The following is a 127,859-nucleotide window of genomic DNA, read 5'->3' as shown; positions in this document are numbered from 1 at the left end:
ACGTGAGGACCCTGAAGAACAGAACTGAATTCTTTTAGCGCGTTTCTGGCTGCCAACAGCTCTTTCATGTTGGAAGAGAGGCTTGTCTCGCTGTCCGACCAGAGGCCTTGTACAGAACGATCCCTTAGGTGAGCTCCCCAACCTTCCGCACTTGCGTCTGTTGTAATTGTATCCGACACCTGGAAGGTCCAAGGAACCCCCAAAGATAGGTTGACCGGAGATGTCCACCAGTCCAGGGAGTTGATCACAACATCTGGAAGAGATATTTTCCCATTCAGGCGACCTTTGAGTCGCCTGTCCGCTGCCAGAATCTCCTGTTGAAGACATCTGGAATGGTGCTGGGCCCACTGAACCGCCGGAATGCAAGACGTCATTGTACCCAACAGAGACATTGCACTCCTCAGGGTGATGGTCGGATTGCTGACAATCTGAGATGTTAGGGATCTGATCTTCAGTTTCTTTTCCTCTGGCAGAAGACAGGTTTGGTTTTCCGAGTCCAGAATGAGACCCAGGAAATACTGAACCCTCTTTGGTTCCAGCCTTGACTTCTCCAGATTTAACAGCCAACCTAGGCGTCTTAGACTGGCCATGACGTCCGCCAGGGCTAGAGCACAGAGTTGACTTGATCTGCCCACTACTAAGAAGTCGTCCAGATAAGGGATGACTAAAATATCTCTTTCCCTCAAGTGCGCTGTGACCTCCAGAATGATTTTTGTGAAGACTCTCGGCGCCATGGAAATGCCAAAGGGAAGAGCTGCGAACTGAAAATGCCTTACGTGCCTGCCGAATTGTACAGCTACTCTTAGAAACTGTTGATGATCTGGCAAAATCGGGACGTGGTAGTAGGCGTCCTTCAGATCGAGGACGCACATAAAACAGTCCGGAAATAACATCTTTATGGCTGATTTTATTGTTTCCATCTTGAAAGGCCTGTAGATTAAATGGTCGTTCAGTCTCTTTAAGTTCGCAATGGTCCTGAAGGAGCCGTCCGGCTTCTTTATTAGGAAGAGGGTCGAATAGAATTCTCTTCCTTGCTCGGGTGCAGGTGTTTCCACCAGAACTCCTTTCCTGAGCAGAGAGAGAACTTCCTGCTGTAAGGCTATCTGTTCCACTAAACCTCTGGGGGCTGATATTTTGACAGTGTTCTTGGGCCTGCTCTTGAACTCTAGTGTGAGCCCCCTCCTGATTATCCCTAAGATCCAAGAATTGGATGAAATTTTCTTCCAGGCAGGCAGGAAGTGGGACAATCTTCCTCCCACCTGGGGGGAACTGTCACATAGGGGCTTTCTTATTCTCGGAGGAGGGACCCCCAAACATGAAGCCTCTGCTATACGGCTTTCGGTCTTTCCAGCTACCTTGGTCTCTGGGAGCTTTACTGCGGCTGTATTTTCTCTTCCGAAAGGAACTGTTAAATCGGGAACCAGACACCGTGGGAAATCCATGTTTTTTGTCTGCGGCTTTATCTAGGATGTCATCTAGACCTTTGCCGAACAAGAAGTCCCCCTCACAAGGGATTGAGCACAGTTTAGACTTTGACTGCACATCTCCTGGCCAGCTCTTGAGCCATAGCGCCCTACGGGCTGCATTAGAGAGGTTTGCAGACCGGGCAGCCAGCCTAACTGAATCTGCCGATGCATCTGCCAGGAATGCAGCCGCTCCCTGCACAAGAGGAAGGTCTGATAGAATTTTCTCCCTGGACACATTCCCCCTGATCTGGTCTTCCAATTGTTGAAGCCAGATCATCATAGATCTAGCAGTGCAGGTCGCTGCTACTGCCGGTTTAAGGGCCCCTGCTGACGACTCCCAGGTTTGCTTAAGGAAGGACTCCGCTTTTTTATCCAGCGGGTCTTTTAAGGCTCCTAAATCCTCAAAGGGCAGAGTGGATTTTTTTGAAGATTTTGAAATGGCCACGTCAATCTTAGGGGTTTTGTCCCATTTAGCCGCATCCTCATCCTCAAAGGGGTACCTCCGCTTGGAGGATGACGGCAGCTGACCCTTCCTCTCCGGTTTCTTCCATTCCCTTTCTATCAGAGATTTAATCCTGTCATTGACCGGGAATGAGCGTCTCCTCCTTTGGTCTAAGCCCCCGAACATAACATCCTGGACTGTTCTGGGCACTTTGGTATCGGTAATACCCATAGTCCCTCTGACGGCTTTAACTAGTCTCTCAGTATTATCAACCGAAAAACAAGGTCTGCCCCCCCCATTATCATCCGAAGACTCCGATGACGATGAGGAGTGATTAGAGGAGGAAGGCAGTTCTCTCGTAAAACGGGACTCCACTGATTCCTCTGATTCTGAAGAAACTAGTTTTCGCTTCTTCTTTTTGAGTGAGGTTAAGCCTCTTAAAGACTCTCTGACCTCTGTCTGGATTAGATCCTTTAATTCTAAAGAAAACCTGGGGGACTCCTCTGCAATGGTTTTCTGAATACAGTCTGAGCATAGGTTTTTGGCATAGGAGGTGGGAAGACCGATTTTGCATAAAGCACACTCCCTGTTTTTATTTTTAGCACTACACTTCTTCGCCTCCTGCCCCAAGAAATAAAAGGAGAAGGAGGAAAAGAGAGAGAGAGAGAGAAGAGCACATTATTCAAGGTGAGACTTTCACGAAGATCACTCACCACACTGCCGTTCAGACTAGGGTACCGGAGGCGGTGGTTGCCGTTCACATGAGGGCTCCCATCTGGCGGAGGTGGACTGACGAAGTCTTTTCTGACCAGTCTTGCCGGAACTCGTACGCCCCTCACTGCTGTGACTTTGTCGATGGGAAGATTCCCGTTCCATTTGTTTGAGCTGCTTGCGCTGCTTTGATGGCTGTGGCTGCTGCTGTACTTCCTGTGGCGGTGACAGCTGCTGCCCAGGTGACTGCGGTTCCTCATTCATCATGGCGGGGATGCAGACACCGCCATCCTGATTGCTCCCCATCCATAAAAGCAGTAGGGCTCCACCTCCTTTAGGCTCCTCCCCTTCCGGCAGCGTGCTCATCTCTCTTTTTCCTTTTTTTTTTTTTTTTTTTTTTTTTAATTTTAGCCAGCTGGCGCGCTACCCGCAGATCCACCTGCCTCTGCGCGTGCGCAGCCCAGCGGCACCCGGCGCGCTTGCAGCGGGATGACAGCTTCCCACCCGCGCATGCGCAGACCCGGTTTCCGGCGCACTCCGTGATAGGGCGCGTCAGCACCCCGCGCGTGCGCAGCCCGGACTTCCGGCGCGCTCCGTCAGAGGGTGCGACGCGACCCCCACGTGCGCAGCCCGGAAGACCTGCCGGCCGGCGCGCTCAGTTCATCTTTGCGAGGCGCAGACCCGGCCGCAGGCCCCGGCGCACGCGGGGAGGCATCCGAAGGAAAACAGCACCTCCTCCCCACACGCAGACCCGGGCAGCAGCCAGACGGGCTGGGAACAGGGACCATCTGCTGCTTCCACGGCCTCCAGGCCGCACCGTCCATAATCCAGGTACGTGAGGTACCACCTGGTGAGGCTCCCATCAGGGACAGGAACCAAAAACTGATGCGGAGGAGAGGTACCGCCTTTTTATTCAGTAGGTTCCTGTCCTTGGTGGGCGGATACCCTCTCTCAGGTGGTGCTGTCATGGGAGAAGGGGAAAAAAAAAACACATCTGTGGTATTGCACTTTTTTTGCAATTTCACAGCACTTGGAATTTTTTGCCCGTACACGATATGGTAAAACTAGTAATGGCGTTGAAAAGTACAACTCGTCCCGCAAAAATTAAGCCCTCACATGGCCATATTGACAAAAAAATAAAAACGCTATGGCTCTGGGAACAAGGGGAGCAAAAAACGAAAATGCAAAATCCCAGGGTTGCGAAGGGGTTAAAAACAGCATCAATTCTTATAGATACACCAGCACAGTTTTGAAGGTTATTCCAAACATTTTAGAGAACTAACCACAGATCTGAGCATGTATGTTTTGTCAAATTCTTTGGTCTCTACATAAAATCCACAACCAGACTGGGTGTTCAGGGCTGTGTGTCGCTATATCACCCCTTTCAGGACTCCTTGTTCTTTTTTTCACACTGAAAATAGTTCTTTATTACATTGGCTTAATATTTGAGATCATTGTCCTACTGCAGAATAAATTTGGAGACAATCAGTTGCCTCCCTGATATTGCATGAAGGATAAGTATTTGACTGTATTTCTCAGCCTTGAGGACTATAGAAGTAGTGATTGGCCAAGGAAACTTAGTGCAGCAGTTGAAAGACCTCATGCTAATTTCCCTTTGAAATTGGAACATGTCCAGCAGTGCCATCAGCTAAGAATTGGCAGCAACCAGTGTTACTCAGCTACCCTATTTACTGTTCGGAGAAGTCTGGCCAAACTCAACTATCCATGAAAACAAAGCTACTGGGGCGCAGAAAATGGTAGCAGGCAACAGTGAATCATTGAAGGATTTACTTCTAGATGGGAGCCACAACGAAGAGATTAATATATCAGGGCCACAGCGGGACATGTATCTTGGGGTCATAATAAGTGGACACCACTATTGTATGTGTGCCACAGTGGAGCAATTCTATTACATTTGGGCACAAAGGTGACAAAAGAATTACTACTGTATTTACACACTTACTGCAGAATTGGGGGAAAGTTGAAGCAATTCGCTATAGCTGTCTGTCTTTGTGTTACATTTTACAGAGATGGCAGAAGTCAGATGGACAAAAAGCGAAAATGAACAACTTCGACTGGAGAAGTCAGTCTCCAGAGTTACTTGCACTACCAATAACTTCTACTCTACAGTCATTGTATGGGAGTAATATTTGTATTATTTAAAAAAAAAAACAGTACTAATAATAAATATGATGGTAATATATGGTCATGACATGACAAGATTTTTCTCGGATATGTGCGATTACTGGAAATAGTCTTGGTACAGTATAGTATGTTTTTCACTAACAATAGGATGGTATTTTCAATGGCTACTTAGAAAATTCTTGTTTTTTTTTGTCAGATATTGTAATTTTATTTTAATTTTTTTTTTTCAGGACAAACTCCATGCCATTTGGAACAATGCATTTGAGCAACATGTGGGTAGGAGGCCCAACTCCAAATTTTCTCCTGAAAGCCATAGGACTCAAATAACGCCGATTATCGCAGTGGTTTAATTAATCAGTATAATTTTTTTTTTAACTCACTATGTTTTCTAAATCTGTTAATAAAGACCATTTACATATATATAATAAAAAACTGTACAGGAGAATCCTGTCTCAGGTCTCATAATTTAGGAAGCAGAGTCATGTACGATGAGGATAGGCTGTCTGAAGGAAACTCATGTGCGTTTTTACAAGACTGGGGCCAGAATTGCGGTAGAATCACGTTTTTGCATCAGCTTTGAAGAATTGTGCGAACACAGTCCTATGGTACAATAATTGGGTAAATAGGATTGACTAGCAACGTTGCATGCCTGTACTTATCTCTTGTAAAACTCCTCCAATATCCCTCCTCTCTCTGGAGAAGCCAGGGAGGGGTGTGTCGAAAAGTGGAGACATACCTCTAGAATTAGTAATTGTAATCACCTCGTCCGTGACCACCATTTCAAAAGTATATTTTCTCTGAAACACAGCAATTTTCTGATTAAAACACATACAGCTGCAATGATACAGCCGGTCTCTGATTCATGCTGTCCGTAGTTAAAAGGCAGCATGAATCAATCGATGGGTTCTTTTTAAAATCAAGAGGAAAATTGTGGGATAGTGCTAGGGAGAACAGCTATAATGTGAACCAACAGTAGATGAAATTCAATAATCTATAGGCCAAAGCTCTTCTAGTTCCCTAATATTTTCCATGAGGTTTTAGAACTTTAAAAAAAAAAAAAATCATACAGCTTCCTACAGTCATTACAAGTATTAAAGGTGAGAACCTGATCTATAAATATAAGTGGTGAGTTTGTAACAGTTACGCTATTACAATGTGTATATTACTCCAGAGTAGTTATAGATTGAGTACCAAAAGTTGGAGGCCACAATTAATAAAAATTGATGTCACGCATATTTCAAAACTTCCATAAACTAATAGAGCACAACCTTAATGTAATATAATAATCATAAGTAGTACTTCAGCAACACAGACAAGCCCTTGGTAGAATATGCCCGCATGGAGAGCTTGGCTGTCAGCGTACATGATAATATTAATAGAATAAGTATTAGACAAAGCACTTCTTCACTTTAGCCAATAAGTATTGAAAGTTCTATATTAGAAAAAAAAAAATACATTCCCAGTTTTTGTACAAAATTCTTTCAGCTGGACCAGATATGCAGATATGTTAAAATGGAGATAATTCAATAACTTTAAGCATAATATGTACAATAATGGATCCAGAAATTCACAAACGTCCGTATATTTTCTTATTGCCACGTTTTCAATAAAAAGCAGAGCCTTGGGTTTAAATAATACGTATGGAGATCCTCTGGCACTAAAAGGTCACATGGTTTTTGATCGCATTTATTTGTTTCACCATTTTTTGAATATGTTCATACCTATGTTGGAAAAAAACAAAATACAACAGTAAGCACAGCACTAGGAAAGAAATAAAATACTAACATGTGAGCACCACTTCATAGTCTGTACATACAAGCTGAATTAAAGCAGAGGGTACATTCACATGTGGAAGATTAGTTGCAGACATTGGTACGACTGACAATCTGTTACATACACTTACTTCAATAGGGTTTTTATTCAGTATGTGGGTAAACTTCTGCAAGCTTTAATCAATGTTTGGAAAAGAAACTAATCAAGAATCTGACAGAAGGAGAAGTCAGCAGACACGCTGTAGCCACCGATTACTGACGCTCCCCAAAGAGGAGAGTAGAGGTTTGTTACATTTTATTACACAACTCTGGCCAAAAATGAGCTTTAGTTCTATTGGAAAACCCCTTTAGACTATGTTCACACAATGTCTTTTGGCGGCGAATTGAGCATGAACAAGTACTGCAAAAAAAATTAATGCACAGCGATGTTAAAATGTTATGTCACTTCTTTTAACTGCTTCAGAGTTCAGAAACCCTGGAAGAGGTAAAAATGAAGTAATATGTTCATTCTTCTTGAAATTTTATAACGAAGCCGGCAGCGTAACTGCTGCAAACACGACTGAAGAGACACCGGAAAATATGCTTCGGAAAAACAACCGCCGCTGGTGGAAAGTAGAAAGTCAAGACGAGTTGTAGCTTTCAATGGTACCATTCATTTAATCATATAATGGACTGGAAAACGGAGCAAAAAAATAAATAAATAAATTATACTGGGTAAAAAAATAGTTTTTAGAGTTATGTTTTTACGGTGTTCATAAAGTGATAAAAATGACCTGGTAACATGATTGTCCAGGTCAGTGCAATTATGGCAAGGCAATACAAAACTAAGTGGGGGGGTGGCGGGAATCTGACGTTTCCGAGACATGTAATGTTTTTATTTAGCTGTCGATGGAACTGTTTAAGAGTTTTTGTTTGCCATGCGAAAAAAAACACAGTTTTTTTGAGCTCTTGAAAAAAAAAAAATAATACAATAAGAAGCGATCAAAACATTCTATTTTATATTTTGATAGACCAGACTTTTACAGGCACAATATCACAAACTTTTTTTTTTTATATCTCTTTATTTTAATTGGGAAAAGGAGGTGTGGGGGCGATTCAAGCTTTTTTTTTTTTTTCTTCTTCTTCCCCCCAGTCCCCTCTGGTGTCTTGAACCTCTGCACATACCAATGCAATATCACAGTATATAGTGAAAATCTAAGTTGCCTTTGAAGCTTACATAGCTGAACTTTAGAGGAGCACCAATGTGGCAGTGACAGGAGGGGTGCTTCAGAAGGCTTTAGTCTGCCACAGTAACCCATTATTTTTCTCAGGGCTGTGGAGTCGGTAAGCCAAACCTCCGACTCCAGAGCACGGCCTCACTACTGAGCATGTACATAAAGGGCAGCACAGATTCATCTCAGCTAAAAGCAGAGATCCTTACATCAGGAATAGAACATACATCTATAAGACATTTCATAACTTTCCCAAATTCTTATGAAATCATTTACAGCACATACGGCATTGTACTACTGTACCCAATTTATTATATATTTTAGGAGTCGGTCCATTTTATATGGACTCCAACTCCACCAAAAACGACTTTTTCTACAATCGCGGTGAGCAATAGCACTACTTAATGTCGCTGTCAAAGACTGACAACAGCATGTAAATGTCTTTAAGTTGCTTTGACTGTCTGCACAGTACCAACCCAAACCTGGAGCTGAAGATCTTAGCATTGTCAAGCAGGTTACTACAAATACAAACGCTGGATTTGTCACATAGTGTGCCCTGGGCAGTAAACCAGGTTATAGTCTTCAGTTGAAGGTTGACTGGATGGATAAAAATTAGCCACCGTGCATATGCTGATCCTACAGATTATGAATGTTACTCAGTTAGTACTTACTGCTCTTTTAACACAGTTTGGATATTCTTTTGCTGGTAGTCACTAAGAGTTAGGTTAGACTTTCTTGGACTTTTTACTTTTTCCATCTTTCGCTCTTGATACTCCATTTTCATTTTGACCTGTGAATAAAGAAAAGACACAAACATCCTGCAACTGTGAAGTTACTCTGATTCCTGTCTTGCCTGGGTAATGTGGTTCACTTACCTGTTTTATAGCATTATCCAGATGATGGAGCTGTTCATGTGTTGAAAGTAGCTCCTTCTTCATATCTCGTTCACTATCTGTGAAAACTGGATGTCGAGTGTTGAAGCTGTGCAGCACAGCTTTTAGCCTTCACAAAAAATAAGCAAGTGAAGATGGATATCAGAAAACCATATTTATAAAATTGAAAAATACTTACAGTAAGGTCTAAAAATTTACCCCTTGAGAACCTAAAACCTACCGGCAATTCGATCTCTTTACAAAAAGTCAAGCCAACAACATCCCTGTAATTCCATTTTTACTCCCCTTCCCCCAACTACTCTGTCACTCTGGTGAAAATGGCGAGATTGGCCACTTAGCCCAGGACATCTTTTCTGGAGAAGTTGATAAAATAACCACTAATTCTAGTCACTAATATAAGCAAGTTAATAGGAATATATCCTAATCCATGCAGAGAACAAAATCAAACTTCTAAATGGAACACTAAGATCAAAGTGAGAAGAAGGACAGGCACACCTGCTCAGGAGATCATCTTGTTTCTCTTTAGCTTCCTCACATTTCTCAGCAAGACGTTCAGCCGTTTCCTTAAGGCTTTTTCTGTATTAAGAAAAAAAAAAAAAAAATTATATATATATATATATATATATATATATATATATATATATATATATATATATATATATATATATATATATATATATATATATATATATATATATATATATATATATAATCATCCTCTGTACAGCCTCTATACATCAATGTCTTCAGGACTGGGCATTTGTTTTTGCTCTTATGGTTTTTTTTTCCCTCCCCCTGTTCTAAGAGGCATATCTTTTTTTAATTTGCTGTCATCCATATGAGGGCTTAATTTTTTGGAGGGTGAATATGACAATTCATTTTATATCATAATGTACTGGCCCAAAAAAAAAAAATTCCAATTGAAATGGGGGAAAAAAACAATAACAACCCAAAACGCAATTCTGCATTGTTTTTTAGGTTTTGCTTCTATAGTGTTCATTATGTCGCATAAGTGACCTAGCAACATCATTTTCCAGATCAGTATGACCACATTTACACAAAACTGCATAGATTTTTTTATTAATATTTTTTTGCGGTGAAAAAAAATATATATATAGTTTTGGTTGCCATTTTCTTAGATCTGTAACTTATTTTTCCGTCGATGGAGCGCTTGTTTTTTGCGTGGAGAGCTGACCAGTTTATTGATACCATTTTGGGGGAGTAGATACAATAAGAGTGATCAAAACATCATTTTTTTTTTTAAAGGTATGTGTGGTGCTTTCTTGTTACGAAGTTTAAAAGTCAGGTTAATCATTTTATATTTTGATACTTGAACCTGTGATCGCCCGACTGCATATACTATATCCTTCAATACCACAGTATTGCAATATATAGTTAAAATCTTGGGGAGTCCTTTAAATACTGCTGTTAGACTGAAAACAATTCTGTTTCATTTTTTTTGCTTTACATGTGAAATGTGTGTCTACAAAAAGTGTGCAAGATTAGAAGAGTAGGGGTGTGCCGAATGGGAAAGTGGAATCACAAAAAGCTATAAAATGATAATGAAAAGTAAGAATCTCTTTCCAGATGTAGACTGTAGTATTGTATGGAAAGTGTTAATACTAGACCCAGCAAAGAAGCAGTCCAATTCCTACTATTTTTCCAGAACAGATTTTGGCAGATTTTTGAGTTCACCTTTCTTCTTTACGGTACCGCAGATCTTTAAGTTGCTTTTCTTTTTGAGCAATCAGCAATTTCACTCTGAGGGAAAAAAAGCTAGTTAAAGTCAGAATTTAAGTGTAACAATCACATCACAAATATCAGAATATCACGCACAACACACATTACCTTCTCTGAATCTCCTCTCTAGCCATGTCCTGTTTAAGGACATATTCTTCGAGGAAAACTTGGGTTGCTCGACTTAACAATTGAAGACATTCCTCAGGTGGCGGAGAAGAGTCTTTATTAGAAAAACTAGGGTATGCAAAAAAGTCCATCACAATTTATATTGTAAGTGTTTAAAAACTTGTTAGTAATGATTTGCATAAACTTTCAACATAGGGATATGTTCATTGTGATAACATAGGGCATCCAAATCCACCTTGCTCAGCCAACAGCCTTCCTAAATGCGTGTATTTTAAAATACTGAACATATGGATTAAATCTGCCCCATCTTCCCCGCAATGTGGACAACAATCATTCGGCCTAAAGCCCATCCAATGTAATATTTTAGGGGTTCTGTATTCTCTATGTATAAAAAATATTTGAGATCTTCTTCGAGTCGTATTTATCGATACTTTTCCTTGTGACTCAAGAATATCTTCCCACTCCTCTTGATTAATTAGTCCCAAATCTCTCTCCCATTTAGGTTTAATTGTGGCCATAGGGTCTCCCAGGATCTTTAATAACAAAAGAATTATATGTGAGAGATAAGGCCCTTAACAGTTTGAGAAATAATGGGATACTGGACTCTGGTTAAGTGAAATGGTCAAATCTGAGAGATTCCTGGGCTCTTACAGCATGCTGCAATAGTAGATATCTGAAAAATTCAGGGTTACCCAAGTTGAAAATTAGTTTTAAATGAAGAGCATTGGCAGGACATACTAGACAGAATCCCCCAATTATCCTTAAATGTATCCCGTGACTCTCCCAGTTATATGTGAAACATCAAGTTTATAGAACACCTAAATTTCTATTTGATATTGGGCCAAGACCACATTCACTATGTGCTAAATGTAAGACAAACTCAGCAGACTTATTGCATATCAGATATGCCATACCCCTCACAACCACCAACACCCCTTCTGCCCAACTAGTGTAATCCTACCCTTACCAGAACAGGATGGGACATAACACTACTCAAAACCATTCGTTGTATGCTGTAGCAATGAGAAAAATATCAAAATGTAGATATTTAACTCCATTTCAGCACCCATTGCATTAAAAGTCAGAGCGGTTATCTTACGCACAGAGTTTTAAAAAAACAAACAAAACACAAATTGTGCAAAAGAGATTTTTGGTACTCACCGTAAAATCTCTTTCTTGGAGCCTTCATTGGGGGACACAGGACCATGGGTGTATGCTGTTGTCGCTAGGAGGCTGACACTAGGCAAAAAAAGAATTAGCTCCTCCTCAGCAGTATACACCCACCGACTGGCACTAAGCTCGTCAGTTAGTGAAAAAAGCAGTAGGAGAAGCATAATAATACAAGTATAAACAAGTACAATACGGCAACAAGCCAAACATAGGCCTAATAGCCAAAAAACTAGGCACACTGGCCAAAGCTCAGGCACTAATATCAAACATAGGCACAAATCAGGGAGGGTGTTGTGTCTCCCAAAGAAGGCTCCAAGAAAGATTTTACGGTACCAAAAATTCCTCTTTCTATATTACCTCATTGGGGGAACACAGGTAACCATGGGACGTCCAAAAGCAGTCCCAAGGAGGGGAATAGGAGGATTAGCGCAAATCAGGTAGGACGATCGGCGACAGCCGCCTGCAGAACCTTCCTACCTAGTCCGGCATCTGCCGAAGAGTAGGTATGAACCTTGTAGAATCTTGTGAAGGTAGGCAGAGATGACCAGGTAGCCACCTTGCAAACCTGAGCTGATGAAGTCGGGTGGTGAACAGCCCATGATGCCCCCTCCAGCCGGGTGGAATGGGCTCTTGCCGCCCGGAGGGGGCAGTCTGTCCTTTACTCGATAAGCTTCCAAAATTGTCGAGTGAATCTAGCGAGCAATGGTAGATTTAGAAGCAGGGAGACCATTACGACGACCCTCAGACGACAAACAGGGAGTCGGAGCGCCTGAAAGAAGCAGACCTTGAGCAGTAGCAACGCAAGGCTCTAACCAAATCCAGGTTATGCAGGGCCTTCTCAAGTGGACGCACAGGAGAAGGGCAAAAAGGTAAGAATGTTCTGGTTTAGGTGGAAGGCAGAGACCACCTTAGGTAAAAGGAAGGTACTGGCCTAAGAACTATCTAATCCTGATGAAGGACGAGGAACGGAGAATAACAGGAAAGAGCTGCCATTTCGGAAACTCTTCAGGAATGCGACCTTCCAGGAAAGGAAGGACAATGAGATTTCCTGAATCGGTTCCAAAGGACCCCCAACATATGGTTAAGATCCCACAGATCTACTGGCTGTCGATACGGTGGTGCTAAGTGGGCAACACCCTGAAAGAATGTCCTGACCGGAGGACGAGAGGCCAGGTCACGTTGAAACAGGATGGACAACGCGGAAACCTGACCTTTGAGCCTGCTGAGAGATAAATCAGAATCGAGGCAAGACTGGAAAGAAAGACCAAGATGTAAGGCAGGGAAAAGGACATGGGAGTCAAGTGGTTCTCGTCACACCATCGAAAAAAGGCCTTCCAAGTATGGCGATATATGCAAGAAGAAGCGGGTTTCCTGGCGCTGATAATGGTCTGTATGACCTGGGAAGAAAAACCCGCCTTCTTCAGCAGCGTGACCTCAACGGCCATACCATTAAACTGAGATACCGAGAATTCGGGTGGAAGAGTGGACCTTGGGAGAGAAGATCTGCGCGGTCTGGAAGCTTCCAGGGTACGTCTGCCAGTAGATTGACCAGTTCCGGATACCAGGCCCGTCTGGGCTAGTCTGGAGCCACTAGAAGGACCGGAACTCCCTCCAGCTTGATCTTCTTGAAGACTCTGGGGTCAACGAAATGGGCGGAAAGAGATAGGGAAGGCGAAACTGAGACCATGGAATGACTAGAGCATCATAAGCGATCGCCAGAGGGTCGCAGGACCTGGCTACGAAGTGAGCGACCTTGCGATTTACTTGTGACGCTATTAGATCGACGTCGGGAGGGCCACATTTTTGACAAATCTGAGCTAACACTTCTGGGTGAAAAGACCACTCACCCAAGGACAGGCCCTGACTACTTAGTAAGTCGGCGGCCGAATTTTCCACACCTGGTATGTGAACTGCTGATATCGCTGGGTGACGGTCGGCCCAAATTAGAATCCGTGAGACCTCAGAACGGACTGGCTTCGAGTGCCGCCCTGATGATTTATGTAAGCCACGGCCGTGGTGTTGTCCGACTGTATCCGGATTGGCTGGCCCGCCAGGAGGTCCTGCCAAAGAAGGAGATATGGGTAAATGGCCCGGATTCCCAGCAGGTTGATGGGAAGGGAGTATTCCAGCGACCCTGGTGGAGGAAGACTGCTCCCCTACCAAGCAGACTGGCGTCCGTTGTGACTACCAGCCAACGAAGAGGGAGAAAGGATCTCCCGAGGCAGATAGAGGAGGAGAGGGTCCACCAAGTCAGAGACTGTCCTACCCGAGGAGGCAGGATAATGGGACGATGCAATGAGGCAGTCCTCTTGTCCCAAGCTGACACAAGAGCCAGTTGGAGCGGGCATGGAACTGGGCAAAAAGAACAGACTTCATGGCGGCGATCATCTTTCACAGGACTCGCATGCAGAATCAGAGGGTGAGGAGATGAACGTCTTAGAACACGGATAGCCTGGTTGAGGGCCATAATTTTTTCCTCTGGAAGTAGAACCTTGGCCAGGGAGGTGTCGAACAGGGCTGCGGAGACGGTGTCCATTTTGGTGGAGTCTGAATAAAATGGACCGACTCCAACTCCTAAAATATATAATAAATTGGGTACAGTAGTTCAATGCAGTTTGTGGGGAATATTTTTTCATAAGAATTTGGGAGAGATATGAAATGTCCTATAAACGTCTGTCCTATTCCTGATCTAAGCTCTAGACTTTTAGCTAAGATGAATCTGTGCTACAGTAAATTTATCAATTAAACATGAGCCATGTATGAGGGAGTCGGAGTCATGGAGTCCGTGTCATGGAAATTGAGGAGTCAGAGGTTGGCTTACCGACTCCACAGCCCTGGTGTCGAACCTCATGCCCTGGAAGGTTAGGTGCTGGGACGGAATCAGAGACGACTTGTCTTTGTTTACAATCCAACCGTGACGGGAGAGAGTGTTCAAGGTGATCTGAAGACTGTGGCAGCAGTCCCGGTAGGACGGCCCCTTGATTAACAGATCGTCCAAATAGGGAATGATGACAATTCCCTTGGAACGAAGAATGGCCATGACGGTTGCCATCACCTTGGTGAACACTCTGGGAGCAGAGGCTAGGTCGATCTGAAGTGCTGTGAACTGGTAATGATCCTCCTGGATCGCAAATCGGAGGAATCTCTGATGGGACGTGCAAATCGGGATATGAAGGTAAGCATCCTGAATGTCCACTGAGAAGAGGAACTCCTCGGGTTCCATGGAAGAAATAACTGAGCTGAGACACTCCATCCTGAAATGACGAAGCTGCACCCGCCGGTTCAGGAGCTTGAGGTCCAGGATAGGGCGGAGTGATCTGTCTTTCTTTGGCACGACGAATAGGTTGGAATAAAAACCTGTAAAGCTCTCTTTTGAGGGAACAGAAATAATGACTCCCGCTAACCGAAGGGAATCGATAGCTCGTAAGAAACCTGAAATGTGAGCCGGATCCCTTGGAGGGTGAGACCGGAAAAAACGACCGTGTGAGATGGAGGAAAATTCTATTTTGCAGCCTGTGGAAACTCTCTCTCTCTGACCCAGGCATCATCGACCGCTGCCAACCATGGGTCCCGGAAAAGGAGGAGACGGCCGCCCACCCTGAGAGGATTCCCGGGTGGGGGTGCCCCGTCAAGCAGAGGGTGAATCTGCTAGACCAGGATCCTGAGAATTTGTTGAAGGGGCCCTTTCTGCGCCAGGACGGAGCAGGTTTGTATGAGGGCTTCCTTCTGTTTCTTTGGTTCGGAGATCGGTCTCGCTGAGGTGGGACCCTGGTAGAGGGAAAGGAACGAAAGGGACAAAACTGGGGTGTTCGTCTAGGGTTGAACGGACGTTTGGGCCTAGGCTGAGGAAGAGAAGTGCTCTTGCCGCCAGTGGCGACAGAAATAAGTTGGTCCAACTTAGATCCGAAAAGACGGGAACCCTGAAAGGGAAAGTTGGTAAGCGACTTCTTGGAAGGTGGATGAGCATTCCAGGCTTTGAGCCAAAAGAATCCTACAAATGGGTATATTATTACTGCTTGCTCACGCTGAACAATTAGCAGCGTCTAGGGAGGCAGAGACGAGATATTTCCCCGCGTGGGCAATCTGGTCCGCCAGATCCACCATCTCCTCAGGAGGAGCTGAAGAGGCTAGACCCCGACTGAGAAGTTTTGCCCAAGCAGATACAGCTTTGGCTACCCATATGGACACGAAAAGAGGGCAGAAGGAAGCACCAGCAGCTTCAAAGGCTGATTTGGCGAGGGATTCAACCTGTCTGTCCGTGCTGTCCTTAAGGGAGGAACCGTCGGGCAGGGAGAAAATGGTCTCAGTGGAAAGACGGGAGACCAATGGGTCGACAGGAGGAGACTCCGAATAACGGTTGACAAGCTCTGAACTAAAGGGATAAAGGATGTCTAGCTGTTTCTGCCCAGAGAAATGCTTGTCAGGATGCTCCCAGTACTCTGAGAGGACGGGTAGACGTTCCATGGCCTGAACCAAGGATTGTGAGACCTTGGTGAGGTTAGATACTGAATGAGAAAGGGCAGTAGCCCACTCCGGTGGAGGGGGTGTGCTCTCGTCCCGAACGGCAGGAGGCTCCTGTGAGGCTGACATTGTAGAGGGCCTGCAGGTTAGGCAGAAGGCAGAGGCCTGACCTGTGGACCACTTCTTATTACAGAGGGCACAGACACAGTGAATTACATTAGGAGAGGGATGGGAGAGAGGCTCCCTGAGCCTATGCATATGTAAATGTGACAGGTATGCTTGTGTGCCTAGGATACTGCTGAGGAGGGCTAATACTGTATATAGAGGTCTGGACAGATCCTACCCGTCTGAGGAAAGGATCCTGTCGACAGAAAAGAAGTCCCCCAGGCAGGAGAAGCGGCGGAACAGCAGTGGTGCAAAGTCTCTGTGTGATGGAGGCTGAGAGATGGGGACCGTGTGAAGGAAGGCGGTCTCGTGCAGGGCGCGGGAAGACCATGGGGGACGCCCCGACATAAAAGCGTGAGGGGGAAAGACCACGCGCAAATGGGAGATTTGAACGAAAAAGTGGGGCGCGGCCACCGTGCTCTTGCCGGTAATCAGCGGTGGGTGTGCCGGAAGACGTGCCAGGGGCGGCGCTGAAGCCCGGAGCACGCCGCAAGAGAAGCAGTGTGGGCGGTCGGAGGGCAGGCCAGAGGGCGGTGCTGAGTCCCGGAGCGCCGCAAAAGAAGCACTGTGGGCGGGCCGGAGTGCGGTGGTGAGGTATGGAGCGCACCGTGATAGGGTGCATGGAAAGAGAGACAGACAGAGACAGAGACAGACAAAAAGGTGATCTATAACAGTCCGAGACCGGGGCCTTGATTTTGAAGCGGGCCTGGTGTGTTCCCACCACTGGGATAGGAGGCAGGTAAGAATGACGCTGCCCGCTAACGTTGGTGGAGGGAAGAGAGGCAGAGTACCTGTGAGGTGCTGCGGAGTCTGTGCTGCGTCCGGGAGCCTCATCTCCGCATTCTGGGACTGCGTTAGGAGCCCCGGGTAGAAGGGGTTGGTGGGGGGGGTTGCTGGCAGAAGTCTTTCCCGCACAGTCCCGGTCCCGGACGGTGCAGAAGACAGGATTGACCCCTGTGATGGGGGAAGGTCACTGCTAGTGACCCCATCTTCCTCCAGGCCCGCTCCGAGGAGGGGGCTGGGGATGGGATCAAAGGCAGGACCGGACCACTCCGAGCGACCTGAACACCATGAGGTGACAGGGATTGGGTCCTGCCTTGCAGACCTGAGAGTGGGCGATATGGGCGACACCACATTGCTCTCTCGGTCGCACCTGTGTGCGAAAACAGGGTGAGACATTACACCCTGTTACCCTGGGAAGGAAGAATCTGAAAAAGAAAAGGAAAAAGATTAATAAAAAAAAACAGGATACCCAAAAAGGAAAAAAGGAAGGATCTGGGATCAGATCCAGGTCCGTCTCCTACTGACACTAAGCTTAAACTGACGAGCTTAGTGCCAGTCAGTGGGTGTATACTGTTGAGGAGGAGCAAATTCGTTTTTTGCACCATAGTGTCAGCCTCCTAGCGACAGCAGCATACACCCATGGTTACCTGTGTCCCCCAATGAGGAGATAAAGAAAAGCTCCACATTAAACCTGTCAGGAGAAAAATTAGACATGCATATTTAAAGAACTCAATCATCGAACAAAAGAGCCAGTGTTGCCACAGAGGCTTGAGGCCTATTCGCTCATACGGCCTCATGTCGAATCTTGCGTTCATGAGTGTCCAGCCATCACAAAGTGTCCTTTGGAGACTCAAAAAAAAAAAAAAAAAAAAAAAAAAAAAAAAAGAAGAACAAGAGGTAGAACTGAGGGCAATCACTCCTAGTTTTGCAGGGTAGATCAGAGTATTGCACTCCAAGGAACCTCAACCTTCTTTATGTCCACAAACAAGGATCTTTTGAGCTGGACCTCCACAGAAAAGTCTGGAAAAAAATGAATATCTTTTGTCTTCCAAGCCGAAATGTCCAGCTTTTCCCTGGCTTTCCTCAGGATGATGTCATGCTACTTATAGTGTAAAATCTTTATCAGAATGGATCTAGGAGGTCTACCTACTGGGCCAGGTCTCGTGGGGACCCTGTAGACCCTTTCAACAGCAAACGAAAAAGAGTATCCACCATTATTCAAAAAAAAAATAAAAAATCTGGATCTCTGCCTTACACCAGCCCCTATTATTATGCCTCTATAGATTTTCTAGATTAAATCAACTTTGGCCAGTAAGGCAGTGATTGATTGTGGCTCTGAATGTCTCTATGAACCGGAGGACGGCATCCTCCACCTTACTTGACTCTCCTCTCCACTGCGGTGGTACGTTCCGCCACTTTTTGTACATCGTGCCATCCTGGATTACTGATGACACTGCATCATCCTCTCTGCCGATCTTCCTGCATCTTGTCATTTCACCCCCGCAGATTGAAAATAATGCCCACAGCCTAATGCCATCTTCAGGCACTGGTTAGGTAGCTTTCTGCCCAAAATTGCGCCTCATGATGGAGCTTGCCGATTGAATACAGCAGAGTCACGTCCTCACTGCATGCCCACTAGGCCATGCCCCCCCAAATCCTTACTTTTAGATAACAAATGCACACAAGAGACCAATTACCACAATTTAGGAAAGTGAGAATAGAACACTTTCACACAAAAATAGGCTCTCATCACAAAGTAGCCCTGTTCACTATAGTGTTAAAAAGACTTCACCCCATATTTGCTCACTTTAACAGTAAAGGATTTGCAGATGTCCGAAGAAGAATGTTTCTAATGTGATTTTCAAATGGGCCTTTAACATCTTCCAAGACATGTGGGACAGTCTCTGTGATGTGGCAGTCAACCTTGGAGCAGAGAAGAGCTGGTGATGGTGGTCGAATAATTGTTCTGAATAGAGAAATGAGAAAAATAAAAAACAATGACACAACAGGCAATTCATTATTAAGTAAGTCAGAGGCAGCAGGAAAGGCAAGAGCCATTAAAGGAGTTATACAGACTTTGAGGTGTTTTTGAGGGGGGCTAAGAACCTATCGGCACGTAGTTGCTAGCTACCTGCCTGTTCTGCGACAATCTGTTCTGGCTCACTCCAAGCAGTTTCTTCTCTTGCGCTCGGTCCACGGGATTTCACTGCTGACGACATGCTGAATGACAGCAATCTCTCTGGTATCTAACTGCGGGGAGATGGCTGTCAATCAGTAGGATGTTGGCAGTAACACCCGATCGACAGAACAGACAGGAAGATGAAAAACTGCTCAGACAATGTGACTGGACCAAATTGCCAGTAAGAGCAGTCCATGACAGCTCTGAGCCAGAACAAATAGTCACAGGGCAGAACAGGCAGGTAGTTAGTAACTACCTGCTGGTAAGTTCTTAGCCCCATATAAACCATATAAAGAAAAACCCTAAAGTCACGGAAAATCCCTTAAAATTTGGTATAATATAAATTTTACACATACAATAATGGTCTTGTGATGCATTCATAGCCACTAGTAAGGCAAATCATAGTTGTCCCAAGAGAGAGGTCAGAAACAATCCAAAATCCTTGAATGGGTGCAGGGAGCCTAAGAAAAAGAAAACAATAATATTAATTTTTATTTTTTATAGCGCCAACATATTCCGCAGCATGTGTGTGTGTATATATATATATATATATATATATATATACATATACACACATACATACATACATACACACACAGTACAGACCAAAAGTTTGGACACACCTTCTCATTTTAAGATTTTTCTGTATTTTCATAACTATGAAAATTGTACATTCACACTGAAGGCATCAAAACTATGAATTAACACATGTGGAATTATATACTTAACAAAAAAAGTGTGAAACAACTGAAAATATGTCTTATATTCTAGGTTCTTCAAAGTAGCCACCTTTTGCTTTGATGACTGCTTTGCACACTCTTGGCATTCTCTTGATGAGTTTCAAGAGGTAGTCACCCAAAATGGTCTTCCAACAATCTTGAAGGAGTTCCCAGAGATGCTTAGCACTTGTTGGCCCTTTTGCCTTCACTCTGCAGTCCAGCTCACCCCAAACCATCTCGATTGGGTTCAGGTCTGGTGACTGTGGAGGCCAGGTCATCTGGCGTAGCACCCCATCACTCTCCTTCTTGGTCAAATAGCCCTTACACAGCCTGGAGGTGTGTTTGGGGTCATTGTCCTGTTGAAAAATAAATGGATGGTCCAACTAAAAGCAAACCGGATGGAATAGAATGCCGCTGCAAGATACTGTGGTAGCCATGCTGGTTCAGTATGCCTTCAATTTTGAATAAATCCCCACCAGTGTTACCAGCAAAGCACCCCCACACCATCACACCTCCTCCTCCATGCTTCACGGTGGGAACCAGGCATGTAGAGTCCATCCGTTCACCTTTTCTGCGTCGCACAAAGACACGGTGGTTGGAACCAAAGATCTCAAATTTGGACTCATCAGACCAAAGCACAGATTTCCACTGGTCTAATGTCCATTCCTTGGGTTCTTTAGCCCAAACAAGTCTCTTCTGCTTGTTGCCTGTCCTTAGCAGTGGTTTCCTAGCAGCTATTTTACCATGAAGGTCTGCTGCACAAAGTCTCCTCTTAACAGTTGTTGAAGAGATGTGTCTGCTGCTAGAACTCTGTGTGGCATTGACCTGGTCTCTAATCTGAGCTGCTGTTAACCTGCGATTTCTGAGGCTGGTGACTCGGATAAACTTATCCTCAGAAGCAGAGGTGACTCTTTGTCTTCCTTTCCTGGGGCGGTCCTCATGTGAACCAGTTTCTTTGTAGCGCTTGATGGTTTTTGCAACTGCACTTGGGGACACCTTCAAAGTTTTACCAATTTTTCGGACTGACTGACCTTCATTTCTTAAAGTAATGATGGCCACTCGTTTTTCTCTATTTAGCTGCTTTTTTCTTGCCATAATATAAATTCGAACAGTCTATTCAGTAAGACTATCAGCTGTGTATCCACCTGACTTCTGCACAACACAACTGATGGTCCCAACCCCATTTATAAGGCAAGAAATCCCACTTATTAAACCTGAAAGGGCACACCTGTGAAGTGAAAACCATTTCCGGTGACTACCTCTTGAAGCTCATCAAGAGAATGCCAAGAGTGTGCAAAGCAGTCATCAAAGCAAAAGGTGGCTACTTTGAAGAACCTAGAATATAAGACATATTTTCAGTTGTTTCACACTATTTTTTTTGTTAAGTATATAATTCCACATGTGTTAATTCATAGTTTTGATGCCTTCAGTGTGAAAGTACAATTTTCATAGTCATGAGAATACAGAAAAATCTTTAAATGAGAAGGTGTGTCCAAACTTTTGGTCTGTACATACATATATATTATACACACACACAAACCATGGTCCCTGAGGTCATCTGATGACTCCTGGGTACGGTGGCCTGTGAGACTACCTCACAGGCAGTTTCAGTACAATGCTGCAGTGCATGAGACCAGTGATCAAAAGTAAAAATTATACATATCCCACAAAGTAGGACTACAGTGAAAAAGTAAAATGTGTTAAAAAAAAAAAAAAAAAAAACGGACAGTACACGGACCATGCATATGAAGTCCGATTTTTATAAACACATCTCAAAAGGAAACCCGAAATTTCATCAACCAAGTACAGTAAATTCACAGCCAGAACAGTCAGAATAGAGATATAGAATAGATAGATTTCTTGTAGATATATAATTTCACAAGCCCCTACATATAATACACTTGCATTCTTTAGTGCGTTTCATGTGGCACTAAAGGGTGTTTAGCTTTGTAATAAATAAATAAATATAAAAAAAAAAAAAAAAACACGTGGAGTCCACCCTATTTTTGATAACCAGCAAAGATAAAGCAGACAGCTGTGAGCGGATATTATCAGGTTGGGAAGATTCATGGTTATTGGGCCATTCCCAGCCGCTCCAGAAGTGGCACATCACATTAGATAAGCTAATTCTGGCACTTTGGCCAGCTCTTCCCGAAAGGGGTACTGGCAGTTGAGTTTGATGCAGGACCGCAGTAGTCCAGGGAATCCACAATAGGACTACTTCAGATACAGCAGTCCTGCATGATTTTTTTTTTCTTTTTTTTAATAAATATTGGTGAAAGAGGGATAGCGTGGGGGGAGTGTTTTTTCAAATAAAGTATTTTTAATTCAGTTTTTTTTAGTTCAAAATGCTCATTATACCCCTGCTGTTTAGGCACCTTAGGGGCCATGAAAATGCGACATGGTGCCCACAATTTATTTCAGCCAAATGTGTGTTCAAAAATTTAAATATTGTCCCTTCCGTTCCGAGCCCTGTCGGTAAAAAAATTTTTTTTTTTCATTCCACTTTGCATTAATTCCTGTGTAGCACATGAAAGGTTAAAAAAAATTCCTGACAGTTTTGAAGTGTTTGAGGGGTGCAATTTTTAAAATGGCATAACTTTTGGGGCGTTGCCAATATATAGGCCCCTCAAAGTCCATTTAAATCTGAAAAGGTCCCTAAAGAAACAGGTTTTGTAAATTTGTTGAAAAAAAAAAAGAGAAATTGCTGCTAAACTTTTAACATCCTAACAAAAAAAAAAAATCATGTTTCAAAAAGGAGACATGTGGAAAATGTTTTATGTAGCATAACTATCTGATTTAAGGGCATAAAAACTTAAAGTTTGAAAATTGAGAAATTTTCATGAATAAACGCAAATCATATCGACCAAAATTTACCACCAACATGAAGTACATCACGAAAAAAAAAATCTCAGATCAGTGGGACTCGTTGAAGCAGGGCTGTGGAGTCAGTAAGCCAAAACTCCAACTCAGACTCCTCAATTTCCACGACTCCGACTCCCTCATACATGGCTCATGTTTAAGTGATAAATTTACTGTAGCACAGATTCATCTCAGCTAAAAGTCTAAAAGTCTAGACCCTTAGATCAGGAATAGGATAGTTCATAACTTTCCCAAATTCTTATGAAGAACTATTCCCCACAAACTGCATTGAACTATTGTACCCAATTTATTATATATTTTAGAAGTCGGAGTTGGTACATTTCATACCGACTCCAACTCCACAGCCCTGGTTTCACCAGCAATTAATAACAAGTTAGACTATATACATTTGGACTATCAATGCTACCTGACACCTAGCAGGTTATAAAAAATGGGTAGATTCATCACCAGGTGTAGGGAAGAGGTGGCAGATTTTATACACCTGATGTGGTATTACCCTCCTATTGCAGACTTTTGGAAGGAGGTCATAGCTATCCTCATCAAGACCATACAATCCCCTATGCTACTCTGCCCTAAGGTGTGGTTGTTGGGAGTCCTTGATGGGGGGGAACTGGCCTCACTACCCTCGTACTCTTCTCAGGAAAACATTGCTTTTCACTCGCAAGGCTATCACCATGAGATGGATGACTACAAGATCCCCACGAATTTCACTTGGGGTCAATATGGTGAATACTGCAGCTTCCTATGAGAGGGTGGTATATAAAAATAGACTTTACCCTGAAAAATTTGATAAAGGTATGGAAGCCTTGGTTTAACTCTCCCTTGACTCACATTATTCCCCAGGTGATGAGTAGTTTTCTCTCATGATAAAGTATGTGACATTTGGTGCTTTTGGTTAATATATTAGACCCATGGTATGTTAAGGGCATGGTTACATTTGCCAAGCAGTATTAATAAGCAATGAGAAATGTTGTTTGTTCTATGATGTAACTTTATTATGCTGTACCATATTCAAGAAAAAGGAGATTTTTGTGTACTCACCGTAAAATCTCTCTTTCTTTTAGCCTCTAATTGGGGGACACAGGACCTTGGGTGTTATGCTGCTGTCCACTAGGAGGCGACACTATGCTTATCTGAAAAAGATTAAGCGTGGCTCCTCCTCTGCATCAGCCTACTCCAGTTTTGTGCAAAAGCAGTAGGAGGAACGTAACATAGATAACATAACCATGCCTATAAGAAGGCAACTATGTAAGAACTCAAAGGAAAACCAATATGAGAACTCAACTTAACAGCCCGGAACGGGCAAAGGGTGGGTGCTGTGTCCCCCAGTTAGAGGCTAAGAGAAAGAGATTTTACGGTGAGTACACAAAAATCTCCTTTACTCTGTCGCCTCATTGGGGGACACAGGACCTTGGGACGTCCCAAAGCAGTCCCTGGGTGGGAAGCAATGGACGAATATTGTGTAGACGGGTCCCTACAATTGGGGCACCGCCGCCTGCAGAACACGTCTGCCCAGGCTCGCATCTGCTGAGGACTGGGTATGAAAATGTAGTGTTTTGTAAATGTGTGTAGGCTAGTCCAGGTGGCTGCCTTACACACTTGTTGTGCCGAAGCCTGGTGCCGAAGGGCCCAGGAGGCCCCTACCGCACGTGTAGAATGTGTCGTAATACCTGCTAGAATAGGCAAATTTTTGAGGCGGTAGGCCTCTTGTATGGTGGATTTGATCCACCTGGCAAGGGTAGCTTTGGAAGCTGGTAGACCCTTGCGGCCGCCTTCCAGAAGAAGGAAAAGAGAATCAGACTTCCGGAAGGGCGTAGTCCTAGACACATAGATACGCAGTGCCCTGACAAGGTCAAGCGTATGCAAAGCCTTTTCCACTCTATGAACCGGAACCGGACAGAGGGATGGTAGTGAAATTTCTTCATTGAGATGAAAGCTGGATACAACCTTCGGAAGGAAGGATGGAACCGTACGAAGGACTACCTTGTTCTGGAAAAAAATCAGGAAAGGCTGTCTGCAGGAGAGTGCCGTGAGTTCAGACACCCTACGTAGCGAAGTGATTGCCACGAGGAAAACCACTTTCTGGGATAGAAGACGGAGTGGGACTTCCCTAAGGGGTTCAAAGGGTGTTTCCTGTAATGCTGTCAGCACCAGGTTGAGGTCCCACGCTTCTAGAGGTCGTCTGTAGGGGGGAACCAATCGGGAAACCCCTTGGAGAAATGTTCTTACTTGCGGTTTATGAGCAATGAGTTTTTGAAAAAGCACTGAAAGAGCTGACACCTGGCTCTTAAGGGAGGCCAGGGATAGTCTGGCTTCCAGACCCGATTGGAGAAAATCGAGTACCCTGGGGAGGGAATAAGGGAGTGGGGTCTGGTTACGAGATTCGCACCAGGTAAAGAAAGTTTTCCAGGTACGGTAGTAAATCTTGGCAGAGGTTGGTTTTCGTGCTCTGATCATGGTTTTAATGACGTCTGGCGAAAAACCTGCCTGGGTTAGAGAACCCAGGTCTCAATGGCCACGCCATCAAATTGAGGGCCTCTAAGTTCTGGTGGTAGAACGGGCCTTGTGACAGAAGATCCGGGCGGTCGGGAAGACGCCAGGGAATGTCTGCTGTGAGTCGTACGATGTCGGCGTACCATGTACGCCTGGGCCAGTCCGGTGAGATTAGGATGGTTGGAACTCCTTCCTGTTTGATCTTTCTCACCACTCTGGAAATCCGGGGGAGAGGTGGAAAAATGTACAGGAGCTGGAACTGGGTCCGCCACTAGAGCTCTAGGGTCGCATGTTCTGGCCATGAAGTTGGAGACTTTGGCATTGAGGTGAGACGCCATTAGGTCCACATCCGGAGTGCCCCAACGATGGCAGATCTGTTGGAAGATTTCGGGATGGAGAGCCCACTCTCCCGAGTCTATTCCTTGTCGGCTGACAGTCTGCTTCCCAGTTGTCTACGCCCGGAATGTGGACCGCAGAGATAATGGAGCTCGTTTTCTCCGCCCAGTGAAGGATGCGTGTCACCTCTCGCATCGCTCTGGCACTGCAGGTTCCCCCTTGGTGATTGACATATGCCACGGCTGTGGCATTGTCCGATTGTACTCTGATGCGAGAGGCTGCCAGTAAGTGATGGAAGGCTCTCAACGCCAGGAGGATGGCACGAATCTCCAGGATGTTGATGGGCAAGGTTGCTTCCGCTGGGGACCATTTGCCCTGTGCTCTGTGGTGTAGGTGTACTGCACCCCAACCTGTCAGGCTTGCGTCAGTGGTCAGGACCTTCCATTGACCTGGGAGAAAAGATTTCCCTTTTGTTAGAGAGGTCCGGTTGAGCCACCAGTGAAGGGACTTCCTGGTTGACGACGTCAGCTGGAACTTCCTGTCGAGAGAAGAAGGGTTCCTGTCCCATGACTTGAGAATGTCTAGTTGGAGAGGTCTGAGGTGAAGCTGGGCAAATGGTCGGATTAAAACCGGACCACCCCGGATTGAAAGGCAGAATGGCGGTGGGGACATAAGTGGAAGGGGGTCTCTGAAAAGAGTCCCCCTTAGGCGCTTAAGATGACAAGCTGCCGCAGGTGCAGGGCCTGTGAAGGCCTGTGCCTGTGTGTGCCATGGCTGCCTGCACTCCCCCCGGCTCCTACAGGGTCCCACAGACAGACTGGGGCTCCTGTATTGCTGCTGGTCCTCGGCTGCAGTGTGCTGGCTGGTGAGAGCAGCAGATGCTGCCGTCCAGGCCCTACCTGATGGTGTCTCAACCTAATACCCCCAGGGGGGATTAGGGAGGGTGCCGCTGTCACCGGTCAGGGGGCTTTGTCCTCGCCTCAACTTCGGACCAAGACCGAGGGAATTGGGGAAGGAGGGGGGGTTCTCAACTTCGAGCCTGACCCGAGGGGCCGGAGAAGGAGCAGCATGGTGGCTACGCCATCTCAACTTCAACTGTGCACCCCATAGTAGGGGGCAGAGGAAGTAGCCATGCCGGGGGTCTCTTAAGACCCTCTTTTCTTCATCTGTAATCCCGTGCTGAAGCGAGGGACGAGTGAAGGTCTGAGGTGTGCCTCCTTGCGACACTAAGCAAAAACTGGAGTAGGCTGATGCCGTCCGGGGGTGTATACTGCAGAGGAGGAGCCACGCTTAATCTTTTTCAGATAAGCATAGTGTCGCCTCCTAGTGGACAGCAGCATAACACCCAAGGTCCTGTGTCCCCCAATGAGGCGACAGAGTAAAGGAGTTTATAAAAAAAAAAAAATGAAAATAAGAAGAGATGTAATCCAAGACATATCTTGTTCTGCATTCACTATCTTCGCTGTCTCATGAAACAGAATAACAGGTACATCGATAAACACATGATCGCCATACTGTTTTGAGCTATATCGTACCACATCAGCAGGTGACAAAGTAAATGGAGCTTAGAGGAGCTGGAAGAGCAGTAGTAACTTTATTACATGCCACATTAGGTAGGAGTACAGTTATTAGAATCTTGCATTGCCCCTTTAAGTTACAACACAACTTTCATACACAAAATAATCACAGTTGAGCACCTGACAGTGCTGCATAATTACGTACTTGCATGGCAGCGGTTTAGTACATAGAATATGCTCCACAAGGCACTTCTGATCGGCAGCCAATTCTTGGAGACTATCTTTATCCTCTTCCCCTGCAAATACATTTAGAACAAGTGTAAGAAAAATAACAGCAGACATCACTTGACTTAGACAATGAATTTCAATTGTATGGAAGAAAAGAAAATGAAAAACCCCACACACACCTGCACTGAGAAACTTCTCCAATCTACTGAGCCAAGCCAAGCCAACACTGTGAATGCCAGCCACATGAGTGCAATGATATCTTGACGAACAAACTCGGTCTACAATTAAAAATAGAGAACATTACTGGCACTAACAAAATAACTTAGCACTTAGGCCCCAATTCATCATTTGCGTTTTTTTTCATAAGGGGGTCTTCTTAGTCTAGCAGATCAGAAAAATCTATTTTTTCATGTATTTAGTGTGGCGAATATATCTGCAAAACAATTTAGCTCGATTCGCAATATTAAAAAAAAGTTATAGCACCTTATAGGGAGCAATATCTGGCGTTCGCTCGGACCGCGCGGCGCCCAATGGAGCATTCCGTCTGCCTTGTGTGTGAGCGCTTTCTTAGCTTAGATTAACTTGCCCAATAGATGGTGGTTTTATGGGCGGCATTTTAAAAAAAATAGTCCTTAGTATGATGACCCTTAGTAATCACCTCACACTGATCAGAAACCTTATAGGATGATGATTTGCTGGAGCAGAAATGCAAAATAAAAACGAATCGCTCAACTCACTTTTTTGGACTTTAACTCCGAAACATCTTCTTTCGGGTACAAAGATTGTGAACATAGCTACGCTTATGGCAATTATCTTTAACGAGGGATTTATGCCAATTCTTAAAATAATGGACATGATAGGAATGACTATTGGACAGCAAGCGGAGATGTACGCGCACACTTGGGACGAGACTCGTTAAGCTGCTCGGAGTGGCGTTCGTCTGACTCCGTTTGAGACGACAGATCTCATTGCAGAAAAGAGGGCAACTCTGCAGGAATGAGCACGAAAGATCAAGCCAATTACGCAAGTACAGATGCAGTCTTGTGCAATTGGCGCGTTCTAATGCAAGTCAATGGCGGCGAAAACGCAGCACTTCCGCAAAATTAATGGACATGCTGCGGATTTTTGAGCGCAGCATAAAATAAGCAGCATGGGCATTGAAAGTGCGGAATTGCATTGGAGACCATGGGGGAAGGTTTACCAATCGTTTCCCAAGCGTTTACGCTGCGGAAATTCCGCAGCATAAACGCTTGGAAAACGCATCGTGCGCACACAGCCTATCCGCACTTTCAATGCCCATGCTGCGCTCAAAAATCCGCAGCATGTCCAGTAATTTTGCGGAAGTGCTGCGTTTTCGCTGCCATTGACTAACATTAGAACGCGCCAATTCCGCAAGACTGCATCTGTACTTGCGCAATTGGCGTGTTCTAATGTGCGGATAGTACCCGGGTGTGGAGGACAGGAGACTCTCCTCCACACCCAGGTACCATTAAATGCTGTAAAAAAAAGAATAAAATAAAAAATAAAAGATTATATTCACCTTCCAACGGCCCCCGGACTGTGCTTGCCGATAGGTCGCGCAGGACTGAAGGACCTGCGCTGACGTCACAGTCATGTGACGGCAGGTCTTTCAGTACAGCGTACTGCGATCTGCCGGCAGCCAGCACAGGAGCGCAGCAAAACAGCGCTGGTCATCGGAAGGTAAGTATAGGTTTATTTTTTTATTTTTAACCATTCTCTCGGGTCACACTATATAAATCCATGCCGGTTGCATGGATTTATATAGTGTGACCTAGTTGTCAAGCACTTACCAAGTGATGCTAAAATCGCCTGGAAAGCGCTTGACACCCGCATGCGGAAATGCAAGTGAAGAACGCTTCACTTCCGCTTGGCCCTGGCAGGTAAAACGCATGTACAATCCGCATGCGTTTTTTTTCGGCCAAGGAGATGCAGAAACGCTCAGGAAAAAATCCTGAGCATTTCTGCATCGTGGGAACATAGCCTAATAGTCATACCAGGAAGAAAACCATCATAAAATGTACATTCTGGGGCAGCAATTGACAGGCACCCATGACACACATTTTTATTATGGGGTGAGAAGTGGTCATTTTAAAAATCTTTTGACAAGTCATAGGTTTTGATCAGTGGGCGAGAGGTGCGAGGGTAGATGCTGAGGCCACCATCAATTTCTAAAACAGAGGCTACAGTGCTCAGCCGAGTGCAGTACCTTTTTGTTTTAGTGATTGGATCTTAGACTCTAGACCCCACTGAATGAAACTTCTGACATTTTTTTGTCAACACTATTCAAGACCACTTCGTAGTAAATTACCTCTGTGTAGCTTAATTGGACACGAGAAATCATTGTCGATTGATTCTTCCTCTGTTGTCAATTTCAGCGCTAGTTCAAGCTCAACACACTCAAAGACATAGAGGGACGGGATCAGGTCAGAGCTGTAGTTCCAAGACTTGTCAGACTGCATAAATGAAATGTAAGCCAATGAGGACAGAGGAAAGCTATAGAGCAACGTCATACAGAAAACCTTGTCTCATCTTTAACCAGTTCAACACTGCACCATTTGCCTCATTCCTGAAGAGGCACATTTTTATTTTTATTTTTTTTTGTACATGGGGATTAACCTTTTCACGCCAGAGCCAGTTTTCACCTTCGCGACCAAGACAATTTTTTCAATTCTGATCTGTCACTTTATGAGGTAATAATTCTGGAACGCTTCAAAAAGTTCCCAAAGATTCTGAGCAGGACTGTGGAGTCGGAATAAAATGGACCGACTCCTAAAATATATAATAAATTGGGTACAGTAGTTCAATGCAGTTTGTGGGGAATATTTTTTCATAAGCATTTGGGAAAGTTATGAAGTGTCCTATAAATGTCTGTCCTATTCCTGATCTGAGGGTCTGGACTTTTAGCTGAGATGAATCTGTGCTACAGGAAATTTATCACTTAAACATGAGCCATGTATGAGGGAGTCGGAGTCATGGAAATTGAGGAGTCGGAGGTTTGGCTTACCGACTCCACAGTCCTGATTCGGAGATTGTTTTTTGTGACATTGTACTTCATGATAGTGGTAAAAAAATTTCGATATGACTTGTGTTTATTTGTGGAAAAGAAAAAATTTCGGAAATTTAGCAAATGTTCAAACACTTAATTTTTATGCCCTTAAAAATCAGCGTTATGTCACACAATAGTTAATAAATAACATTTCCTTTACATCGGCACAATTTTTTAAACAATTTTTTTTTTGTTAGGAAGTTAAGGGTTAAAAGTTGACCAGCGATTTCTCATTTTCACAACAAAATTTACAAAACTTTTTTTTTTTTTTGGGACCAGATCACATTTGAAGTGACTTTGAGGGGCCTACATGACAGAAAATACCCAAAAGTGACATAATTCTAAAATCTGCACCCTTCAAGGTGCTCCAAACCACATTCAAGAAGTTTATTAACCCTTCAGGTGCTTCAAAGGAATTGATGGAACGTGGAAGGAAAAAAATGAAACACTTTTTTCAACAAAAAAAAGTTACTTTAGCCCAAAATTTTTCATTTTCATAAGGGTAAGTAACAGAAGAAAATGCACCATAAAATTTGTTGTGCGATTTCTCCTAAGTATGCAGATACCAGATATGTGGTGGAAAACTACTGTTTGGGCGCACAACAAGGCTCGGAAAGGAAGGAGCGCCATTTGAGTCTTGGAATGCAAAATTGGCTGGAATTTATAGCGAATGCCATGTCTCGTTTCAAGGGCCCCTGATGTGCCTAAACAGTGGAAACCCCCCCACAAGTGACCCCATTTTGAAAACTAGACCCATCAAGGAATTTACCTTGATGTGTGGTGAGCACCTTGAACCCTCAGGGGCTTCACAGAATTTTATAATGTTGAGCCGTGAAAATTAAAAAACACATTTTTCCCACAAAAATGTTCTTTTAGCCCCAATTTTTATTCTGACAAGGGTAGCAAGAAAAAAAAATGGAGCATACACTTTGTTGTGCAATTCCTTCTCAGTATGCTGATACCCCACATGTGGTGGAAAACTACAGTTTGGGCGCACGGCAGGGCTCAGAAGGGAAGGAGGAGTGCTATTTTGGCGGGAATAGGTTGCGGACACCATGCCACATTTGAAGAGCCCCTGACGTGCCAAAACAGCAGAAACCCCCCACAAGTGACCCCATTTTCTAAACTACATCTCTCAAGGAATTTATCTAGGGGAGTACTGAATATTTTTAACCCTCAGGCGATTCACAAACATATTTCATTTACTCAGCAAAATGTTATACTACTATTTTTTCCACTAAAATGTTGCTTTGACTTCAAGTTTGCAATTTTCAAAAGGGATAATAGGAGAAATTGCATAACAAATTCTACTGTTCATTTTCTCCTGAGTACATCAATACCCCATAAGTGGTCATAAACGACTTTTGAGGCACACTGCAAAGCCAAGAAGAGAAGGCGCGCCATATTAAAGTGGAGATTTTGCTGTTATGGTTTGCGGGTGCCATGTCACATTGGCAGAGCCCCTGTGGTCCCAGAACAGCAGAACCCCTCCCATAAGTGACCACATTTTCCAAACTACACCAGTCAATGAATTCATCTAGGGGTGCAGTGACCATATTGACACCACATGTGTCACAGAATTTGAGACCATTGGGCGGTGAAGAAAAAATAATTCAATTTTTATCACAAAAAAATTGTTTTAGCCCCAGATTTTACATTTTTCACAAGGGGAAATGGGTAACAATGGTACAAAAAAGTGTCCCCCAATATCGGTTGAATGTGGAAATACCCCATATGAGGCTATACAATACTGCTTAGACACACAGGGAGACTCGGGAGGGACGGGGCACTATTTGACTCTTGGAGAACAAATTATTGCAGAATAGTTTGTGGACTCCATGTACAGAGCCCCTAAGTGCCAGAAGAGCAGAATCCCCCCTCAAGTGATCCCATTTTGGAAGTTACACCCCTTTGGGAATTTATCTACAGGTAAAGTGACAATTTTTACATGGGTGTTTTCCAGAAACAAGCAGCAATGGATGTTGCCGAGTGAAAATTACAAACTGACGTTCTAGTGACCAGTACGTTGTGTGCCCTTACATTATAGTGACCAGTACGTTGTGCCTAGCTGGTGCTTCTGGAGACATGCACCCGTAAATTAGGCGGGCTCTCATCGCTACATAAACGCCAAACATGTGGAAGCCAGGTTCAGTTTAGGCACCCTGTGGGGCTCAGAAGGGAGGTGGCACTTGGATTTGGGAGCGCAGAATTGACTGGATTTCTTTTGGGAAGTGTGAGGAGCCATTTTGCTTTTCCAGAGACTGTGCGCTATCAGTAACATGGAAGCCCCCTATATTTCCGAAAACAGATGACTGACCTGAGTGGGGACTTGTTTTTTTTGTGGATTGATTTGAAGCTTTTGTTAGAAATATTTTACGCAACATTTTGGATCACATTTATCCTGTGCTCTACGCTGAGCACCTATATCGGGGTTTCCATCTAAATCTCTGAGTGATTCAGATGAAACCCCCGAGTATCCATTCACCATAATGAGGCAGAAGAGTTACTCTGGGCTCAGTCTGGCCTCTGTTCAGCGGCGTACTTTTCAGAAATGCGCAAAACTGTGGCAGACAGCACTTCTATGCACACTTAAAAAGACGGACACCGCCGGATTAGAGGTCAGACTGCGTCCACGGTGCCTCCATCTGCCTCATTACAGGGAATCCGTCTGAATCACGTATTTCAGAGATTCACATGGAAACCTCAATGTAATCGCTCAGAGCAGGATAAATGTGAGTGGAGCCTTACTGCGATCTTTGGGAGCCAAAATGAACAAATCAATAGTAGTCAAAAATTGGTTTTATTTATTTTTTACGCCGTTCCACGTGCAGTATAAGTGATTAGACAAGTTTATTCTTCGGGTTGGTGCGATAACAGGGTTTATATCGGGTTTTTATGTTTGGCTGCTGTCACTCACTAAAAGAAGTTTTTTTTTTGTTTGTTTTTGTTTTTTTTTTGTTTTTAACTAAAACTAGATCGCCATATTTTGAGAGCTATCATTTTTCCATATTTCAGAAGACAGTGTCACGTGATGGCTTGTTTTTTAAGGGACGAGTTGACGTTTTATAGGTACCATGTTCGGGCACATGACATTTTTTGATAGCTTTCTATTCAGATTTTTTTTTTTTTTTGGGGGGGGGGGGGGGAGGAGGAGGAGGGGCAGAATGAATACAAATCAGCAATTCAGGATTTGTTTTTTGAGGGGTTTTTTATGCCATTCCGCATATGGTAAAATTAATAAGGCAGCTTTATTCTCATGGTCAGGATGATTACATCGATACCACATTTATAAAAAAAAATAAATAAATTACGTTTTGGCACCTTTTACACAAAAAATATTTTTTAGAAATAAGAATCGTTTTTGCATCGCTTTATTCTGAGAGCTATAACGGTTTTATTATTCTGCTACTGAAGCAGTATGGTGGCTTGGGTTTTGCGGAAGAAAATAAAATTTTCAGCAATACCATTTTTATTCCCATTTGACTTTTTGATCGCGATTTGTTCCACTTTTGTTAGGCGGTATGATGAAAAAGCATAGTTTTTTGCGGTGTGTGCAGAAGGGGTTAATCAGTGTGACAGTTTTATAGATCGGGTTGTTCCTGACGCAGCAATACCAAATATGTGTATTTTTTTTGTTTTTACATATACGGTTTTATTGGTTTAATATTTTTTATTATTATTATTATTATTTAGTTATTTTGTGATTTCTTTTTCTTTAATAGTTTGAAAACATTTTTAAACTTTTTTTTTTTTTTTTTTTACTTTTTTTACTTGGTCGCTGTATGGGACTTCAATTTTTATTTTTCTGATCACTGGTCTCATACATTGCAATACACAAATATTGCATTGCATGATCCTGTCAGTTTTTACGTTGGCAGATCTCCTGTTAGACTCAGCTGCTGGCCATCATGTGACCTCTGGCTGCCATGACAACGCTCGGATTTCCCGTGATGTGATCATAGCTCATCACGGGGGCCGTCGGAGAGGAAAGTTAAAGACCCCTCTCTCCATCTTCTAAATGCCGCGATCACTATGGATTACGGCACCTAGAAGATAACCCTCTGCTAACATCATTGGAACCTGATCCAATCAGGTCCAGATGACGTCACCTGTAAGAGTTACCGCTCTGCACCGAAACCACAGCGCTTGCAGGACCCTGGGGGTCCTGAGCGCTGCAAGACCGCCAACCTTTGATAAACGTCGGCGCTACACAGAGCCCAGCAAGCGCCGATGTTTATCTACAGTGGTATAAAAATAAAAAAGTTCATCCAGCTCACCATATGAAGTGGAATTCCTCAGGACGTGCAGGTATTGAGAGACTGTATTGGCAGCAGGGAGGATCAACGGCAGGAAAGAGATTTATCCAGCACAAAATCCAGGAAATTAATTAAAAACTTTAATCATGTTTAAATAAATTTCAAAAGAGTACATGTTAAAAAATGCTTTAAACAGCATGCTACCTGACGCGTTTCGAACATAGTATATTATGGTTATACTATGAATAATAACAGTTCGAAACGCGTCAGATAGCATGCCGTTTAAAGCATTTTTTAAACATGTACTCTTTTTAATCATGTTTAAATAAATTTCAAGTTTTTAATTAAATTCCCTGGATTTTGTGCCGGATAAATCTCTCTTTCCTACAGTGAGTGGTCGGAAGTGGTTAAAGAACTAACATTTTTTTCTCATTCAAATATTCAAGTAACTTTTGCTTTTTTTTTTTTGGCAATACATGGAGGGTTCATTTTTAGGTCTCTCTTTTTTGCCAATATTGGGCAATATCAGTGGAAAAATAAAGGAAATAAGTGTCTGATTTTCCCACTTTTTATGGCCAAAAATAATTACTATAAATATATTTAAAAAAGGTGTTCCCCGTTCTGTAAAAAAAAAAAAAGTTTTCTATATTGAATACTATTTTTTATGTGAGGGTGGAGATAGTAACAGCATTTTGGATTGACAGGGGCACTTTTTTTACCTGTTACTTTTCATACATTTTACACATTGTGCCACCATAACGTTGTTAAACACTTTTAGGGGCATTTAAATACTTTTATTTGCAACTTATTTCCCTTGTAATTGTAGCAGGTACCTCCTGGTTGTATAGCAGAGCTGGTTAGGTCTCCTATGACCCAGCAGCTCCTGCTCCCTCCCTATACACAGTCATTACATGACCACTTTGTATAAAGGAAGAACTGTCAGCACTTTCTTTTACTGTGCACACAGGACTTCTTTTGCACTGTGTAAAAAGCGATTGAGAAGGGAGAGACTGTAATAAACCGACTCTGCCTTCTCTATGAGGACTCAACTCCCACAGCCACACATTTGCAGGTATGATGTTTTAGAACAGACATTGAAAGTCAATGGGCGATCCGAAAGCGGTTAATAAATATGCAGCAAATCATTAACTAGCTATGTGTTGTGTAATTGTGCAGCGCTCAGATAATGGCAGCAATGACCGTATTAAGTTTGTATGTAGATACACAACTACTAATTACTATTAATTAGATGTAGCATATAACAAGGAGGTAAGTAACAGTGATGAAAGCAAAAAAGGTGAAAAGTAGATATCCTACAGTGCGAGTTATAAATAGGGGACTAAAGAGGCATTTCCTAATGCTATATGGGAGAAGCAGGTCTCATCACCAGTTGAAAATGGGATAGAAGATCTACAATTCTTGTACATGAGCCAATTAATGGTTACATTTATTTATTTTACTGCTCATTAATTAGTTAATAAGTTAGCTGAGAAGCTCAGAAAATGACAGAAAAAAAAAAAAGCGTTAAAAACTCTCCAGTCAGAACAAGCTCATTGTCGGATTCTCAGTTAATTCATTGTGCAGACAGCAACGGCCATCGCAGAGGCTATAAAATCAAAGAGCAAAAATGATTTTTAGCTCCAAATACAGCCCTTTAACCTGACAGTGAACAGTATCTTTCTAGGATGTGTACAGCAATTTATAGGCAACCAACTGATATTCCGGTGATGGTATCATCTGTGGTGGTCAAAGACCATAAAATCAGTAAAGTATTCCTACAACTTAAATATCTAAACATTTCCAAATTGTGGGGTAAGAGCCATTTTATTTCAGCTCTTGCAGGTAAAAAGTTAAAATCACAAAATACCCCTGCTTCTCGTGCTCACTGCTTACAAATTTATAGTGTTTCTGCTAAACTCAATACTAGTCATGTAGTGATCGCTTCCCCTCAATACTACAGTACAACACAAGACCACCACAAGGTGGTGGTAGATTACTTACAGTCAGCTCATCATCCTCTTCACCTTCCAATACCACACAGTGATATAAGAGTCCAGATTCAGTCGCAATCACAAGGATGTTTGGGACACAGGACAAGCAAAGCACCGAGCAAGCATCATATCCGTAGTTATCCTCTGCAGCAGGGTGCATAGGCAGAGGGCCTAGCAGCCTGCCAACATTGCCGTTACTGCAAGAAAAAATACCAGCTGTAAGAATCAGCCAAGCTGACAACTCTCCATATATAAGAATATTTAGGGCTGGTTCAGAAAAGACCTTAAAGGGAGTCCATCACACTCAAAATGCATTTTAAATCTATTATACAGTGTTGTGTGTTGTAGAGGACTTAGCCTCAGTAACAGCCATACTAGCACTGTACATGTTACTGGTACAATGGCTGAGAAAACAACAATTCATAGCAAATGTGTTTGGTGCACAGTTACTCCTCCTCAATAGAGGAGGACTGTCTGAATGTTGGCGGCATGTGTGCAGCCGCGCGTGTTCTCCTCCATGTCTTTATTTTGACGCTGATCACATTTCTGGGTATATGGTGCACCAAAATCTCCTTATTTGCATATAAATTTAGAGCCTTTTTCTCAGGCACTGGACCAGTAACAGGTACAGTGCTAGTATGGTTGTTATAGGAATCAATGGTGAAAAATAATAATATTATTATTAACAATAACTAAACACTGCATAGCCCATTTAAAATGCATTTTGGGGGTGACAAGCTCCCTTTAAAGGGGTTGGCCCACAAAAAAGTCCATGTTTATTAATATATCTTAGTTTTATACTAAAGTTCCATAATTGAATGTGTAAAAAAAAAAAAAAAAAAGTGTTACTGTCCCAAGATAATCTTATAAATGTGCCCCTGCTATGTCCAGTGTAATGGCTGTGTCTGATCGTACAGGAACATGGTCTGATCATACCACATCTCCTGGACAGGGGAGGAAGCAAAAGAGTATACAGACAGGACAGCAGGGGATTGCAGCTTTCTATGAGGTAAAACAAGATTTTGAACAGGCAGGGAAATGTTTTTTCCTTACAGAAACAATCAGCTGTGATCCCCTGCTGTTATGTCTGTATACTCTTTGGCTTCCTCCCTTGCCCAGGAGCTGTGGTATGATCAAACCATTACATAGGACATAGCAGATGCACATTTATAAGATTATTTCAGCACAGGAACTTTTTTTTTTTTTTCTTAAACACATCCAATTGTGGAACTTATTTTCATTCCAAGATCTATTGATTAAAGTGTAGTTAGTTTGTGGGAAATCCCCTTTAAGTGCTGTAATTACAGCTAATGATCGGAATACTGGTCTTGCGATATGCAACTAGTATATTGTGGATAAAAAAGGAGCAATGCATCTCACCTGCCCTGTAACTGAATGTACATGAGGAACGTCTCTCCATTCTCGTAAAGTATGTAGAGGGGATATGCAGTGTTTTCCTTACTGTGCAAACCAACACCCCTTGACACAGTAGCCAACGGGCCAAAATCAAATGCAACAGCGATCTCACCAAGTGATGCCCGGTATGAGCGCCTATAACCAATCAGTAAAACAGGTAGGTTAACCAGATATCACAAATATTATACCACGTGACAATGGTACATACATACCTATTCTGAGGGACTGATGTCTCCTCATCTGTATTGGAAAGTGGGATAACTTTCTCTGGAGTTAAATGATCAAGAAGTTTGTAGATCCTAAAAAAAAAAAAAGCAATATTAAATATTTGGAAATTAATTTCATTGTGGCCTTCGTTACACACATGCATCTGATTAATGTCTGCAAAAAAAAAAAAAAAAAAAGTCTAATGTCCAGCTAGGAAGATTGTAGAATGGCAAAAAATGCCACTATCAGATTAAAATGTCATCACATGTACAATAAAACTAACAAACCAATGCGTTTCAGCATTACTCCTAACTCATGGTTTGCTAAAATGTTTACTGTCTCTTACTTATGATGGGATCAATCACCACATGTACCAGCTGAGACAATCACATTACAGCAGTATAAAAACTTAATAAAAATAGTTATTGTATTATTATTATGCTCAGCATTTTACATTTTCTAGTAGTGCAAGGTGATTTGTCAGGTTAAAACATGTGACACGGTATTTCATCATAAATCAGTGACATAGTACTTTTTCGATCATACCATGACTAAAGTATAATACAGATAAAAGCATGGGTTTGCTAATATATTCCTAGTGCATCGGATCAGACAAGCTTTTAGCCTAAGATTTTACCAGCTGGACATTGAGATTCATCTCCCAAGATTGTTTTCAAATGTCGCTATAACAAGTCCATGCATGGGAATTATCCAAGTCAGAGGACACCATGTCAGTAAGCTGACTCTCCCATTTCTTTTCTGCTTTTCCTCCAATTAAGGTATCTTTTTGGTTAACATTTTATTTCTGTGTGTAAAAAAGCCATATCACTTAATCAAAAACAGTCGATCATAACAATAAGTGAAACAGGGATCTGATAGCAAGCCTTTACCTTATTGTATTATCAGAGGTTAGCAGAATCAGATGCGGTTCTTGCGTCTCACTAGGGTACCATGCTGCCCGCTTCAGGACCAAGGAGGTGGAGCTGGTGAAAATTCTCTCCGCAATAGGGATAGTTCTAAATGGGAAAGAGAACAACACTTAACATGATATGCATGCCCAGTAATAGAAATGTGCCACAATAGATTGCTAACATATCGTATAGGAGCATTAAATAACGCTACATTTTCGCAACACTACAAAAATTGTATAAGTGTATACAATGCAAGTGGATTGAGCGAGGCCATGGCCATCTAGTCGGAATGTGGCTGGGAGTATGCATATCGCACACTTGAGGTCGCATGACCGCCACTCGATAATCTGCAGTGAGGATTCACAAATCAGTAGTCACACAGAATGACTGCAGACTTGTATATTTTCACATACCTGCAATTCACTGTCTTTTGGCCTCCTTCAAACTCAGAATTTTTACCCCAACGTTTAGGGACATCCAGGACCATCAAGCCCTTGCTTCCAATCAAAGCAATATGTTGTTGAGTAGGGTTCAGCAGAACTTCAGTGACGTTGAACAGTGGAGCGTTGATACACAGCAATTGCTGAAGAATGAAGAAATCACAAATCACTGCAGCTTTACTACCTCTAAACTGCAAAAATGTACATAAATGTTTGCATTCACAAAAATCTATAGGATCAACAAGGAAAAAAATCCATGTCCTAACCACTGTTCCCCAACATCTGGCATTCAGGCCCCGTAGCTGCTGACACCTCCAATTACCATTGTGACAAGGGTTGTCATAATAGTTTTGAATTGCAGAAATTAAATGTGAACCTGACAGATTCCTGCTGCCTGAACCCCACTAAATCTAGACAGGGACAGGGTCACGCCTCACAAATAAACCAGGCACAGGGAGAAGTGTCCGATAAACTCCCTCCAGCTTAATCAAGCCAAGATATGTGGGGAGAAGACAAGAGGATGCCCCTGAGAGTAGTTATTTCCCTGACTAGCTTTTTTTTTCTCAAAACTATGGACACAATTCATCAAGATTAATGTAAAATTGCAAAGGGATTATAAAAACAAGAAACTTTGCAATTTAGTCCTTATTACAAATCCTCTCCATTCTCAAGAACGGATGGATTTATAATTTGATAGCGTACAGCTTATTGTCTTGGTAACCGGCCACCTTGCAGTCCCAGTGTGGTCAGTTACCTAGGTAAGGAGAGACCATCACTCTAAAGTTGGCTGGATCACTGGATCCGACCAGTCTCAGTCACTGTGCGCTCCTCGCTGGGAGCCTGGGGGAATGTCGAGTTCATACCAGCAGGTTCACCCCACTTGTCTGAACTGTAATCTTCAGGAGCGCACCACCCACTGCAAAACAAAAGCCAGGCAGTGCTCTCCTGAAGATTCGTTTTGAGACAATCCCTTTAGAACTGAGCCAAACTATGTCCCCATATGTCTGTGGTTTCATACAAAAGGATTCTGCACTTTAAAAAAAAAAAAAAAAAAAAAAACACAATTGTGCTTTCTACATGATTTTTTTTTAGACTCAATCTAAGCCTGTACACAGTTCATCGGTCTCTTAAACACACAGTGGGTTTACTTTTTCATGAAATCACATCCACTTTGCTTGAACTGTGAAACGCAGTGGATTTTTGGCATTGGAAAAAAAAAAAAAAAAAAAAAACTGCAGAAAAAGAGAGTGCAGAACTGTCACCAAGTGTGAACATTGCTTACAGAGGTTCTCAGAATTAAACGGTAATTCTCAAGTTATTGAATTGTTTTACGTAGCCAAAATGACAATACGTTTGTAACATACTTGCTTTTTCTACCTGCTGTCATTCTCCTGCAACCAAAGCTTTTTATATTCCACAGTAGTTACATTCCAGAAGGTGTTAACTCCTAATATCCCAGCCTACTGATTTCTATACAGCAGTTAGCTGTTCACCTCCCTTCCCCTCTCAGCTCCTGACAAGCTGTTGTTATAAATCTTGCAAAATCTCAACAGCTGCTGCTATCAGAGTAGGTCTCCTAATCATGACTCACTTTCCTGAGCTGTTGATTGTTCAAATGGCCTGTTATTTCTATATATAAATACAGTGATAGCAGTATATACTCAGAACAAATCCTTCATCGGTGAATGTGTTACAGCAGAACTTGTGCTGAGCTTTATAGTTATACTTCAACTCTCCTCTGCTCCAGATGAAGATTCGTCTCAGACAAGCAGCAGTCACCCATGTGCATGGTTTATTACCCTCATTACTTATTTATGAGGCCATGTGATGGATTCTAGGTGCAGATTCTGCACTGAAAAATCTATACCCAAGTATATGTGAGCTTTAGATATTTTAGATCTGTGGCAGAAAAAAAAAATACACACAAGGAATTGCTACAGCGAGTATAACAGTGCCTAAAACACAGCTTTTCTACAAGGCGGCCCTCCCCGGCAAGCGGCCGGCCCTCCTCGGCAGGCAGGCAGGCAGGCAGGCAGGCAGTCAGCCGGCCCTCCTCGGCAGGCAGTCGGCCATTGGTAGAGAACAGTGCGCACCTGGCCTGTATTAGGGGCTATAAGGTCCGGTCATGTCACCCAGGCGGAGCACGGGGGCTGCCAGTCACTAATGCAGGGTTCTCACCTGCTCACAGCCGCTGTCCCCACTGAGGCTCCGCAGTCGGATAGAGTGGAAGGCGCAGTCCTCCTGGTTCCAGACCAGCAGATCTCCGTCCACACAACACAGCAGGTTCTTCAGCTGTGCCCAGCTCCTGCTGCCAGTCTGCGCACTCAGCTTGGCGAAAAGCGGGTGTTCACTCAGCACGTTCTGCCATCCCTCTGCCCCACTCCCCATCGCCGCCATGTTTTCAAGCTGCCCGCCCCGGCTGTGATGTCAGTTTCCAGCGACCGCGGCCTGGTCTGGCACTGAGGCGCCGTGTGATTGGTGAGGGAGGCCGCTGTGGACAGCCCCGGCCCCGCCTCACCTTGTGGTTACCACACATCAGTCACCGTGTAACACTGGTCACTATGGAGCCGCCGCTATAAACCTGCCGCCAACAGCAGCCGCAGCGTCTGCTCCCGCCTATAGCTAACCACACCAGCGTGGCTCCTGCTCTTATGGGACTACTACAACCAGCATGCCATGAAAGTCCCTGTTCGGTGGGATTTGGAGTGGCTGTAAAATAGAGAGGCTCCAGGGAATTAAAGGATAGTTCCACAAGGAGTACAAGCACAGGGCGTTATATTTCCACCATACAAACAAGACTCGTCACCTCTGCAGGAGCAGATGCCCCCTAGTGCACGCGTGGTGCATTTTCTCTCGGCGGCATTTTTTAACCCCTTAGTGACCACCATTACGGCTTAAAACGGACCGGATATATAAGTGAATAGCGTCCCCCCAGACAGGTAACAATGCAGCAGCTGTTCAATATAGCTGACACCCCCCCCCCCCGTCGGATCAGGCATGATTGCTGTTGGCACCCAGCATGGCTGTTTAACCCCTTGGATGCTGTTGTCAATAGTGACTACGGCATCTAGATGGTGTGGCGCTCCCTCCTTAACCTCATCGGCACCCTGAGATCATGATTGTGTGTTCCTGGTAATTGCCAAGGCAATTCATGGCCAAATAACTGCCTTAGAGATATGGGGTTAATCTGCAGCTCTTAGTAGCTTTATTAACCTGCCCGCCCCTGGTCCTGACTGACACTTCCTCTGCAGTGGGCTCGGCTGTCAGTCAGGACCGGGGGAAATTAATTTTCTGCCCACAGCGTTCGGCTAAGTCCAGGTGCCGGGCAACATAATAACGCTGTTAACCTGCAGGTTAATAGCTGTTTTTCTGGTGACAGGTTCCCTTTAACTATAAGATGCGCCAATTCTGGCACTTAGCCTCCGCTCTTCCCACTTGCCCTGGTGCGGTGGAAAGTGGGGTAATAGGGTTGGGGTTGATGTCAGCCTTGTATTGACAGCTGACATCAAGCTCTGGTTAGTAATGGAGGGCATCTATAAGACACCCCCAACATTACTAACCGCATAGTTAAATTTAATGAACACACAGGCAGAGTAAAGTCCTTTATTTAAAAAAATACCCCCCCCCTCTGTACCCATTTATTATTGAAAAATGCAAAATAATAAAACACCTCACCTGTCCAGCGATAATCCATTTGTCCCACGAGTTCATCTCTGCTACATCTAGATGCCTTGCTGAACGGTGGCATGATGTGACCATTCAGCCTGGCATCCAGAAGAGATCCTTGCGGTGACGTGAATAAGGTGAGCGGAGTTCATAGCCGATGAACTCCACCTCACTGACAGCAGCGCTAGCAGCAGGAGAACGGTTGACTTGCATTGGTGAGTCTCATCCGATATATGCGGCCACTCGCAGCATGTTGTGATTTTTTTCTCAGTCCGATCCGAGCTGAGAAAAAAATCACAGATTCATTGACTAACATTAGTCAGAGTGCAATCCGATTTTTTATTTTAAATGCAGATGAGTAAGAGCCCTTAGGCCATGTTCACACGTATTGTACATCAATATTTGTAAGCCAAAACCAGGAGTGGGTGATAAATACAGAAGTGGTGACGTGTTTCTATTATACTTTTCCTCTGATTGTTCCACTCCTGGTTTTGGCTTACAAATACTGATGTAAAATACTGACCAAATACTGAGTGTGTGAATGTGGCCTCAGACAATGGATCATATGCAGCTTTTTTTTTTTTGCTGCATTTTTTATGCAAATTAAAAGCTGCATTTTACAGTCCCCGCAAAAGCTATGAGATTTCATCTAATCTCCTGCACACGCTTGTTTTTTTCCTGACTTGATTTCAGAACTGCAGCATTTTTTAAATCTGCAGCGTGTCACTTCTTTCAGTGTTTTTGCAGCGTTTTTTCACCCGTAGAAAGCAATGACAAAGTGGAAAAAATACTGAAAAAACATAATGCCATTTTTCAAGCGTTTATGTACTGTAGACAAAGCACATGTATAAAAAATAATTTCCTCCTAAAATTCTATGAATGCCCTCTAAGAACAACATCTGCGATGATAAAGAGGAAACACAAACAAACGCTGTTACATGGTTTGGTAGGAGCACAATTATTAAAATGAACATTCTTCCTCAGATCTTGTAATTATTCCTGCTCTTCCTATTGGGGTTCCCACGCACTTCTGGAGTCTTGCCTCGATTCAAATGAAGTACATATAGTCTGGTAAACTCCTTCGTAGACCCATATTGTATCGTCCTAAGTGTTTGGGGGAGGGGTATAGCTTCGCCAGATTTTAGATCTTATTATATAGCCTCCCACCTCTGTAGAATCCTGCACTGGTGTATGAATGGTACGGAAAAAGCTTGGGTCCGGATTGAGCAAAGCTTTTCAAATATCCCTCTTATTGCTACTCCTTGGTTGGACTTGTCTCTGACGCACCCCACAATTGGGGCTACCCCTGCCTGCTGTGCTCACCTTCACATATTATACCGCAATCCTCCTCTATCCCATTCTGGGTAACCCGCTCTTCCCCTGGGCTAATATGCCAATGTTTCCCATACCTGGACTGTTTTCCAACTTTGGAAGTTGCTCATTCCGGTTTAGGCCCTCTAAGATGTACTATCCTTTTCTTACTCCCTGCTGATTGAACCCCCAGATTAATCTGCCCCCTACTTTCAAACCCACATGTGGTGTTCCAGGCACCGCCATAGGTCGGTAGCGGTGCTCTTTTTACAAGGCTGAAGACATACTCCAGTCCATGGAATCCAGCTGGGTCATTTGCTGCAGCGCCCAGAGTTGTAATGCCCCTTATGTGGCCTTGGGATCTGCATGCCCAGAGCCAGAACAAAAGGGACATTGAGATCAGGAAGGAAGAGTGAACTGCAGATGTAAAATCTGACTAATGTGGTCATCACTTAGCGCCCCCTACAGTACACCTGGAAAATGCAGTGATCACCAGATATATATAGACCATTTATAATAAGCACACTAGTGCTACATGGCTGAGTTATTGAAACTACAAGTACCGGCATGCAGTGCGGCTCGAGCGCCGCTGTCATCACACGGGGCGGGTATTTAAATATCGGTCATTGGCGCGTTACAGCAGCAGCTGCCCGGACGGGGAAGTGCTATGATGGAGGCAGCAATGAAGCATCGCGCCCTGTACAAGGGAACGACCCCGCCATGGAAGGAGACGTACAGGAAGGTAAGGGCGCTGTAGCCGGGGTCTCCGCTGTGTGTGCGCGCTTTACCCACCTGATCACGTGACTTGTCCTCCTAGAGATGTGTGGAGAGGCTGAAGAGTAACCGCTCCCGGCTGCTGGACAGGTTCCGCCAGGTTGGAGATGGGATCTGTGCAGGTGTTGGAGGCTCCTTCCTTGTGCAGGAGGTGATGGAGGAGGAATGGCAGGCGATGCACAGCAGCAGTCTCCCATCTCTGCGGCAGAAGGACTTCTTTTCCCAGGTAACCTGCCTATTCCTTGTAGTGGGGGTCTGCGTCCTGACATGACCTGCTCCTTGTACAGGGACATTGATGGCAGTCCTGTCTGCACACAGCTGTCAGATAGGGGCTGGATGTGCAGCTCTGAATTAATTTTAGTTTATTTATTTATTTTTTTTTTTGGTGGGAGCTCTAATGATCGCTGTTTGACTAATCTCAGAACTCCATAGTGAAATTTATCCCCCCCCACCCACCTGGGACCCTGGTGGTCAGAGCTCTGGATCCCTGAGAATGCTGCTCTGTGACCATGCTGATGTTGGTATGCTGTTTGTAATTTTTTCAGGTTTTAACAAAAAAAAAAAAAAAATACAGCGAAGTGCCCATTTTTATAGCTTTTGTAGCTCCTTTTAAGCATAGTCACTGGAGGCTGTTATTGAAAGGGTTAAATGACTTTGGGCCACCGATCTAGCACTGCAGACACTTAGGTCAGGGTGCTCAACATCAAATTCAGATCCCTGTAGCCTGGCCCAAATGAGTTCTGGGCAGGAGAATGGGCATTAAAGCGGGCAGAGTTGATTTTGATGATTTGAATATGTAACTGGTATTTTTCAGGGGTTAAATAACTCTGGGCCACTGATCTCACACCTTCATGACATAGTGATGGCCCGCATTAAATTCGGGTCACTCCAGCCTGGCCCAAATGTGTTTTGTCATCAAAATGGGCAAATGGCAATTTTTCACAGATTTGAAGTAACTGTTTGTTTGTTTTTTTGTTTTTTTTTCAGGGGTTAAATAGCATTGGGCCTCTGATCTCACACCACCATTACATACATCATGATGGTCCACATCAAATTCAGGTCACACCAGTGTGGCCCAAAGTCATTTAACCCCTTAAAATCATCGGTTACATATTTAAATCTGTGAAAAGTGTCTATTTGCCCATTCTGATGCCCAGAACACACTTGGGCCTTTCTGGAGTGACCTGAATTTGATGTGGACCGTCACTATGTATGTAATGATCAGTGGCCCCCTGAAAAAACACCAGTTACATGTTAAAATAACCAAAATTGACTGTCTGCCTACTTTGATGCCAGTTCTGAAGCCCAGAACACATCTGAGCCAGGCTAGAGGGACCTGTATTTTGCTGTGGGGCACCCTGATCTGTGTCTGCAGTGTGAGATCAGTGGGCCAAAGTCATTTAACCATCTCAATAACACCATTCAGTACCAGTTTTAGACTCTATTAGCTGCTTTTACACAGTCACATCAGGGCACCTCGCTGTATTGTATTTTATTGTAGGGTTTTTTTTTATATTTTTGTTAAACCTGTGAAAAAAAACAGGAAAAAAGAAATTGCTGAATAAGAAACTAACTTCATCCCTGAATAAGAAACTGGATGAATAAGGAACCAACTTGAACATCGTGAGGAAGTGTGCATTCTTAACCTCTGTGCTGCTCATTGCCTTTGGTGCTACTGGAAATAGCTTGGCGCTGTAGTCAGCAGTCCCATAGACAATAAATGGAGCGGAAGCTGAGCATATTGACCTCCACTCTATTCAGGATAGGCCTTCAGAGCCTTGTTCTCAGGGGTCCACAGCCCTGATCTTGGGATCGCTAGAACTTCGATGGTTGGCCAATCAACAAGTTATCAGTAGTCTTATGGATATGGAATCGTTTTTTTACGGCAAAGACCTCATGGCAAGACGTACTGTTGCCTCTCCACTGGTGGGAAGTGGGGGGGGGGGGGGGGGGGGCGGCGAGGCCTTGCGGCTGTCCTATAAATGTCTGGCATGGGAATACCTCTTTCTGTAAATGGCACTGTGTTGCAGTTCAGTCTCAGGTTTTAACCCCATAAAATCACTGGGCGCAGCAGCTCTGACATCTTGATTACAAAAGTCAGGAACCAGCACCACGTGTGCTAAGTGTACCTTTGCTGCGGAGCGCAGCAATCACCCTCATCAGCAGGTGCGTCACCATCCACGAGAAGTCCATAAGAATACATATGAGGAGAAATGCACGGGGTGGCACTCCGCTAGAGGTAAAATCTTCTTTTATTCATGCACAAATAAAATCATGGATGTGGACCCTTCACAGGACCACAGCTGTTTCGTGTGGTATACACGCTTCTACAGGCAGGGCTGTGGAGTCGGTGTCCATTTTGGTGGAGTTGGTATAAAATGGACTAACTCCTAAAATATATAATAAATTGGGTACAGTAGTTCAATGCAGTTTGTGGGGAATAATTTTCCTAAGAATTTGGGAAAGCTATGAAATGTCCTATTCCTGATCTAAGGGTGTAGACTCTTAGCTGAGATGAATCTGTAGTACAGTAAATTTATAAACATGAGCCGTGTATGAAGGAGTTGGAGTTGTGGAAATTGAGTCGGAGGTTTGGCTTACTGACTCCACAGCCCTGTCTACGGGTCCAGGTACAACCTGGACCTGTAGAAGCGTGTATACCACGCAAAACGGCTGTCGTCCTGTGAAGGGCCCACATCCATGACTTTATTTGTGTCATCTTGATTACAGCTCACGCACTCAACAAATACTGGAGTAGTCCCTAGTAATCCCTTTGCAAGAATTGCAAACATACTGCAACATTCTTCTGGCATTACATTTTCTATTTTATCTTCACGCACTTTGTAAATTGCTGCCGGATGCTAATGCTGCGTTCACATGCCCATGTCGGCTGATTAGCCATACTTTTAGTAAACTCTATTAAGCTTTTACTTTGTCATAATCCAGAGACAATATAGAAGTTGGTTCTTCAGATTTGTGGCGGTCTGTACTGATATTGCCTCATATTTTAACTATTACTGCTTTTAGATCTTTGGTACATTACGGGACCCTGATGAGATGGTTACTCTTGAAGAAATCAAGCAAGAGCTTCTCTTAGAAGGTGAATCTCAAAATTCTTGGCTACTGAACTGTTTTGACCTTTGCTGATTATTTTGCACACCTCACCCCTGTCTCTTCCCCCTAACCTGTGGCGGGGGAGACAAATACTGCATAGACATCTGAGTGAGGCTTAAAAAGGTTTCTACCTATCAGAGTCTTAGCCTCTGTGTGCATTTTGTTATGATTTAAAAAAAAAAAAAAAAAAAAAACCTTAGATATGGAAAGCGGCGCCAGAGACTGGCATTGACTTTGGAGCTGATGTCATGTTGACAGAATGACAAGCAATTGGTGAGCTCAGCGACTGAACAGGTGGGACGTTCAGTTTTCATTTGCAATGGCTACTGAGATCATTGCCTGGTAATGTGCTGTAGGGTGTTTTCTCCAATAACCCCCCCAAGACAGCACACAGGAGGATGTAACCCCACCCTAATAGGGACAGGAAATACGAAGAGGTTTAAATAGCCCCTCCCACATCCTCCCTCCAGTGTTATTTCCTGTCCCCATCAGGGATGAAGAGGTCATCCCCGGTGTGCTGGGCTGGCGACAGGCACTGGGGGGGAAAGCTACTAGCCGGGCAGCGGAGGATCGAGCGGTCTTTACCTCTCCTCCTCAAGGCGCTGCTCCTGTCGTCTCCTCTGGATTCGGGACCCCCTCCTGCAGTCTGCGCTCTCAGGCAAGGTCTGCGGGATCTTCTGACCGGAGGCCTCTCTGAGCTCTCCGGTCCATTGCCTCCTCCTCCTATGCCGGCTCCAGGATGTAGAGCGGACGCCGGGCGGTGGATGATGACGTCACCTCTGGCAGTTTGCATTCCACTGTGGACCGCATCAAAAAGCTATGTGGGGGGGGGGGGGATGCTGCCGGTGATCAGAAATCTTCACCTGGACACCAGGGGAGGAGTCCTCTAAACAGAGGGATGCACTGGTCCCGTTGCCCATAAAAGGAGCCCTGGACAGGAAGACATCTACAGGTAGGACAAAACCATGTCTGTTGAAGCTTCTCGCTCTGCATCTGTAGAGCCCAGCGCTAGTCCGGTCCCAGTCAGTATGGCACTGATAGTCCATCTCCCAGATCCAGGAAATGGTGATTATAGCTCCCCTCTCTTGTAGGGGGGGCAAGGAACCTGCATCTGGAGAAAAAGTTAAACAATCACGCATATGTCCCATCTGTACAAAAAAAAAAAAAATATCGTCCTCCCATAGAAAGCCCCTATGCAAGGACTGTACGGAGAAGATTATCAGGCAGGAACAACCTTCCTTAATGGAGGAGATAAAGGGATTGTACGTCAGGAGATCAAATCCTCCTTGGCCTCGGTCACTCTCCCTATGCCCTCACCTAGTCGGGGTGCTACAGCTACTCCCTCAGCAGCCAAAAAGAGGAAAATTGGCCCACCAGAGGGAGGGGAGGAAGACTGTCAAGAGGAGATGTATATCTCGAAAGATCTTCCAGAGGAAGGTGAACTAAGTCCAACCCCCTGATAACTCCCAATGAGAGAGATATTACTTTCCATCATATAGCTTGGAGGAACTCCTCATGACAGTAAGGAGAACTATGGAGGTTGAGTAAGAAAAAGTACCCCAAACAGTACAGGATTAGATGTTTGGGGGGGGGGGGGGGGGGGGGCTACGTTCCAGGAAAAAAATTGGTGTTCCCTATACACCAGAGTATTAGGGACTTAGTCTTAGAGGAGTGGGAATCTCCAGAAGAAAAGAGATTAAATACCCCTACAGAGTTGAGGGATAATTTCCTGTAGACAGTGAGACGACAGAATGCTGGTCTGAAGTCCCAAGAGTGGATATCCAAATTGCACGAGTAGCAAAGAAAACCACACTTCCCTTTGACGATTCCTCTCAATTAAAAGACCCCTTGGAACGCAAAATGGAGGGACTACTCAGAAAATCCTGGGAGACCTCAGCAACACTATTAAGCACCAACGCAGTCTCTACGGGCATAGCTCGATCAATGGCTCGTTGGCTAGATCAACTAGAGGAACACCTAGTTTCAGGCACCCCCCCAGAGAAGACATCTTGGCATCCCTACTGCTTCTACAGAAAGCTACGGGGTTTTTAGCAGACGCCTCTGCAGAATCCGTGAGAGTGGCGGCAAGAGCATCTGGGCTATCAAACTCTGTATGAAGGGCCCTATGGTTGAAATCCTGGAACGGCGACGTGGCATCAAAAATGAAGTTGTGTTCCATCCCCTTTAAGGGGAAATACATGTTCGGGCCAGCCCTAGATGATCTTCTAGAGAAGGCCTCAGACAAGAAGGCCCTCCCGGAACCTAGGCATGTGAGGAAGAGGCCTTTTCGTCCCTCCCAAGAGCAGACCCCTCAATGTAGGGGTAAAGGCAAAACAGGACAATGGAGCTACCCAAATGGTAGAGGAGGCAAAAATCTTTTTCTCTCCCAAAACCAACGTCAGGACAGTCGGGGGGGGCCTCATCTCGAATTTTCTCCCTCAGTGGAAAGAAATCTGCTCAGACCCATGGGTCCTGAGGGTTGTCGAGTTCGGCGTAAAAATAAATTTCTCCTATCCTCCAGAGAGAGGATAAGGTTAACACCGCTCTCCTCTCTGAGTCGTCAGGCCACCCTGATATCCGGTCTTGCAGACCTATTGTCCCCAGGGGTGATATCCCTGGTTCTTACAAGAGAGATAGGCACAGGACATTATTCCAGACTCTTCCTAATAAAAAAACCAAATGGCTCACACCGAGTTATCAATCTAAGGCCACTGAATCAGTATATCCACTACCAGCGGTTCAAGATGGAATCCATCAGGTCGATGGTCCCCCTGATAGGACAGTACAATATCATGGCCACAATCGACCTCCAGGATGCATATTACCACATCCCCATACATCCACTTCACAGGAGGTTCCTAAGATTCGCAGTGGCTCAGGGGGATCAAATGGTCCGCTATCAATTCAATGTTCTCCCATTTGGAATTTCATCAGCCCCGCGAATATTTAAAAAAGTCATGGCTTATATTGGGGGTCAGAACATTTCAATACCTCAACAACCTGTTATTAATTGGGCCCTGAGTACCAGTACTCCAAGAACATCTACAGTTGACCACTCAGATCCTATCATCTCTGGGCTGGTTAGTAAATTAGATATGGTTCCCTCCATGACAAAAACATTTCTAGGAGTACTATTGGATTCCCACAGCCAGATGTCATTCCTGCCCAAACAAAAAACAGGTCATGATCAGCAAAAATCAGTGTCCTAAGGAGCAGAAGATTAGTATCATTAAGAGACGGCATGTCGGTCCTCGGGTCTATGACATCCTGTATTCAGATGGTGGCCTAGGCTCAGGCGCATACCTGAACATTACAGACCCACATCCTTACGAATTGGGACTTATCCCCACGGTCTCTGAACAGGAGAATCCCTATACCACCACGAGTAAGGACCTCTCTATTCTGGTGTCTGAACGGAAAAAATCTGAACAGAGGAGTACCATGGATCCAGAATCCGCTGGTGACCATAAACGTGGATGCCAGCGAAAAGGGATAGGGAGCCATGGTCTCCTAAGAGCTATTCCAGGGTATATAGACCAAAGAGGTGAGCCAACACTCATCAAATTTCAGAACACTAAAAGCCGTAGATAAAGTCCTCAGAGCAGCAGAGCCTCTGGTCCAGAAATCTCACATTCAGATATTTTCAGACAATATCACCACGGTAGCCCACCTTTGTCATGAAGGGGGCACAAGATACGAAAGCTTAAAGGCAATCTCTGCAAGAATATTCTCCTGGGCCGAAGAACATCTTCTATCCTTGTCTTCTCTTCATATCAAAGGTTGTCAATATCCAGGCTGACTTCTTAAGCAGAACAAAGATTTATCCAGGAGAGTGGAGCCTAAACTCGGACATCTTCCAGATCTTAGTCGAGAGATGGGGCTATCCCAGGTAGATTTCTTCGCCGGACACGAACGTACCTCAATATTTCTCCCTGGATCCAAACTACCCTTGCGTGGACGCATTCGCTTACAAATGGGAATTCAAACTAGCTTATGCCTCCCCCGCCCTACCTATCCTTTCAAAAACCCTGCAGAAGATAAGGACCGAAGGGACCAGAGTAATCCTATTGGCCCCTCACTGGCCAAAAAAGTTGGTTCGGAACGTTAATCAGTCTGAGTGTGGAGAGCCCTCTAATCCTTCCTCCCATCAAGGATCTCCTTCTCCAGGGACCGATTCACCATCCGGATCCTGAGAGACTACACCTAACTGCCTGGCTTCTGAATTCCCTATATTAAAAACAAGAGGCCTCTCAGAGAAAGTCATCAAAACTCTCCAGAAGAGCAGGAAACCTGTAACTAACACCATTTACCATAAGATCTGGAAAACCTTTTTAAGGTGGTGTGCACCCACTCGCCCAGACCCTCATAGGGCTGATGTGGCTCAGATTCTAGACTCTTTACAAGAAGGTCTGAGACGTTTTGTCCAGACCTATTACTCTTAAGGTCCAGGTAGCGGCGTTAAGTTCATACTTCGATCAAAGACTAGCGCAACATCAGTGGGTGAGAAGATTTGACAGCAGCCACCCGCATCCACCTTAGAGTAACAGACCTGGTTCCCCCCTGGGACCTTAACACTGTTCTCGAAGGGTTAACCTTTGAGCCCTTATCAACCATAAGACTGGACAGGCTGACCTGGAAAACTGCTTTTCTGGTGGCAATAACTACAGCCAGAAGAGTATGTGAACTACAGGCCCTTTCGGTCAACGAACCCTACCTGAGAATCCTGAAAGATCGTCTAATTTTCCAACTTGACCCTTCATTTCTACCTAAGGTGGTCTCAAATTTGCACAGATCTCAGATAATCCTTCCATCTTTTTTTGACAACCCAAAAGACAAAAAAGAGATGGAATTCCACACTCTGGACTTTCAGAGAATAGTACTGCACTATCTTCTGCAAACAGAAGAGAGGTTCTTGTCTTTCCTCCCATTTTGTCCATACACAAGGTACAAACAGAGGAAAGAAAGCAGCAAAATCCACAATAACCAACTGGATTAAGAGGGCGATTACAGAGGCTTACCAGATCCAGGATCTACCTCCTCCAGCAAAGCTTAAGGCCCATTCTACAAGGGCGATATCTGTCTCCTGGGCTGAAAAAGCCAGCGCATCCATCGAACAGATTTGCAGAGCTGCCACATGGTCTTCAATTCATACTTTCTCCAAACATTAGGTCTAGTCTGTAGTGTCTGTTGGAGATTTAGCCTTCGGAAGGAAGGTCCTTCAGGCTATTGTCTCTCCCTAGTATATCTTTGGTATACCTCCTGTGTGCTGTCGTGGGGGGTTATTGGAGAAAATAGAATTAGACTTACCAGTAATTCGGTTTCTAATAACCCACCACAACAGCATGGGTAATTCCCTCCCCCTCACTTATTGTTTCTACGACAGCTTGATCAGTAGAAATAAAAATTAATTTGAAGCATCTATACTCTTGTGGTCCTCTGTAATAACACTGGAGGGAGAATGTGGGAGGGGCTACTTAAACCTCTTCGTATTTCCTGTCCCTATTAGGGTGGGGTTACATCCTCCTGTGTGCTGTCGTGGTGGGTTATTAGAAACCGTATTACCGGTAAGTCTAATTCTATTTATTTTTGTTCTATACATCAAAAAAAAAAAAAAAAAAATCATTCAATAAAAATGGCTAAACGTTGGTTTTCTATTACTGCAATATCTTCATATCTAAAGTCTATGTGCAGAAGTTACTTTGACATAGCAGACTCCAAGGACCAGATTAAAAGGGTTGTCCTCTATTTTATCTGGGACAAACCTTTTGATAAAGAAGGGGTTTCCTAGTAATCTATACTCTGCTACCGTACCATTCCAGTGATGTCTGCCCTCGCGTTCCCTGGGGCTCTCGGGCGATTTGTTGTGACACAGGAGCCAGGCACCCAATCAGCACGGACGTCACGGTCACCGCCTTCAGATGTTTTGTCGGGGCTGCAGCTGATCTGACTTCCTCTTAATGTTCGGAGACCAGAGACTCCAATGCTGATGTGGAGCCCAGCGCCCAATGTCGTTCCACAGCACATGAGCCCTGGGACTGTGAGCACCAACATCGCTGGAATTTTAATTAAGGGTTGTCCTAGCAGTGGACAACTCCTTTATTTATTTCAGAGGATTTTGTACAAGGTGACAAGTATATTACTGTTACTTTTAGGATTAATAAATTCATTACTTTATTGAAACCTGAACAAAAGTTGCCTCTCCTGGAATGGTAATGTGACATTGGCTCCACATATTTCACCGCACCTGGAATCTGTTTCAGTACTCACTAGTTTTGAATGAAACCATTCATGTTGCCATACAACTCATCCCACAAAAACACGCCAAAAAATGTGGCTGTCGCAAGAAAAATAAATGTGATCGCCCTTTTGAAGACTGGAGGGGGGGGGGGGGGGGACAAAAAAAAATCTTCAGGGCTTTAAGCGGTGGGTTTGTCTACCTTTTAAAGGCAATCTTCTTCTTGAATGCAAAAAATTACTTTCTCCCAATAACGGTCTTGAAGATTGGCCAGTTTTTGTATTTGTCCTGAGTGTGATACATTTGTCTCACCTGATCATCTTTGCATTTTAATAATCCTTAAATACTACTTGAGGTCCTCCTTCCTTGCAGAGCAAGCAATGGTTGAAGAAATTGAAAGCATCGTTCAGTTTGAAAACGACTGTCTGGATTCTGTAGTTGGACTCGGTAGAAATGAAGTGGTGTGCCCTGTCTGTAATAGGTAGGCCTCTAGACCTGAAGGGAAGCCACAGATCTGATGATAATGCCTTTGTTCATAATCTTTATGTTTGCAGGAATTATCTAACAATCACAAGCTGCTTTGTCATGTGTCAGTGTGGAGTGTACATCAATTGTAAAGTAAGTCTTGTTCTTCTGACATTTTTACACTTGCTTCATGCACATCTTTAGACCTTTTTAGCTTTTGGTCATTGTCTTATGTTTCTAACAAGCCAGTGTAATCTTGGCGCGTCTATGGTGTCAGTTGTAGTTGGGATAATATGCCAACTTTAGTTGTGCTAATATTGACACCTAACAAGATTAGAGTTCATCCATTCCAGGGTGATGGCACCATCTTTTTAATGTGTCCTTATTGGCAACAAGGAAAATCTCATACGTGACTTGTGATACATTGTTATGGTGGACCATTCTGCCAGACTTCAGGCAGCATGAACTTGTCAAGTTCCTCCACTTTATGTACTTTGCTCTATTTCACAGAAAACATCCATTTAAAAAAAAAAAAAAAAAAAACTGCAACAGACCAGTCACTTGAGGTGCAATATAGGGGGGGAAGCTTGTTGACTTGTTACTAAGGGTCTAGTAAACATATGGAGAGAGGAAAAAGACAACATAACCTCCACCAGTGATTGGCAGATTTCTGCCTAGTCACCGTGTAGCTTACAGGAGAATAACTCTTTAAAAGCTGTTATTGGAAATGGTTAAAATGTAGATACAGGCGCATCTCACTAAATTAGAATATCATCAAAAAAGTTAATGTCAGGTCTTCAATACAAAAAGTGAAACATAGTCATTACAAACAGTGATTTATTTCTGTTAATGTTGAGGATTATGGCTTACAGCCAATGAGAACACAAAAGCCATTATCTTAGTAAATTAGAATACTTAAAAACATTTTTCAAGCTGTTATGAAAATCTGAAATGTTAGTCTACTGATATGCATGTTCAGTAAATCCACTCAATACTTGGTCGAGGCCCCACCCCATGGTTGTGGAGCCTACTGAAACAGACTAAGGGACCTTTTTAAACGCTTAGGAAGCCTTTGCAGTTGTTTTTTTATTCTAATTTACTGAGATAATGACTTTTGTGTTTTCATTGGCTGTAAGCCATAATCATCAACATTAACAGAAATAAACACTTGAAATAGATCAGTTTTTGTAATGACTCTATATAATGAGTTTCACTTTGTTTTGAAGAACTGAAATTAACTTTTTTGATATTCTAATTTTGTGAGAAGCGCCTGTATATGCTGAAATGTTCTAGTATGTTGGAATTATAGAGAGATCTCAGAAATAAGTGATGTAATCTAAAAATGTGTGTATATATTGCCACAAATAAAAATATAAACTTACAACCAATTGCCCAAGAAAAACCTGAATCTTTTACCTATAACCCTAAACTACAGCCCTGCCTATCAACGGAGGTTGGCGCGCCGGCTGACCTCTTCAGATCCTATTAAATACTAGATAATAAAAAGAGCAGTCAATAGATTTAGGGACCTTTTCATATAGAACTAGTGTCCATGAGTTTATGCAGTGAAAGGACATATTAAACAAAGCAAGAAATCAATCTATTTAACGATCTGTGAGGCTATACATGGTAAGAAATACAGATGAGTAGTTTGATTTGATTCTTTGTTTAATATGTTCTTTCACTGTATAAACTCATTTGAAAGGCCCTTATATCTATTGACTGCTCTATACTAGAGATATATATATATATATATATAATATAATTTTTATCTAGTCTTTAAAAGAACCCATTGGCATAACTTTTTAGGGTGCGAACCTCTGGATAGGCAGGGCTGTACTTTAGGTTCATACAGTGAAAGATGCAGGTTTTTTCTTGGACAATCTGTTGTAAATTTCTGTCTGGGGTGTTTGTTTTTTTTTGGGGGGGGGGGGTTGCGGCAATACATGCAATATGAAATTTGTATCACTTATTTTTGATACATTTGAGCATCCATCTCTGTATGCTATGTGTATTTTCGCTGTGCGTGGCCCCCCCCCCCCCCCCCCCCCCCCCGACTGCACCACAGAGAGAGGGACAGGAAACCTACAGATAAAAAAGGCTTTACCTCTCTCCCGCATCAGTTGGTTTCCTGTCCTTGCCTGTACAGGAAGGCATACCTGAGGGGTGCCAGGAAAGAAGAATCATCGTTGGAGCCGAGCCCGACCAGACTGACTCGGCAACGAGAGACTCTGCAGCTCTTATATAGAGCAGACTATCTGTGGGGATACCCTGAAATTCGCCTCAGATCCCTGATAAAGTTGCAAGTAGAAGACCTCACTAGGTCCCTTCAAGGGGGGGAGGGGACATAACAAATCCAAAAACATATCCCCTGAATCTTGGCCTAGTAGTTCAGAGGGAGATTCAGATGCTTCCGATTCTAGGGATAGAAGCGGACGGAGCTGTTTTCCTGTTGAGGAAACAGTGTCATCAAGGCCGTCAGATCCACCATGGGGCTGATGGACTCCCATCCCAAAAGATCTGTCCAGGACATGATGTTCAGCGGGTTAGAACAAAAAGAGAAGGTCTTTACACTTAATGAAAAAGTCCACGCTGATTTAGAAAGGAGTGGAAAAGGCCCAAAAGAAAGGGCCTTTTATCTCCAAAAAGAAAATACCCATTTGATGACCCTGCATGTTTCTTTTGGGACAAGGTGCCAAAACTGGACATGGCAATTGCTCTTCCCATTTGAAGAGATGGGCATGTTAAAATACCCATGGACAAAAAAGCGGACACCTTCTTAAAGGGATCATGGGAAGCCGTAGGGGGAGGTTAAACCTGCGATGGGTATATGTACGGCAAGGTCATTAATGGTCTGGCTGGACCAGTTAAACACAACTGAGAGAAAACGTCTAGGGACACTATTAGAATCCATCCCTGTAATGAAAGGGGCGGCCGCCTTCTTGGCAGACACTTCTGCTGACTCGGTCAGATAAGAAAGATCAGGGCAGACTGAGCCAGAGTGATACTCGTATGCCCCTTCTGGCCCAAAGACCGTGGTTCCCTTGTCTCCGGAAGATGTCCATCTCCTGGGTTCTTCCGGAGATTCCGGACCTCCTCACTCCGGGGCCACTTTCCCATCCTCCAACACAGAGTCTACATTTGAGGGCGTGGAATTTGAGAGGGTGTTATTGACCAACAAGGATTCCGCGCAAATGTAGTGAATACTCTCCTGGCTAGCAGAAAACCTGTTACCACCCGCATTTATGCCAGGACCTGGAGGAAGTTTCTGTCCTTTGCAGAAGTTAAGGTGGAGGAGGGGCCCCCTATTGGGAAAATTCTGGAATTTCTGCAGCGGGGCTTGGAATTGGGTCTCACTACCAGTACCTTGAAAGTACAGGTGTCGGCGTTGGGAGCTTTATTTTCTTCCAATATTGCAGATGACTATTGGATAGCCCTTTTTATAAAAGCTTCCTTTAGGTGTTGACCCATTACCAAAGTAAAGATGTCTCCCTGGGATTTGAATTTTGTCTTAGATGCCTTGACCAGTCCTCCTCTTGAGCCACTAGATTTAGTCTCCCCCAAAATTATTTTCCTAAAGACGGTCCTGTTAGTAGCCCTAACTTCAGCCAGGAGAGTTGGTGACCTACAGGCCCTTTCAATATGCCCTCCATTTACGCAAATTCTTGACAATAGGATTATATTAAAACCTGATCCGGCTTTTCTTCCCAAAGTGGCCACTCGATTCCATAGAACCCAGGAGATAGTTCTCCCGACTTTTTGCTTTCCGCCCAAAAATCAAAAGGAGAAGAGGCTTCACACTTTAGACGTTAGGAGGTGCGTACTAAGGTACTTAGAAGTATCACGTGGCTTTAGAAAGGAGAAGTCCCTATTTATTTGCTATCAGGGGGCTAGAAAGGGTTGTAAGGCCTCAAGGGCTACAATCGCTAGATGGATCAAGGAGGCCATTTCCCTCGCATACTCCTCGGGGGATAAAGAGATACCGGAGGGATTGAGGGCGCATTCTACCAGAGCAGTATCGACCTCCTGGGCGGAGAAGACGGGGCTTTCCATTGAGGAAATTTGTAAGGCTGCCACTTGGTCTTCTCCCTCTACTTTCTATAGGCACTATAGATTGGATCTGGGTGGCTCTGCAGATCTTACTTTCGGGAGAAGGGTGCTTCAAGCTGTGGTCCCTCTCTAATTTCTTTCGTCTCTGTAATTCTCTCACGTGGTGCTGTCATGGAAGACCGAATAAAGCCTTAGTTACTTACCGGTAACGGGATTTTTCGGAGCCCATGACAGCACCTTTATATTCTCTCCCTTCACTGGTGTTGTGCACTCCCGTAGAGTTGATTTCTTTTGGTGCACCCTTGCGGGAAATTGATGAGAAGTAATGTACTTAATGTGATTGTTTTGTTATAATTAACCTTGGTGGTACTCTCATGCTCTGTTAACTAAACTGAGGCGGGAAGAGAGGGCCACCCTTTTTAAGCTGTAGGTTTCCTGTCCTTGATGGGCGGATCCTCTCACGTGGTGCTGTCATGGGCTCCGAAAAATCCCATTACCAGTAAGTAACTAAGGCTTTTCAATCAGATTGTAGAGATGTGGGGACGTCCTTCCATAGACCTACTCGCCAACAGTCAGAACAAGAAAATAGACACTGTCTGTTCATTAGACTCCCACCCCCTAAAGGGGACCCTATATCGTTGGATGCCTTCATGATCCTATGGAGTCAACCTCTAGCCTATGCTTTTCCTCCGACAGCAGTTCTGAGAAAGATCAGGGAAGACTAAACAAGAGTAATCTTGATAGCGCCGGCCTTCCCCTCCCCTTCTGGCCAAAGAGGACATGGTTTTCTTGGCTGAGAATTTTGACCTAGCCAGGGATCGGTGGATATCTAGATTCATTAAGGCATCAGCTAGATCCTGACCCCCTTTTGAAACATTGTCAGATGCATCTCTAAGAATCCTATCCCTTAAGGCAGCGCTTTTAGTAGTGCCTGACTCTACGTGCAGAAGTGAGGGCTATCTGCAGGCCCTCCCTTCACATAAATCTTGGAGGATGAAGTTACTCTTAAAACTGACCCAGCCTACCTGCCAAAAGTGGCGTCGAGATTCCATAGGTCTCAGGAGATCACCACCCTCCCTTCTTTCTGCCCCAATCCAAAGAACAAGAGAGAGAGACTTTCATACATTAGATGTCAGAAGGTGCCTAACCTAGTACCTAGAGGCAACACAGGAGTGTAGGATGGGGCTCTTTGTATGCTTCCAGGGTCCTCGAAAAGAGGGGAAAAAAGCTTCTTCTAAAAGCAAGATGGGTAAGGATGCGATCAGTTTCATACTCGTGTGGGGAAGCGATTTCCCCCCTGGAGAAACTGGAAACTCGCTCAACTAAGCAGTGGCAACCTCCTGGCCGGAAAGAGCCGGTGCCTCAATAGAACAGATATGTAGAGCTGCAACATGGGTTTTCCCTCTCTACATCCTTCAATCACTATTGGCTGGATTTAGCCTCTTCTTCAGACCTTACTTTTGGTAGAAGGGTTCTGGAAGCTGTGTCTCCCCCCTTAGCGATACATCTTTCTGCAACTCTCTCCGTCATGGGGTAAGAAAAAAGATGTACAGTACAATGCTAAGAGTGTGCAAAGCGGTCATCAAAGCAACAGGTGGTTACTCTGAAGAACCTAGAATATAAGACATATTTTCAGTTGTTTCACACTTTTTTGTTAAGTATATAATTGCACATGTGTTAATTCATAGTTTTGATGCCTTCAGTGTGAATGTACAATTTTCAGTCATGAAAATACAGAACCTTCTTTAAATGAGAAGGTGTGTCCAAACTTTTGATCTGTAGTCACTTACCAGTAACAGGATTTCTCAGAGCCCATGACGGCACCTGTACATTCCCTCCCTTCACATGTGGGTTTGCACATCTCATTTTTCGTTATTTATATGTAGTCACAAGGTGTTCCTGATGAGCATAGTAGTAATGTTAGACGTTGTTGTTAATCCGGAGGTCCTCTCGTGCTCTGTAAGCAACTGATGCGGGAGAGAGGTACCGCCCTTTTTATCTGTAGGTTTCCTGTCCTTGAAGGGCAGACCCCCTCTCTTCATGGTGCCGTCATGAGCTCTGAGAAATCCCGTTACCTGTAAATAACTACGTCTTATATATTTTCTCTTTCCAATAAAGGTTAGATTTTTAAAGGGTTATTCTCCTGTAAGCTGATAAAGGGTAGTAATTATTTAGTACTAGTCACTGTATACACAGAAAACTGCCAGTCTGATGTGGGTGGGATTCTACAGAGATCGGCATTCAGATAACCAGTAGATCTGCAGTACATAAGTCAGGGATTTTATAAACTTCAGCATACAGCCCAGTAAGTGACAAAATCAGTATAATCAGGGTCTCTACCCCTTACATTATGCTGATCTCAGTGTAGCAAAAACCTGGTGACCAATTCCCTTTAAGACCATAACTGGGTTTGGCTTGCAGATACTGAGTGGAAGTGACCTTAGAGACTTGGTCTACCTACTAACTTGTAACTCTGACTTCAATCTAAGGGTATGAATAATGAAAAATTACAATCATTACTGGAGGCAAACATATCGGCACATGCCAGCTGCTGCAGTGAGCAACCAGTGTTTTCAGCGGGTTTGGGAGCGGAAGGAGGAATGCCCAGTATGTTCATGAGCTGTTCTGTAAGTAACTTCTTACGGCTTATAAAAAAATATAAAGGTGTGTGTGTGTGTACCTGGGGTGGATTAAATGGAAGTTTCCCTCGCACAAAGTACATTTTAATGGGCTTGTGCCATCATAAAGGATGCATTTAATTAAGCTGAAAATGTGTTAATTTGGTTAATAAAAAATAACCTTTCATATTCTGAAATGGTCCATCTGCGATCTTAATCCGTCCATCACACTGGCTGCGCATGTGCAGTTCCTGTCAGATCCTCCAGCGTGCACAATGTATGTGAGAAGCTCCCTGCGCACGCAGAATGCTGGGAAGTGTGTGCAGTGATGGCAAACACTCACTTCCTGTACTCACAGGTCTGACAGCTGAGTGAGATCATTCTGCTTTACCTGCGCACGCTGTCAGAGCTTTGAGTGCGATTGTAGTGATGCTCACAGGTCTGACACCGCTCACAGATAAAGCAGATTGATCTCGCACAGCTGACAGAGCTGTGTAAGTACGGGGAGCATCTGACTAATCATTGCACATGCTGGAGGTGAAGGAACTCTTTATGATGACAGGAACTGCATATGCACAGCCCTGGGATGCACTGTAAAGCTCGCAGACAGAATAATGCCAGCAGGGCTATGGAGTCGGTGTCCATTTTGGTGGAGTCTGAATTTGTATAAAATGGACTGACTCCAACTACTAAAATATATAATTGGGTACAGTAGTTCTATGCAGTTTGTGGGGAATATTTTTTCATAAGAATTTGGGAAAGTTATGAAGTGTCCTATAAATGTCTATCCTATTCCTGATCTAAAGGTCTAGACTCTTAGCTGAGATGAATCTGTGCTACAGGAAATGTATCTCTTAAACATGAGCCATGTATGAGGGAGTCAGTGTCATCGAAATTGAAGAGTCAGACGTTTGGCTTACCCACTCAACCCTGAATGCCAGGGGACTAATTCAGAAGATGAAAGGTTGCCTTGAATGGAGCATAATTTTTAAGAACTGTAAATTGCAAAAAAAACAAACACTTAAGCAGATGTGTAAGTATCTCCTTTACGGTGGCACAACCCCTTTAATAGGTGCTGTAATAAGGCCGATTTCACAAGTCTATATATTTCTAGTACCGGATATGTCAAGGTGTGCCGCATCAGGATCACACGAACCAACGCCTGGTAATCAGTGCTACAGTTAGTGCTGTTCCCAAGCGCCGGGTACTGAACGCTGCCCTCATCATGGTTCCCTGCCAGCGCTGCGATCTGCACCAGCAGGGACAATGATGAGGATAGTAGTCTGATCCTGCTGTGTCCCTGTGTTTTATTAAGATTTAAAATAATAAAAATCCTTATACTAGCCTGTCCAGAGGTCCCCTGCTGTAATCCATGCGACCGATCAGCAGAGGAGCCGAGGAGAGTGGGCCCCGGAGCTGAGCGAGTGACAGGACACTGCTCCAGGGCATGTTCACAGAAGCGGCTTATTCTCCCCGGCTCCTCTGCTGATCAGTCACATGGATTGCAGAGGGGGACATCTCTGGACAGGCTAGTATAAGGATTTTTATTTTAAGTCTTTTTACACAGGGACACAGCGGGATCAGACTATCCTCATCATTGTCCCTGCTGGTGCTGATCGCAGCACTGGCAGGGAACTATGATGAGGGCAGCGTTCAGCACTTGGGAACAGCGCTAACTGTAGCACTGATTCCCAGGCGCTGGTCCGTGTCACACTGACACACGGTCATCCATGTGTGTTCCGCGTGAGACACTTTTGCGGACCGTTAATCTGCAAAAAAAAAAACTGACATGTCGGCGTGTGGAGCAAACGGACACTCTGTACTTGGAAACACACTATGTTCACAGACACAGATTTGAATGCGTGTCAGTGTCTCTCCAGTACATGTGGAAACTGTCACCACACGTACTGAAAACAGACGTGTGAAAGACTCCTAAAATTGAAGTCCCTGTGCTGAGAATCTTGTATGTGCCCCCCGCTCTCTGACTATGCAGGAACATGGTTGGAAAAGAGAAGGCTGTATGGGACGAATAGTGCACATCAATTGTGAAATATATAACTATTAAAAATTTGACACATTTACAAACCATTTAAAGGAGAGAGAAAAAAAATGTCAAAGGGGTGGATATAATTCAAAAGATTACCCAGTAATCAGGCGCATGGTAATGCAATGGTGGTCACTCTGGTTAAGCCATATTGAATAAAGACACGAAGCCTATACTTAAAAGAAAATACTAGGGTTATGGTTGGCTAAGCAAGATGCAACAAAATAAATGTGTATTCAATACAAATCAAGTCAGATATTGCCAGATATTATGCTTGATGCTGTGTATCACTACTGCACGGTTGCGTCTCCCCTTCCCCTGCTCAGGAGCTATGGTATAATCATATATATGTTTTTTTTTGTTTTTTTTTTGTTTGTTTTTTGTCTCTCCCTAACCTCACTCCTGTGCTTTTTGTCTTGCTTAGGTGTGCGATGCTGTAGCAATAATAATTTGAAAGGATTTTCTTCAGTGCTGTGGTTAAAAGGTCTCATCTTTATTTATGCTCTACCTCTTTTTGTATATTTTATATTTATTAATAAAGTAAAGCTTTATCATTTTACTCCATTGCGTGAGTTTGATATTAGGGTGGCAGATGACCTTGCAAGCAAACTCTCCACTTGAGATTCCCCCCGCCCCCTTCTTTTCATATGAAAAGAGTTGATGTTCCTTGTGTGGGACTGCATGCTTGTGGGGTGGGGGGAGGAGGCGCTGTGCGTTAAAGGGGATGCTACTTGAGCAGGATTGTGGGGTGGGAGAAGGCTTACATGTGGAAGGGGGTGGTGATGCATACTGGGGTACTGGTGAGGAGGAGGGGTAATGTTCCTTGTGTGGGGCTGCAGAAGGGGCTAATGTGTCATGTGCTACTGGATGTTGGGGGGGGGGGGGGGGGGGGGGTGTATTGTGCAGGTAGGGTTTTTGCATTTTTTTATTGCTTTTCATAATGTAAAGCTTATGACCCGGCTCCTCACTGCAGTGACTCCATTCTAGCCAGTCCTGTAATGAGGCGACTAGATTGGAGTCTGTGAGGAGCTGCTGGGATCCCCTCCATTCTGGTCCTATCAGTGATGAGTTGTTCCTGTGAGAACCTCGTTACAGCGGAGGCTCCGGTGAGATCCTCACTACACTCTCCATTCTACTCACCCCAGCAGTGAGCTTTCTAGTGAGGAGCTGCTGGAAGGAGCCTCCAATCTAAATGTAACTGTGACAGATGCTGGGGTGTGGAGGTCCGGGGGAGGTGAGTATTGGCGGAAGTGAGTGGTGTTCACAGCCTCACGTTAGTAGAACACAAGGCTGCTGATCACTGCTCTCCGCTACAGTGTTCAGAGCACAGCAGGGTCGTCATCACGTTGCTGTGCGCTGATCACTGGCTCAGCTATATCAGTGCAAGTCTCTGCAGGAGACCATGTATCTAATGCCCATCACATTACAACACTCCCATAGAAGTGGATGGAGTAGGGTCACACATTACACCACTGCTGTCCATTTCTATGGGAGCAGTGGTAACGTTACTGCTACCATAGAAGTGGATGGAGTGGAATCACACATTACACCACTACTCCCTTAATATGTGACCTTGCTCTGTCCACTTCTATGGGAGCAGTAACATAGTGGACGGAGCAGGGTCATATATTACACCACTGCTCCCTTAGAAATGTGTGACCCTGTTCCATACATTAGCTACTGTGTATCTAATCCCATCCTGTGATATCCACTCAGCTGAGCTCAATATCTAATCCCATAATATGATACACTACACTTAGCCCTGTATCTAATCCCAGTGTGTTACGCTTAGAGTATCTAATCACGCACGTGATGCACTCCATGTATCTAACCCCAGTTTATGATACAGCGAACAGCACCAACTAACATAATCTGTGATGCCAGAAGTCCTTGGTCACATGGTCTACTTGTCAGTATCACTGGCAGTCACCAATAGAGATGAATGAATATTTCAAGGTTCGGCTTACAGTCGCTGAATTTGCAATATTCGCCGAACATTACCGAATCCCACTGGATTCAATGGGAGGCAAAACCAAATGCATACACAACATCTTCAAATGGGCCCAAAAGCTGCCAAAACAGATCAAATTGGGGGCAGATGCCAGGAAAGTGGCATCAATTGACCCAGAGTAGTATAATTTATTTATGGCGCTTTACCTGTGAAAAGGGGTCACCGACTGGTACAAGAGGAGAGAGGACCCTGACACATAGGGGGCGATATGAGGAGGTGGTGTGTAAGTGGGATACACTGAATGTCCTGTCTGTTAGGTATGAGCGGTTCTAACAAAGAGCCAAAACTGTAATACCAAGAGACCAGGAAGTCTGTAGTAAGAGGGAATGGTCCACTGTGTCGAAGGAGGAGAAGGACAAATTGGCGTCGCTTGGATTTGGCAGTTAGTAGGTCGTTGTTGACTTTAGGCAGGGCAGTTTTAGTGGAATGGTGTGACCGGAAGCCAGATTGTAAGCGGTCAAAGAGGTAGGAGACGTGGGAGGACAGTTCAAAATGGATGTGTTCCAGTAGTTTAGAGGCATAGGGGAGAAGTGAGATGGGGCGATGGCTAGACACAGAGGATGGGTCAAGTGAGGGCTTTTAGAGGATAGGTGTGATGGCAGAAGATTGACACCATCAGACAAAGCTTTTGCCTAAAGCCCACTCAACCCTTCTCCCCCCCCCCCCCCCTCCAAAACCACCTTCTCCACTATTACGGAAGATCAACTTTCCTCTTTACTCTCCAAATCACACCACCACCTGTAAACTTGACCCAATCCCATCTCGTCCCAAACCTTGCCACTATCTTCATCCCACCTCTTCAACCTGTCACTAACAACTGGTGTCTTCCCCTCATGCTTCAAACATGCCTCAATAACACCCATCCTCAAAAAGCCCTCCCTTAACCCATCCTCTCTGATTAGCTATCGCCCAATATCTCTTCTCCCCTATGCCTCAAAACTATTGGAACAACATGTCCACTCTGAGCTGTCCTCCCACCTCTCCTCCTGCTCCCTCTTCAACAGCCTACAATCTGGTTTCTGACCACACCATTCTACTGAAACTGCACTGACCAAGGTCACCAACACCGTACTAACCGCCAAATCTAAGCGACACTACTCTGTCCTCCTGCTCCTCCTCCTAGACCTGTCATCTGCCTTCGACACAGTGGCCCATTCCCTCTTACTACAAACTCTCTCATCACAGACTTGACCCTGTCCTGGCTGTTAGGTATGAGGAGATCCAGGATATTCGGTGTCTCCCACTCACACACCACCTCCTCATCTCGCCCCCTATCTATTGGTGATCCCTGCTCGTCTCCCATCTACACCTTAGGCCTGGGACAGCTCATAGTCTCATGGCTTTCATTATCACCTCTATGCTGATGACACACAGATCTACCTCTCTGGACCTGATATCACCTTCTTACTAACCAAAATCCCACAATGTCTGTCTGCTATTTCATCCTTCTTCTCTGCTAGATTTCTAAAACTTAACATGGACAAAACTGAATTCATCATCTTTCTGCCATCTCATTAACCCCCCCCCAACTGCCCTATCTATCAACATCAATGGCTGTCCAGTCCCTCAAGCTCGCTGTCTTGGAGTAACCCTGGACTCTGAACTCCTCCTTCAAACTACATATCCAAGCCCTTTCCACTTCCTGCTGACTCCAACTCAAAAATCTCCCGGATCCACACATTCCTCAACCATGAATCTGCAAAAACACTAGTGCATGCCCTCATCTCCCGCCTTGACTACTGCAACCTCCTGCTCTGTGGCCTCCCTTCCAACACTCTCGCACCCCTCCAATCCATCCTAAACACTGCTGCCTGACTAATCCACTTGTCCCCCTGCTATTCCCTGGCCTTTCCTCTCTGTCAATCTCTTCACTGGCTCCCCATTGCTCAGAGACTCCAGTTCAAAAACCCTAACCATGGCATACAGACCCACCTCTTCTGACAAACCTACAACCTGCAGTAACCACCGCTGCACGACCAGCTCTACCCTCTATTGTAGCCTCACCCATCCCTTGTAGATTGGGAGCCCTCGCGGGCAGGGTCCTCGCTCCTCCTATACCAGTTGCTGTCACATTGTGTTCAAGATTATTGTAATTGTTCTTGTATGTATACCCCTTTTTCACATGTAAAGTGCCATGGAATAAATGGAGCTGTAATAATAGAGGTATGTTTGAATCAAAAGGGGAAGACACCAGTTGTTAGTGACAGGTTAAAGAGGTGGATAAGTCTTGGGATGAAGACTGGTAAGGTTTGGAATGAGGTGGGTGGGTATTTGGTCAAGTTCACAGATGGTGAGATGTGATTTGGAGAGTAAAGATGATCTTCCGTGATGGCGGAGAAGCTGGTTTTGGAGGGAAGTTGAGTAGTTATGAGGAGGGGCTGTGGGGACTTTACGCAAAAGTTTTACGTTGTAAATCTTCTGCTTGAAGAATGAGGCAAAGTCTTCAGCTGAGAGGAAGGGAGAGCTGGTACGGAGGAGAGAATTGAAAGTACTGAATAGCTGTTTAGGGTTGTGAGACAGGTATAATATGAGAGATAAGAAATAGGTTTGTTTTGCTGCAGTGAGCAATTGTGCAGCATTTTGACAACTTCTGTTACCGGATGGGTTACTCCACTCCCTTTCTTCGGCAGCGGTACGCTTTGTAGATGAGGGCTAGAAAGAACATGTGCTCTAGTAGATGGCAAGCGCTGCATCAAGTGGCCTCTGCTCCTTTTCCTCCACCTTTTAACATCACACAGTACAGTCCAAAGAGGTGGCACCCCAATTACCCTTGTTTTCCCCCGCGTCACAACTCTCCAACCTCCAAACTGGCTGTGGGGAACCACAGATTGGCGAGCTGTTCACACATTCTATTCCCGGGGCATCAGAGGTCTGCTCCAAACCTTCACAGACTCCAGAGGGGAAAAGCATGTGCAGCGATGCCCAAAGTTTTTTTTTTTTTTCAGTTTGATCCATGGCCGGACAAAGTAGGTCCAAGCAGAATGCAAACCCTCGTCACCAGACGTTAACCTCTGGGGCTTGAGGTGATCCTGATGAGACTGATACCAGAGGCTCATGCGTACTGTACTGTACGGGTAGGAAGAGGAGGAGGAGGAGGAGGGTGACTCTCAGGGCGAGGAGTAGGAGAACAGAGAGAATGACGATGAGGTTGTAGATCTCACTTGGTGTAAACCCAGAGGCATGCAACTGAGTAGCTCAGCAGAGGAGGAAGACGACGAGGAGGTTACTTTGCGGCTTCCCCCATAGACAGAGTTATGCAAGCACTGCACACTCAGCCCCAACTCTGGCAGTTGCCAGTACTGGTTGCGGGTCTGGTAGTGCCTAGCCTGGGACTTTTTCGAGACAGCAAAAAATGACATTACTCACGTTATCTGCCAACTTTTGTTAAAAACAGAGTATAGAGTAAAAAAAAAAAAAAAATGCAATAATTTGACTACTACATGCGTTAATCTGGGAATCTTACTGTGCACCATGACAGTCACCATGGCCAGTGTTCTCACACCGTTCTCCAGCCACAGAACCTCCATTTGTTTACCGGCTACAGTCGGGGTGAGTGAGAGCCCGTCAGCTGTTACGAAAGTGGACATGCCTGCTATTTTTGACCGATCTCAGACATGGAGCACACTACATCTTTCTCAATCCACCATAACCGCTCTGCCTGCAACTCTCTCATAATCATAGTTTGTCGTGTCCACCCTCTCTCAGCACAGCAGCCAGCCCTCGTTCCCACTGTTGTCGTCACGTAAAAGATTGTTTCTTTCTACACATTCCAAAAGAAAGAGCTTGAACTTCACCATCTCCAATCTGTTGCCCACGGAAATGCTGTCTTTCCGCCTGATGGATACAGACGGTTTCTGAAACCTGATGGCTGTTGCAGTCCCCCAGTACCAGTTTCCCAGTCTCCATTACTTCTTTAAGAAAGCTGTGCTGGTGTTACACTAGCATGTTGCAGACAACATCACCTGTTCCTTGAAAAAAAATCTAGGTCTGACAGGGTGCATTTCACCACTGACCTGGACAAGCAAGCATGGCGAGGGGCGATACAGCTCACTGACTGGACACTGGGTGGCTGTGGGGGCATGCGGGGAATGGGCTGCTCCACAAGTCTTGGAACCCCCAAGGTTTGCAGGGCGCTTGGGGATGGAGAACTAAACCACTGCTCACCAGAAGATGGAGAACTAACCTACTAGACAACAGGGGTTGGAGAACTAAACTACTAAACACCTAGGGTTGGAGAACGAAACAAATACACACCAGAACATCGAGAACCAAACTAATAGACAACAGGGGTTGGAGAACTAAACTACTGAACAGCTTGGGGTGGTGAACTAAACTACTATACATCAGGGGATGTAGAATTAAAGCACTAGACACCAAGTCTTGGAATCCCCAGGGCTTGCGGGACAAACCTCTGTATCTTAACACTTCCTCCAGTGCTTCTGCCTCCTCCACCACCTCTAGGGCCTCCATCTGCGCTCTCAACCCCCGCCTTAATGAGACACACATTCCAACACTCCAGAGAGAATCTCTCCACCTCCGTACTGCGCAGCCAGAACTCACCGCAATCAGGCAGTGTTTAAATTAATATGTCCTGGATATCACAGTCATACAGATCAAGAGTTATGGACAGTTATCCATGCCGAGTTTGAGCAATAGCTGTCTCCACTGAACCTGGAGCCAGGGAAGGCCGTGTGCGATAACGGTGCAAACCTGGTGGCGACCCTACTCCGGGGCAATATCACACACGTGCCTTGCATGGCTCGCATCCTCAACCTGATGGTACAGAAAGTTCTCCGCCACTATCCCACGGATACCCTGGTCTCTGCAACCCGCGGGTCATCGACTTGCGTCGCTTCAGAGATCTTTCGGCCTACTGGTTAACCGGTTGATAAGCGATGTGCTGACATGGTGGAATTCAACTCTGCACATGTTGCAGCGACTGTGGCAGCAGTGATGAGCCCTGACGCAGTATCTCATGTCGTATAGCCTGGGCAAACGCAGCACGGATGTGGTGCAAATCACACTTGCTGATTGGACACAGATGAAGGCCCTCTGCACCCTTCTGCACATTTTTGAAATGGCTACTAAGATGGTTAGCGCTGACAATGCGTCATCGGCATCACTATTCCGGTCATCTACATGCTGGAGCACACTTTGAATAGTCTACGAGAGGAGGTGGTGGTGGCCCCAGGCGAAGAGGAGGAAGCAGAGAAGGATGCGGAAAGGTTAACAATATCTCTAAGTTCCGGTCTGTCGTCTCACAGGCGGTTGCCATGGGAGGAACAAATGGAGAAGGACGAGGAGGAAGATCTGATGGACGCGCAACAGTTAGGAGATGAAGAGGATAATGATTCCCTCTCTGTTGTCTGTGATTGCCAGTAGGGGATAGAGGGAGCAGGCTCGAGTGTTATCCCACCATCAACACACTATGGTCTTGGACCTCATGAAAGAGACCGACCCATGAGCGTCTTGCAGCACTATCTGTAACACAATTGTTGCCCGTATTGTTAGGATTCTAAATAGTGCTGACTAGTGGGTTGCCAGTCTGTTCGATCCACGGTAAAAAAGTAAATTTTGCCAGTTGTTTTCCCCCTTGGAAAGGGACGCGCCCATGCTGCAGTATCAAAACATGCTTGAAGACAATCTTAAGAGTGTTTTTTCCCAAGACAGTAGTGAGGCACACAGTGTGCATTGCAGTGATTAGAATTCCAACCCTGAGAACGTTGAGTCGTCAACGCAAAGCATTAGCAGCCTTGCAGCGCTGGGGTCCTGGGTTCCAACCCTACCAAGGACAGCATCTGCAAGGAGTTTGTATGTTCTCCCTGTGTTTGTGAGGCTTTCCTCTGGTACTCCTTTTTCTTTCCACACTCCAAAGACATACTGATAGGAAATTTAGATTGTGAGACCCAATGAGGACAGTACCACTAATGTTTGTAAATGTCTGTAAAGCGCTGTGGAATTATTGATGCCACTTTAGTGGTGTCTGCCCATAATTTTTGGAAGTGTTTGGTCTTCAAGTTGGGACTCTTTCATTTGTGTTGCATGAATTTGGCAGAGCTCTCAGAGCACCAGGCCTACACCTGTCACTCATCCACCAGTTACTGATCAAACTTTAAGCAAGAAATACTGCTCCAAGCCCTGTCTAATGCTTAAATGTGGCATGGTTTCAGGACCATGCAATTAGCACAAAGAATTTTGACTCCTGGCTGGAGCACAATACTAGCACAAAATAATTAAAAGATAAAATGTGGCCTGCTTTATGTAGTACGGTAGTGACAGAAAAAATTAGATTTTTTTACTGTGAACGAGCCATGGATACAGCAGAATCTCAGCCCAAAAGAATTAAAACCTCAGATGTGAACAGAACAAATTTATATTTTATAATGTGTACCCCTATGTGAAGAACAATATCTGCACCAAAGAATTTAAAGATGAAGTGTAGCCTGCTTTAGGTAGCACGATAGTAAGAAAATCAATTTCGATTTTTATCATGTGTACCCCTGTATGGAGAATAATATCAGCACCCAAAAATTTCAAACTGACATCTGGCCTGCTTTATGACGTTATTAACAGAATAAAGTATTTTTTTATTGTGGATGAGGCCTATATAACAGAATATATGCTTCAAAGAATTTCAAACTGACATCTAGCCTGCTGTATGATGTTAGTAACAGAAGAAAGTGTTTTTTTTACTGTGGATGAGGCCTGTCTAACATAGAATATATGCTCCAAGCAATTTCAAACTGAGATCTCCTCTACTGTATCACGTTAGTAACAGAAGAAAGTATTTTTTTACTGTGGATGAGGACTGTATAACATAGAAGATGTGCTCCAAACAATTTCAAACTGACATTTAGCCTGCTGTATGACGTTAATAACAAAATAAATTATTTTTTTTACTGTGGATGAGGCCTGTATAACATAGAAGATATGCTCCAAACAACTTCAAACTGACATCTAGCCTGCTTTATCACGTTAGTAATAGAAGAAAGTATTTTTTTTACTGTGGATGACGCCTGTATACAATAGAATATATGCTCCAAGAAATTTCAAACTCAGATCTAGCCTGCTGTATCACGTTTGTCACAGAAAAAAAAATGATTTTCGTTACTGTGCATGAGCTCTGCACACAGAAAATGACAAACTGACATATGGCGTGCTGCATCACATTAGGAACAGAAAAAAAATAGTTTTTTTTCACTCTGCACCAGCTCTGCACCCGGCTGAATTTCACCGCCACAAAATGACAAGGTGGGACATGGCGTGCTGTTCACGTTTATCACACAAAAATATAGATTTTTTTTACTCTGCATGAGCTCTGCATACAGCTGAATTTCACTGCCACAAATGACAAACTGAGATATGGCGTGCTGCATCGCGTTAGAAGCAGAAAAAAATAGTTTTTTTACTCCGCACCAGCTCTGCACACAGCTGAATTCCACCTCCACAAAATGACAAGGTGGGATATAGTGTGCTGTATCACGTTTGTCACAGAAAAAAAAATATTTTAAAGGTGTACTTGTGCATGGAATACAATAGAAACCGTTCACAACAGAGTTCTATGCTGAAATGTGCCCTGCTGTCTTTGTCTGGACCTCACTAATAGCACAAAAAATATCTGCTGGAAGGTCGATTTCACAGCCACACAGGACTCTACCTATCTAAACTATCTGACTTAGCTAGGCTTCTATCTAAAATCTCTCAGTATCCATCAGGACCAGCATCAGAAGTATCTTCTCTGATCTGCCATACTCACAAAATGGGGCTAAAAGAACATGGCCGTTCTTTATATAGAGAGGGACATGTGATTTCAGCAGCCAATGGCACAAGCCCTTGTGTCTGGACATTGTGGATGGTTCCTGGGCCCTGATTGGCTAGCCGCAATTTGCACACATAAAGTTAGGGAAAAAAAATATTACAAGCACACCGCTCCTCTGAGCTCTCCCCACCCTCTCCCCTCATCAAACACGCCCCCCCAGCTCATCATACACCACCATTGTCCTAGCCAAAGTGCTAAAAATACTTTAGTGGCAACGCAATAATTTCCTGAACTTTTACCGATTTCTTTTATAACGAATTTTAAGAAAAAATGCTCGTGGGTCCAATCACGAATCCGAGTGTGCCATATTCATGCCGAATTTGAAATTGGCGATCGTTTTTCGAACATATTCACTCATCTCTAGTCACCAACAAAATGTGTGATACTCCCCAGACCTTTGTATCTAATCCCATCATCTTGTGCGATACTCCCCAGCCTGGCATATCTAATCCCATCATCTTGTGCGTTACTCCCCACACCGGCATATCTAATCCCATCATCTTGTGCGTTACTCCCCACACCGGCGTATCTAATCCCATCATCGTGTGCAATACACCCCACACCGGCGTATCTAATCCCATCATCGTGTGCAATATGCCCCACACCGGCGTATCTAATCCCATCATGCGATACATTACACTGAGCCCTGTATCTAGATACGAGTAGTGTATCATGTACTGTGAATAATCCCAGTGTGTGATACACTCTGCTTATCTAACCCCAGTTTATGATACAGCAGGTAGCACCATCTAACAGAATCGGTGCTGCTGGCTGTCCTCGGTGACCCTTTATTTGTCAGTATCACTGGTAGTGACCAACAAAATGGATCTGCACTGTGATCCTAAACTTCATTCTTTCTTATCCTGTTGCAAACACCCAAAAGGGGAAGAGAGGAGGACACATCACACACATGTGGCCAAACCCCGCCCACATTTACTGCAGTCTTACTGTGAGCTAGTTGTACACTAGGTTTTCATGGCAAATTTCAGCAGCTGCTCCCCATAGTGTTTAAAAGTGGACATACCAAACCTTTTTAAATTGTTTTTCATATTTTACTTAATTAAAAACAAATAATATTTTTTTTTTTTAAAAATTAAAACATTAATAGTTTACATGTTTTTAATTGTTGAAATAAAATTTCTGATGGCATCATCCCTTTAAGGGGAAATGTGTAAATGTTTTGGAGTGGCCTAGTCAAAGCCCAGACCTTAATCCAATTGACAATGTGTGGTCAGATTTGAAGATTGCTGTTCACCAGAGGAAACCATCTAACTTGAAGGAGCTGGAGCAGTTTTGCCTTGAGGAATGGGCAAAAATCCTAGCGGTAAGATGTGGAAAGCTCATATAGACTTATCCAAAGCGACTTGCAGCTGAGGTTGCCGCAAAAGGAGGTTCTACAAAGTACTGACTTTAGGGGGGTGAATAGTTATGAACACTGAAGTTTTCAGTTATTTTGTCCTATTTGTTTGATCACAATAAAAGGAAAAACCAAATGTTCACAGTTGTAGGCATGTTCTTTACATGAATTGATACAAACTCTCAAAAAACAGTGAAATTCCAGGTTATGAGGTCACAAAACACAAAAATGCCAAGGGAAGTGAATACTTTCGCAAGCCACTGTACGTTAGATGTTTTAGAAGTTTTACAGTCACTCCAGATTTCTTGGTCTGCCGTAAGGAGTGGAGAAATTTCCATCAGTTGAAGCTTTGATATTTTAAATTGCATGAATTGTGTTATCCAATACATTTCTTATGCACCTATCTTTTATATTTAGTGGACGTCCTCCATCAGCCCACAATGGGTTAAATTGCTTGACCCACTAATAAAAATAGAAGACACTATTAGTAAGCAGTGAAACAATTAAGAGCAATTCAGCAAAACATTAATTAAAAAAAGTTCAATGTTTATTTTTTCCTTCCACATTGCTTCAGTTCCTGTGAAGCACCTGAAGGGTTAATAAACTTCTTGAATGTGGTTTTGAGCACCTTGAGGGGTACAGTGCAGTTTTTAGAATTGTGTCACTTTTGGGTATTTTCTGTCATATAGGCCCCCAGAGCCACTTCAAATGGTCAACTTTTAACCCTAACTTCCTAACAAAAAAAAATGTTTTAAAAATTGTGCTGATATAAAGTAGACATGTGTGAAATGTTATTAACTATTTTGTGTGACATAACTCTCTGGTTTACGGGCTTAAAAGTTTGAAAATTGCAAACATTTTTCCAAATTTTCATTTTCTTCACAAATAAACGCAAGTTATATCGAACAAACTTTACCACTATCATGAAGTAAAATATGTCATGACAAAACAATCTCAGAATCCGTAGGATCCGTTGAAGACTTTCAGTTATTACCACATAAAGTGACTCTGGTCAGAATTGTAAAATTTGACGTAATAATAATAATGACTTCCATAATTGGATGTGTTAATAAAATGGTCCTGTGCTGAGATAATCTTATTAATATGCCCCTTCTATGTACTTTGTAATGGTTGTGTCTGACCATGCAGGAACATGGTCTGATCATATCACTGCTCCTGGGCAGGGGAGGAAGCATAAGAGTATACAGACATTACAGCATGGGATCACGTTTGATTCTTTTTGTGAGGTAAAACATTTCCCTGCCTGTTTTTAAACAATGTTTTACTTCAAAGAAATAATCAGCTGCCCAGGAGATGTGGTATGATCAGACCATGTTCATGCACGGTCAGACACAGCCATTACACAGTACACAGCTGGGGCACATTTATAAGATTATCTTAGTACAGGAACATTTTATTTAAACACATCCAATTGTGGAGCTTATTGTAACATCCCTGGTGGTGTGCTTGCATAGTGCACCACCTCCCACCATGCAAGACCGCAATCTTACCCATCAGTCCAGCCTGCAAACCTTGCTCCAGTTCATGCTGTGTGTATGTCTCTTGTCTGACTGCTTAGGGCGGCGGCCCAGTTACTTCCTGATTCTTATAGCTGCTGTGGGCGCACCCCTAATGCGTCTCCAGCCTATTGCTGTGAGTCACTGGATATTTAAACCCCCTCCACCCAGAAGGAGGTGCCTGAGCAACACTATCTATCAGTGTGCTCCTAGCCTCTGAGTTGCCAGGTCTTGTCCTGTATCTTGTCTGTTTCTGCCACCCTGGGGGCTGCATACCCAGGCCTGTTTTCTCTGACTTCTAGTCTGTTTCTGCCACCCTGGGGGCTGCATACCCAGGCCTGTTTTCTCTGACTTCTAGTCTGTTTCTGCCACCCTGGGGGCTGTATACCCAGGCCTGTTATCTGTGACTTCTGGTCCCTTTCCGCCACCCTGGGGGCTGTATACCCAGGCTCGTTCCTGTATCTCGTTGCAGTATCCGTTCCTGTCTGAACTGTCTCCTAGCCTGTTACCTGTTTGTCTCTATGTCCGTACCCTCCCTTTTCCTGCAGTGTCTGAACCTGCACCTAACTCCAACTTGTTGTCTCTGTACTTCTGTTTGTGAGTTTTGTGTCCACTCGCTACTTCATTGTAAGTACCTTGTGTGTATCTGGTTCTGCTTATCCCTTTTCCCTTCCTCCGTATCTACCTCCTGTGTTCTAGCCATCTTCCTGTATTTTCCTATCTGTTCCATGTGAACAGAGCCCTGTCCTCTCTGCCTGCACCGTCAGCCCTGTTCTGCTCTGCTTGCTCACCGCTCCGGCGGTTCCTCTTTGCTCTGCCTTGTCCACCGCACCTGCAGTTTCGCTCTGCCTTGTCCACCGCTCCGGCGGTTCCTCTCTGCCCTGCCTTGTCCACCGCTCCGGTGGTTTCGCTCTGCTCTGCCTTGTCCACCGCACCTGCGGTTTTGTTCTGCTCCGCTTGCTCACTGCGCCAGCGGTTTCTCTCTGCTCTGCCTGGCCCACCGCTCCAGCAGTTCCTCTCTGCTCTGCCTTGTCCACCACATCTGCGGTTTTGCTCTGCTCTGCCTTCTCCACCGCTCCGGTGGTTCCTCTCTGCTCTGCCTTGCCCACCGCTCCGGCGGTTCCTCTCTGCTCTGCCTTGTCCACCGCTCCAGCGGTTCCTCTCTGCTCTGCCTTGTCCACCGCTCCAGCGGTTCCTCTCTGCTCTGCCTTGTCCACCGCTCCGGCGGTTTCGCTCTGCTCTGCCTTGTCCACCGCACCTGCGGTTTCGCTCCGCTCTGCTTGCTCACCGCTCCGGCGGTTTCGCTCTGCTCTGCCTTGTCCACTGCACCTGCGGTTCCGCTCTGCTCTGCCTTGTCCTCCGGCGGTTTCGCTGTACTCTGCTTGTCTACCGCATCTGCGGCTCTGTTCCTGTCTCCCAGTCTGTACTGGACCCTATCCAGCCTGCGCTCCAACCTGATAGTACCTACCTGTTTGCACTCCAGCCGTGCTTGCCAGTATCTCCCTGTCTGCACTCAAGCTGTGCTTGCCAGTACCCACCTGTCTGCCTACCAGCCGTGCTTGCCAGTACCCACCTGTCTGCCTACCAGCCGTGCTTGCCAGTACCCACCTGTCTGCCTACCAGCCGTGCTTGCCAGTACCCACATGTCTGCCTACCAGCCGTGCTTGCCAGTACCCACATGTCTGCATACCAGCCGTGCTTACCAGTACCCAACTGTCTGCATACCAGCTGTGCCTGCCAATACCCACCTGTCTGTATGCCAGTCTAACCTGCCTGTTCCTGCATTCCCCGGTGTGGGTCAACAGCTGTGACCGGGGTCTGACCTGGAGTAGCACCTGGTCCCTCTGCTCGGTTTCTCCTGGGTTCCCGGAGTCGACTGAGCCGCCGTGCTACCTTGGTCGGATCGGGTTGATACTTAGTTACGCCCCTCCAGGCACTCCTCTGTTCATGGTACAGTGGGATCACTAATCACGCTCGCGCCAGTCAGTCCGTGCGTGAACGTAACACTTATCATTCCAAGATCTATTGATTAAAATCAACTTTTGTCTGTGGGAAAACCCCTTTAAGGTTTGTTAATAAGGTTACATCTGTGTAAACTGGATCTGACTACTATTTAAGAAATCAGCAGAAGTAAGATACCATCATAACTAAGGGTTAAAATACTCGAAACGCTTAGATAGAAGGATGTTCTCTATCTTGAATTGTATTTTTCATGGCTCTTTCTTCATGCCATGAATTTTAAAGATTTTATTTTTGCACTTGATTGTTAATTTCACCATTAAAGAAAATGTTTTATGAGTTTATGAAGCTGGATTCTCTGCACTTTTAATGCTAAAGGACTATACATCCGTACAACTACAAACCTCTCCCTCCTAGGAAAATACGGCACAACATGAACATCTTCAAAAAATGATTCTTATTTCACCAAGTCCATTCTTCTCCAGAACTCAGAAAACCCATTTTCTGACCAAAAGATCACATCATACACGCCTCTCTTCAAGAACTCCAACATAGACAAAACGTATTCAATTCAGACTACCAACAAATCAAATAAAATCTCCACTAGAAAAACCAGACCAGACTCCTTCTCTGGATCCAAAAAGACAAATCGAACTGCATTCTTCAGTCTTGCAAAGACTGGGATGTCTTCACCGACAGACTCACTCAGATTTTTATATCTGTCACGCAAGGTGAGGGAAGGAACAAGTGTACAACGACGGCATAAGGGGGAAAAGAGCCCAACAACTAGGGAAAGGGGGAGTGGAGACCCCTAGGCAGATCTAATATCACCCTGACTACCCTATCGTCCCTATATAGGTTCCACACCTATCACCGAACAGGAAACCTAATCCCTGAATGTCCCTAGAGCTAGGCCCTAGGTAGGGAGGGGATGGGGTGAACACTAGTCAGGCCCCATTGCAACTAAAGAAAACAAGGTAAACAAACAATGGGGATATACTTGGCGAGAGATAACGCCAACTATCCTCCAAGGGAAGTCCAAGAAGAAACTAGCTGACTACTAGTACTACAGGCATGGACAAAGGAACATAGAACTATCACCGGCGACTCTGGAGACACTGAGAGTTTTTCACTACCAAGCTAGGGTATGCCAATCAGCAGAATGTGGAGGTCGCTGCTGGGTCCTAAATGAATAAGGATATCACTACACTACAGAAATGAGAGGATCAAGAAGGTGTCTGCAATGCCCACCGCAGTGACCTTCTACAACCGGATCCAGAGTGACTGTCTGTTACAATTGATACACCCGTGACAGTACGCCCATTTCTACGAGTGGCCTCCGGACACTCAGGACCAGGTTTCTCAGGATGAGAGGTGTGGAACAAACGAACCAGCCTAGGGGCGTTCACCTCTGATGCCAAAACCCACATCTTTCTTCTGGACCATAACCCCTCCAGTGCACACAGTACTGTAGGGAACGACGCTGGAGACAAGAATCCACAATCCTCAAAATTTGAAACTCCAAATTACCATCAACCATGATTGGTGGTGGCGTCAGGGGAGAGGACTCAAGAGGTTCTACATATTTCTTGAACAGAGACCTGTCAAACATTGTGGATCTTAAGGGCCAGAGGTAGCTCAAGACAAAACGCTGCTGAGTTATAGGGACCTATAAATCTAGGTCGCAGCTTCCAGGAAGGAACCTTCAACTTGATATTCCTGATAGACAACCACACAAAGTCATTCACACATAGGTCCGAACCTGGCGAGCGTTTCCTGTCATCCATACGTTTGTACCTGTCTCCCATGATCTTCAAATTACTCTGAACCCCACGCCACACAGAGGAGATCGACGAAGCAAAATGTTCCTCCTCAGGAACTCCTGAAGCCCCTCAGTAAAAGTACCAAACTGTAGATGGAAACTGTATGCACCAAAGAGCGGTGACCTGCCGGTAGATTCTTGGTGATGATTATTAATAGCAAACTCGGCCAACGGTAAGTAAGATGCCCAATCCTTCTAGTTCTCGGAGACAAAGCACCTGAGGTAAGTCTCTAAATTCTGATTAATGCGCTCGGTCTGTCCATTTGACGGAGGATGGAAGGCAGAGAAAAAGGACAGCTGCACTCCCAGTCGAGTAAAGAAAGCTTTCCAAAACTTAGAAACAAACTGGGTTCCCCGATCTGACACCACATTGGAGGGAACCCTGTGAAGCTTCACGATCTCATTTATAAATACCTGAGCAAGAGTCTAGGCATTCGGAAGTGCCGGTAATGCAACGAAGTGAACCATTTTACTGAGCCTGTCTACAACCACCAGAACCACAGTCTTGCCTGCAGATACCGGTAGATCAGTAATAAAATTCATGGACAAGTGTGTCCATGGCCTGCTAGGAATAGGTGGTGGAAGAAGAGGAACAGATGGATGGGAATGCGATACTTTAGAATGTGTGCAAATACTACAAGCAGACACATGTTCAACCACATCCTGATGCAACCCCGGCCACCAAAAACGACGAGAAAGGAGGTCTGCGGTTGCCTTACCACCTGGATGACCAGTAAGCACTGAGTTATGATGTTCCCTAATTACTTTATGGTGCAGATTAGATGGTACAAATAACCTCCCCGAAGGGCAGGAGGCGGGGGCGTCCCCCTGAGCCTCCAAAACCCTCCAGGTCAGGGTACAACACCAAAATGACTACCCCCTTCTGCAAAATCGGGGCAGGGTTCTCATGTTCACCACCACCAGGGAAGCTCCGGGACAAAGCATCAGCCTTGATGTTTTTGACCCCTGAACGGAAAGTGAGAAAATTGAACCTAGTAAAAAACAGGGACCATCTAGCTTGCCAAGGGTTGAGATGTTTAGCAGATTGAAGATATGACAGGTTCTTATGGTCTGTGATAACAGTAATAGAGTGGACAGCTCCCTCCAACCAATGTCACCCTTCTTTGAATGCCAATTTAATCACCAAAAGCTCCCTATCACCCATGTCATAATTTCTCTCAACTAAAGATAATTTCTTGGAAAAGAAAGCGCATGGACACCATTTTCCAGGGAACGGACCCTGAGACAACACAGCTCTGACGTATCAACTTTAATGATAAAAGATTGAGAAACATTGGGTTGACTGAGTATAGGTGCTGTGGCAAAGCAACTCTTTAGAGAAGAAAAAAACTGCTGGGCGGCATTCAACCATTTAGAAAAATCAGACCCCTTCCTTGTCATGTCAGTGAGGGATTTCACAATTACTGAATAATTTTGGATGAATTTCTGGTAAAAATTAGTAAAGCCCAGAAAACGCTGTAAAGCCTTCAGGTTCTCGGGACGGTCCCAATCAAGGACAGCACGGATCTTCTCCGGATCCATCCGAAAACCCGAGGGTGACAAGTACCCCAAAAACTGCACCTCCTGGACAGCAGAAACACATTTTTCTAGTTTGGCATATAGTTTGTTATCCCTTAATACCTGGAGCACCTGTTTAACATGCCCCCGATCTGTCTAAAAATCAGGTGCGTAAACCAAAATATCCAGATAGACCACCACAAACCTGCCCACCAAATGATGGAAAATATCAGTTATAAAATGCTGAAACACCATGGGAGCATTGGTCAGAACGGATAGCATAACCAGACGCTCAAAATGCCCCTCAGGGGTATTGAATGCCATTTTCCATTCATCCTCTTCTCTGATTCTAACCAGATTGTAGGCTCCCCTTAAATCCAACTTGGAGAACACCTTAACTCCCACAACCTGGCAGAACAAATGTGGAATCAGAGGAAGAATGTATGGATCTCGGGTGGTAATTTGATTCAATTCCTGGAAATCTAAACAGGGACGGAGACCGCCATCTTTTTTCTTCACAAAGAAGAACCCTGTCGCCACGGGCAAAGATGAGGATCTGATATGTCCCTTCTCCAGACTCCCTGCAATGAAATCCTTCATGGCTTGTCTCTCAGGGCCAGAAAGATTATACAGTTTGGACTTTGATAGTTTAGTTCCGGGGGTCAAGATAATAGGACATACACATGCACGATGAGGAGGCAAATCCTCACACCCCTTCTCAGAAAAAACTTACTCAAATCCAGACAAGAATGAAGGTAAGGTCTCTGTAGAGACTGCAGAAAGGGAAATGTTTAAGCAGTTCTAATGGCAGTAATCTCCCCATTCAACAATCTCTCTAGATTGCTAATCCACTATCGGATTATGTTTCACCAACCAGGGTAGACCCAGTACAATCGAAGTGGGAAGGCCTTCCAGGACATAACAAGGAATTATCTTATAATGAAAATACCCCACCCTCAGCCTCACATTATGTACAATCTGAGTCAGAGCTTTCTGTGCCAGTGGCGCTGAGTCGATGGCATAAATAGGAATGGGCTTAGCTAAAGTACAGCAAGCAAGCCCATGAGTTCTCACAAACTCCGCATCAACCATGCTGAATCCAGCTCCACTGTCTACAAACACAGAAATTTTCTTAGTCCTGCTCTCTAGCACCACCTTTGTTGTCAGGACAAACTGAGAACTGCAGGTTGATGACAAACACACCCCCTGATTATCCAACTCCAGACTACCTAGGGTTAATCGAGTTTCTTTTTGCTTACGTATCGAGGGACAGGCCCCAATAAAATGTCCCTTTTTTCCTAAAAAAAACCACGTCCTTCTTCTTGAGGATCTCGGGAAAAATACGACGCAGAGGCACCCCCTAACTGCCTGGGTTCTTCAAACTCCACAAGTACTGGTTCACCCCCACACCGCCCCCCCCCCCCCCCCCCCCCCGGCAAAGGGGCATTACCCCGAAAAGAGCTCTCCGGAGAAGGTGTTCTCACCCATCTATCCCGAAGACGTCTATCAACACGTATAGCCAATGACATGGCAGCCTTCAAGAACTCCCGGGTTTCATACACTGCCAAGGCATCTTTCAACCTTTTAGTAAGACCCTGACAAAATTGGCTTCTAAGAGCCGAGTCATTCCATTTGGTATCGCTTGCCCATCTACGGAATTCAGAGCTATACGTCTCCACTGATCGATTCCCCTACTGAAAGCGATGCAGCCTGGACTCAGCCAAGGAGATTCGGCCAGGATCATCATAGATGAGGGCTAGAGCCCCGAAAAACCTCTTTGCTGACTGGAGAAAAACAGAACCTTGTGGCAAAGAGAAAGCCCAGGATTAAGGATCTCCTTGCAACAGTGATATCACAATCCCCACTCGCTGCTCCTCATCTCCAGAGGAGTAAGGACAAAGTTTAAAATATAATTTGCAAGATTCTTTGAACACAAAAAACTTGTCCCTATCTCCTGAAAACCTGTCCGGGAGGGTGATTTGGGGTTCAAGCTGGACCGGCCTACCCGCAGAGTCCCCAACATTAGGAGTCTGCTGTCACGCAAGGTGTGGGAAAGACTTAGTGCAACACAAAGGGAAGAGGGAAAAGGAGTCCAGACTCTAGGGAAAGGGGAGAAGTGGAGACCTCCTAGGTTGATCTAGCGTTACCCTGTCTCCCCTAACGTCCCTGTATTGGCTCTTCACCAATCACCGCACGCGTGCTTTGCCCTGGCATATGGCTATGGCTAGGGAAGGGAGGACATGAGCACTAGTCGATCTCCACTAAACACTATAGACAACAAGGGTACACAAACGAGGAAATTGCTTAGCTTTAGACGACTCCAGACAAATGCGCATACGTCCTCAAGCTCTAGAGAGGGCGAAGTACTGCTCTTGCTAAGCCTTCACAAATAGTAATGAATATCGCCGGCACCTCCCTCTGAAACACAGCAGGTATTTATACACCCAGGAAGGGTGTTAATTAGCCAGAGGGAGGTAGCTGCTGGGTCCTAGAGACAGCCTCTAAGAAGATGTCTGTAATGCCAAACGTAGAGTTCTCCTGCAACCAACTGCAGGGGGACTGTCTCACTTCTGACACACCCGTGACAGTACCCCCCCCCCCTCTACCAGTGGCCTCAGGACCGGGTTTCTCAGGATGTCAGGGATTCCTCAGAGGCGACACTGGGGAGACCACACAATATTTCACCATGCTGTAACTCTGTCAGGATTTCGTCAGGGATCTGCGAGCACACGGTCCTCACTACTCTCTACATAGGTATCAGCAAGCGACCATTGAGCATATAGCGTCACACCTCTGGATTCCAATGAATGGAATATGTGTTTACGCCCTCCGTATGGTCACTGTCAGCTTCATGACAGCACGATTATTAATATGATTCACTGCCTCCACCGGCCGAGTTTGAAATATAATACAGGCCTGGCTGGACGCCTATTTTCTGATAATGTATATGGCTTTGGGGGAGGCAACGATTACAGAACAAAAGAAACAGAACTATTACATTTTATATTTAATCCAAAAGGGAGGCAGTGTTTAAGAAAAATATACAAAATTTTACAAAGGAGACATTACAATACATAAGCAGTTACACAAAATAATAAGGATTAAAGAAGAGACTTACTATAAGATCGCTGAGACAGTTAAATATAGGTGGAGGAGGGGCTCCCCAATTTGATTTGAACGTTATCGAATGTGACCCGTTGCTTATAGTATCTATACCCCCTTGGCAATGAGTATGGATCAATCTTCAGTTGGCTCTTTTATACCTAAGGGGAGATCTGCTCACACACCCCTGTGGTGACATCATGTGGGCTCGGGCTCCACCCTTCATGTTTTTATTAAAATAACTAACTTCCATGATAACTTATACCTGGTTGCTCGCAGAAGCCCAAAAGTGATACCATATTTTCTGTTATGATTCTGAATTTACCTTCATTTAGAGACCATGAATGGCGTACCTGCGATTCATTATTCTGGTGTTTTTGCACTACAGCTCCACGGAGGGGTTTACGACAACAGGAAAATATCCCTATTGTTCCCTAGATGACCCTGTCACTAAAAATATGGGTCCTATTATTATCGGACATATGGAACTTTAGTTATTCCATATTTCGTATCGGCTCTGAAAATAATGCAGTCGGCAGCTGGGGAATTGTCTTAATTATTTGTGAGTGCCTTTGAACTTAACGAGCTACGTCCTCTTCTCTGTGTTAGAGGAAAATACAATCGCATGCTAACAGGTTCTGTAGCACCTCTCTTGTGCCAGCATTTGTCTACCTAGACACTTTTCCTGTGTGCTGAGACTTGCATACAGGCAGCTGCGTGGAGTGTTAATTTGCATAGGGAACACTTAAGATTGTCATCTCTGGACAATTACTATAGGAGAGGGGCTTCAGGGGAAGAAAGAAAGAAAGAATATTTTCAAGATTTCTCTGACACAGGATAAGAGGTGTGGAATGAGCAAACCAATCTGTGAGCGTTCACCTCTGACGCTGAAACCCACATCCTCTCCTCTGGACCATAGCCTTTCCAGTGCACCAAGTATTGTTGAGAATGACATTGGAGACGAGAATCTACAATCCTCAAAATCTCGAACTCCAGATTACCATCAACCATTACTGGGGGCGGTGGTAGTGGTAAGGGCTCAAGAGGTACTTTTTGAGTAAGGACCTGTGGAACACGATGTGGACCTTAAGGGCCTGAGGAAGTTGAAGACGAAACGCTGCAGGGGTTAATGACGGCGTTTATTTTATAGGGACCTATAAACCTAGGCCCCAACTTCCAAGAAGGAACGTTCAATTTTATATTCCTGGTAGACAACCACACAAAGTCATTCGCATTCAGGTCCGGACCTGGAAAGCGTTTTCTGTCAACCATACATTTATACCTGTTTCCCATGATCTTTAAATTACTCAGAACACCCTGCCATACCGAGAAGAGCGATGAAGCAAACCGTTCCTCCTCAGGATCTCCTGAAGCTCCTCCCCCACTAAAGGTACCAAACTGTGGGTGATAACCATATGCACCAAAGAACGGTGACCTTCCAGTGGATTCTTGACGATGATTATTAATGGCAAATTCTGCCAGCGGTAAGTAAGATGCCCAATCCTCCTGATTTTCGGAGACGAAAAACCTGAGGTACAGTAGGTCTCCAAATTCTGATTGACACGTTCGGTCTGCCCATTCGAAGGGAGAGGAAAAGGACAGCTGCACCCCTAGTCGAGAACAGAATGCCTTCCAGAACTTGGAAACAAACTGGGTCCTCCGATCTGACACCACATTGGAGGGAACCCTGTGAAGCTTCACAATCTCATTTATGAACACTAATGATGAGCGAGCATGCTCAGTACTGCTCGGTGCTCGCCCAAGCATCTCACTGCTCGAGATGCTCGGCGCTCGCCAAGTATTACCGGGTTGCTCCTGCGGGAACTCTGGTCCCCTCCCTGCATGTTTGGCGCTCTTTAGAGAGCCAATGAACATGCAGGGATTGCCTGCCATGCACTGTAATGCCGTGGCCATGTTGGTTGTGGGCATTACAGTGATTGTCTGGCTGCACAGCATCATCAGGTCTATATCAGATCTGGCGCCGCCATGCTCGTCACAGTCACTCCAGATCAGACAGTGTAGGGAGAGCTGCTGCTGCGTTAGGGAAAGATTTGATTGTGTATTAGGTAGTGTAGGGAGAAAAACCGTACATTACACATATCCATCTTAACAAACAGTCCTTCTGAGGACTAATCCATCTGCAGAGATATCAGGCAGGCAGTGTATATAGCAGACTACAGTGCATATAGCACAAGATGCTCCATTCCAATTCTGCCTTCTGCTGATGTTAGATATTTCTATACAAAGGCCCAAGTCTCAGGGGCCAGGAATACTTTTCTTTGGATCTTAATCCTCATTATTTGCTTAAAAAGTAATCCAGAGAACAATGTTTTTTCTGCGCCATTTGCTTGTTGGCACTGCAGAATACAGCCAGGTCCTTTCCATATTAGAGCGCTAGAAATCCAGCTATTTAAAACGGTGTTTTCTCCGTCAAACGGATCACATATACGTTGTCAGAAAATACTGCCATTTCTGGCCTCCATTAAAAATTTCCTTTAGTGTGTCAGTGAAGCAATTCACTGCAGTTTGCTGTTTAAACTACTTACCTACAGGCCAGGTATTTAAAACTCTGTTTTCTCCGTCACACGGATCACATATACGTTGTCAGAAAATACTGCCATTTCTGGCCTCCATTAAAAATTTCCTTTAGTGTGTCATTGAAGCAGTTCACCGCAGTTTGCTGTTCAAACTACTCAACTACAGGACAGGTATTTAAAACCTTGTTTTCTCCATCACACAGATCACATATACGTTGTCAAAAAATACTGCCATTTCTGGCCTCTATTTAAAATTTCTTTCAGTGTGTCAGTGAAGCAATTCACAGCTGTTTGCTGGTCAAACTACTTACCTACAGGCCAGGTATTTAAAACTCTGTTTTCTCCATCACATGGATCACATATAAGTTCGCTCCAAACTCAGTCATTTGTAGTGAAAGATACTGTCCTCCATTTAAAAAGGGCAAGGCACGTGGCAAGGGACGGGGAACTGGATGTGATGGTAATGGTGCATGCCGAGGACAAGGCCGTGGGCAAGCCGAAATTGTGCCACAACAAACACCCACATCTTCTCGCCTGACCTTCCTGTCCCAATTTCTAGGGGACCGCAGCACACCACTATTGAACCCAGAGCAGTGTCAAAAGGTTGTTGGTTGGATAGCGGATAATGCTTCCAGTCACTTAGCCACCACCACCACCCTGTCTTCCACACAGTCAAGTCTCAGTAGCCATGAGTCTGAACTGCATATTCCTCACCCTGATCCTCCTTCCTCCCACCATGCCGAGTACCCAGAGACAACTGATCCCACACTTGGACAATCTGAAGAGCTGTTCACTTTTTCATTTATAGATTCGGGCCTCTCGCCCGGTCCACTTGAAGAGGGGCAAGAGGAGATCGCGTGTAGCGATGCCCAAATATTTGAGCAGCCCCGGTCACACGAAGGCAACGGTGGGAAAGTGTCACAGGAGGTGGACGATGATGAGACACAATTGCCAGAAAGTGAGGAGGAGGACCACGGTGCGGAAGTGGAAGACGAGGTGGTGGATGATATAGTAACTGACCCAACCTGGCAGAAGGACATGCAGAGCGAGGACAGCAGCACACAGGGGGAGGGAGGCAGAGCACCCCAACAGGCAGGAAGAAGAATTGTGGTGGCCACAGACAGAAGGCAGGCAACCGTTCCCCATAGCACCAACACGAAGGAAGTTGCCAGTACAACTGTTAGGTCTTCCCGAGTCTGGTTGTTGGGAACAACAAAGCATAGCCGGCTGATGGCTCTCTAACAATAGCTAGGGCCGACTGCTGGCCTTCTAAGAATAGTAAGGGCCATCTGATGTCCCTATAAAAATAGGCTTTATGACTTTCAGACTCCCTCCATCATAAATAAAACTGGATGTGTCTGATGATGTGTCACACACCACATTGCCAGATAAGGTTGTAAAATGTTAAAATGACATTTCCCGGTGAATGCATTTGTCTTAAAAAATAACGTAAAAAAAACGAAACAATAGGATCTTTCTTTAGTATAAAACCAGCGTCACCAATTTAACCTCAATGTAATCACATTGTTCAGCTCATGCACCTCCTCCTCCATCTCCGAAATGACCACATCAGTTACAAGCTGACAGCACTGCAGCACTGCCTTGGCCAAGTGGCAACAGGCTGTGCTGAAGATAACATGCTTAATTGACAAACCGCCCAGCGCTGCAGAGTTGTTGAAAGCTGTAACACAGCAGCCTGATCTGTGGCTCTCACCGCTGAACATACAGTACAGCCAGGCATGGTCATGTGTAACAATGGGCGGAACCTGGTGACGGAGAAATGTCAGCCGGGGTAGATACGGTTTCCCTCTATGCCAGTCCTTTCACCGAGCTAAAGAATATGGCTGTTGTGAAATACAACTCCCACTGAGAAGCTGTTTCAGATTGAAAAACATTGTGCCCACCAGAGGATTTTATTCTGAGGGCTAACCTTTCTCACCCACTCAAGAGCCCCATAGCAGCTGCAAAGTTAGCACTATCATGAACTCTCCTGAGGTAGAAGCCAAGGATTCTCTGGTGGGACTGTCCAATCCTGACGAGAAGCAGTCCTGGCTAAGAAAAGTGTGTGGAAAGGTTCCTGGACACTCTTTGGCTGCTTTTTTACTGAGGAGGAAACACACGCAAACATGGGGAGAGCATACAAAGTCCTTGCAGATGTTGTCCTTGCTGGGATTTGAACCCAGGATCCCAGCGCTGCAAGGCTTCAGTGCTAACCACTGATCCAATGTGCTGCCGTTCACACTCTAATATCTAAGAGGCTGGAGAAACTTGCACCTACTGCCACTCTATCTTCAGCTCCTTTGTGAGAAAATGTATTTGGACAGCCATTCAGTCTATTTATAGTGTGCTCGGGCTTTAAGTTTTTGTCGCTCCGTGAACATGATTTGCAACTGTTTGACAGATTTAATACATGTGAGGAATGCTGGAAAAACAGGCATTCCTCACATGTATTAATCTGTCAAACAGTCGCAAATCATGTTCACAGAGCGACGAAAACTTAAAGCCCTAGCACTCTAAATATACTCGGTGCTCGGCCGCGTATACTCGGCGAAAGGGTTAACAAAACATACTCGCTCATCACTAATGAACACCTGAGCAAGTGTCTTGGCATTTGAAAGTGCAGGCAATGCGACTAAGTGAACCATTTTACATTTTACTGAACCTATCTACTATCATCAAAACCACCGTTTTTCCTGCAGAAACCGGTAGGTCAGTAATAAAATCCATGGACAAGTGTGTTCATGGCCTACTAGGGATAGGTAGCGGAAGAAGAGTACAAGACGGACAGGTATGCGAACCATAGAACGCGCGCAAATACTACAAGCAGCTAAATGTTCAATCACATCCCGATGCAACCCTGGCCACCAAAAACGACGAGAGAGGAGGTCCACAGTTGCCTTACTACCTGGATGCCCAGCAAGCACAGAGTTATGATGTTCCTTAATTACTTTGCGGTGCCTATTAGCTGGTACAAATAACTTTTCTGAAGGGCAGGAGGCAGGGATGTCCCCCTGAGCTCCCAACACCACACCCTCCAGTTCAGGATACAGTGCCAAAATGACTACCCCTTTCTGTAATATCGGGGCCAGGTTCTCATGGACACCGCCACCAGGGAAGCTCCGGGACAAAACATCAGCCTTGACATTTTTTACCCCTGGACAAAAAGAGACTACAAAATTGAACCAAGTAAAAAACAAGGATCATCTGGCTTGCCTAGGGTTGAGACGTTTAGCTGACTGGGGATATGAAAGGTTCTTATGGTCAGTAATAACAGTAATAGGATGGACAGCCCCCTCCAACCAATGTCGCCATTCCTCGAATGCCAATTTGATCGCCAAAAGTTCCCTATTACCCACGTCATAGCTTCTCTCAGTCGAAGACAATTTTTTAGAAAAGAAGGCGCATGGACGCCATTTACCAGGGGACGAATCCTGAGACAACACAGCCCCAACCCCGACATCTGATGCATCAACCTCTACAATAAAGGGTTGGAAAACATCGGGTTGACTGAGTATAGGTGCAATGGCAAAATGATTCTTTAAGGAAGAAAACACCTGGAGGGAAGCATCCAACCACTTGGAAAATCAGATCCATTCTTAGTCATGTCAGTAAGGGGTTTCACAATAACAGAGTAATTTTGGATGAATTTCTGGTAAAAATTAGTGAAGCCCAGAAAACATTGTAGAGCCTTCATGTTCTCGGCACATTCCCAGTCAAGGACTGCATGCATCTTCTCCGGATCCACCTGAAAACCTGAAGATGACAACAAGTACCCCAAAAACTGCACCTCCTGAACAGCGAAAACACATTTTTACAGTTTGGCATAAAGTTTGTTATCCCTTAATATGTGGAGCACCTGCTTAACGTGCCCCCAATGAGTCTCAAAATCAGATGAGTAAACCAAAATATCGTCAAGATAGACCACCACAAACCTCCCCACCAAATGATGGTAAATATCATTTATGAAATGCTGAAATACCGCAGGTGCATTGGTCAAACCAAAAGGCATAACCAAACTCTCGAAATGTCCTTCCGGGGTATTGAACGCTGTTTTCCATTTGTCCCCTTCTCTGATTGTAACCAGGTTGTAGGCTCCCCTTAAATCCAAATTGGAGAATACCTTAGCTCCTACAACCTGGCTGAACAAACCAGGAATCAGAGGAAGAGGGTATGGATCATGGATGGTAATTTGATTTAATTCCCAGAAATCTAAACAGGGACGTAGACCGCCATATTTTTTCTTCACAAAGAAGAACCCTGCCGCCACAGGCGAAGATGATGGACTGATATGTCCCTTCTCCAGACTTTCCGCAATGAAATCCTTCATGGCTTGTCTCTCAGGCCAGAAAGATTATACAGTCTGGATTTCGGTAGTTTAGCTCCGGGGGTCAGGTTAATAGGACAGTCATAATCATGAGGAGGCAAATCCTGACACCCCCTCTCAGAAAAAAACGTCCTGAAAACCAGACAGAAAAGCAGGTAATATTTCAGTAGAGACAGTTGAAAGGGAAATATCTAAACAGTTCTCATGGAAGTAATCTCCCCATTCAATAATCTCCCCGGTTTGCCAATCCACCAACGGATTATGTTTAACAAGCTAAGGAATACCCAAAACAATCGGTGTGGGAAGATTGTCCAGGACATAGCAAGAGAATATTTCACAATGAACTAACCCCATCCTCAGTTTTACATTATGTACAATCTGAGTAAATGCTTTCTGTGCAAGTGGCACTGAGTCAATGGCAAAGATGGAAATAAGTTCAGCTAAAGCACAGCAAGCCAGACCACGAGTTTTCACAAACTCAGCATCAACCATGCTGACTCCAGCTCCACTGTCAACAAACACAGAAATGTTCTCAGTTTTGCTCTCTAGCACCACCTCTGCTGACAGGACAAAGCGGGAACTGCAGGTTGGTAACAAATGCACCCTTTGTTTATCCAACTCCAGACTACCAAGAGTTAATCGAGACTCCTTTTTGTTGCAGGACATGTCCCAACAAAATTTCCCATCCGGGGAGATGTATGATTCAGAGACTCCCCCTAACAGCAAGAGTTTCTTCACCTCCCCCAGTACTGGTTCACCCTGAGACTTCTCCCTCGGCAGAGGTACACAACCTCGACAAGAAGGCCCCGGAGAAGGTGGTCTCACCCGTCTATCCTGAAGGCGTCTATCAAGACGTATGGTCAACGACATGGCAGCCTCCAAGGACTGAGGGGTTTCATATACTGCCAAGGCATCTTTCAATCTTTCAGTAAGTCCTTCACAAAATTTACTTCTAAGGGTTGAGCCATTCCATTTGGAATCCGTTGCCCATCTACGGAATTCCGAACTGTACGTCTCCACTGACTGATTCCCCTGCTGAAGGCGACGTAGCCTAGACTCAGCCAAGGCGACTCGGTCAGGGTCATCATAGATGAGGGTCAGAGCCCCGAAAAACCCCTCTACAGACTGGAGACAAACTGAGTCCTGCGGTAAAGAAAACGCCCACGACTGAGGATCTCCCTGCAGTAAAGAGATCACAATACCAACCTGTTGCTCCTCATTTCCAGAGGAGTAAGGATGAAGTTTAAAATACAGTTTGCAGGCCTCCTTGAATACAAAAAACTTGTCCCTACCTCCAGAAAACCTGTCCAGGAGGGCAACGTTGGGTTCAAGCTGGGCAGGCCTACCCACATTAGCGACTTGTAGCCACTGATGTTGCTGCTGAAGCTCACAGCGGAGGTCATTCACCTCCAGGGACAGACAGTGGAACTGCTCTGCGAGCTCTGCAACAGTACCCATACCAAGGGAGACAGGAAAGAAAAGTCCACGCCCAAAAACACAAAGAAAAAAAGTGTTAGATTTTTTTTTTCCTTTCGAAATGTGCTTGCCCAGCGATAATGTCACGCAAGGTGTGGGAAAGACTTAGTGCAACACAAAGGAAAGAGGGAAAGGGAGCCTAGACTCTAGGGAAAGGGGGGAAGTGGAGCCCTCCAGGTTGATCTAGTGTCACCCTGTCTTCCCTAACGTCCCTGTATTGGCTCTTCACCAATCGCCACACGCATACCTCGCCCTGTCTTTCCCTGGCGTATGGCTATGGCTAGGGAAGGGAGGAGATGAGCACTAGTCGATCTCCACTAAACACTATAGACAACAAGGGTAAACAAACAGGGGGAATTGCTTAGCTTTAGACGACTCCACAAAAATGCGCATACGTCCTCAAGCTCCCGAGAGGATGAAGTACTGCTCTTGCTAAGCCTTCACAAATAGTAATGAATATCACCGGCACCTCCCTCTGAAACACAGCAGGTATTTATACACCCAGGCAGGGTGTTAATTAGCTAGATGGAGGTCGACACTGGGTCCTAGAGACAGCCTCTAAGAAAATATCTGTAATGTCAAATGTAGAGATCTCCTGCAACCAACTGCAGGGTGACTGTCTGTCACTTTTGACACACCCGTGACATCTGCAGCTGCTGCCATTGCTGCTGAACCTCAGAGCGGCGGCGGCTGGGTGTCCATACTCGGTCCCCAGCCGCCACTATTTCTCCCGGTGTCGTCTCCGCCTTCCACAAGCACAGGTCCCACATTACCCGTGCCCTCCCCAGTACACTTACTGGGAAGGACCGCTTAACCACAAACACGTGGTCAAGTGAATGTGGCCAAGGACAGTACGGAGGCGGGCGACAGCTTTTTTTCTGAGAGTTGTATTTCACCACAGCCATATTCTTTAGTTTGGTGAAAGGACTTGGGAAACCGTATCCACACCAGCTGTCATTTCTCCCAAGAAGTCCTCTAAAGCTGCTTGCACTTGAAATGTGGCCTTTTAGGCTCGTGGAGGCGGAAGCTGTCCACAACCTCATGACGGTGACGGACAGGTGTCCATACTTGGTCCCCAGCCGCCACTATATCTTCCGGTGTCATCTCCGCCTTCCCCAAGCATGGGTCCCACAACATTACCCGTGCCCTCCCCAGTGCACTTACTGGGAAGGACCGCCTAACCACAAACACGTGGACAAGTGAATGTGGCCAGGGATGGTACGGAGCTTGTCGAAGAGTTGTATTTCACCACAGCCATATTTTTTAGCTCGTGAAAGGACTGACTTTTGGGAAACCGTATCTACTCCGGCTGTCATTTCTCCATCACCAGGTTCAGCCCATTGCCACACATGACCATGCCTGGCTGTATGTTCAGCGGTGAGAGCCACAGATCAGGCTGCTGTGTTACAGCTTTCAACAACTCTGCAGCGGTGGGCGGTTTGTCACCTAAGCATTAAGCATGTTATCTTCAGCACAGCCTGTTGCTGCTTGGCCAAGGCAGTGCTGCAGTGCTTTCAGTGTTATGATCTGCAACATGTACTAAGGAAAGATAAGGGAAAACTGTCCCTACAGTAAAACTAAGCTGAATGCCTACGATGTAGCGGGCTGCCTGTTCCTAGTGAACAGAACCGCCGTAGTCCTTGGCTAGTCTGAACGAAGACCTATAGCATAAGCGGAGGGGTCCCTAAAAGAACTAAGGACTGGTACAAAAATGGCACTCAAAATATTTTTCAAAGCTGTAAAAATTTTATTGCAGTTCAAAAGTAAGTATAAAACGTTTCGGTCGTAATGACCTTCATCAGTTAACGATGTTGAAATGTAACTAGGAGTACTGATATACCATCAGTTAAGCAGGCAATGGTGAGGACCACCTTAAGATGTCTGAGACCTGGCAGGATCCATAACGCGGTATCCACAAGCTCCCAGAAGGACCAAACGAACTGACAGAGAAAAGCACAGAAGCACCTGGCTAGAGAAACAGTCAAACACTGAAGTCCAGCACAGCCAAAAGGGCAGAGCTGGAATATAAAGGCAGATGGTCACGATGGAAAAAAACAAACAGGAGGATTCTAACAGTACCCCCTCTTTTATGAGGATCCTCCGGATCCTCCAGGCACAGGCCTATCCGGAAACCTCTTGTGGAAAGCTTTAACAAGCCTAGGAGCAGAGACATCATCCGTCCTTACCCAGGAGTTGTCTTCGGGACCGAAATCCTTCCAGGAGACAAGATACTGTAATCTCCCTCTATGCCATCTAGAATTCAAGATACGAGAAATTTCATATTCGCCGTCTTCCACCACAGGAGGAACTGTGACAGTGGCATCCCTATCTGACACATCAGCCTTTTTCAACAAGGAAACATGAAACACAGGATTAATCTTCCAGGAAGTAGGGACATCCAACCTAACAGCAGACGGGTTAACAACCTGAAGCACTTTAAATGGACCCACAAACTTAGGACCCAGTTTTTTAGAGGGAATCCTCAACCGCAGGTTCTTTGAGGACAACCAAACCATGTCACCCACAGTAAACAAAATCTCCTTAGCCTCTTGAAGGTTGCAACGTACATTAGTCCAAACTCTCTCCAAATCACCGGAAAAATTCTCCTCCTCCGGCACCACCGACCCCAATTTGGAGAACGAACCAAAAGACGGATGTCTCCCAGTACAACAAAAAAAAGAACACCCAGCAGAGGAGGATGTATGATTATTAAGAGCAAATTCTGAGAGAGGCAGAAACTCAGACCACACCTCTTGATTGTCCGCCACAAAACAACGCAAAAACTGTTCAACATCCTGGTTCTTTCTTTCAGTCTGTCCATTAGACTCAGGATGATACCCAGACGAAAATGACAAATGGACTCCCAACTAGTGGTGAGCGAGCACTAAAATGCTCGGGTGCTCGAAGCTCGGGCCGAGCTCGCCGTGATACTCGGGTGCAACGAGCCCAATGTTAGTCTATGGGAGACCCGAGCATTTTTGCAGCGGGACCCCCGGCAGTCTTTTAAAAGCCTAACAAGTGCCCAAAACGATAGTGACAGTGCTCAAATGACATGGGGATAGCATGGGGATCGCCCCAGGAAGCATTTCTGACCCCCAGGTCACTGCTGTCAACAGCATGGGGAAGACCCCTGGAAGCATCTCTGACACCCAGGTCACTGCCTAAAAGTGTGCCCATCAGAAGTCATCCTTGCCGCATCAGAAGATGTAGACTTGCAACTATCCCCGTGCAAGTTCTTGTCCCAGGGCAGTGTTCAATTGTACCTCCCCCATTCCTTGCAATGCAAGCGCAAATATGCAGCCAACCACCCACCCACCCCCAGGCTGCAATACCATACTGCTTGCGTGCACTTGAAATTGGGCCTTTTAGGCATGTGGAGGCGGAATCTGGCCACCACGTCATGGCTGCGTTGGCGCCCTGGTATCCATATTCAGTCCCCGGCGGCCGGGTGTCCACACTCGGTCCCCAGCCGCCAGGGGGTGGCCGGGTGTCCACACTCGGTCCCCAGCCACCAGGGTGCAGCCGGGTGTCCATACTCGGTCCCCAGCCACCCCGCGGCCGGGTGTCCATACTCGATCCCCAGCCGCCCCGCGGCCGGGTGTCCACACACGGTCCCCAGCCGCCTGGGGGCAGCCGGGTGTCCATAAACGGTCCCCAGCCGCCCCTATTTCTCCTGTCAACTTCCCCCCACACACTTTTCTTAGCCCGGCCTGCTTTAGGGCAGCATTGGACTAGCCCACCAGAGAACCAGACTCCTCCAGTGGGCCCTGGCTTCTCCATCAGGGGAGTTGAGAGTGCCAAGGTGAGGAGCATGATGATGATGATAGAAGTTAGCATCTGCTTTGTTTTCTTTTAATGCAAGCGTCAGTGTGCAGCCTGCCACCCACTCACCCCCAGGCTGCAATGCCATACTGCTAGCTTGCACTTGAAATGGGGCCTTTTAGTTTGGAGGAGGCCGAAGCTGGCCACTACCTCATGGCTGCTTCGGCAGCGAGGTATCCATACTCAGTCCCCAGCCGCCCCTATTTGTCCCGGTGTGCCTTATACATAAGATTAAGCGCGCATACCAAAACATTACCTGTGCCCTCTCCAGTGCATTTAGTGGGAAGGACAGCCTATTCCACTGTAGTATGTGCATGCCAAACCCCTCTTCATGGTACATGCGAAGATGCCTCCCACCCTGCACCTGTCGTTGCAGACTTGCAACTATCCCCGTTCAAGTCCTTGTCCCAGGGCAGTGTTCAATTGTACCTCTCCCATTCCTTGCAATGCAAGCGCAAGTATGCAGCCTGCCACCCACCCACCCCCAGGCTGCAATACCATTCTGCTTGCTTGCACTTGAAATTGGGCCTTTTAGGCATGTGGAGACGGAAACTGGCCACCATGTCATGGCTGCGTTGGCGGCCTGGTATCCATACTCAGTCCACAGCCGCCCAGCGGCCGGGTGTCCACACTCGGTCCCCAGCCGCCAGGGGGCGGCCGGGTGTCCATACTCGGTCCCCAGCCACCCCGCGGCCGGTTTTCCACACACGGTCCCCAGCTGCCTGGGGACAGCCGGGTGTCCATAAGCGGTCCCCAGCCGCACCTATTTCTCCTGTCAACTTCCCCCCACACACTTTTCTTAGCCCGGCCTGCTTTAGGGCAGCATTGGACGAGCCCACCAGAGAACCAGACTCCTCCGGTGGGCCCTGGCTTCTCCATCAGGGGAGTTGAGAGTGCCAAGGTGAGGAGCATGATGATGATGATAGAAGTTAGCATCTACTTTGTTTTCTTGGAATGCAAGCGCATGTATGTAGTAGCGGCTAGGCCTGAGGTGGTCAGCGTTTTGGCGCATATCCTACCTCCTCCGAGGATTGCTGGATGTTTTCCTGCTACTATCCCAGTTCTATGACTCCCGTTAAAACAAAGCTTCAGGTGATAAATGATGGATGAGGTAGTGGCAAAGGAGAAAGAGCAGGAGGAACAGGGACCATTCACATCAATATCAGGCCAGTCAACCACATATGTCTTGTAGGATATGTTTCTGTAACAAAAGGAGCGGTTCGGCTACACAGTTATAGGGTATACAGTGAGTGCAATGCCTACCAAAAATTTTGAGGCACTCCAATGCCCCTTGGAAATGACATGGAGGTCAGAGGGCCTTAACTAAACCGTTTTTTTCCATTTATAGCAACTGGGTCTCCTGTACACTGTTGGCCTAAGCAGTGAATGGAAGGCTTTCCAAAAATTATGAGGAACTGCAATTCCCCTTAAAACAGACGTGGATTACAGCGTACTAAAAACCTTCTACCCATTATTGGGGAGTGGGTCTCCCTTAGTTTTTGCCTTTGCATTGAAAAGCAAAAGCTGACTAAAATTAGGAGGAAATGCAATGCCCGTTGGAAGAGTCGTGGAGGTTAGAGGTAATTAAAATCAACATTTCAATGCCCCTTGGAAGAGCTGCGGGTTCAGAGTGGCTTAAGAAGACGCTTTTAATGCCCCTTTGAAGAGACGTGGAGGTCACAGTAGCTTAACAAGACGGTTTTAATGCCCCTCGGAAAAGACGTGGAGGTCCCAGTAGCTTAACATGACGGTTTGAATGCCCCTTGGAAGAGACGTGGAGGTCACAGTAGCTTAACAAGACGGTTTTAATGCCCCTCGGAAAAGTGGTGGAGGTCGCAGTAGCTTAACAAGACGGTTTTAATGCCCCTTACAAGAGTAATAGAGTACAGCATCTTAAAAACATTGTAGCGCCGGCGTCCCTGCCCTCTGCTAGGCAGGGACGCTGTTCCCCTCACCTCCCTGCTCCGTGCCCGGCGTCCTCCTCCCGCTCTGCTGGCAGCGCGCGCTCCTTCCCGGCCACTGTGCTTAGGGCGCGCGCTCTCCCTCCCTCTTAAAGGGGCCGCGCGCGCCGTCCTAAGGAGTCCCCGGCCAATGGCCGGAGGACTTCACCATATATAAGGCACCTCCTCCAAAATGGAGGTGCCCGAGCAATGTTGTTGCACTGTTCACTACTCTGCTTCAGCCCTCAGGTCCCGTTGCCAGTTACCTGCCAGATTCCTGCCTGATTATCTGCTACCTGCCTGCTAGTCTGAGGTCCGACGGTCTGCCTTACTACTCCTGTCAGTCTGTCTAAGGACCAGCCTGCCCGCTCACCTGGGAGCGCACATCAGCCACCTGCCTGCTTGCCTGAGGTCCGACGGTCTGCCTTCCAACTCCTGTCAGTCTGTCTATGGACCAGCTTGCCCGCTCACCTGGGAGCATACACCAGCTACCTGCCTGCTAGTCTACCTGGAGGCTCCGCCGTCACGTGCTGTGACCACCTGCCTGTCCAGTGACTCCTGCTCGCTCACCTGGGAGCGCTCTTCTGCTGCCTGTCTGCTAGCCTACCTGGAGGCTCTGCCGTCACGTGCTGTGACCACCCGCCTGTCCAGAGACTTCTGCCCGCTCACCTGGGAGCGCTCATCTGCCGCCTGTCTGTTGGTCTTCCTGGAGGCTCCGCCGTCACATACTGTGACCACCCGTTCACCCAGAGACTCTCGCCTGCTCACCTGGGAGCTCACGTCTACCATCAGCCACCCCAGGTCGTACCAACCCTTTACCTAGAGACTGCCCCGGTCACTTGCCGTGACCATCTGCCCGTTCATCCAGAGACTGCCCCGGTCACTTGCCGTGACCATCTGCCCGTTCATCCAGAGACTGCCCCGGTCACTTGCCGTGACCATCAGCCCGTTCATCCAGAGACTGCCCCGGTCACTTGCCGTGACCTCCAGCCCGTTCACTCAGAGACTGTCCCGGTCACCTGCTGTGACCTCCTGCCCGTCTTCCCTGGTCGCCACCCGCTCCCTTACAAGGACTGCCCCCTTGTATAGTAGCTCAGAGGTTCCGCCTCCCAGACCCGTTACAAACATTATTCCCATTATTGGGAAGTGTGTCTCCCATAGTCTTTGCTTATGCCTTCCAAGCAAAAGCTGCCAAAAATTAGGACGGAGGAACTTGCAATGCCCCTTACAAGAGCCATGTAGTACAGCATATTACAAACATTATTCCCATTATTGGGGAGTGTGTCTCCCATAGTCTTTGCTTATGCCTTCCAAGCAAAAGCTGCCAAAAATTAGGAGGAAATGCAATGCCCGTTCGAAGAGTCGTGGAGGTTAGAGTTAATTAAAAACAACATTTCAATGCCCCTTGGAAGAGCTGTGGAGTTCAGAGTGGTTTAACAAGACGCATTTAATGCCCCTCAGAAGAGATGTGGAGGTCCCAGTAGCTTAACAAGACTGTTTTAATGCTCCTTGGAAAAGTGGTGGAGGTCGCAGTAGCTTAACAAGACGGTTGGAATGCCCCTTGTAAGAGACGTGGAGGTCCCAGTAGCTTAGCAAGACGGTTTTAATGCCCCTCGGAAAAGTGGTGGAGGTCACAGTAGCTTAACAAGACGCTTTTAATGCCCCTCAGAAGAGACGTGGAGGTCCCAGTAGCTTAACAAGACGGTTTTAATGCCCCTCGGAAAAGTGGTGGAGGTCACAGTAGCTTAACAAGACGCTTTTAATGCCCCTCAGAAGAGACGTGGAGGTCCCAGTAGCTTAACAAGACGGTTTTAATGCCCCTTGGAAGAAACGTGGAGGTCCCAGAAGCTTAACAAGACGGTTTTAATGCCCCTCGGAAAAGTGGTGGAGGTCACAGTAGCTTAACAAGATGCTTTTAATGCCCCTCGCAAAAGTGGTGGAGGTCGCAGTAGCTTAACAAGACGCTTTTAATGCCCCTTACTAGAGCCAAACAGTACAGCATCTTAAAAATATTATTCCCATTATTGGGGAGTGGGTCTCCCACAGTCTTTGCTTATGCCTTCCAACCAAAAGCTGACAAAAATAAGGACGGAGGAACTTTCAATAATGGCAACACGGACCACGGTCACTTTGGCGGTATAGTGGTGGTGGAGGCTGAGGATAAGGAGAAAAACATAAACAGCTGAAATGAGGAAGCGTATACCCATGTGTGGGTGTGAAGTGGTGCATGTGAATACACCTCCCAAAATAACACAGTGGATTAGACTTTATGTTACTCTGCTGTCATTTGGTGGTGATGAGAAGTCTTGCCCAATTCAGCCCTTGTTCATTTTGATAAGGGTCAGCATTGTCAGTTGACAGGCGAGTGCGCTTATCAGTTATTATTCCCCCAGCGGCACTAAAAACACGCTCCGATAACACGCTAGCGGCAGGGCAGGCCAGGACCTCCAAGGCATACAGAGCGAGTTCATTTCAAGTGTCCAGCTTGGATACCCAATAATTAAAAGGCACAGAGGAATCAAGGAGGACGCTGGTACGGTCGGCAAGGTACTCCCTCACCATCTTTTGAAACTTTCCACTCCTTGTGAGAGTACCCCGCGCCTCAGGGTCTGTCCGAAGGGAGGGTCTGAGAAAACTGTCCCAGAACGTTGACAGTGTTCCCCTGCCTCTGCTGGATTGGAGTTGCCTCTCTCTCGCTTGTACGCCTTGGTTGGTCAACAAACTGTGACCTCCGCCGCTAGCGTGTTCAGATGGGAATTTTTTTAACAGTTCTGCAGCAAGGGCCTTCTGGTACTGCCCCATTTTTTAGAACTCTCCACCTCAGGAATAAGAGAGTGAAAGTTCTCCTTGTAGCGGGGGTCTAAAAGTGTCACCAACCAGTAATGACTGTCACCCAACATTTTGACAACGCGAGGGTCACGGTTAAGGCAGCATAACATAAAGTCAGCCATGCGTGCCAGACTGGTAACGGGCAAGACTTCCGTGTCCTCACCAAGATGACGACTGACCATGCTCTCCTCCTCCTCCTCCTCCCCCCTGTCCTCAGGCCACCCACGCTGAACCGACGGTATGACAGTTGTACAGGTACTACCGTTTACAGCGCATGATGCAAGCTCCTGTTCTTCCTCCTCCTCCTCCTCTCCCTCATTGTCCCCCAATGCACGTTGGGATAAGATGAGGCTGGGCTTTATGTAATCGACTGCTACGGCTTCTTGTTCCATCTCATCATACGCTGGCTGCAATGCCTCCTCTTTAATTCCCTGCAGAGAGCGTTGCAAAAGACAGACAAGTGGAATGCTGACGCTAATGATGGCGTCATCGTCACTCACCATCTTGGTGGACTCCTCAAAGTTTGTCAAGATGGTACATATGTCAGACATCCAGGCCCACTCCTGAGGTCTTATGTGTGGAGTCTGACCTGAATATCGACGGCCTTGTTGCAGCTGGTACTCCACAACTGCTCTCTTCTGCTCACAAATCCTTTGCAACATGTGGAGGGTAGAGTTTCAACGTGTGGGGACATCACACACCAGTTGGTGTGACGGAAGCTGCAAACGCTGCTGCAATACAGCAAGGGCGGCGGAAGCTGTAGCCGACTTGCGAAAATGAGCTGACAGGTGGCGTACTTTGACGAGCAGATCTGGCAACTCGGGGTACGATTTAAGAAACCGCTGAACCACGAGGTTAAGCACATGAGCCAGGCATGGTACGTGTGTGATCTCGCCTCGCCTCAGAGCCGCCACCAGGTTACGGCCATTGTCACACACTACCATGCCTGGATGTAGGTTCAGCGGTCTCAGCCACAGATCTGCCTGCTCTTTCACAGCTGTCCACAACTCACAAGCAGTGTGAGGTTTATCACCTAAGCTTATGAGTTTCAGCACAGCCTGTTGCCGCTTGGCGGAGGCAGTACTGCAGTGCTTCCAGCTTGTAACTGATGTGGTGATATCTGAGATGGAGGCTAAACATGAGTAGGAGGAGGAGGATGATGCGCAGGACCTGTACACTGTGGGGGCAACTCTGACTGACATAGGGCCCGCAATCCTCGGTGTGGGGAGGATGTGTTCCGTCCCAAGGTCCGACTGGGTCCCGGCTTCCACTATATTTACCCAGTGTGCCGTCAGGGAGATGTACTGTCCCTGGCCACAAGCACTTGTCCACGTTTCCGTTGTCAGGTGGACTCTCCCAGTAACTGCGTTGTTGAGGGCACGGCAGATGTTTTGGGACACGTGCTTGTGTAGGGTGGGGATGGCACACCGGGCAAAATAGTGTTGGCTAGGGACCGAGTACCAAGGGATGGCCTCCGCCATAAGGTTGCGGAAGGATTCCGTCTCCACCAGCCTAAAAGGCAGCATTTCCAACGCAAACAGTCGTGAAATGTGCGAATTTAGGACTGTGGCCTGTGGGGCGTTAGCTGCGAATTTCCGCTTTCGTTCAAAGGTCTGGGATATGGACAATTGAACGCTGCGGTGGGACGTGGACGTGGACGTTGATGCTGTTTCTTGAGAAACTGCCATAACAAGTGAAGACTGAGAGGAGGGGGCATCTTTGCATGCAGTATGGACAGGGGATTGCCTTGCACACACAACAGGGGGTTCTATTGCACGCACAACAGCGGAAGAAGCAATGGTGACACCCGCTGACACAGGTCGTGGACCCAGGGGTTCGCCCCACAAAGTCGGGTGCTTTGCTGCCATGTGCCTGATGTGCCTGATCATGCCGGTGGTGGTCAGGCTGGTAGTTTTGTCACCCCTGCTGATGCTGGCATGGCAGGTGGTACAAATGGCCTTTTTGGAGTTATCAGCAGAGTCTTTAAAAAAATTCCATACTCTGGAAGACCTACAGGTTGTATTGGCAACGTCCCTCGTGTTGGTCTTACGGGGAACTGTTGCCCGCCTTCTGTGTGCGGCCACCACACTGATTCTTCCTGCCTGTTGGGGTACTCTGCCTCCCTCACCCTGTGTGCTGCTGGCCTCGCTCTGCATGTCCTCCTGCCACGGTGGGTCAGTTACTATATCATCCACCACCTCCTCCTCTTCCACTTGCACACCACGATCCTCCTCCTCACTTCCTGGCAATTGTGCCTCGTCATCGTCCATCTCTTGTGACAAATTGCCAGCGTCGACTTCCTGTGGCCGTGGCTGTTCAAATATTTGGGCATCGCTACATGGGATCTCCTCTTCCACCACTTTAAGCGGAGCAGGCGAGGGGCACAAATCTGTAAATGGACCAGTGAACAGCTCTTCAGAGTGTCCAAGTGTGGGATCAGTTGCTGTCTGACGACACTCGCCATGGTGGGAGGAAGGAGCATCAGGGTGAGGAGGAGTATGCGGTCGAGACTCACGGCTACTGGAAGACAGACCGGAGGTGGTGGTGCCCAGGTAACTGGAAGTATTATCTGCTATCCAATTAATAACCTGTTCACACTGATCAGTTCGCAATACTGGTGTTGTTCTGTGCTTCCCTAGTAATTCGGTCAAGAAGTGGGAGCGAGAAGATGTGGCTGTTGGTTGTGGCACATTGTCACATTGGCCACGGCCCCGTCCTCTGCACGCACCATCACCAGAACGTCCACTTCCACGTCCCTTGCCACGCGCCTTGCCCATTGTAAAGGAAGTAAAATAGCTTACACTCGCACTATCAATGGAAAAAGGGTAAAGTAGATTAGAACCGTAGAAGAGGAAAACCACAGTTCTATTTCTCTGGCCTACACCCGACTCTTTTAAACAATCTGAACAATCAGGGAGAAACTATTACTGTTTTTCTTTACGGAAAAAATACCAAAAGCTGAATAATAGAGATTTTTTACCGTGGAATGGCAAAACCACAGTTATTGTTTACTGGGGTATACCAGACAATTTTAAATAGATATATTTGCGGCTGAACAGTGAGCGACATACTCAAACTGTTTTTTTTTTTAGGTAAAAATGGCCCAAAAGTGGATAATATAGAAGTTTGAACCGTGGAACTGAAAAACCACACTTGTATTTCTCGGGCCTACACCAGACTATTTTCAACACATATATTTGTCTCTGAACAATCAGGAGACACTATTCTTTTTCTTTACAGCAAAAAATGCGAAAAAGCAGGATAATACAGAGATTTGACCCGTGGAACTGCAAAATCACACTTGTATTTCTCGGGCCTACACCAGACTATTTTCAACAGATATACAGTTAGGTCCATATATATTTGGACAGAGACAACATTTTTCTAATTTTGGTTCTAGACATTACCACAATTAATTTTAAACAAAACAATTCAGATGCAGTTGAAGTTCAGACTTTCAGCTTTCTTTTGAGGGTATCCACATTAAAATTGGATGAAGGGTTTAGGAGTTTCAGCTCCTTAACATGTGCCACCCTGTTTTTAAAGGGACCAAAAGTAATTGGACAATTGACTCCAAGGCTATTTCATGGACAGGTGTGGGCAATCCCTTCGTTATGTCATTCTCAATTAAGCAGATAAAAGTCCTGGAGCTTAGTTGAGGTGTGGTGCTTGCATTTGGAAGGTTTTGCTGTGAAGTAAACATGCGGTCAAAGGAGCTCTCCATGCAGGTGAAACAAGCCATCCTTAAGCTGCAAAAACTGAAAAAAACCATCCGAGAAATTGCTACAATATTAGGAGCGGCAAAATCTACAGTTTGGTACATCCTGAGAAAGAAAGAAAGCAATGGTGAACTCATCAACGCAAAAAGACCTGGGCGCCCACAGAAGACAACAGTGGTGGATGATCGCAGAATAATCTCCATGGTGAAGAGAAACCCCTTCCAACAGCCAACCAAGTGAACAACACTCTCCAGGAGGTAGGTGTATCAATATCCAAATCTACCACAAAGAGAAGACTGCATGAAAGTAAACACAGAGGGTTCACTGCACGGTGCAAGCCACTCATAAGCATCAAGAATAAAAAGGCTAGACTGGACTTTGCTAAAAAACATCTAAAAAAGCCAGCACAGTTCTGGAAGAACATTCTTTCGACAGATGAAACCAAGATCAACCACTACCAGAATGATGGAAAGAGAAAAGTATGGCGAAGGCGTGGTACAGCTCATGATCCAAAGCATACCACATCATCTGTAAAACACGGAGGAGGCAGTGTGATGGCTTGGGCATGCATGGCTACCAGTGGCACTGGGTCACTAGTGTTTACTGATGATGTGACACAGGACAGAAGCAGCCGAATGAATTCTGATGTATTCAGAGCCATACTGTGTGCTCAGATCCAGCCAAATGCAGCCAAACGGATTGGTCGTCGTTTCATACTACAGATGGACAATGACCCAAAACATAAAGCCAAAGCAACCCAGGCGTTTATTAAAGCAAAGAAGTGGAATATTCTTGAATGGCCAAGTCAGTCACCTGATCTCAACCCAATTAAGCATGCATTTCACTTGTTAAAGACTAAACTTCAGACAGAAAGTTCCACAAACAAACAGCAACTGAAAACCCCCGCAGTGAAGGCCTGGCAGAGCATCAAAAAGGAGGAAACATGTTATGATCTGCTACAGGGACTAATGAAAGACAGGAGATCTGTCCCTACAATAGAACTAAACTAGATCCCTACGATGTAACGGGGAACCTGATCCTGCAATCAGACCCGCTAAAGTCCTCGGCTAGTCTGTACGAAGACCTATAGATGTGAGGGAGGGATCCCTACAAGAACTAGGGACTGGGATAAGTTTGGACACCTCCTAGCAGAAATAGTAGCAGTCAAAGACAAACACACAACTAAAAGCATAGAGGTCAGAAGACCTAGCAAAACTAACAGAGAACGGCAACAGAGCACCAAGCTAGCTCAAGAGTAGTAAATACAATGAAGTCCAGCCAGGCCAGGAGGGCGGAGCCGGATTAAATAGGCAAAAATGGTCATGTGACCAGCAAACTAAAAAAAAACTAACAGGAGAGTTCTAACAGTACCCCCTCTTCTAAGAGGATCCTCCGGATCCCCTAGGCCCAGGCTTACCAGGAAACCTCCTGTGAAAAGCTCTGACAAGTCTGGAAGCAGAAACATCATCCGCTCTCACCCATGAGTTATCCTCAGGTCCGAAACCCTTCCAAGCGACGAGATACTGCAAACTCCCTCTATGCCGTCTAGAATTTAGGATGCGGGAAATTTCATATTCCCCATCCTCCACCACCGGAGGAACAGTGGCAGAGGCGTCACCATCCGACACATCAGCTTTTTTTAACAGAGAAACATGAAACACCGGGTTAATCTTCCAGGACGTAGGAACCTCCAACCTAACAGCAGATTGGTTAACTATCTGAAGCACCTTAAAGGGCCCTACGAACTTGGGACCCAATTTTTTAGAAGGAATCCTCAATCGCAGATTCTTAGAGGACAACCAAACCATGTCACCAACAGCAAACAAAACCTCTTGCCGTTTCCTATCAAAGTACCTCTTAGATTTTTTGTTAGCCTCCTGAAGATTACCACGCATATCCGTCCAAACTCTCTCCAAATCACCGGAAAAACTCTCCTCCTCAGGCACAGCCGAAACCAATTTGGAGAATGACCCAAAAGACGGATGTCTCCCAGAACAACAAAAAAAAGGCGAACACCCAGCAGAAGAGGATGTATGGTTGTTAAGAGCAAATTCAGCAAGTGGCAGAAACTCAGACCACCCCTCTTGATTGTCTGCCACAAAACAACGCAAGAACTGCTCAACATCCTGGTTCTTCCTTTCTGTCTGGCCATTAGACTCAGGATGATATCCGGATGAAAACGACAAATGAACTCCCAACCTGTCACAAAAGGCACGCCAAAAACGAGTCACGAACTGAGGTCCCCTATCAGAAACAATGTCAGTAGGAACACCATGTAGTCTGACAATTTCCTTGACAAAGGCCTTAGCGAGTGTCTTAGCGCAAGGCAGTTTGATGAAGGGAACCAAGTGACACATCTTGCTAAAACGGTCCACGACCACCCAGATGACCGTGAAACCTTCAGAGGGGGGAAGGTCAGTAATAAAGTCCATAGCCAGATGTGTCCAAGGTGCACTAGGAACCTCCAGAGGGCAAAGCAACCCCGCAGCAGGAGCATGCGAAGACTTGGATCTAGCACACACAGTACATTGGCGCACCCACTTAATGACTTCCTTCTGCCATCCAGGCCACCAAAAACTGCGACCCACAAGTCTCTTGGTCTCAGAAATTCCTGGATGACCTGCCAACCGAGACTCATGACACTCAACAAACAAATCTCTCCTAAAGGTCCTAGGCACAAACAACCTCCCATGGGGAGTGTTAGATGGGGCATTCTCCTGAGCTTTAAGTATCTCATCCTCCAAAACGGAGTCCAAAGCAGCAATCACAACACCTTCTTGTAAAATGCTCTCCTCTTCCTCCTCAACACCGACCATGGGAGAAAAGCTGCGAGACAAAGCCTCCGCTTTAACATTCTTGGTACTCGGTATGTAAGTAACGGAAAAATTAAACCGCGAGAAAAAAAGTGCCCACCTAGCCTGACGGGCATTCAAGCGCTTGGCAGCATCAAGATAGATCAGATTTTTATGATCAGTGAAAACCTGAATGGGAAATTCAGCACCTTCCAAGAGGTGACGCCAGTGTTCAAATGCGAGTTTAATCGCCAGCAATTCCCGATTACCAATATCGTAATTAAGTTCAGTCTCAGAAAATTTTTTTGAAAAAAAGGCACAGGGATGTACTCCATCCTTGTTTTCCTGAGACAAGACCGCACCGACCCCCACCGAAGAAGCATCAACCTCAACCAAAAACGGCTTAGTCACATCAGGCTGCATAAGGATGGGAGCAGAGGTGAACCTCTCCTTTAGAAACACAAAAGCTTCAATGGCCTCAGAAGTCCACTGAACCGCATTAGCACCTTTCCTGGTGAGATCGGTCAGCGGTTTGACAATAATAGAAAAATTTTTTATGAATTTTCTGTAATAATTGGCGAAACCCAAAAACCTCTGTATCAATTTCAAACCAATAGGCCTAGGCCATTCCTGCACAGCTTGAACTTTAACCGGGTCCATCTCAAAACCTTCACTGGAGATAATGTAGCCCAAAAAACTAATTCTCTGTACAGCAAACTCACATTTCTCCAGCTTAGCAAAGAGCGAATTGTCCATTAATAACTGTAATACCTCACGTACGCTCCGCCAATGAGACTCCAGATCAGGCGAATAAATCAGAATGTCATCCAAATACACAACCAAATTTTTGCCGATTAAAGGTCTAAGGATGTCATTAATAAGATTCTGAAAAAATGCTGGAGCATTGGTAAGACCAAAAGGCCTCACCAGATTCTCAAAATGACCCACAGGAGTGTTAAAAGCAGTCTTCCATTCATCACCCTCCTTCATGCGCAACAAATTGTATGCCCCCCGGAGATCAATTTTAGAGAACCACTTGGCCCCCACTAACTGGTTAAATAAATCAGGAATCAATGGCAGTGGGTAAGGATTGCGTACAGTAATTTTATTAATCTCACGAAAGTCCAGACAAGGACGTAAACCGCCATCTTTTTTTTTTTACAAAAAAAAATCCAACAGCCACAGGAGACTTGGAAGGCCTAATGTGACCGGCGGCCAAGCTTGTCTGTATGTATTCCTCCAAAGCCTTTCTCTCAGGAATAGTAAGATTAAATAAACGACTTTTAGGAAGAGTCGCTCCAGGGACAAATTCAATGGTACAATCATAGTCTCTATGGGGAGGCAAAATTTGTGACTCCTCCTCAGAAAAAACTCTCCAAAAATCCTGAATAGGTACAGGTAATTCCCCTTTTTCCACCGCAGCAATACGTCCGTTACAACACTTGTCATAACACTTAGGGCTCCAGGACTTAATTTCATTGGTAGACCAATCCAGTACAGGATTGTGCAATTTTAACCAGGGTAACCCCAAAATTACTGGAGAAGGCAAATTATCCAATACCCCCAAATCCAAATTCTCTTGATGAATACCATTAATAGTGAGGGGAAATTCACAGACCTTATGAGTAACACTCTTCAAGGGAGAGCCATCAACAGAAACCACAGCAATAGGGGATGACAAAGTTTTAGGTTCTAATCTAAGTTTTTCCAAGAATCCCCCATCAATCACATTCAGAGTAGAACCACAATCCACAAATACCCGAAATTCAATTAATTCATCCTGAGCAGCGGTAGTAGCAGATAGGAATACTCCCTTAGAATTTAAACAGGCAATACGTGCATGACTGACCATTTTTTTTCTTTCTTCATACGAAGCACACAGTTCTTAATAAAATGACCAGAATTTCCGCAATAGAAGCACAAGCCTTCAGAAAGCCTGCGGTCTTTTTCCTGAGAGCGGGGTGCCATCGCTCCAATCTCCATCGGCTCTCCATTGTCAGCACAGACCCTCTCAGGACTCGGAGCTGACATAGCAGGGGATTTGCTCTCATTAACCCTTGCACGCAGTCTCCTGTCCACCCGTATAGCTAATTGCATTGCCTCCTGCAAGTTTCCAGGTGTGGGATAAGCAATCAGTAAATCCTTAACCGTTTCACCTAGCCTGCAAGAAACAAGCTTTTCAAAGCTGAATCGTTCCACCCCACCTGGGCAGACCACCGACGGAAGTGAGAACAATATTTTTCCACATTACCTGATCCCTGCCTCAAACGTCTCAATTCAGACTCAGCAGATGAGACACGATCAGGATCATCGTACAACAAACCCAAAGCAGAAAAAAAACTATCCACTGATCTAAAGCACGGATCACTAGGTTGGAGAGAGAAGGCCCATCCCTGAGGATCTTTGCGCAAAAGTGACATTATGAACCCTATGCGCTGTGATTCATCACCAGAGGATCCGGGTCTCAAACGAAAATACAATAAACAAGCATTTTTAAAAGAAAAAAAATCTTGTTGTTCGCCAAAAAATAAATCAGGCAGACGTACCTTTGGTTCCACAAAATGTGCTCCAGAACAGCTACTCACGTGTTGTTGGAGCTTGGCCACCTCCAGAGAGAGTCCCTGCAAGCGTTGAGCCAAATCTTGAACTGAGACTATGATGGAAACTGGAGGTCTTTCCTTAGAGAAATTTTTCTGGCTGGACTTACTGTTATGATCTGCTACAGGGACTAAGGAAAGACAGGAGATCTGTCCCTACTATAGAACTAAACTAGATCCCTACGATGTAACGGGGAACCTGATCCTGCGATCAGACCCGCTAAAGTCCTCGGCTAGTCTGTACGAAGACCTATAGATGTGAGGGAGGGATCCCTACAAGAACTAGGGACTGGGATAAGTTTGGACACCTCCTAGCAGAAATAGTAGCAGTCAAAGACAAACACACAACAAAAAGCATAGAGGTCAGAAGACCTAGCAAAACTAACAGAGAACGGCAACAGAGCACCAAGCTAGCTCAAGAGTAGTAAATACAATGAAGTCCAGCCAGGCCAGGAGGGCAGAGCCGGATTAAATAGGCAAAAATGGTCATGTGACCAGCAAACTAAAAAAAAACTAACAGGAGAGTTCTAACAAAACACAGCGTCTGGTGATGTCCATGAGTTCAACACTTCAGGCAGTCATTGCCAGCAAAGGGTTTTCAACCAAGTACTAGAAATGAACATTTTATTTACAATTATTTAATCTGTCCAATTACTTTTGGTCCCTTTAAAAACAGGGTGGCACATGTTAAGGAGCTGAAACTCCTAAACCCTTCATCCAATTTTAATGTGGATACCCTCAAATGAAAGCTGAAAGTCTGAACTTCAACTGCATCTGAATTGTTTTGCTTAAAATTTATTGTGGTGATGTCTAGAACCAAAATTAGAAAAATGTTGTCTCTGTCCAAATATATATGGACCTAACTGTATTTGTGGCTGAACAATCAGGAGACACTAATGTTTTTCTTTATGGAAAAAAAATGCAAAAAAGCAGGATAATACAGAGATTTGACCCGTGGAACTGCAAAACCACACTTGTATTTCTCGGGCCCACACCACACTATTTTCAACAGATATATTTGTGTCTGAACAATCAGGAGACACTACTGTTTTTCTTTACGGCAAAAAATGCAAAAAGCAGGATAATACAGAGATTTGACCCGTGGAACTGCAAAACCACAGTTCTAGTAATCTGGCCTACACCAGACTATTTTCAACAGATATATTTGTGTCTGAACAATCAGGAGACACTACTGTTTTTCTTTACGGCAAAAAATGCAAAAAAGCAGGATAATACAGAGATTTGACCCGTGAAGCTGCAAAACCACACTTGTATTTCTCGGGCCTACACCACACTATTTTCAACAGATATATTTGTGTCTGAACAATCAGGAGACACTACTGTTTTTCTTTACAGCAAAAAATGCAAAAAAGCAGGATAATACAGAGATTTGACCCGTGGAACTGCAAAACCACACTTGTATTTCTCGGGCCTACACCACACTATTTTCAACAGATATATTGGTGTCTGAACAATCAGGAGACGCTACTGTTTTTCTTTACGGCAAAAAATGCAAAAAAGCAGGATAATACAGAGATTTGACCCGTGGAACTGTAAAACCACAGTTCTAGTAATCTGGCCTACACCAGACTATTTTCAACTGATATATTTGTGTCTGAACAATCAGGAGACACTACTGTTTTTCTTTACGGCAAAAAATGCAAAAAAGCAGGATAATACAGAGATTTGACCCGTGGAACTGAAAAACCACACTTGTATTTCTCGGGCCTACACCACACTATTTTCAACAGATATATTTGTGTCTGAACAATCAGGAGACACTACTGTTTTTCTTTACGGCAAAAAATGCAAAAAAGCAGGATAATACAGAGATTTGACCCATGGAACTGAAAAACCACAGTTCTAGTAATCTGGCCTACACCAGACTATTTTCAACAGATATATTTGTGTCTGAACAATCAGGAGACACTATTTTTTTTTTTACGGCAAAAAATGCCAAAAGCAGGATAATAGAGATTTTTTACCATGGAACAGCAAAACCACAGTTATAATTTACTGGTGTATACCAGACTTTTTTAAATATATATATTTGCGGCTGAACAGTGAGCGACACAATCAAACTGTTTTTTTTAAGATACAAACGGCCCAAAAGTGGATAATACAGAGGTTTGAACCGTGGAACTGCAAAACCACACTTCTGTTTCTCTGGCCTACACCAGACTAGTTTCAACAGATATACAGTACAGACCAAAAGTTTGGACACACCTTCTCATTTAAAGATTTTTCTATATTTTCATGACTATGAAAATTGAACATTCACACTGAAGGCATCAAAACTATGAATTAACACATGTGGAATTATATACTTATCAAAAAAGTGTGAAACAACTGAAAATATGTCTTATATTCTAGGTTCTTCAAAGTAGTCACCTTTTGCTTTGATGACTGCTTTGCACACTCTTGGCATTCTCTTGATGAGCTTCAAGAGGTAGTCACTGGAAATGGTCTTCCAACAATCTTGAAGGAGTTCCCAGAGATTCTTAGCACTTGTTGGCCCTTTTGCCTTCACTCTGTGGTCCAGCTCACCCCAAACCATCTGGATTGGGTTCAGGTCTGGTGACTGTGGAGGCCAGGTCATCTGGCGTAGCACCCCATCACTCTCCTTCTTGGTCAAATAGCCCTTATACAGCCTGGAGGTTTGTTTGGGGTCATTGTCCTATTGAAAAATAAATGGATGGTCCAACTAAACGCAAACCGGATGGAATAGCATGCCGCTGCAAGATGCTGTGGTAGCCATGCTGGTTCAGTATGCCTTCAATTTTGAATAAATCCCCAACAGTGTCACCAGCATAGTATAGTGTCACTGGCATGTAGAGCCCATCCGTTCACCTTTTTTGCGTCGCACAAAGACCAAGTGGTTGGAACCAAAGATCTCAAATTTGGACTCATCAGACCAAAGCACGGATTTCCACTGGTCTAATGTCCATTCCTTGTGTTCTTTAGCCCAAACAAGTCTCTTCTGCTTGTTGCCTGTCCTTAGCAGTGGTTTACTAGCAGCTATTTTACCATGAAGGCCTGCTGCACAAAGTCTCCTTTTAACAGTTGTTGAAGAGATGTGTCTGCTGCTAGAACTCTGTGTGACATTGACTTGGTCTCTAATCTGAGCTGCTGTTAACCTGCGATTTCTGAGGCTGGTGACTCGAATAAACTTATCCTCAGAAGCAGAGGTGACTCTTGGTCTTCCTTTCCTGGGGCGGTTCTCATGTGAGCCAGTTTCTTTGTAGCGCTTGATGGTTTTTGCAACTGCACTTGGGGACACATTCAAAGTTTGCCCAATTTTTCGGACTGACTGACCTTCATTTCTTAAAGTAATAATGGCCACTCGTTTTTCTTTACTTAGCTGCTTTTTTCTTGCCATAATACAAATTCTAACAGTCTATTCAGTAGGAATATCAGCTGTGTATCCACCAGACTTCTGCACAACACAACTGATGGTCCCAACCCCATTTATAAGGCAAGAAATCCCACTTATTAAACCTGTCAGGGCACACCTGTGAAGTGAAAACCATTTCCGGTGACTACCTCTTGAAATTCATCAAGAGAATGCCAAGAGTGTGCAAAGCAGTCATCATAGCAAAAGGTGGCTACTTAGAAGAACCTAGAATATAAGACATATTTTCAGTTGTTTCACACTTTTTTGTTAAGTATATAATTCCACATGTGTTAATTCATAGTTTTGATGCCTTAAGTGTGAATGTACAATTTTCATAGTCAAGAAAATACAGAAAAATCTTTTAATGAGAAGGTGTGTCCAAACTTTTGGTCTGTACTGTATATATAAATAAATAAATAAATATAATAGCAGGATGGGCATGACTCAAGGACAGATTTTGTGCGTGTAGTGGACAATATAGCCCGGTGGTGGTCTTAGTTACGTTAGATAAAGGTAGGAGCGATTGTTATGTTTAAATCAGTCAGGTATCCAGACCTCGACTGCAGCAATGGAGTGTTTTTTATTTTTTTAAATTTTGCCCACATCTACCCGGTATTCCATCCACGGTGAGTAAGACGCTAAGTACTATACGGCCTATCGCAGCAGCAATACTAGTGCTCTGTCCGCTATCCAGTTTGTCAGATGTACCATCTACTACGTAATTCATGGTCAATCGCTGCTGCAGCCCGCGTTTTTTGACCGCTATCTAGTGAATCAGATGCCCCATTTGCTACAAACATTGGAGTCGATTGCAGCAACGATACTTGAGTTCTGTCCGGTGAGTCAGACGCACCATCTATCATGTTTTTCTGCCCACTTTCCAGTGCGTCAGACATGCCATCTACCACATACCACATAGCCAATTGCAGCAGCAATGTAAGTGTCCTGTCCGCTATCCAGTAAGTCAGTCACATTTTCTATCACGTACTATAGGTCTGTTGTAGTAGCGGTTCAAGTGCTCTGTCCGCTATCCAGAGAGTCAGACCCACTTTCTTCCACGCACCTCACCCTGATTACAGGTGTGCCCCAGGTGCCTTATCCACCATCCGGTGAGTCAGACTTAGCAAGAACTATCCAATAAGTCCATATCCATCTACCGCAAGCCACATTACTGTCTGCAGCGCAGTTTAGATGCACTACCCACTATCCGTGCTCTGTCCACTATCCAGTTAGTCAGATCCTACATTTACCATGATCCTCATGGCTGGTGTGGTTCAAGGGGCCTCAAGTGATCTCTCATCTCGGCCCTTGTTTGTTTTTCGGTACTTACCTTTTCTTCCTTACAGAGATCGGATAACAACTTATCCTTCACAAGCTACAACCAAGAGTAAGTAAGAGAGTCTCAGCCCTAGGATTCAATTTCTGAACGTCAAGTAAACAAGTTCCCTCCGCCAACAAAAACTAGATGGCACCATGCCCTTTGCAAGCTACAGCCATAGTATGAAAGCCACTTCAGTCCTGGATTAGATTTCTGAACATCACAATAAGGAGTTCCTTTTTCTGCGTCAGGCATCCTCCCGGGGTTCCCCCCCTCCCACAAATGGTTGAACCTCGCTGAACAGATTGCTCATTGTTTGTGTTGTCTTATAGTGGCCGACGTTTCTCGATCCTCATCGTGATTATTGTTGTGTTGCATGCTAAGCATGTTGCTTGTTAAGCTAATCTGTGTTGTATTACAATTCAGCACAGATTTGTTAAAAAAAAGTTTGTGTGTTGCGGCTCATGCCAAGGTAAGCGGTCCCGCATGCGAGGATCGTTACCCCCTTCCTTTCTAAGACAGTCTGGGTTGGAAAAGTTACCCAAGAAGTCCCAGGGGATCAGTACTTGTTTCCATAGGCAGGTCTGGTCGTCCTCATATCGACTAGAATTTTAATCAGTGTCATTCTTTTCGCCATTCAGGTACTTTCTGGCTCTCAGTTTCACACTGTTGTTCCTCAACACTTGGGTTCTAGGTTCAAATCTTTCCATGGTCAACGCTCCAGGGAGTTGGTAGGTCTCCTTCCCATGTTTTGCGTGGCTTTACTCCAGCCACTCAGTGTTTTCTCATCTAAATCTCTTCTGGTCCAGGATACCTATCTTTCCATTTGGATCTCCGGCTTATGTACTGATGTGCCCTTCAACGCCCTCCAGGACGGCTAATCCCATGGATCCTACGGCCTTCCTCCGCCCAGTGAGCTTGAATTTGCCTCTGTGCATCTTCTTTTGGACTGCAGAGACCCCAAGAATCTCTACCAATCCTACTCGTTACCATCAGCTTAGCCTCTTCTTCAGTATCCTTACAAAAATCACATATTTGGTCCGGGGCTCCTCTTTTTTTACATGCTGGGAGATTCTTTACTCATTTCTAGCAGCACACTTCCATTCGAGTTCAACCTTCAACAGGTCAGAATCACCCATAATCTCAATCCAGTCCCTAGTCTTTCGGAACATGCTGTCTCGATCCACACACACAGCCTTCCTCTCTCTACAGAAGTGTTCTCTACTCTTCTTCTCGGAACTCAATTACGCTAACTTTCCTTCCGTGTTTCATACTCTTATTCTTGGCCTTGTCGCAATGTCCTACCCTCATTCTTCGCAAAAAATCCTTCCAGGCCAAAGAAAGTTTGTGATGACAGCCGTCACTTTTTTTTTCTTGACTAGGAACTTTAGTTCAGTGTCATACAGTTCAGAATCGCAGATAGACTAATTAAGCCTCCTTCTCTTCTCCATCTGGAACCCAAAGTGGTGAGTTTTCTCTTTTCCTTCCATGGCGGAACCCAGGATCCTTTTTCCATTCAAGGTGGAACCCTATCCTGGTCAACGTCAGTGGAGGTATCTGGTCATGGACTGAACAATGTCTGCTGATTTTTTCAGCAGTTCACTTGTCCACTTGTCTACCGACTCCCTAACCTGTGAAAGGCTTTCGACAGGAGAGGGGTTGTCTCATCAGATGGTTCTCCGGTCTGTTTTATCAGACGGTTCTTGTCCTTAGTGGTTTATGGCGGAACATACCCTACATCGTTCCAAAGAGATTCAGGATGCTCTATGAGGTTTTTCAGTCTATTTCCAGACTCTGTGACTCGGCGATTGTTCTCCAACACTTTCACAGCTGCCTGGAATCAAATCCTCTCTCTTCCTTCCGCCTGCTTCTAGCACGGAGGTAGTCTACTTTCTTATAGTATCCTCTTCAAAACTTCCATATCTGTTTTCCAATTCCATCATGTTTGCTATCACGATTTGACTGTGTCAGTTTCACAGCCTGTTCGTGAAACGTACCATTGAAGCTTCAGTTCCTCCGATCATATTTTGATTAGGATCTAAGTAGGGAAACCCTCTTAATCTCCCCTTCCTCTTCCCTCCCGTATTGTCAGACCTTGAATCTAGTTTGTTTCTCAGCTCTCTATGGACAAGGCAGGAAACCAGTTTCCCGTTTTATCCTTTCGAGTTTTCCTATGGGATACGTACGCTTAGTAAATCTCTAGCGGCATCCCTTGAATCTTGGGGGCCCATATCTGGTGTTGAACACTCTACAGTGTTTTTCTTTATACCCTTTTTTAGTCATCCTTTCTTGTTTTCTGGAAAGTTCTTTTGACAATGATCTCTCTACTTCTGTACTGTTGCCCTTCCTTGGTGACCTCTCTGGTCATGATGTTTCTGCATTCGGTTCTCTTTTCTTCATTGTGAGAGATAGCCTTCTCTCACTCCGTTCTCTTTCTTCTCGACCTCCTATCGCTCTCTTGGTTATATTGTAACTGGTCTCTTGGATATATTATAACTGGTCAGATTGTGTCTCAGCCCCCCATCTGTCGAGAACAGTTTCCTGGAGAGTCATCATAATCGTCTTCTAGCCTGGTTAAGCTTTACAATTCTGGACACGTATTGGCAAGGAACAGAGCTCCATCACTGACTTCCTGCCCTCTTCATCTGAGCCTGGGGTCTCCTGCACCATTCATCATCAGGCCTCTATTAACAGCTCTCTAAACTGTTTCTCAGTTATCTGTTCTACCTTTTTAAAGGTACTGCAGAATACTCACTTTCTTCCGGCTGCTTGGTGCTTTCGGGCCTTGGCAGAAATGTTTTGCATATTACAGTGGCCGGTCTCCGACATGAGATTTTTGCCTCTGTGCGTACATTTGACTGGTCCTTTTGTCTTCCCACCCTTGAGGACTGCTTTGGGACGTCTCATGGTTTCCCGTGTCCCCCAATGAAGATTTTAGGTTCACACCATAAAATCTCTTTCTCGGAGCCTTCACTGGGGGGACACAACACCCACCTTTTCTAAATGCCTCAGTTGGGCAAGTTTGTATTTTACTTTAGGTTGCTTCTCCTACTGCTTTCATACTAACTGATCGGCTAGGCTCCGGATGGTGGCTGTATACTACTGAGGGGGAGCTAACTTTTTTATTGCCTAGTGTCAGCCTCCTAGTGGCAGCAGCATACTGTTATGTTCTGCTACCAGAGCTAAGGAAAGAGAGGAGATCTGTCCCTACGATAGAACTCAGCTGAATCCCTACGATGTAACAGGGGACCTGATCCTGCGATCAGACCTGCTAAAGTCCTAAGCTAGTCTGTACGGAGACCTATAGATGTGGGGAAGGAATCCCTACAAGTACTAAGGACTGGGAGGAAAATGGACACCTCCTAACAGAAATAGTAGCAGACAGACGAACAAACAACATATATAGAACATAGAGGTCCGTAGACCAAGCAAACTAACAGAGTTAGATACAGAGCACAGGCTAGCTAGAAAGTAGATATACAATGAAGTCCAGCAAAGCCAGAAGGGCGGAGCAGGATTAAATAGGCCAACAAGGTCATGTGACCAGCAAAGGAAAAAAAACCTAAGAGCAAGGTTCTAACAGTACCCCCCCTTCTAAGAGGATCCTCCGGATCCCCTAGGACCAGGCTTATCAGGAAATCTCCTGTGAAACGCTCTGATAAGTCTGGACGCGGAAACATCATCCGACCTCACCCAAGAGTTATCCTCGGGACCGAAACCTTTCCAGGCCACAAGATACTGCAAACTACCTCTATACCGTCTAGAGTTAAGGATGCGAGAAATTTCATATTCCCCGTCCTCCACCACCGGAGGAACAGAGGCAGAGGCGTCACAATCCGATACAACAGCTTTTTCAACAGAGAGACATGAAATACCGGATTAATTCTCCAGGAGGTAGGAACCTCCAACCTAACAGCAGATTGGTTGACAACCTGAAGCACCTTAAAGGGCCCTACAAACTTGGGACCCAATTTCTTTGAAGGAATCCTCAACCGCAGATTCCTAGAGGACAACCAAACCATGTCACCAACAGCGAACAAAACCTCCTGTCGTTTCCTATCAAAGTAGTCTTTAGATTTTCTGTTGGCCTCCTGAAGATTACCACGCACATCCGTCCAAACTCTCTCCAAATCACCGGAAAAATTCTCCTCCTCAGGCACGGCAGATCTCAACTTGGAGAACGACCCAAACGACGGATGTCTCCCAGAACAACAAAAAAAAGGCGAACAACCAGCAGAAGAAGATGTATGATTGTTCAGAGCAAATTCAGCAAGTGACAGAAACTCAGACCACCCCTCTTGATTGTCTGCCACAAAACAACGCAAGAACTGCTCAACATCCTGGTTTTTCCTTTCTGTCTGGCCATTAGATTCAGGATGATATCCGGACGAGAACGACAAATGAACTCCCAACCTATCACAAAAGGCACGCCAAAAACGAGCCACGAACTGAGGACCCCTATCAGAAACAATGTCAGTAGGAACGCCATGAAGTCTGACAATTTCCTTGACAAAGGCCTTAGCGAGAGTTTTAGCGCAGGGCAGTTTGACGAAAGGAACCAAGTGACACATCTTGCTAAAACGGTCCACGACCACCCAGATGACAGTAAAACCCTCAGAGGGGGGAAGGTCAGTTATAAAGACCATAGCCAAATGTGTCCAAGGAGCACTGGGAACCTCCAAAGGACAAAGCAACCCCGCAGCAGGAGTATGTGAGGACTTAGATCTAGCACATATAGTACATTGACGCACCCACTTAATGACTTCCTTCTGCCATCCAGGCCGCCAAAAACTGCGACCCACCAGTCTCTTGGTCTCAGAGATTCCGGGATGACCTGCCAACCGAGATTCGTGACACTCAACAAACAAATCTCTCCTAAAGGTCCCAGGCACAAACAACCTCCCATGAGGAGTGTTAGAAGGGGCATTCTCCTGTGCTTTAAGAATCTCATTTTCCAAAACGGAGTCCAAAGCAGCTATCACAACACCTTCTTGTAAAATGTTCTCCTCTTTCTCAGCACCGACTATGGGAGAAAAACTGCGAGACAAGGCATCCGCCTTAACATTCTTAGTACCAGGGATGTAAGTAGCGGAGAAATTAAACCGCGAGAAAAACAGTGCCCACCTAGCCTGATGGGCATTCAGGCGCTTGGCAGCATCAAGATATATCAGATTTTTATGATCAGTAAGAACCTGAACGGGAAATTCCGCACCTTCCAAGAAGTGGCGCCAGTGTTCAAATGCGAGTTTAATAGCCAATAATTCCCGATTACCAATATCGTAATTCAGTTCAGTCTCCGAAAATTTTTTTGAAAAAAAGGCACAGGGATGTAATCCATCCCCGTTATCCTGAGACAATACTGCGCCAACCCCCACAGAGGAAGCATCAACCTCAACCAAAAACGGCCTAGTAACATCAGGCTGCATAAGGATGGGAGCAGAGGTGAACCTCTCCTTGAGATACACAAAAGCTTCAATGGCCTCAGAAGACCACTGAACCGCATCAGCACCTTTCCTGGTGAGATCAGTCAGAGGTTTGACAATACTAGGAAAATTTTTTATGAATTTTCTATAGTAATTGGCGAAACCCAAAAACCTCTGTATCGATTTCAAACCAATAGGCCTAGGCCATTCCTGCACAGCCTGAACCTTAACCGGATCCATCTCAAAACCTTTGCTGGAGATAATGTAGCCCAAAAAACTAATTCTCTGTACAGCGAACTCACATTTCTCCAGCTTAGCAAAAAGCGAATTGTCCATTAATAACTGTAATACCTCACGCACGCTCCGCCAATGAGACTCCAGATCCGGCGAATAAATCAAAATGTCATCCAAATACACAACCACATTTTTACCGATCAAAGGTCTAAGGATGTCATTAATCAGATTCTGAAACAATGCAGGAGCATTAGTAAGACCAAAAGGCATAACCAGATTCTCAAAATGACCCACAGGAGTGTTAAAAGCAGTCTTCCATTCGTCACCCTCCTTCATGCGCAACAGATTGTATGCCCCCTTAAGGTCAATTTTAGAGAACCACTTGGCCCCCATTAACTGGTTAAACAGATCAGGAATCAATGGCAGTGGGTAAGGATTGCGTACAGTAATTTTGTTAATCTCACGAAAATCCAGACAAGGACGTAAACCGCCGTCCTTTTTTTTTACAAAAAAAAATCCAACCGCCACAGGAGACTTAGAGGGCCTAATGTGACCGGCGGCCAAACTTGTCTGTATGTATTCCTCCAAAGCCTTCCTCTCAGGAATAGTAAGGTTAAATAAACGACTTTTAGGAAGAGTCGCTCCAGGGACAAATTCAATAGAACAATCATAGTCTCTATGGGGAGGCAAAACCTGCGATTCCTTCTCAGAAAAAACTCTCCAAAAATCCTGAATAGGAACAGGCAATTCTCCCCTATCCAAAGCTGCAATACGCCCGTTACAACACTTGTCATAACATTTATGGCTCCAGGATTTAATTTCACTGGTAGACCAATCCAGTACAGGATTGTGAAATTTTAACCAGGGCAATCCCAATATTACTGGAGAAGGCAAGTTATTCAACACTACCAAATCCAATTTCTCATGGTGAACACCATTAATAGTGAGAGGAAATTCACAGACCTTGAGAGTAATATTCTTCAAAGGGGAACCATCCACAGAAACCACAGCAATGGGGGATGATAAAGGTTCAGGTTTTAAATTGAGTCTTTCCACGAATCCCCCATCAATTACATTCAGAGTAGACCCACAATCGACAAACACCCGAAATTCCATTAATTTTTCCTGAGCAATCGTGGAAGCAGCTAAAAATACACCCTTGGAATTTAAACAGGCAATACGGGCATGACTAACCATTTTTTTTTCTTTCTTCATACGAAGCTCACAGCCTTTAATCAAATGACCAGATTTTCCGCAATAGAAACACAAGCCTTCAAAAAATCGACGGTCTTTTTCTTGAGAGCGAGGTGCCACCGATCCAATCTCCATCGGTTCACCACTGTTAGTACACACATTCTCATAACCAGAAACTGACATAGCAGAGGATTTGCTCTCATTAACCCTTGAACGCAGTCTTCTATCCACCCGTATAGCTAATTGCATAGCCTGTTGCAAATCTTCAGGTGTAGGATAAGCAATTAGCAGGTCTTTAACCCTTTCACTGAGCCCAGCAAGAAATAGACTTTTCAGAGCAGAATCGTTCCACCCTGTTTGAGTAGACCAACGACGGAAATGAGTACAATATTTTTCCACATTACCTGATCCCTGTTTTAAACGTCTCAACTCAGTCTCAGCTGATGCGACACGGTCAGGATCATCATATAATAGTCCCAAAGCAGAAAAAAAACTATCCACTGATCTGAAGCATGTATCACTAGGTTGCAAAGAAAAGGCCCACTCCTGAGGCTCTTTGCGCAAAAGTGACATTATGAACCCTACGCGCTGGGATTCATCCCCAGAGGACTTAGGTCTCAAACGAAAATACAATAAGCAAGCATTTTTAAATGAAAAAAATTCTCGGTGTTCACCAAAAAATAAATCCGGCAAACATACCTTAGGCTCCAAGAAATGTGCTCCAGGACAGCTACTCACGTGCTGACGGAGCTCGGCCACCTCCAGAGAGAGTCCCTGCAGGCGATGAGCCAAATCCTGAACCGACACCATGATGGAACAGAAAAATCTTTCCTTAGAGAATTTGCGGGCTGGACTTACTGTTATGTTCTGCTACCAGAGCTAAGGAAAGAGAGGAGATCTGTCCCTACGATAGAACTCAGCTGAATCCCTACGATGTAACAGGGGACCTGATCCTGCGATCAGACCTGCTAAAGTCCTAAGCTAGTCTGTACGGAGACCTATAGATGTGGGGAAGGAATCCCTACAAGTACTAAGAACTGGGAGGAAAATGGACACCTCCTAACAGAAATAGTAGCAGACAGACGAACAAACAACATATATAGAACATAGAGGTCCGTAGACCAAGCAAACTAACAGAGTTAGATACAGAGCACAGGCTAGCTAGAAAGTAGATATACAATGAAGTCCAGCAAAGCCAGAAGGGCGGAGCAGGATTAAATAGGCCAACAAGGTCATGTGACCAGCAAAGGAAAAAAAAACTAAGAGCAAGGTTCTAACACATACACCCATAGTTTCCTGTGTCCCCCAATGAAGGCTCAGAGAAAGAGATTTTACGGTAAGAACCCAAAATCTTCATTTTTCCAACAAAATTTACACAACCTATTTGTGTAGGGACCACATAACATTTGAAGTGATTTTGAGGGGCTATATGTAAGAAAATACCCAAAATGACACAGTTTAATAAAATACACCCACTCAAGGTGCTGAAAACCAACTTACTTTTTCCCACAAAAATATTGCTTTAGCCCAAAATTGTTCATTTTCAAAAGGGTAACAGGAGAAAGTGGACTGTACAATTTGTTGTCCAATTTCTCCTGAGTACACTGATAACCCATAAGTGGTGGAAAACAGCAGGGCTCGGAAGGGATGGAGCACTATCTGGAGTGCAAAATTGGGTGGAATAGATAGTGGATGCCATGTCATGTTTGCAGAACTCCTGATGTGTCTAATCAGTGGAAATCCCACAAAATTGACCCCAATTTGAATACTAGACCTCTCAAGGAATTTATCTAGAGCTGTGGTGAGCACACTGAATCAAAGGTACTTCACAGAATTTTATAACGTTGAGCCGTGAAAATGAGAAAATGAATTGCTTTAGCCGCAAATTTTTCATTTTCACAAGGGTAACAGGAAAAAATGGACCATATAATTTGTTGTGCAATTTCTCCTGAATACAACGATACCCAATAATATGGTGGAAAACTACTGTTTGCGTGCACGGCAGAGCTCGGTAGGGATGGAGCACTGTTTGACTTTTGGCGTGGAAAAATGTCTGGAATAAAAAGCAGACGCCATGTCGCATTTGCAGAGCCCCTGATGTGCCTAAATAGTGGGAACCCCCACGAATGACCCCATTTTGGAAACTACACTCCTCAAGGAGGAATTTATCTAGAGGTGTGGTGAGCATCTTGAACCCACAGATGCTTAACAGAGTTTTATAACACTGAGTCGTGAAAATGGAAAAATACATTTTTCCCATAAAAATGTTGCTTTAGCTGAAAATTTGTCATTTTCACAAGCATAGCAAGAGAAAATGGACCATACAATTTCCCCTGAGTACGCCATGCTTAATGTAAAACTACTGTTTGGGGGCACAACAGGGATCGGAAGGGAAGGAGCGCCATTCGAAGCGAAGGGAAGGCTCGGAAGGAAAGGAGTACAAAATTATCTGGAATAGATAGCGGACACCATGTCGCATTTGCAGAGCCCCTGATGTGCCTAAACAGTGGAAATCCCTCCAGTAGTAACCCCTTTTTGGAAACTACACTCTTTAAGGAATTTATCTAGAGGTGTGGTGAGCATCTTGAACTCACAGGTGCTTCGCGGAATTTTAAAACATTGGATTGTGAAAATTAAAAATTACAGTTTTTCCTCAAAAATGTTGTTTTAGGTCTAAATTTTTCATTTTGAAAATGGACCATATAATTTGTTGTGCAATTTCTCCTGAGTATAGGGATACCCCATATGTGGTCAGAAACTCTTGTTTGGGCCAACGGCACGGCTTGAAAGGGAAGGAGCACTATTTGATTTTTTGGAGTGCAAAATCGTGTGGAATAGATTGTGAATGCCATGTCACATTTGGAGAACCACCAAAGTTCCAGAACAACAGAAACCCCCACTATTGACCCCATTTTGGAAACTACAGCTCTCGACGAATTACTTACTCTAGGGGTTTGGAGAACATTTTAAAATCACAGGTATTTCACAGAATTGCATAACGTTGGGATGTAAAAATTAAAAGTTAAATTTTTTCCACCAAAATGTTTTAATCCCAAGTTTTTAATTTTCAAAAGGGATTATAGGAGAAAATGGACCACACAATGTGTTAAGCAATGTCTCATATGCACCATATGTAATCAAAAACTACTTTTTTATGCACAGTGCATAGCTCAGACGGGAAGCAGCGCCATATCGGAGTGTCATGACAGTAGTACGCCCCATAAGTGACCCCATTTTATAAAATACATCTCTTAATGAATTAATCTAGGGGTACACTGGGCATATTGACACCACATGTGTTTTACAAAATTTTATACCATTGAGCGGTGAAGAAATTTTTTTTTTTTTACCACTACAGTGTTGTTTTAGCCCCAGATTTTACATTTTCACAAAGGAGAACAAGTAAAAATGACCACATAATTTGTTACAAAATTTCTCGTGAATGTGGCAATATCCCATATGTGGCTATACAGTACTATTTGGCCACTCAGCGAGACTTGGGAGGGAAGAAGTGTTGTTTGACTCTTGGAGAACAAATTTTCATAGAATAGTTTGCAGACTCCATATCCAGAGCCCCTAAGTGCCAGAAGAGCAGAAACCTCCCTCAATTGACCCCAATTTGGAAATTACACCCCTCTGGAAAATTCATCTACAGGTGTAGTGACGATTTTGACCCCATGGGTGTTTTCCAGAAACAAGCAGCAAAGGATGTTGCGAAGTGAAAATGCAAATATGCCATTGTAGTGCCCAGTATGTTGTAGTGCCTGTACATTATGCCCAACTCTTGCCTCTGGAGACACGCACTTCATAAACTAAGTGGCTTCTCCTCGCTACAGTAATGCCAAACATGTGGATGCAAAGTTATGTGTACGCCCCTATATTTCTGTTAACATATGACGAACTTGAGTGGAGAATTTTTTTTTTTTTTCGGTTAAATAGAAGCTTTTATTGGTGGCACTTTGGGGTACAGAACATTTTGGATCAGTTCACATTTATCTTGTGCTCTGTGCTGAGCTCTTACATTGAGGTTTCCATCTAAATCTTTGAATGACGTGATTATGATGAAACCCCCGAGGGATCCATTCACTAATGAGGCAGTAGTTACTCTGGACTCTGTCTGGCCTCTGTTCAGAGGTATCCGGCTTTTAAGAGGTGCACAAAACTGTTGCACACCGCGCTTTTATCCACACCGAAAAAGACAGAAAATGCCGGATCATAGGACAGACAGAGTCCACAGTGTCTCCATCTGCCTAATTATAGGGAATGACGTTCCATCTGAATCACGTATTTCAGAGATTTACATGGAAACCCGGGTGGAAGCTTTCAGCGTAGAGCGCAGGATAAATGTGAGCTGAGCCTTACTGCGATCAACAAACAAATCAACAGCAGGTGGAGAACTGCTTTTATTTATTTTTTACACCTCTCCTCGTTCAGTATAAGTTAGTAGATGACTTTATTATCACACACTAAAAAATGCTTTTTGTTTTTACTAAAACAAGTTTTTGCATTCCCATATTTTGAGAGCTATAATTTTTCTATATTGCTGCTGACAGAGTTACACTACTCACAAAAAGTTAGGGATTTTTGGCTTTCAGGTGAAATTTATAGAAAACACAAAAAGTTCACGCTACAGTGGTATTTTATCATGAAATTAGGGCATGTAAGTAGAAGCATGCATTAGTTATTTCCTCATCTCAAACATTCTATTGAAACAAAAGCCAACAACAGTGGTGGGTGTACCCTCCAAAAAATGTCAAATGTCTCAGTAACTTGTCATGTGGCCTTGAATATCAATTACAGCTTGACAACAACATTTCATGCTGTTCAGAAGCGGAGTTATTGTTTGCTGAGAGATGGTATCCCACTCTTCTTGAAGTGCAGCCCTCGGGTCATTGAGGTTTTGGGGTGCAGAGTTATGAGCCTCTACATGGCGACACAGCTGATCCCATAGGTTTTCTATGGGACTCAGGTCTGGAGAAAGTGCAGGCCACTCCATTTGAGGTGACCCAGTCTCCAGCAGCTGTTCCTTAATGATGCAACCTCGATGAGTTGGAGCATTGTCATCCATGAAGATGAAAGTAGGCCTGTGCTGTTCATGCAGAAGCACAATGACTGGATTAATGATGCTACTCAAGTAGTAGGGGCTTGTC

The 127,859-nt window shown here is 45.0% G+C and overlaps 2 protein-coding genes across 2 annotated transcripts; one reads left to right on the top strand and one right to left on the bottom strand.

Annotated features, from left to right (window-relative positions):
* Positions 1-6,181: 6,181 nt before the first annotated feature.
* On the bottom strand, positions 6,182-42,186 carry NUP88 (nucleoporin 88). The gene is made up of 17 exons (XM_073665253.1): positions 41,907-42,186; positions 39,702-39,871; positions 39,268-39,393; positions 38,383-38,469; positions 38,135-38,305; positions 36,765-36,951; positions 29,770-29,914; positions 27,620-27,718; positions 27,418-27,508; positions 19,621-19,725; positions 18,893-19,051; positions 10,489-10,614; positions 10,336-10,401; positions 9,136-9,216; positions 8,623-8,749; positions 8,419-8,537; positions 6,182-6,485 (listed from the first exon to the last, which is right to left on the bottom strand). Exons 1-17 carry the CDS (start codon positions 42,123-42,125, stop codon positions 6,422-6,424), a joined length of 2,142 nt encoding a protein of 713 aa, XP_073521354.1. The 5' UTR covers positions 42,126-42,186; the 3' UTR covers positions 6,182-6,421.
* A 3,050-nt stretch (positions 42,187-45,236) lies between these two features.
* RPAIN (RPA interacting protein) lies at positions 45,237-64,564 on the top strand. The gene is made up of 7 exons (XM_073670544.1): positions 45,237-45,447; positions 45,523-45,705; positions 48,507-48,579; positions 55,201-55,309; positions 55,383-55,446; positions 61,833-61,970; positions 64,430-64,564. Exons 1-7 carry the CDS (start codon positions 45,373-45,375, stop codon positions 64,457-64,459), a joined length of 672 nt encoding a protein of 223 aa, XP_073526645.1. The 5' UTR covers positions 45,237-45,372; the 3' UTR covers positions 64,460-64,564.
* The last annotated feature ends 63,295 nt before the right edge of the window (positions 64,565-127,859 follow it).

This window comes from Phyllobates terribilis, unplaced genomic scaffold (assembly GCF_046119375.1).
Source record: "Phyllobates terribilis strain yellow unplaced genomic scaffold, ASM4611937v1 Scaffold_2__4_contigs__length_985480577, whole genome shotgun sequence".
In the NCBI taxonomy this organism is placed as follows: domain Eukaryota; kingdom Metazoa; phylum Chordata; class Amphibia; order Anura; family Dendrobatidae; genus Phyllobates; species Phyllobates terribilis.
This window is presented reverse-complemented; position numbering and strand designations above follow the sequence as displayed.

Excerpts from the sequence above, each read along its gene's own strand:
- NUP88 (XM_073665253.1), bottom strand. The coding sequence starts at position 42,125 with ATGGCGGCGATGGGGAGTGGGGCAGAGGGATGGCAGAACGTGCTGAGT. Across the intron at positions 19,726-27,417 it reads ACTAAACCGCTGCCATGCAA|GCTCCCTGCACCCATTCAAG; the intron begins GTACGTAATTAT and ends TCTTTTTCTTAG. Across the intron at positions 6,486-8,418 it reads CAAACTGTGTTAAAAGAGCA|GTATGAACATATTCAAAAAA; the intron begins GTAAGTACTAAC and ends TTTCCAACATAG.
- RPAIN (XM_073670544.1), top strand. The coding sequence starts at position 45,373 with ATGATGGAGGCAGCAATGAAGCATCGCGCCCTGTACAAGGGAACGACC. Across the intron at positions 45,448-45,522 it reads GGAAGGAGACGTACAGGAAG|AGATGTGTGGAGAGGCTGAA; the intron begins GTAAGGGCGCTG and ends TTGTCCTCCTAG. Across the intron at positions 45,706-48,506 it reads AGAAGGACTTCTTTTCCCAG|ATCTTTGGTACATTACGGGA; the intron begins GTAACCTGCCTA and ends TACTGCTTTTAG.